We start from the raw sequence: 144,179 nt of genomic DNA, 5'->3' as shown, positions 1-144,179 counted from the left end.
CCAACTTGGATCCTAAAGCTTCGTGAAGTTGCTTCCAGAATGCTGATGTGAACACGGATCCTCGATCCGATACAATCTTCTTTGGCACTCCATGCTTACTTACGATCTCTTTGATGTAAAGATCGATAAGTTTCTCTCCTTTATCCTGCTGGTTTACCGCTAAGAAATGTGCACTTTTCGTCAACCGGTCCACGATTACCCATATCATGTCCTTCTTTTTATTAGTCATGGGTAGTCCGGTGATGAAATCCATCCCTATTTCCTCCCATTTCCACTCTGGAATAGGTAGAGGTTGTAACTTCCCTGCCGGACTCTGATGTTCAGCCTTCACTCGCTGGCAGGTATGGCATTCTGCCACATATTGCGCTATCTCCCTCTTCATGTTATTCCACCAGAATAATTCCTTTAGATCCATGTACATCTTTGTACTTCCCGGATGTATGGAATATGGGGTCTGATGAGCTTCCCGGAGTATTACTTCCTTAATTTCAGTAATATCCGGAACGCAAATCCTCTTCTGGAACCACAAAGATCCAGATTCTCCCCGTGAAATTCTCGATGGTCTTCCCTCATCTATTCTCCTCATCTCTTCTACAATGAATGGATCGTCCAACCGACCCATCATTATCTCATTCTTCAAGTTAACATTAAGTTCATCGGCTACTTGCAACGCCGATAATCCTTCATGGGCTTCCTTCTCCCGTAGTTGAATTTGGGCTTGGCTTATTTCCTTCCTCAACTCCGGTGATATTTCTTGTTCCACTCCTCCGGTACTCTTCCTACTCAGGGCATCTGCTACAACATTAGCCTTCCCTGGTGTATAGTTGATCGTCAGATCATAATCCTTGATCAATTCTAGCCATCTTTTCTGCCTCATGTTGAGTTCCTTCTGAGTGAAGAAATATTTGAGGCTTTTATGGTCTGTATAGAGCTCACACTTAGCTCCATAGAGAAAATGTCTCCATGTTTTAAGTGCAAATACGACCGCTGCTAATTCCAAGTCATGTGTTGGATAGTTCACTTCATGAGGTCTGAGTTGCCTCGATCCATAAGATATCACTTTCCGATCTTGCATGAGTACGCAACCCAATCCATGTTTGGATGCGTCACAAGACACGGTGTAATCCTTGCCAACTTCCGAACTGCTAACACCGGTGCCGTGGTGAGTTTCTCCTTCGTAGTTTGAAAACTCTTCTCACACTCCTCCGACCACACGAATGGTGTATTCTTCCTTAGCAACTTTGTCATAGGTCCCGCTATCTTAGAGAATCCTTCAATGAATCTCCGATAGTATCCTGCCATTCCAAGGAATCCTCGGATCTCCTTGACAGCCTTGGGTGCTTCCCATTCTAAAACCGCTGCTACCTTGCTCGGGTTGACAGCGATTCCATCTTTACTTATGACATGACCAAGAAATTCCACTTGATCTAGCCAAAATTCACACTTACTGAGTTTGGCATAAAGTTGGTGTTCCCTTAGTGTTTGCAACACTAACCTCAAATGTTCGGCATGTTCCGCCTTGTTCTTGGAATATATCAAGATATCATCGATGAATACGATGACAAACTTGTCAAGATATGGCATGAAGATCTTATTCATGAGATTCATGAATATTGCTGGGGCATTGGTTAATCCAAAAGGTACTACAAGGTATTCATGGTGTCCATACCTTGAGACAAAGGCGGTTTTCGGAACGTCCTCCTTCTTGATCTTTATCTGGTGATAACCCGATCTTAGATCAATCTTGGAAAAGACTCCCGCTCCTCTAACCTGATCAAATAGATCTTGTATCCTTGGAAGTGGATACTTGTTCTTGATTGTGACGTTGTTTAGATTCCTGTAGTCTCCGCACATCCTTCTTCCTCCATCCCTTTTATCTACGAAGATCACAGGTGATCCCCATGGTGAAACACTCTCCTGAATGAATCCCTTTTGTTCCAAGTCATCCAATTGCTCCTTAAGTTCCTTCAGTTCCTTAGGCCCCATCTTATATTGTTCTTTAGGAATCGGAGTCGTTCTGGGATTAGGTCGATAGTGAATTCTATCTCCCTATCTGGTGGCATACCAGGTAATTCCATGAGAAACACATCCTGGAATTCATTTACTACAGGTATATCTTCTAACTTCACCTCCTTCATGCTATTCAGCTGTAGCTCCACTTCAATCTGAGTATGTTTGTCGCCTTGGTAGATCATTCTACTTCCATCGGGACTTTTTAATGACACCGTCTTGTTTACACAGTCGATCAATGCTCCATTAGCTTCTAACCAGTTCATACCAAGAATGACATCAATGTCCTTCATCGGTAAAATGAACAGGTCCGCGTCAAACGCGCACTTATTGATCATAATGACTTGTTTTTGTTTGGCATGGGTTACTAATATCGTTCCCCCCGCAGAAAGTATGGTTATGGGTGTATCTAACTTAGTGAAACTAATCCCATGTTTGATGATGAATTGTTGAGAAATGAATGATGTAGTTGCACCAGTATCAAAAAGTACTTTGCCAGGATGAGTGAGTATCTGGAGCGTACCTATCACCGCTTGGTCAGAGTTGACCACCTCCTCCAGACTGGTACAGTTCAGCTTGCCGAAGGGCTTCTTATTCTTCCAGTTCCCCTCCTGTTTCCTCGATTTCCTCCTCCTCCGCATTGACCTCCTCCACTATTCTTCTTGGGGCAGTCCTTCAAAGATGTGCCCCTCCCGGCGACAACCAAAGCATATAATCCTTGGTTTCTTACGGTCTTTGGCCAAATGCCCCGTGAATCCACAAACTTCTGCAAATTATTTGATTTGCATTCTGGAATGCCTGATTCTTCCTACTACCGTAGTAGTTGCTGTTGTTGTTGTTGTTGTTGTATCTAGGCTTGAAACTCAAGCTGGTGTTAGGCTTGTTACTAACAAACCTCTTCGGCTCATACTTGGCCTTCTTACTCTTCTCTTCTTGCAGTTGTTTGAAGTCATCTTCAAGAGTGATGGCTGCATCCACCAACTCTTGGAATTCCGTTGCTCTCATCATTCGCAGTTTGTACTTTGAACTGGGACTTAACCCCCTCAGAAATCTCTTCTTCTTCTTGTCCTCGGTATTGACTTCCTCAACCGCATACCGGGACAGCTTGGAAAACTCCCTGACATAGGTCAGGATTGCCTTATCCTTCTGCTCGAGACTCTCGAACTCTCGACGCTTCAGTTCCACAAATACTTTCAGGGACATTGGATTCCCTGAACTTCCTTGCAAACTCCTCCCTGTAAATACCTTTCTGCCGGATACACGGCTACAATGTTGTCCCACCATGATGCGGCAGGTCCACATAGCAGATGGGTAGCATATCGGACCTTCTCTTGGTCATTGCATCCAATGATGTTGAGCTTGCGCTCGCATCCATCAACCAATCTTCCGCGTCCATCGGCTCGGGCGCGTATGCGAAAGATATCGGCTTGGTGTTTTGGAAGTCTGCTAATGTGACTCCTGGTTCTCGTGTCTCTCCACCCTATTCTGCTGCATCAGATCCTGAAGGAATTTGTTCTGCAGCTCCAGTGTTACACGCTGCCTCTCTTCCGCCAGTTGCATGTACTGGATGAAGTTTTGTTGCGTCATGGGTGGTGGTGGTGGTGGAAACTGATCTCTGGCCGCACCCTCAGCCTCTTCCTTTTCCTTTGCTTCGCGCTCCATGCGCTGCGCTTCCGTCTCGTTTCCTAACGTTCCCGACATAGCCCCCTAGTTCTGCAACACAAGATGATACTCATAATTACTCCATGCGCAAGTTTTCTGAGCTCAACTTTGTGCACAGAACTAGTCACGCAATGGAAATCAAGAAGCAAATCCAAATCATACAAAACATATACCCTGTATATACATACATAAGTGGTCTTATTACAATACTCAAGTCGATGTGAGTATGCAAACTCACTTATTAAAGTATATGTACAAATTTATACAAATATTACAAACTATAATACACGTGGTACTTGTGTATTATAGCCACGCCTCCCTTGGTAGACTTCTAATCGGTCTTCACTCCCGGTACATTCCAGGCTTCCATCCGGTCGAACGTGTCGTCCTCCTGATAGACCCTGGAACATAAGGTCTCCCCGTTGGCTTGTAGTCCGAATCCGATGATGACCCTAATGCGAAATCAGTGTTCACAAACTGATCGTTGAGTGCATCATAGTCCACCCATCGGGTGTACTCTCCTGTAGCCCCACCATAAGGGTTACCAAAACCCATACCCGACTCAACCTGTGTCGGATATCCTCCATCCACTCCTTCATTACTAGGATAGCTCTGGTTTTGGGTTGTTGCATCATCGTTCATCTCTCCATCATAATACTCAGTAGTACTATGGGTTCCAGTATCACTACCCCAACGCCAACCCCTTGAATTCTCGATCGGAGTCTCGGAACGCTGGTTGTTTCCGGATTCCGCTCCGCCTTCGTATCCCCCATAGGAACTATTCGTAGTTCCTGTGTGTAGTGTGTAGGTTCACGTGCAAGTGGATCAAAGCTGATGTAGTCACCAACTGAATAAACTGGTGTGTGCACTACATTTTCCATAGGTTCTTTTCCCCTACTCTCCTCCTTGGGTTCGGTAAATTCCTCTAGCATCGTATCAATAGCTCCTATCAGGTGATGATTCAGCTGAAAGAGTAATGATATGAAGTTACGGCTATTATCCATATATTTTGCCGCTGCTATGGGTTTGCGTTTGGCGTATTTGTAGTGGTTGAGCAAGGGATCTTCCTCCTCCTGATTATGAGGAATATGGGAGAACTCGGAATCCATAAGCTCTTTTGTCTTATGTTCCCGTATGTCGGTTATGGCTCTCATAACAGCCTATATGATAGGCTGTGTTGGTTGTCCTAGCTTCTCCAGTGGCATGACTACGCTCATTCCCAAAGATTCGGAAGTCGCAGTCCTACTCGCACTTGGCTAACACCGGTCCATCATAGAACATGTACTTCTTTACCGGAATCTGGGATCACACCCAAATTCCAGCAACATGGATCGTAGGATATCAGCAAGTCCTCCTTGGTACTCGTTTAGTGTGGAATCCATAACTTTCACGTTTCTTCCCGGTCGTGCACTTGCCATGTTGGCTGTAGAAATAGAAAGATTATAAGATTAGTAATAATGCATCATAATAGAGATAATAAAGAATTATCGCACTAAAAGATATGATTGTTGTATTCTCAATTGAATATACACCATATTTTTAGAGAATTCTTTACTAATCCTATTTGACTCCTAACGTGTAGTCCCATTTACTAGGTTCCAACCTAAGGTCAAAGCTTTTGCTCTGATACCAACTGTGGTGACCCTGCATACCACTGCATGTTGTAGTATGCCAGTCGTTGATATAACATTCGCGAAGTACCATTCCGCAAATATCACATCCCTCAGAGTAGTACAACAGAACATAGCAAGGTCCATAACTCATTCACATATTATTACAATCATCATACACAAGTCGTCTCGGAGCTCCTCTTGGGTCCTAAGAGGATAACTCCTGGGTTCGAGGCGAACCCAACTTAACTTACAATACCATTGTCTCATTAAACTAAACATTTATTTATTCGAGCAGCTCCATAGTAAGAGTCTGTGCTGCTCAGCTTCTACTACTCATCAGATATCCCTAGGCTTGATCTCCTCCGGAAGCCTCCCCGGATCCGTAGACTATGATATAGTCTACGCCTTCAACTCCACCTGAGAGGTCAGGTTCATCGTAGCCGATGATCTCGGCTCCATCATTGCTGTTGTAGTCCTCCTCCAGGTGATTCAGACAATCTAAGCAGGGGATTTAAGAGTGGTATGAGTACGAGCGTACTCAACAAGTTCATTATAGATAAGAGGTGTTTAATGCACTAGCTACGATATTAGACCAGAAAGTCTAATACCAATGCAAGTTTTGATAAACATTTCTTCAAGAGATTGCTTTTATTTCAAAGAGCTATGTCCGTCAGCCTTCACCGGTTTACTAGAACTTCATGGAGCTCCTTTCCGGCGCGTTCGCAGTTCCTCAATCCCGAACAGGGAGTGACAGGTCACAGTTCTTTACACTCTGCAGAGGTGTGTTGCTTTACCCATAAGAGATCTTAACCTTGGTGCCAACCGGGCAGCTTTCCCGTCCACACTTCCTTTGGTGTGAGGCCCGGTATAAGGTCTAGCCAATCATGTTCCTCCGCTACCTCGAACACCCACCCTTTGTTGCATGCGCCGACCCTGGGTCCACGTCGGTCCCATTATTCCCGTAATTTCAGGGTGGACCCCGACCACGACAACAGTGCTGGGCTCTTACCATACACTCCTACGCCGGTGGCTGCAACCCATCATAGACCGCAATACCGTGGGGAATTAGAATGGGATCCCCACCCTACCACTTGCACTTCGCACGACAAGTGTCTACGGACTATGCCGTGGGGACTTAAGGCTTCCCCAGCCTACCGCTTGCCGCCGACAGATACAAGTGTCTACGGTAAAGCGCATCCGTTGATGAACGAGAGGTGGAAACACTTTTGACTACTCTGTCCCACTCCAGATCTTATGGTTAACACGGGTATTACGGCACAAGAATCACTGGCGACATTTGTTGTTTAATCCTAGATGGATATAAACCCTTGCAATGGAACCTCCACCATATCAACACAATCCATGGTTCCATTGCCCACCACATAGTCATATTCATAGTTATGAAAGTAGTGGTTTTGATTTTTATGCAATAGTGATAACCATAATACTTTGCAAGTAATTTGATAGAAATACTCAAATGACATGAGCAAGTGATGAACTTGCCTGAACACTGCAAAGTTCTGCAGTTGGTAGATATGGACTGACCCTTGTCCTCTTGTTCTGAAAAATAGCATCATTGTCCGATAAGGGCAATGGTTAAAGAAGCAATTTATGCATGATTCCATTTTTAGGGTTTGTTCCCCCCTTCCGACATCGTTATTAATTCATGTAAGAGGTTAATACTAAGAATAAGTTGGGGATACATGAATTAAAGTAAAATACAACCTTGAAATTTTGTCAAGGTGTTTTTGAAGTCCCAATTCATTAATGGACTTATTTTATTATTGAAAAATTTTATGTGTGATTTAAATGATTATTTAAATCATCAAATTAGGACTTATTCATAATTATCTTCAAAAATCCTCTTTGATATTTTATTTGGATAGAGAATTTTATGCTGATTGATTTTCATATTTTTAGTTATTTTTTTTAGAGCCATATTCTATTTTATAAAATTCTTTGAAATTCTTACTTAAATGGTATTTTGGAAATGCCCAAATTGCCCTCGGGCCCACCTGTCAGGTTGAACCCGAGTGGGTTGGGCTCAACCCAGTTGGCCTGGTCCGGCCCACTCGGTCGCCCCCACTTCCCTTCTCTCTCCCTCGCGAACCCTAATCCCTGAGCTCTGGCGACGCATGTCGCCGCCGTCTTCTTCGATTTATTCCGGCCATCCCCGGCCGTTGCCGCCGGCGAGGTGTGGCGCATCTGAACCGCCATTCGATGGCGATTCAGATCCACCGCGGCGATTCGTGCTGCGCTGCTTGCTCGCTTCGCCCCAACGCATCTGCGACACGGCCGTGGCGATTCCAGGCGACTCATCGCCCGCCGATGATCCAGACGCCGCGCCGCGACGTGGCCGTGTGCCTCGCCGTGGTGGTGCTCGGCGTTGCGCCCGGCGACGCCCGGCCTGGCTGCGGCACAGCGCTGCCGTGTTAGGCTCGTGCCGCCGTGCCGCCATGGGCACGCTACGGTGCTCTGCTCCAGGTGTGTGTGCCTCCTTCTCTCCTGTCTTCTCTACCTCCTCTTCTTCCTCTGGTTGCCTTGGCCTCTACCTTGTTGTGCTAGTTGCTACTGCCTACATGCGTATGCTGCTATGTGCTACTGCTATCTCTGTGTTCTAGCTTGTGCTGCTCTACTTGATTATCAGTGCAGGCTTTTGTGCTTCCTAACTACTTCTGTTCATGCTATGTCCCTGCTGTGGCCCTCCTGTAATTGCTCATGAGCATCCATTGATGTTCATGGCCTTCTGGCTTGCTCCAGTTATGATTATGGCCACTAGGGTATTCTGTGTGCAAAAATCTTGGCCTTGACTTGATTATTATGCATGATCCTTGCATTATGCAAGTGCCGCACCACCGTGTGATGCTCATTGAGTTGTGATTCATAGGAATGTTCTATTAAGCATGACTGTTGGCTAGACAGCTTCATTCCTTGTTAGTGTGCTTCTGCATACAATTTATATTTCATATATTTGATTATCTGTGATGCAATGGTTGGTTAATTTGTGGCTTTGGATGATCCTATGATCACCAGGACTTACTGTTGGCTTATCACTTTATATGAATTCATTTCCATTGCTGTTGTTACTTGAGGATCTAGCTCCACACCAAGTACTGGTGGTTGCTGTTGCTTGTGAAAGCAATACTGGTGGTTGATTAAAGGATTTGATACTCTGGATGCCTCTGTGTGTGCTGTTTTATTTATTTATGCTTGTCAGTGAAGCTTGGCTTCCTTTTCCTGACAACCGACATGATCTACCTGATGCAGTAGTGATTGGGTGCATCCTATGCACTATATGGATGGAAACCAACATGTGTTGGCACCTCCTGTGATGCATGAACTCCCTTGGAGTGATGATATGCCTCTCTTGTGGCTTTTCTGTGTGGCTAGGTAGTTGTGGTGACCCTAGCACTGCTTGGTGTGCTAGTAAAGGTTGCTCCTACCTCTTATGTAAGCTGTTGAGCAATATTACTGGTAGTCAATCATGGGCTTTCAATATATTTGATGTTGAAATGAAGATAGACATATAAATGTCTATATTCTGATGGTGTAGCTTGCTATAGGGTGCTAAGTGAATCTGTGTGGCTAGAGAGGGATTAAATCCATGTTGGATTTCTCTCGGTTGTCTCACTTTGTCTTTGACACATCCAGTGTTCCCTGGATGATTTCCTTCTGGCTTTTCATTGTTTGCTTGCACCACATGGCTTGGTAGCCGATGATGAGACAAACAGGGTTTCTACCCTCTTCTCGTTGCTGTGATTTATGCATGTGCTTATGATATGAGCAAAACCGTGGCTTGCTCATGATTATCTGTGTATACCTCACTCCAGCTCCTAGAAAGGTTGTTGGTGTAGAGGATTCACTGTTGGTTGAGTTCTTGGCTTGCCCTGCTCCTCCTTGCCGACTTGATCTCTTGGTTATGTGCCGTGGTGGTGGAATTGTGTTGAACAGCAGTGACTGTTCAAGCTGTTCTTGTGTTCTTGGTTTCTGATGAACTTACCCGGTGCAATCCTGTCGATGGATTGACTAGGGTTTACCGTGGAGGTTTTATATGGTCTCCTGCTCCTTCTCTCGGTCGACAAGCAAGCCTGTCAACCTGTTGGTGACTCACCACCGTGTGTGTGTGGTGTGCTGCATGCACACTGCTGTGTGAGCAGCCTGGCTGTGTGTGTGTGCAAATTCATGGTACCTGGCTTGTGTCTTGGCTGTGAGGTGATCAGCTCGGCAGAGCTGATCCATATCTACTCAATTTCATTATTCTTCTAACCTGCCAAGTGGTTTTACCACTTGGCATAACTTCTCTTTTGTTGTGTTTATGTACAGGGACAATCTGTGGCTCCATTGATCATGAAGATCATCAAGTTAATGAAGTTTAGCTAGTAGTGTTTAGGATAGATCCTTAATTTGTAATTTTCCTTTTCTTTTCTTTTTCTATGTTTTTGTCCAATTCTTGTAATATGTTGTAATGTTCATATTTTATTCTGGATATTGTAAATAACAATGTATCTTGTGTGAATATTAATAAAGCTCAAAGTTTCCTTAATGAGCTTTACTAAATAAATGCAATGTTTATATTCTTTGATTATTCATATTGGTTTAATGACTTACCTCAATTTTGAATTATGAGATATTCATATTATGTTTAAATTTGAAATTCAAAAGTTCTTGTGTTTGAATTCAATCATGCAACTTAAGTTGTAATGCAATACTCTCCTCTCTTCTCAAAACCCTAATTTAGTTAGGTGAGTTGCAAGTTTGTCGCACTCTCGAAACCCTAACCCTGTAAGGTGTCGAGAGAGAAACTTGTTCCCCTTCGATGCAGTTTTTGTTTAAAAGCGCGAAATTTCCCCAGAATTTACTATGCAGTGCACATCCCTTTCTAAAATCTACCCCTCGATCGTCTCTAAACCTGGGATATTACAGTGGGGCCATCTGAACAGTGAGGTAGATGATAAGATAAGAGGGAAATTTCTATGGTTTATTTTGTTAGAGTTTAAAAAAGTTCATAACTTGAAAATTTGAGTAGTGTTGCGGGGGTAAAAACCAACAACACTTTTTCATTCATACCAAGCATCACATATTACAAAGCTAACACACCGTTGGTTTGAAGAACCATTCATCGTTCTACGATACAAGGGGATCCTGATACAAACTCACACCTATGAAAGTGCTTTAATGATACTACTCTTCAGGGGGATTCTTCGTCTTCACGGGTAATGTGCTTGGCGAAAGGCGAGGGCGTTGTCCAACTCCTTGCGGGTCTTGTACAGCATGAAGTCGAGGTAGGCAACATAGTGGTTCATCTCCGGGTGCGGGGGCATGGTTATTGGTCTTCCCATGGGATCATCTCTTGGGTAGTAAATGAAGCGGGTATTCTTGAGCTTGTTCACATTCTGTCTGCACAGACGAGCAATTGCTTCCTGCATGGCTTGAGCTATTCCATCCTTCCAAGTGTTCCCCGTTACAGAAAACCAGATGGTTTCCCAAATTGGGGCTCCAAGCTTTCCTCTCAGATCTGCAGTAACTTCCCACCGAGGTGATCCTCCCGATGGATCGTTGAAAGGTATTCCGAAGAACTCGGGATACGGGCGTCCTAAATACTCAACCAGTTGTTTCAAATCCTTCTCGAACATCAGGTTTCCTCCGTGACCAAACTGATAGGACTTGCATGTGTACTCCATCTGTGAGCAATTTGGATGAGTAAGTTAGATATGTGATCACGTGTGCAAATTTTCATGTAGAATGTTCAAGGAAAAGTAAAGAATGAATTTCTTATTTTGAAGAAGATCTCGAGGATAAGAGTGAGAATAAGATTTCATAAATATTCACTTCATTTGTTTTGAAACTAAGTTTTTCAGACGTCCATTCTAACTAGGGTCTCCTAAGGTCAACAATGGATCTAATACCAACTTGTCAACACCCGGATTTTTAAGTCCAAATGCCTATTATGACATTCATCGCAATCCCAGGAATATTATTTTTGCGAGACATAATAGATTAATATCACAGAACATCATTCATTACAACATCATAATTGTCTTACAACAAAGGATCACATGATCCAGTCTCATTACAATAATAGATGATCTATTGATCAATTACAAAACACATAGCGGAAGCGAAGTAGCGTAGTAGTAGTTCATCTATTCCACAGGCAACTGTTGACGTCAGGAGTGATCCTAGTTGTCATAGACGTCTTGCTGTCCTTCTTCCGGGTTCTGGTACTCCTCTTCATAGTATGGCCATTTGAATAGCCAGGGACACAGCCATGAGTACTTTAAAGTACTCGCAAACTAATACTAAGGTAAAAGTTATCAACTATAGTAAGGGGGTTCTAAGCTCTAGTTTCATTTGCATAAAGCCAGTTTTATTTCATAAGAACTTTAGTAAACAAAACCTCTTCATTTGCCTAACTTACTCAAGTGGGAACATTAATGTCATTCCCACAACTCAGTTGTGATTCAAAGTCAAAGTCACCTTTCAATTCAAATCACAAGTCACCCTTCATATTTTGAGAAAAGTTCTGATGACGGAACAGTATGGCCTTTCCAACTGTCCATGACCGCGGACACGGCTATTCGAATAGGTTAAACTCTGCAGAGGTTGTACACTTGTGCCACAACAATTGCAATAGTTCGTCAGGGGTAACTGGCCCTTATTTATCGTACGCAGTACGCGAACTACCAATCCTAACCTTTCATTTACATACCCTAGTATAGGCACCTCTCCCCATGACCTTGGCCTCCCAGTGAAGACAGACAGTCAGCCTGGGAACTGCACAGGGCTTGGGTCGGACATTCACCTCATTTCACGTCATTTCACATCATTCCTTTTGTTGTAGAGGCAGCCTCCGGCATAACCCCGATGACGCTTGTTTTAGAGGGAACCCATACTAAGACACATAAATTTCCAGCTAAGCCTTACCCAGATTCAGGTATTGTGGGGGTACTTGTAAAATTGGAATGGTATCGCATCCGAACCCAACCATCAGTTTTGGTAAAATTCACCAAGTCATTCACAAGTCATATTCACCTTCAAAATCTTTCAATAGAATGACTCATCATTCCAAGGTTTTCAAAGTTATTTCATTTCACAAGTTCCCAACTAGAGTAGTCACTTTTAATCTTTAGCACTAGCAACTAGTTATGAGGGGTGCTAAGTAGCTTATAGCTTTCTAGGCTAAGTGTGATGCTCTTGTACTACTCCATAACTAAACCAAGTGAATCATAAATCAAAAAGGTAACTTTGATAAATAAAATCCAATAAAGCTTGTAAAGTAAAACTTGGGATAGGATCATAAGGTAAAATGTAATGGTGCCTTGCTCTTGTAGAGCTTTGCACAAATCTATCTTGCATTGGTAATAGCTTGCCTTGGTTGGGGTAGTGATCAAAGTTCCCTTCTTCTTCCTGGTAGAAATCCTCCTCCTCTTGATAGTCTCCGGTATTAGTGTCTATAAACGAATACGAGTATACAAACACCAGATCAATACTTAAAGAACCTAACTAGCCTTAATGGCTCACTCAATATGATCTAGCATCATCATCTACCTTACTCAACATTTGACTAGGGTTTCTTCTTTAGTGTTTAGAAAACACTCCTCTTAGTGACTTAGGGTTTTCTCTTTGGTTCTTTGGGGAAATAATTTCCTCTCATTGAATCTTGTTAAGATTTAATCTCCTCAAATAGCAAGGTATGATCACATGTTGACCAAGGTCAACACTTCACACTTATTATTTGAGAAACATGATTTAAATGAGGTTCCATACCTCATGCAATTAAAATTCAATTTGATTTAATATCCTCAAGTGAGCACATATGAGACCAATAAATAAGGGTCATCACATTACTTCATACCACTTGGGAAGATGATTTAAATGAGGTGCTACACCTCATAGATTTGAAACCCTAATTTTGAAATAATTTAAATGGGCTAGATTTTGACTACATAGCCAATACTTTGATCTAGCCCATGATCATATGAAACAACTATAGTGTTTTATTACATAATAAATTAGACAACATCAAATGTGATTTATGAGAGGTGGAACCACCTCAAAATAGTTTATGGTTGACTTTTAATAATTATTTGAAGTTTGAAAAGTTACTGATTTGTCATTTTTATTGTAGAGGATCTAGAATGAATTTTTGAGTTAAACCAGCGGGATTAGTTAGAGAATTTCATAAGCTTTGTGGAACATTTTGGATCACTAAAATTGGATTTGTATAATTGAAAATATTTTTCTAGCACTGCACCAGTATGCAATTTAAAGAAAAAAATAAAACGGAAATCAAATCCAAACTGAGGGCGGGAAGAAGTTGGGCCAGCCCAGCTACTGCCCGGGCCTGGCGTGCATGGCGCATTGATGACCCACAAGTATAGGGGGTGTATCGTAGTATCTTCGATAAGTAAGAATGTCGATCCCAACGAGGAGCAGAAGGTGTTGACAAGCAGTTTCGATGAAGGATTCACTGTAAATGCTCACAGACAAGTATTCAGGGGGGTTTGATGTAACAGTTGAATAAAGTACGAGTATGTAAAGTGCGAGAGTAATAATTGCAGCGAGTGGCCCAATCCTTTTTAGCACAAAGGACAAGCCGGTTTGTTTACTTATAATGACCAAACGTTCTCGAGGACACACGGGATTTTAGTCTAGTGCTTTCGCTACATACGGCTAAATAATCTTCATTGTTGTGATAAGTGTTGTGTGGGTGAACCTATGCTAATGTACCGCCCTTCCTAGGACTAATACATACTTGTGATTATACCCCTTGCAAGCATCCGCAACTACAAGAAAGTAATTAAGAAATAAATCTAACCACAGCCTTAAACTCTGAGATCCTGCGATCCCTCCTGCATCGATATACCAACGGGGGTTTAGGTTTCTGTCACTCCGGCAACCCCGCAATTGGCAAACGAATACAAGATGCATTCCCCTAGGCCCATAAATGGTGAAGTGTCATGTAGTCGACGTTCACATGACACCACTAGAAGAATAACACCACAACTTAAATATCACACCATTGAATATTACTCATCCATAGTTCACTACTAACATTTAGACTTCACCCATGTCCTCAAGAACTAAACGAACTACTCACGAGACATCATACGGAACATGATCAGAGGTGATATGATGATGAATAACAATCTGAACATAAACTTGGTTCAATGGTTTCACTCAATAGCATCAACAACAAGTAGAAATCGATACCGGGAGAGTTTCCCCTATCAAACAATCAAGATCAAACCCAAATTGCTATGGCGGTGACGGTGGCCAGCGGTGATGACGGCGGTGATGATGGTGGAGATGATGATGATGGTGATGGCGATGATGTCCAGCTCGATGACGGTGATGATGGCGTCGATTTCCCCCTCCCGGAGGGAATTTCCCAGCGGATTCCTGCCCACGGGAGAGCTCTTTTCTCTCTGGTGTTCTCCGCCCCGCAGAGGCGGCTGTAACTCTTCGCGAGGTACCCTCTGTGGCTTAGGTCTTCGGGACGAAGGGTTTGGCGAAGAAAAGGAGGCGAAAGGGGTCGTGGGCCCTCCACACCACGAGGCCGCGGCCGGGGCACAGGCCGCGCCGCCCTAGGGTGTGGGCCCACCCGTGCTGCTCCTGGCTCCTCCTTCTGGCTTCCTTCGTCATCTTGAAAAATAGGATTTTTGGTATAATTTCCTTCCAGAGTTGATCTTCCGAAATATTGCGTTCTGACGGTGCTTTTTCCAGCAGAATCCTGGCTCCGGTGTTCGATCCTCCAATAACGATGAAACATGCAAAATAGATGAAATAACATAAGTAATGCGTCCCAATATGAAATATATCAATGAATAACAGCAAATTATGATATAAAATAGTGATGCAAATTGGACGTATCAACTCCCCCCAAGCTTAGACTTCGCTTGTCCCCAAGCGATACTGAGCTCGATAGACATGACCACATGTTTATGGAGTGAAGAGTCGATAAATAAAATACGGACAAGAAGCATCATATTCACTCACACAGGACATTATAGTAGACAACCTCTTATAACTCATATTGAAACAAGTATAGGGTAATCACAAGTAAAGGTGCATGAGAAATCATGATTGGTGATGGCAAACTTCGTTCTTGGTCGTAGAACAACTAACAGTTATATTTATCTTATTGAGCAGCGCTCTCATGTTAGAGTTTATAAGGCACAACTTGCATACTCAATCATAATGGTCTTCTCATGGTCATTGATAACTTGCAAAGCTATATTCATTCAGATAAAACTTGTACTAAACAAGGAAGAATAAAAGACATGATGTAGCAAATCACAATATAATGGTTTGATCACAACTACTCAAATGCTTGCTTGAGATGGAGGGAAATAGGTTTACCGACTCAACATAAAGTAAAAGACAGGCCCTTCGCAGAGGGAAGCGAGGGATTAAATCATGTGCTAGAGCTTTTTCAGTTTTGCAATCATATAAAGAGAATAAAAGTAACATTTTGAGAAGTGTTTGTTGTTGTCAACGACTGGTAGCGGGTACTCTAACCCCCTTGCCAGACAACCTCCTAAGAGCGGCTCCCATATTATTTTCATTTTGTGTGGCACTCCTTCCAACCTTTCTTTCACAAACCATGGCTAACCGAATCCTCGGGTGCCTGCCAACAATCTCATACCATGAAGGAGTGCCTTTTTATTTTAGTTTTATTATGATGATGACACTCCCCCCAACCTTTGCTTACACAAGCCATGGCTAACCGAATCCTTCGGGTGCCGTCCATCAATCACATACCATGGAGGAGTGTCTATTTAGTTTAATTAATTTGGGACTGGGAATCCCATTGCCAGCTCTTTTTGCAGAATTATTGGATAAGCGGATGTAGCCACTAGTCCATTGGTGAAAGTTGCCCAACAAGATTGAAAGATAAAACACCACATACTTCCTCATGAGCTATGAAACATTAACACAAATAAGAGATACTAAGTTTTGAATTGTTTAAAGGTAGCACATGAAGTATTTACTTGGAATGGCAGAAAATACCATGTAGTAGGTAGGTATGGTGGACACAAATGGCATAGGTTTGGGTTAAGGTTTGGATGCACGAGAAGTATTCCCTCTCGATCTGGTCTTTGGCTAGCAAGGTTAATTAGCAAGCATAAGAGTCGAGGGAAACAAACAAATATACATGTGATAGAAACAATCATGCATCTTCCTTGTAGCACAAACAATTTTAACTTCAGAATAATAAGCTATGAGCTAACAAGAAAGACAATGAAACATCTACATGTATTTCTCTTTTCTATTTAAACCTTAAAGCGTTGTTGCTATTGACCCATGCTAAGTTTGCCAAAACCACATAGATTTATTCAATGCTCCCAAAGTGATACCAATACTAACAACAAGGTGAATCATATAGTAAAGATTGCAAACTAAAATAAGATGTGCAATATGTAAATGATAAGACTTCTCATTAATATTCCATAACGATAACTCACACCAAGGGATACATAGACAACCAACTAAAGGAGAGATACTTCCAAACGCAACCCATCTTATATGATAACTTCCCTACTCATGATATGACACTACTTGACAATAAAAGTAAAAGGTAGTGATAATGTGATACCGCGGCACTCCCCCAAGCTTGGAACAAACCAAGGGGATGCCAAAACCGATGATGAATTACTCCTTCGGCGATGGTGGTGATGAATTCCTGACAAGCTTCTCAATAAGCTCCTGAAGCTCGTCAATCCTGTGTATGAGATTGCGAATCATCTCACGAGTTGTGCTCGACGCGGTTAAAGAGTCTGTCTCGATGGCGAGTCCCAGCTCTTGGAGTTATTTCCCCACTCTTCAGCTTCAGGCTCCTTCTCTCCTGCAGTGTTAGAGCGATCTATATCCCACTGGCTAGGCAATGCTGCCTTGGGAGTCCCTTCAATTTGATTATTGAAAATTAGATTGTGGAAGGGGTGATGAGTGCCTGATGGAGATGTTCTCGGAGCTAGGTAATGACGTGGAACCGCTCCTCCAGTGCGAATTCTTGCGCTCTTGTTTGCACTAAAAGGGTTGTCCATCACCTTGATGCTTGCGATGGTAGCACGCGGGCTTGCGCGCGAGTCTTCCTCCACCTCTTCTTCATCTTCTTCCTTGACGTCCTTGACTTCCTATTTCCACCCAAGATCTCGATCATCTTCATCCGGAAACTCCTTGCCCTTGTTCTTGGAAACCATGGTGCTTCTAAACCGAAAACAGATCCTGGCAGAAACAGCTCGAAACAAAACACGTCGAAAACACGATATACGGACCTCCAGGGGTCCGGGAGATTATATAGCAAATATTTTCGCGAAATAAGGAAAATACCAGATCGAACCAGAGTCGGAAAGGAGCGACGGGGCGGCCAAACCATAGGCCGGCGCGGGCCCAGGTCAGGCCGCGCCGCCCTATGGTGGCACCCCCTCGTGCGTCCTTTCCACTCCGTTTCGAACTCGTAATTTCTCATATTTTCCAAAAACAGCAAAAATATAGTTCGGAAGGTAAATTGCGTACTTTTCATTACCAGTACTGTTACCTATTCAAAGTCGAGTTCTGGCGGACTGTCAATTTGCCCTTTGATGAAATCTTCCGGTGTCTCCACTTGAATAATATCAACATCAACATTATAGGAATCACCTGAGATATAATGCTTGAGTCTTTGTCCATTCACCACTTGCGTAGCATTGCCTTGGAGAGAGCTAATTTTGATTGCTCCTGAACGATACACCTCCTCGACAACATATGGTCCTTCCCATTTCGAGAGTAATTTCCCTGCAAAGAATCTGAGACGAGACCGATACAATAGGACTTTATCCCCAATATTAAATTCTCTTTTGATAATCCTCCTATCATGCCATTTTTTAACTTTCTCTTTAAAGAGTTTAGCATTTTCATAAGCTTCACTTCTCCATTCATCTAGAGAGCTCAATTGCAACAACCTCTTATCACCTAAGTTTAGGATCTTTATTTAATTCTCTAACAGCCCAATAAGCTTTGTGCTCTAGTTCTAAAGGTAAATGACAAGCTTTCCCATAAACCATTTTATAAGGTGACATTCCCATGGGATTTTTATAAGCAGTTCTATAAGCCCAAAGTGCATCCTTCAATTTACTAGCCCAATTCTTTCTAGTTTTATTAACGGTCTTTCCCAAAATAGATTTAATCTCTCTATTTGATAATTCTACTTGACCACTAGTTTGAGGATGATAAGCAGAAGCAATTCTATGATTAATACCATACCTAGCAAGAGTTTTTCTAAAACCTCCATGAATAAAAATGAGAACCTCCATCAGTCATAATATATCTAGGTACTCCAAATCTAGGAAAAATAATATCTAAGAGCATTCTTAAAGAGGTCTCACCATCAGCACTTTTTGTAGGTATAGCCTCCACCCATTTAGTAACATAATCAACAAGAACAAGTATATGAGTGTTACCTTCAAGACGGAAAAGGTCCCATGAAGTCAAATCCCCAACAATCAAACGGTTCAATAACAAGAGTATAATTCATAGGCATTTCATTGCGTCTGGAGATATTACCAACCCTTTGGCATTCATCACAGGATAAAATAAACTTTCTCGCATCTTTGAAGAGAGTTGGCCAATAAAAACCTGATTGTAGAACCTTTTGCGCGGTTCTTTCACCATGGTGATGTCCTCCATAAGCACGAACATGACATTTACTAAATATCTCCTGTTGTTCATATTCGGGAACACATCTTCGCATAATACCATCCACTCCTTCTTTATATAAGTGTGGGTCATCCCAGAAATAATGCCTCAAATCATAAAAGAATTTCCTCCTTTGAGGAGCTGAAAAGGTTGGAGGCAAATACTTGGAAACAATAAAGTTAGCATAATCAGCATACCAAGGACTGTCTCGCGAGCTCACCTTTATTACAGCCAATTGTTCATTTGGAAAACTATCATTAACAGGAACAGGATCATAAGCAATATTTTCCAATCTAGACAAATTATCAAGAACAGGATTATCAAGACCTTTCCTATCTACAATATGTAAATCAAATTCTTGCAAAAGAAGTACCCATCTAATAAGCCTTGGCTTAGCATCTTTCTTTGTCATTAGGTATCTAATTGCAGCATGATCAGTATGAATAGTAACTTTTGAATCAACAATATAAGATCTAAATTTATCACAAGCAAAAACTACAGCTAATAATTCCTTTTCAGTTTGTAGCATAATTTCTTTGAGCAGCATCAAGAGTTTTACTAGCATAATGAATAACATTCAGTTTTTTATCTACTCATTTGTCCAAGAACAGCGCCTACAAGAAAATCACTAGCATCACACATAATTTCAAAGGGTAAATTCCAATCAGGGGGTTCAACTATAGGAGCTGTTGTTAAGGCTTTCTTAAGAGTTTCAAACGCTTCCTTACAATCATCATCAAAAACAAATGGTACATCTTTTTGAAGAAGATTAGTAAGAGGCTTTGAAATCTTAGAGAAATCTTTAATGAATCTCCTATAAAACCCAAAGATGACCAAGCACACAACGAATACCTTTAACAGCCCTCCGATAAGGCATCTTCTCGCGTGCTTCACCTTTAGCTCTATCAACTTCAATACCTCTCTCGTAAATTTTATGTCCCAATACAATTCCTTCATTAACCATAAAGTGGCATTTCTCCCAATTAAGAACAAGGTTAGTTTCTTCACATCTCTGCAAAACTTTATCAATGTTTCGCAAGCAGCTATCAAAAGAATTCCCATAGACGGAAAAATCATCCATGAATACCTCTACAATACTTTCACAAAAACCATGAAAAATAGCAGACATGCATCTTTGAAAAGTAGCAGGAGCATTACATAAACCAAAAGGCATGCGTCTATAAGCATAAGTTCCATAGGGACAGGTAAAAGTGGTTTTCTCTTGATCTTTAGCTTTAACAAGAATTTGTGAAAACCTTAATAACCATCAAGAAAGCAAAAATGAGTATTTTTAGATAATCTTTCTAGCATTTGATCAATAAAGGGTAAAGGGTAATGATCTTTTTTAGTAACTTTATTAACTTTTCGAAAATCAATGCACATTCTATACCCTACAACTACTCTTTGAGGAATGAGCTCATCATTATCATTAGGCACAACAGTCATACCTCCTTTCTTGGGAACACAAAGGCACAGGACTAACCCATCTACTATCAGCAATAGGATATATAATACCAGCTTCAAGGAGTCGTAGTACCTCATTCCTTACAACTTCCTTCATCTTAGGAATTAGGCAGCTGATGTTCAACAACAGGTTTTGCATCATCTTCCATATTAATAGCATGTTGGCAAATAGAAGGAGAAATCCCTTTCAAATCATCAAGAGTGTAGCCAATAGCGCCTCGATGCTTCTTCAATATTTCCAATAACCTTTCTTCCTCAATCTCTGAAAGCTTAGAACTAATAATAACAGGATATATTTTCTTATCATCAATATGAGCATATTTAAGATTATCAGGTAAAGGCTTTAAATCAAAAACAGGATCTTCCTTCGGTGGCGGTGTTGTACCCAAATCTTCCACCGGTAAATCATGCTTGAGAATAGGTTGACGAAGAAAAATTTCCTCAAGCTCATCTCTTTCTTTCCTAAAAATTTCGCTCTCGCTATCCTCCAAATGTTGCTGCAAAGGATTATTAGGAACAAGAACAATAGATGCACATTGCTCCATTTTAATATCATTACTAGGCAAATCAGCTTTATAAGGAGTTTTAGTAAATTTAGAGAAGTTAAACTCATAAGATTCACCAGCAAATTTAGTCAAAATTTTCTCTTTCTTGCAATCTATAATAGCTCCACAAGTATTTAGAAAAGGTCTACCAAAGATAATAGGACAATAATCACTAGCAGCAGAACCAAGTACCAAAAAGTCAGCAGGATATTTAATCTTACCGCATAAAACTTCCACATCTCGAACAATACCAATTGGAGAAATAGTTTCTCTATTAGCCAGCTGAATAACCACATCAATATCTTCAAGTTCACAAGAATCAATTTCGTGCATAATCTCCGTGTAAAGCTCATACGGAATAGCACTAACACTTGCACCAATATCACATAATCCATAATAGCAATGATCACCAATTCTAACAGATAGCATAGGAACACTAGCTTGTTTGGGTTTATTAGGATGTGAAACAATATTAGAAGCATCTTCACAGAAAATAATATGACCATCCTCCACATTTTCGGTCACAAGATCTTTAACTATTGCAACAAAGAGTTCAACTTTTATTTGTTCTTCAGGTTCTACAGGTTTCTTTTCACTTTTATGAACCGCACTATTTATAACAGAGTACTCCTTCATTTTAGCAGGGAAAGGAGTTTTTTCAATATAAACCTCAGGAATAACATGATCAGCAGTTTCAACTACAACACATTTATTAATAGATGAATCAATTTTATCTTTATATGGTTCATGATACTTATCAAAGTTCTTCTTTGGCAATTCATAATGAGAGGCAAAAGCTTTAAAAAGATTTACAGCAACTTGAGAATCAAGACCATATGTAGCACTCATATTACGAAATTTATCAGTATCCATAAAAGCTTCAATGCATTTATAATCATAAATTATACCTGAGTCTCGATCTTTGGCGTTCTCCCAGCCTGCAGAATTTTCTTGCATTCGATCACGACGGTCCCTTTTAAACTCTTCTTTGTTGCGTGTAAATGAGCCCGTACAAGAAGTATCCAGCAAGGTCTTGTCTTGAAAAGAAAGTCTTGCATAGAAATTATCAATAATAACATTACCAGGAAGCTCATGAATGGGGCATTTGAGCATTAAAGACTTCAATCTCCCCCAAGCTTGGGCAATACTTTCTCCATCATGAGGCCAAAAATTATATATGCGATTCCGATCCTTATGAATTTCACTTGGAGGATAGAACTTAGAATAAAACCGGGGCACAATATCATTCCATTCAAGAGAATCCCCATTATCCAGTAATTTATACCAATGCGCCGCTTTACCAGACAGCGATAAAGAGAATAGTTTCTTCCTCACTTCATCCATAGCAATACCTGCACACTTGAATAAACCGCATAATTCATGTAAGAACAATAAATGATCTCCAGGGTGGACAGTTCCATCCCCTTCATAGCGGTTATCCATAACACGTTCAATAATTTTCATAGGTATTTTATATGGTATCACTTCCTCACCTGGCGCCTCATCCACTACCGTTGCAGTAGTAGTAGATTTCCCAAATAGAAATTGAAGAGAAGATCTCTCCATAATGACTTATAGCAAAGGTAAATAAAATCAGCACAACAGTAAAGGTTTTCCTTACCAATTCCACTTACCAATATCGCTTCACTCCCCGGCAACGGCGCCAGAAAATAGTCTTGATGACCCACAAGTATAGGGGGTGTATCGTAGTATCTTCGATAAGTAAGAATGTCGATCCCAACGAGGAGCAGAAGGTGTTGACAAGCAGTTTCGATGAAGGATTCACTGTAAATGCTCACAGACAAGTATTCAGGGGGTTTGATGTAACAGTTGAATAAAGTACGAGTATGTAAAGTGCGAGAGTAATAATTGCAGCGAGTGGCCCAATCCTTTTTAGCACAAAGGACAAGCTGGTTTGTTTACTTATAATGACCAAACGTTCTCGAGGACACACGGGATTTTAGTCTAGTGCTTTCGCTACATACGGCTAAATAATCTTCATTGTTGTGATAAGTGTTGTGTGGGTGAACCTATGCTAATGTACCGCCCTTCCTAGGACTAATACATACTTGTGATTATACCCCTTGCAAGCATCCGCAACTACAAGAAAGTAATTAAGAAATAAATCTAACCACAGCCTTAAACTCTGAGATCCTGCGATCCCTCCTGCATCGATATACCAACGGGGGTTTAGGTTTCTGTCACTCCGGCAACCCCGCAATTGGCAAACGAATACAAGATGCATTCCCCTAGGCCCATAAATGGTGAAGTGTCATGTAGTCGATGTTCACATGACACCACTAGAAGAATAACACCACAACTTAAATATCACACCATTGAATATTACTCATCCATAGTTCACTACTAACATTTAGACTTCACCCATGTCCTCAAGAACTAAACGAACTACTCACGAGACATCATACGGAACATGATCAGAGGTGATATGATGATGAATAACAATCTGAACATAAACTTGGTTCAATGGTTTCACTCAATAGCATCAACAACAAGTAGAAATCGATACCGGGAGAGTTTCCCCTATCAAACAATCAAGATCAAACCCAAATTGCTATGGCGGTGACGGTGGCCAGCGGTGATGACGGCGGTGATGATGGTGGAGATGATGATGATGGTGATGGCGATGATGTCCAGCTCGATGACGGTGATGATGGCGTCGATTTCCCCCTCCCGGAGGGAATTTCCCCGGCGGATTCCTGCCCGCCGGAGAGCTCTTTTCTCTCTGGTGTTCTCCGCCCCGCAGAGGCGGCTGTAACTCTTCGCGAGGTACCCTCTGTGGCTTAGGTCTTCGGGACGAAGGGTTTGGCGAAGAAAAGGAGGCAAAAGGGGTCGTGGGCCCTCCACACCACAGGCCGGCGCGGCCAGGGCCTGGGCCGCGCCGCCCTAGGGTGTGGGCCCACCCTGGCTGCTCCTGGCTCCTCCTTCTGGCTTCCTTCGTCATCTTGAAAAATAGGATTTTTGGTATAATTTCCTTCCAGAGTTGATCTTCCGAAATATTGCGTTCTGACGGTGCTTTTTCCAAACAGAATCCACAGCTCCGGTGTTCGATCCTCCAATAACGATGAAACATGCAAAATAGATGAAATAACATAAGTAATGCGTCCCAATATGAAATATATCAATGAATAACAGCAAATTATGATATAAAATAGTGATGCAAATTGGACGTATCACGCATGCACGTCGGGCATGCGCGGGGCGCGCGGATCGTTGGATGGCGATCCGACGGTGCTGGACCGTCGTCTTCCTCCCGACACTGCAGGCTTGCGGGGGCGATTTCGCTCACCTCGGAGCTCGGATTGAGGCGTGGTTAGGTGCGTTGGAAAGGTCTTTTCAAGGGCTACAACTTTAGTGTAGGGCTCGGTGGCTATGGTGATGAAAATCTGGGTGGTTTTTGAGGAATGCCGCCGGTGGCCGTGGCGAGCTTGTTGACGCCGGTGGGCTGTGAGGAGAGCGGGAGGGAGCTGCTAGGGGGGAGAGAGGGAGGCTGCTGAGTTGTGTGGTGAAGTCCAGGGCGCGGAGGGGATTTATATAGAGGCCAGAGACGGGAACGCGACGGGGCCGGCATGGTGGCCATGTCGTCGGGTTCGTCATGTGCAGGGCTCTCTAGCACGGGGGCTGCGTCAGCTGGGTAGGTACTGGGTAGAGGGTGACGCGTGCGGAGTGGCTAGCCCGCAGGCGTCGTGTGCAGTGCGCACAAGGACATGGCCGACGTCGGCATTCCCACGTCATGGCGTCGTCCTGGCGCGATTGAGAGTCAATGGTCATGTCTAGCAGGTGTTCTGGGGTGAGAGGAGGTGAGTGGCGCAGTGGGACGCGATGGGATGCACTGTGCACGCAGAGGAAGGGTGATGTCCTCGGGTTGGTGACTATGGGCAATGGCATGCTTGTTTTGGTCAACCACTTGCTCTCCTCCACCAAAGATCATGTCTGGCAGGTGTAGAGGGTCAAGTCCAAGGTGGGTGACAAGGTGAGAGAGAGGGAAAAGGTCCAGGGGTAGGTAATGACATGGTGGTGACTATGTGAGTGGCATGGTGTGGCATTGGGTGGTGCAAGTGGGTTTTTGGGGTCAACTATGGTATGGTGGTGTTCAGAGGAGTGAGATGAGTCAACTTGACAAGGTGAGGGTGACTAGAGAGGGAGAAAGACAGGGGTTGGCATGGTGATGTCATTTGGAGTGGCATGGCATGGCATTGATGCTTTGTGCATACTTTTCTTGTGTACAAAGGTGCTGCAAGCTTAAGGGGGGTGAGGTGAGTCTAGTAGACATGGTGGGCAAGGTGAGAGGGGTCTAGGGTGTGCACATATATTATTTGTCAAAGTGTATGTGACACATGACATGATTTTGGGGCATGGTGTTGATGTGAGGTGACCATGCACACTAGGTGAGGTCAAGAGGGAGAGCCAGGACATGGTTGGGCAGGGCTGAGGTGAAGGGAGAGAGAGGTGATGTGATGGAGGGTGGTTGAAATAGTGGTTGTACCTCTATGTAGAAATTGGATTCTTATGTAAAAATCTGATGTGTGGGTAAATTTGCTAGGTTTCTTCATGGAGGAGTTCTAAATGATATTTGGCAGCCATGAGTGGCATTGGTTTGGGATTTGGAAAAGATTTGTGAAAAAATCCAAAATTGGTGGGAATCTAGATTGGGTTTCAAAGTGGCAACTTGGCTTGACTAAATTAAGCAATGGTCAACGATCTGGTCGAAGTGGTCAACATCAAAGTTGCTCATCTTGATGAGGTCTTGGATGAGGTACAAAGATTTGTTAGGGTTTGGTTTAAGAATCTCTTACTAAAAGGGCTCAAAGTGGGTAAGATAATATAAAGTGACAATTTGACCAATATCATATGTATGTTGAATTTGAATTTTTCTTTGATTTGATTTGTGTTTCTTTGGTGCAAAAGGGTTTGTTTTTGATATATGAGGGTTTCACAAGCAATGGCACAAGCCATGGTGGCCTTGGTTAAAGATTTGAAAAGTGGGCCAAAGTGTATGTGAGTGAAAAATGGAATTTTCTCACCATTGCATTTCTCTCTATTTGATTTGATTTTTCTTGACTCCAAAGTGATTTTTATTTGTTTAGGAACAATTCCAAACCATTGAAACCATTCCAAAAGGTCTAGCTCAAAGATTTGCAAAAATGGCCATAAACCCATAAGAGGTGATATTCCAATTTTTCTTATTTTCCTCTTTTGTTCATCTTGCTTTACTTGGGCAAGGTCTAGGGTCCATTTAGTGTGAGATTAGGTTTAGAGATGGTTTCACACCATTTGGGTAAAGTAGGAGGGCATAGGGCAAGATTTGGGTAAAATGGCCATGTGCCACATATGCATCTATGCATATGTTGCATTTGATTTTTAATTTGACTTGGCTTGACCCAATTGATGTTGTTGAGTGTTGAAATGGTATAGAGGAGTGATCCAACCATTCACAACAAGTCTTAGGGTCAAGATCCTCAATTTCACAAATTTGCTATTTGCTCACATATGCCTCTATGGCATTTTTAATTTCTTTTTAAAATCTTTTGTTTCACCTTGGATTGGGTTTGATAAGTACTAGGTAAGGTTTATGAAGGTTTTCCAATCCTCTAAACAAAGTAGAAAGGCCTAGGGTAAAGTTTTGCAAAATTAGCCATAGGCACAAATGCCTTTTTCTTATTTGAATTCTTTTTATTTGGTTTTAACTTGGATGGTCAAAATAGGGGTGAGGTTTAGGGTTTAAGATCATTTCAAAATACTTTAACAAGCAATCATGGCAATAGCACAAGAATTAATCAAGGTCACCATGTATCAAACTTAATTTAATAAAAGTTTTTGTTGGTTCCAAAATTTGGAAATAGGGAAATTCATTTTATTTGTTTGAAATTTTTGGGATGTTACAGGGTGGCGGCGAGACAAGCGGCGACGATCCTAGCGACGCCGCCGGGAGTACTGCCACCGGGACAAGTGGTTCCAAGAGGCCGCGGAAGGCAAGGCGCCAAAACACGGTCGCCACCGGCAGAGACACAGTCAAAGAGGTGGACCCCGCCAGTGGTTTGCCGGTGGAGCCTAAGGATGTTGCCAAGGGGTACGGCAACCAACTGGCATGTATCCTCCGAGAGGTCATCAATCGCAATGAGATGGATCTCCGAGCTGAGAACAGAGCGCATTTGCGAGCCCAGCTCATTGCGAGGTTGCACTCACGATACAAGTTCCTAGGCGACTACGCCTCCACTCATGAAACCAAGAACATTGTGAACTCACAAGCCCTCCTGAAGTTCACCAAACACCTCAGCAGCTATAAGTACATGGTGCGGAAGATGATTGCCGACGGCAAAGGTTTCGAAGAGGTCCACTCTGCCTTTCCGCATGTCTCCCATGCGGACTTTGATGCTTTTGTGGCCAATGAAGAGCTACAAGCGACGAAGAATCGCAAGTTGTGGGGGAAGGAAATGCTGGAGCTTAACATCGGCAACCACAACCTTGGGAGTCGTGGGTACGAGGGAAAGGAGCCCTATTGGGCGAAGGAGGACAAGGCGTATGTAAAGCCCGGCATTGAGAACCCCTGGCTCAAGTACAAGGACCCGCTTGAAAGAAGATTCATCAGGTCCCGGTACCATAAGAAGAAACTAACCGGGGAACTTGTCACGGACCCCAATGTCGTAACCGACATAATATGGTTCACGAACGACCAGAAGGTCCTGTTGTTGGATAAAAAACTGGTAAGCAATTTACCGGTTTTATTAGATCAAGTATCGTTCATATAATAGTAGCAACATTTCTAAATGGTTCACGTTTCTTCCGCAGGAAGAAGAAAGACAAAGACTTTCTCAAGGTGACGAAGGCTCCTCATCCTAGGCGTCGATGGGCAGGGTAGCATGGGACAAGCCTCTCGTACGGGCGCTAAACATTGTCAATGAGCATTCACCTACGAGAGGGCCGCATAGAGGCCGTGTGGCTGGCGCCGGTACAGGCCACGAGCATGGTCACTACGGCTTGTCGTCTGCGGCCGATAAAAATGCGCGCAATGAGAGGAAGCAGCGGGAGGCGGAGAAAATGAGGGATTCAATCCTAGCCCAAGTCCAAGCTGGTTTGGTACCGCAACTGGTACCGCAACTCAAAGCTACACTCGTACCTGAAGTCAAAGCTGAAGTCGCCGCTTCAGTCCAAGCAGATTTCAACGCTCTACACGCGTGGTATGAGGGTGCCAAACAAGCCCCCCCCCCCCCGAAAATGCAAGTGGTTAGCTTCGACGGCAGCAACTCGATGGCGCCGCCGTCCGCCGGCAATGACAATGTTATAATGGAGACTCCTCCGGCCGCCGGCAATGTCGCTGGTGCTAGGGATTCACCGTCCATGCCGGGTAGCAGCCCCTCCGTCACTTGCACGCCCGCCGCCGCATGTGCCGGCCCGTCGACATTAGCCGAGCTCAACGCCCTCACGGTAATTAACTAATGTGTACATCAAGTTAATATATTAGTTTCATCATCCTTGCCCTCTCTCTAACGCCATACACATGTTCTCGTAGGCACTCTCAACGCCATGCACCTTCCTGATGAGAGTAAACGACGAACTCAAAGACGTCGCGAGGGGGTCCATCCTTCGGCCCCTGGATAAGAAGTGGCACACACGAGATATGGCGGATGACGGGGTTGAAGTGGATCGGGCGTTACCGGGCTATGAGGATTTGTTTCCTCCTAATCAACCGCATGGTGCCGATGACGATAGCCCGTTGAATCTGGCCTCACTGAAGGGCTGGGTACTGCTATGGCCGAAGACCCTAATTCGGATCAACACCTACTCGGGGTCGACGGCAAGCAAAGACAAGCACCTTGCGGCGCCACATGTCAGCGTCCCTCCACGACAGCCAGCGGCGCCGGTGGTCATCGCCCCACCAGAACGGCCAGCTGCACCAGAGGTCAGCGCCCCACCACAACAGCCAGCTGCGCCAGAGGCCGAGGAATACGAACGTGAGAACTTCCAATGGGATATTCCTACGTCTTCACAAGTTGTCCATGAGGATGCGCCGGCCTCAAAATATGTGTGCTCCAAGAAGCTGTTCGATTCTCAAGAAACGGCTGAGGAGGAAAATCCTGAGGAGGTCGCCACCGCCGTCGTCAAAAATATGCTGAGCCCAAACACACTCCGTGCTACGGCCAATACGGCGATGGAGGGTCCAGTAGTACAACCCAAGAAGAGGAAGAGGCCAAATAAGAAGGACGCCCAAGACAAGGCGGCGACCAAATCCAAGGACAAGGTCCCACTCCTTGACAAGTTGCCAAACAATTGGCGACCTCTGCATCACTTGGGTGAACCGATGCTGCTGGAGCATGTCGTGAAGAAACTCACCCCGGATATGAGGAGCTTGCATGAGACTGTCAGGCATGTGGAGAACCTTCTTCTCAAATCAAAATATCCTGGTTACCCTCTCTTCGTGGCGAAGGTGCCAACTGGCATGAACTTCGTCGAGAAGTACCCCGCGGACTTGTGCTTCATCCGGTTCAATGACATCTTCAGCATCTATCGCATGCAAGCGCTCCACTTTAGTGTGGTTCACCTAGTTTCTCTTAGCTTGTCTTCCCAGATTGTTAAGGAGGGGACGCCGACCATCGCGATAATGGACCCCTTCTATATGTGGGAGAGCATCATCTGCAACGCTGGGGATCGGGCGATTGCCACCCAGCAGGTCAAGGATTTCATGCTGGCGAACATTAAAAAGGGTGCCATTCTCATCCCTTACTTCCCCGAGTAAGTAATCACTCGCTAGTCCCCCATTACCATTCTATCCTATATCTCCATTTGCATTTCCAAAGGTTAATCCGTGTGTTTTCCGCAGAGACAAGTTCTGCACCCTAGCTCATCGTCGTGCACCCGCAACACTCGCATGCAGTCTATCTCGACTCGGGTAGGGACCACAAGAAAGACTACACCCACATCAAGGCCCTTCTCAATGATGCTCTCACCGGCTTCGCCAACAAGGCAGGACCCCTCAAAGTAGAGAGGAAATCCCGAGGAGGCTTGGTCTTAACCCACACAACCAACTTCCCCTGCCTCAGGCAGTCGACGCAAGACAATGGGATGGACGCGTGGTACGCCATCCTTCAGATGCAGGAGTACATAAAGTACGCAGATGACATGTTGCTGCCAGAGAATCTCAGAAACAGGTTTGCAAACATGGCGGATGTCCCTGATAGAGAGATTAGAAAGAACTGGGGTCGCATCCAGCAGTTCATTTGCACGATAATCCTGCAGGATGTCAACGGTAGGTCTGGCGAGTTCTTCTACGGCTACGGTCTACCACATAATGACGAGATAGAACTCCGCTTGGAGATGTCGCGTGATGAGAGGCCGTTCAACTCGCTTGAGGGCTGCCGTCCATTCCCCCCTAGGCGTACAACCTGATCCTACGACGGGAACACTTGCTAAAGCTTGACGATATATCCTTGAACTTCCGTATTGTAATAATTGCTATATATTCCCATAGAATCGACTTGTTGTTTTTATTTAGTTGTATGAATGTGCATGTGAACATGTGTCTATAGTTTCATTTACTTTGCTATATATTTCAAGATTATGGCGTAGATAGCTTAATAATTATTTGCATTTACTCGACCACTACTTGCCTCGTATTTGGAGTTCGCCGATGATTAGAATGTTCGGTCACTCGTACACTCGGGGGTGGAGCCAGTGAGCCTTGGTGCGACGGCCACAAGTATCAATCTCTTGTGCATCCTACCTAGCCTCACTGACTCCATCCCTAGATGTTAATATTTGTTTCGACCGACAAAGTATGAGGCACGCTATTTAATTCGTACTACTTGTCTTTTATTTGGAGTTTGCCGATGATTAGAATGTTCGGTCACTCGTACACTCGGGGGTGGAGCCAGTGAGCCTTGGTGCGACGGCCACAAGTATCAATCTATTGTGCATCCTACCTAGCCTCACTGACTCCAGCCCTGGATGTTAATATTTGTTTCGACCGACAAAGTATGAGGCACGCTATTTAATTCGTACTACTTGTCTTTTATTTGAGTTAGCACTTCTTAATTGCATTGGCCGATGATTAAAATGTTCGGTCACTTGTACACTCCGGGGTGGGGCCAGTGAGGCTTGGTGTGATGGCCACAAATATCAATCTATTGTGCATCCTACCTAGCCTCGCTGACCCCATCCCTGTATGTTATTATTTATTTCGACCAACAAAGTATGAGGCACATGCTATTTAGTTCATACTACTTGTCTCTTATTTGAGTTGGCACTTGTTCAATGCATTGGTACTAACGTTTTACTTGTCTTGTGAATGGAGATGCCGATGACATATGTCGTGTGCAAGGGGAGGGTTCCTGGAGTCTACGACGACTGGGAGGACTGTCGGAGATAGGTGCACCGTTTCAGCGGCAACAGCTACAAGGGATACCCCACTAGGGTGGAGGCGGAAGGAAGATACGCCCGTTATCTAGAGGGAGAGATGAGGGACATGAGGAGGAACCGGATGAAGACCATGGCCTTCGTGATGATGGTCATCATGACCATGTTGGTCATGTTCTATGTGATTGTAGTTTAGGTTAGGACCTACATTGTGAGGTGTATGACGATACTTGTGACGACTATGTACCGAGACTTCTAACTTTGTGAAACTTCGTCGTTCGGTGTTGCATATGCACATGTGTTGTATGAATCAACACATTCCGAAACGAGACTTGCGTATTTGTGTATTGATACCGAAATGAAACTTGGCTCTCTATGTGCTTCTCATATTGCATGTACTGCTGTCTAAATGTGAACTGTTATATACTGCTATATAAATATGCAAATATGAATTGTAATATGCTGGAAAAAGCGCCAAAATTGAATTTTCGAATATTACTGCCGGCGCACCTCAATGCCCTTCTGCCGGCGCACATCGCACGCGCCAGTGCTGGCAGCCCTACTGCCGGCGCAGTGGCACGTGCGCCGGTGGAACAAGCCCTTTGCCCGCGAAGCAATGCTGGTGCGCTGGCAGTAGATGAACTTCCGCCGGCGCACATGGTGGTGCGCCGGCAGTAGCCACTTATCACCGGCCCGTTCGCACCGGCGGGCTTTGGTGCGCCGGCAGTAGACCAAATAGGTGCGCCGGCAATAGGTCGTTTCCTTGTTCCACAGGAAACTTTTGACGTCGGGAGTGGTCCTAGTTGTCGTAGACGTCCTGCTGTCCTTCATCCTGGTACTGGGGCTCATCTTCATAGTCTGGCCATTTGAATAGCCAAGGACACAGCCGTGAGTACTTTAAAGTACTCGCAAACTAATACTAGTGTAAGCACTAACAATTATATCAATGGGGTTCTAAGCTCTAGGTTCATTTGCATAAAGCTAGTTTATTTCGTAAGCATTTCATAAACAGAGACCTCTCGTTTGCCTAACTTAACTCAAGTGGGAACATTAGTGTCATTCCCACAACTCTGTTGTGATTCAAAGTCAAAGTCACCTTTCAATTCAATTCACAAGTCACCATTTATATTTTTCAGAAAATTTCTGATGACGGAACAGTATGGCCTTTCCAACTGTCCATGACCGCGGACGCGGCTATTCGAATAGTTTAAACTCTGCAGAGGTTGTACACTTGTGCCACAATAATTGCAATAGTCCGTCAGGGGTAACTAGCCCTGATTTATCACACTCAGTGCGTGAACTACCAATCATAACCTTTCATTTACATACCCTAGTATAGGCACCTCTCCCCATGAGCTTGGCCTCCCAGTGAAGACCAATAGTCAACCTGGGAACTGCACAGGGCTTGGGTCTCACATTCACCTCATTTCACGTCATTTCACTTTTTGTGGAGGCAGCCTAGGCATAACCCCTATGACGCTTGTTCAGAGGGAACCCATACTAAAATACACAAGTTTCCAGTTAAGCCTTACCCAAATGCAGGTATTGTGGGGGTACTTGTAAAATTGGAATGGTATCGCATCCGAACTCAACCATCAGTTTTGTAAAATTCACCATGTCATTCACAAGTCATATTCACCTTCAAAATCTTTCAATAGACCGACTCAGCATTCCAAGGTTTTCAAAGTCATTGGTTTTCACAAGTTCCCATCTAAAGTAATCACTTTTAGTTTTAGCACTAGCAACTAGTCATGAGAGGTGCTAACTAGCTTATAGCTTTCTAGGCTAAGTGTGATGCTCTTGTACTACTCCATAACTAAACCAAGTGAATCATGAATGAAAAATAAACCTTGATAAACCAAAGTTAAAACTTGTAAAGTAAAAACTTGGGATAAGATCATTAAGCATAAGGTAAGATGTAATGGTGCCTTGCTCTTGTAGAGCTTTGCACAAGGTCAACTTGCAAGAATATTAGCTTGCCTTGTTTGGGGTAGTGATCAAAGTTATCTTCTTCTTCTTGCTAGAAATCCTCCTCCTCTTGATAGTCTCCGGTACTAGCGTCTATAAACGAATACGAGGATACAAACACCAATCAATACTTAATGAGCCTAAGTAGCCTTAATGGCTCACTCAAGATGATCTAACACCATCACTTAACATTTATCCAAAATTATGCTAGGGTTTCTTACTTAGGGTTAGGAAAAATATTTTCCTCTCATTGAAATGTGGATTAGGGTTTCTCTTTAGTTTGGAAGAAATAATTTCCTCTCATTGAACCTTGTTAAGATTTAATTTCCTCAAATAACAATGTATGGTCACATGTTGACCAAGTTCAACACTTCACACTTATCATTTGAGAAACATGATTTAAATGAGGTTCTATACCTCATGCAATTTAAATCCTATTTGATTTAATATCCTCAAGTGAGAAAATATGCGACCATGCCACAAGGGTCATCACATTACTTCATAACACTTGAGAAGAGGATTTAAATGAGGTGCTACACCTCATAGATTTGAAATCTTAAATTTGAAATAGTTTAAATGGGCTAGTATTGACTACATAGCCAATTTTTGATTCTAGCCCATGATCATATACAATACCCATATCATATTTTTGCATAATCAATTAGAGTATTAAAAATGTGAATTATAGCAATTTGATTCACTTCAAATTTCATTAAGCTTGATTTTATAAATTTATTTGAATTCTGAAAACTCACTGACTTGTTATTTTTACAATTCAAATTCTAGAACAGATCTAGGGTTCAAACCAGTGTGGTTGGATAGAGCATTTGATAGGCTTTCCAACAACATCAAATTCACTAAATTTGGATAAGTGGATTGAGATTTATTCAAATTCTAAGTGAGCACCAGTATTGAATTTTACACTAAAATGAATCAAACGATTTCAAATGAATTGGACACGCGGGAAAGCTAAACGGGCCGGCCCAGTAATGCTTCAGCGCTCAGCGGGCCGCCTGACAGGACTACCCCACCTGTCAGTGCGTTTAAAACGCCAAAGCGGTACGCAACGCTGCGGGCCGTCGGATGAAAAGGAAGATCGACGGCCGAGGGTCATCACCTTCCTCGTCAGGGCTCGCCGGAGAGCAAACCCTACCGGCGGCCAGAGGGTTGCGATAGGAGGCTCACCAGAGTCTAGCAAGGTCGATGAGGCGGGCAATCGACGTTGTCGATGACGGTGAGTCGAATGGTGGTCGAGGGAGAGGCTGGGGTGGCGCCAATCATCGTCGCCGTCTCACTACTGCAGCGGCGGTTGTCGATGAAATTGGAGCTACTCCGGTGGCAATGTGGATGGGAGAGGGTTCGAGGAGAGTCAGAAGAGGTAGGGGAGCGAGGTGGTGTGGAGAATTCATCCAAGGGGTGCCTCTATTTATAGGGTCGAGGCGAGGCCGTGGGGTTGCCGGCAGGTGAGTGATGACGACGAGGCTAGAGTGCGAAAGGTCAGCGGGCTGGTTGCGCACTGTGGGCGACGTCGAGGCGAACCTAACGCGCGTCACGGCTAGGACGGGGATGGACGGAGGCAGGCAGGCGACGTCGTGTTCTATCGGGCCCGTGGCGGAGGACGTCGACCATGTCGTCGTATACAGGGCGCCGGCGAGCCAATGGGGTTGTCTACGGGGTTGCTGACGCCGAGGAGAGGCAGCAGGTGCAATGCGGGGTCGAGGAGAGGACGGACGCGACGGGGGTGAGTGATGCTCTGTCGTGTCTAGGGCGCTCGCCGTGCGCGCTCTGGCATGGCATGGCGTGACTGGGCGCGCGTGTTCTGAGCATTGTCGGCTTCCTCTTTGCTCGGGACTTTGTCTAGTGTCATCAGCAGGGAAAAGTGAGTCTCCAGGACATGGTGAGGTGGGCTGGAGAGGACTAGGGGCAGGTGTGACAAGGTGGTGACCATGGTTGGCCGGCATGGTGTGTTCTTGATTTTATGTGCATAATTCTTTGTCTCTTAGGGCATGTCCTGCTAGAGTGAGGTGAGGCAAGGGGGTTTGGCAAGGTGAGCAAGGTGAGAGGGGTCTAGAGCTTGTACATTTGATTATTGCCAAAGTTTACGTGACATACACCATGACATGGGTTGTCCTTGTGCTAGGTGAGCATGGCTAGGTTAAGTGAGGTCATTTAGAAGTACAATGCACTATTGATGAGCCAAAGAGAGAGAGGGTGAGAGGTACCTAGTTGTTGGAATAGTGGTTGTACCCTAATTCTATTCTATGTGCTCCACATATAGTACAAGCAAAGGTCTCATGTGTGCTGAATTTTGACCAAATTTCTGCATAGATGTGTTCTAAATAAGGTTTGGCACTCATTGGTGGTCTTGGTTTGGGTTTTGGAGATGGTTTGTGAAAATTCTAAATTTGGAGGGAATCTAGAATTTGTTTCAATGTAGCATCTTGGGTTGACTATTTTGAGCAATGGTCAATGATCTGGTCAAGGTGGTCAACACCAAAGTTGTTCATCTTGTTGAGGTCTTGGATGAGGTGCAAAGAGTTGAGGTGGTTTAGTTTAAGAATCTCTTAATAAAAGGGCTCAAAGTGGGTAACATTTTTTTATGGGCAGATTTGACCATTATCATATGTGAGCATAATTTGATTTCAAATTTGATTTGATTTGAGTTTCTTTGATTCAAAAAGTGTTATTAAGTGTTTAGTAACATTCTTCAAGCAATGGTACAAGCCAAATTGGCCTAGATCAAAGTTTTGCAAAATGTCCATGAGCATATGCATGTGTTGAAATGCATTTTTCTTATTTTCTTTGCATTTGCTTCACTTAGGCATGGGTTAGGGTTGATTTAGTATTAGATTGAGTTTGGTAAAGGTTTCATACCATTTGGGCAAAATAGTGGTGCATAGGTCAAGATTTGGGAATATGGCTATGTGCCACATATGCCTCTATGCATATGTTTATTTTATTTTTGTTTCTCACTTGATTTGGTTGGTAAGTACTAGGTTAGGTTTGTTGATGTTTTCAAAACATATAATCAAGGTAGAAAAGCCTACGTAAAAGTTTTACCAAAAATAGCCATAGGCACATAGGCCTTTTCTTTTTAATTTAATTTCTTTTTATTTTGTTTATAATGGATGGTGAGAAGAGGGGTGAGGTTTAGGGTTTAGTGGGGCTAACAATGGTTCACCACCATTTAGAAAAGTAAAAATGGTATTGGTCAAGAATTGCATACTAGGGCTATATGCCCACATATGTCTTTTTATTTTATTTTAGTTTCTTCATATTTGATCCTATTTGGTTTTGAGAAGGTTAGGGTTTAGGGTTTTGGAAATATGTTTTATGTAATAAACAAACAATCATGGCAATAACACAAGTATTGGGTATAAGCACTATGCATAGCATCATATGTAATAATTTTTTTTGTTGGTTATCATTTTTGGAAAAAGGTAATTCATTTTTCTTCTTTGTTTGAAAATTTGGGATGTTGCATTGCTGGACAACTCTGATTCATCATGCGGCGCTTGCGGTTCTCGTTGGCTTGATTGAGTTTTCCCTCCATCTGGATGGCGGAGTCAACCAGGGCTTCAAGGTCAGCAAAAGGAATGTTGACCAACACAGTCTGCATCTCATCGTGCAGTCCGTTCAGGAATCTCTCCTTTCTCTTCTCGGTGGTGTCGGTCTCATCCGGGGCGTACCTTGACAGAGTGAGGAATCTGTCGCGGTATTACACCACGGTCATTCTGCCCTGCTTGAGTTCCCTGAACTCGTCCCTCATTTTCTTGATCATACCCGGGGGCACATGATACTTGCTGAACTTGAGCTTGAAATTTGCCCAAGTCATCATTTGCCCCGCATTCAATGCACGGGCACTCGTCCACCAGGCTCGTGCAGGTCCTGCCAAGTAGTGGGTGGCAAACAGCACCTTATCATTGGCTTCCACTCCAGCAACTTCAAGGTTGTTCTCCATGGTTTGGAGCCAATCATCAGCATCAAGGGGCTCTTCAGTCTTGCTGAACACAGGTGGGTTAGTGTTCTGGAAGTTCTTCAGCTTGGATCCTGGGTGATCATGGTTTCCATGGCCTTGGTTGTTCTGGGCTATCTGTTGCAGCGCAGCGATATTGGCTTGCCTTTCAGCTCTTTCAGCCTCTCTATCTGCCATCATTATGTGCAACATCTGCATCATTGCATCCTGATTTGTGCTGCGAGTTGGAGGGGCCATCTGAACATTGAGATAGATCGTGAGATGAGAGGGAATTTTCTGTGGCTTGCTTTGGGGTAAAGTTCGAGAAGAAAATTTTACAACTTGAGTACTTGACATTATGAAAATTAAACACACATTCATTCATTCAAAGTAGCATTACAAACTAGCACACCATGGTTTTAAGAACCATTCATCCTTCTACGATACAAGGGACCGATACAACTCACACCTACGCAAGTGAACAAGTGAGACTACTCTTCATCAACATCTATCGGAGTGAGAGCATCCACTCCGGCTTCCAGGTGCTCATAGCCATCCACATAGGGGTGGAAGGCCAGGTCTTCATCGTCCTCTTCTTCGTAGTCATCGTCATTTCTCACATAAGAGTATACATCTCCCTGGATGTCTTCTCCTTCTCCTTCTCCTTCCAGGTCCCTCAGCTAGTTCTCCTGGGCTTCGATAGTCTCTTTCAGTGAGGCTATCTTTGCTCGGAGGCGAGCGATGGTGTAGTCCTTCTTCGCGTTCAGGTGACGAAGAGTCTTGCGCTCCTTGGCTATGACCTTGATGGTCTCGGCCTGTTGAGCCCGCTGGAGGTAGGTGTGGTTGGCGTAGGCGCGGGAGTTGTCCAGCTCCATGCGGGTCTCACACAACATGAAGTCAAGGTGCTCCACATGGTACTTCACCTCGGGGTGAGGTGCTAGATCCATCGGGGCTCCCATGGAGTCATGCCTTGTGAGGTGGAAGTAGCGGCTTCCAATGATCCGAGGCAGGTTTTGCCTGCACATACGAGCGAGTGCTTCCTGCATGGCGCGAGCGAGTCCGTCCGCCCAGTTGTTCTCCCTGAAGGAGAACTGGATCCTCTCGGACATGGGAAACTCCAGCTTCCCTCGGAGGTCGGCTATGATGACCCACTGCAGCTGTCCTCCGGGCTGGTCGTTGACCTGCCCTCCGAAAAACTCCGGGTGCGGGCGTCCAAGGAAATCCGACAACTCCTTCAAGTCCTTCTCGAAGACTAGGCTTCCTCCATTGCCTAGCTGGTAGAACTGGGTTTGGGTGTACTGCTCCATCTGTAGATGAATTGGATGAGTAAGTTAGAGAAGTGCAAGTGTGTCAAGATTTTAGGTATAACTATAAGAAAACCATAGAGTATGCACTTCTTTCGTAAAAGATCTCAAAGGTAAGAATGGGGCTAAGTTTTCATAATTATTCACTTTGGTTATTTTAGAAATTTAGTTTCCAGACGTCCGTTCTAAACTAGGGCCTCCTAAGGTCAAACAATGGCTCTGATATCAACTTGTCAACACCCGGATTTTTAAGTCCAGATGCTATTATGCCATACATCGCAATCCCATGAAGATTGTTTTTGCGAGACATAACAGTTGATATCATAGAGTCATCGTTCATTACAAACCATAGTCTTCTTACAACAACAGATCACATGATCCACACTTACAATAATAGTTGATCTAATGATCAACAAACTCAACACATAGCTGAAGCGAAGTAGTAGTAGCCCATCTAATCCATAGGCAACGCTTGACGTTAGGAGATGATCCTAGTTCTCGTAGTTGTCCTGCTGTCCGTCATCCGGATACTGTTGCTCCTCTTCATAGTCTAGCCATTGGAATAGCCAGGGACACAGCCATGAGTACTTTAAAGTACTCGCAAACTAATACTAATGTAAGTACTATCAATTTTATTAAGGGGGTGCTAAGCTATAGGTTTATTTGCATAAAGCCAATTTTATTTCATAAACCTTATAAAAGAAGACTCCTAACTTAACTCAAGTGGTAACATTAGTGTCATTCCCACAACCATGTTGTGTTCAAGTCAGAATCATCATTCACTTCACCCTTCATTTTAGAAACATCTGATAATGGTACAGTATGGCCTTTCCAATCGTCTGTAACCGTGGACACGGCTATTCGAATAGTTTTACACTCTGCAGAGGTTGCACACTTGTGCCACAACTTTTGATTACATCCGTCAGGGATAACCCTGAATCATCGTAACTCAGTACGCGAATCATCAACCATAACCTTTCACTTATAAACTCTAGTATAAGCACCTCTCCCCATGAGTTTGGCCTCCCGGTGATAGCCAACTGTTATCCCGGGAACTGCACAGGGCTTGGGTCGTACATTCACCTCATTTGACGTCTTTTCACTTCTAACGGAGGCAGCCTCGGCATAACCTCTATGACGCTTCCTTAGAGGGAACCCATACTAAGGCACATAAGTTTCTAGTTAAGCCTTACCCATAATCAGGTATTATGGGGGTACTCAAAATTGGAAAGGTATCGCATTCAAACCCAATCATCAATTTTATCAAAGTCACCAAGTCATTCATGTCATATTCAACTTCAAAATCTTTCAATAGAATGACTCATCATTCCAAGGTTTTCAAAGTCATTAGTTTTCACATGTTCCCATTTTTAGTTTAGCACTAGCAATTAGTCATGAGGGGTGCTAATCTATCTTGTATTGCTCTAGGCTAACTTTGATGTTCTTGAAATACTCTAGACTTAGACCAAAGTTAAATAACAAGTAAGTTTTGATAAATAAAGTAAAAGCTTGCAAGAATAACAAATGGGGTTGGATCCTTAAGCAAAAAATCAAAGTGTAAAGGTGCCTTGCTCCATTAGAGCTTTGCACTTGGGAACTTTGCAAGAGTGTTAGCTTGCCTTGAGTGGTGTACTGATCAAAGTTCTCTTCCTCCTCCTGAGAGTAGACCTCCTCCTCCTGGTACTCCTCGGTACTAGCGTCTATACACGAATACGAGGTATACAATCACTAAACAAAACTTAAGTGCTAGACTAAACACACCAAGGGTTCACACAAGCTAGTCTAACATCACAAACTTATGCACATGGTGGTTGACTTAGTGTTCTTATTTAAGAGAAAATAATTTCCTCTCATTATATCTTGTTAAGATTTAATCTCCTCAAATAACAAAGTATGAACACATGTTGACCAAGGTCAAAACTTCACAATTGTTATTTGGGAAAAATGATTTAAATGAAATACTCCATCTCATGCAATTTTAGATACTACTATGGAACAATTTTAATATCATGAAGTGGTCTAATATGAGGTGCTACATACTAAGGTCATTACCTCATATTGGACTCCTTAAGATAAAGATTTAAATGAGAGAGTAACTCTCATACCATTTAAACAATTTAATGTAGATGATTTAAATGGACTAGAAATGGCTTCATAGCCATTATTTTGCTCTAGTACATGATCATATAAATAACTATGCTATCTTTTTGGCATAAACAATTAGGGTTGGTCAAATGTGATGTGTGAGAGTTGGAATCAACTCAAAATCAGTTTTGGTTGAATTTTGAATAAAGTTTGAAGTTGGAAAAGGCCCTGTCTTGTTATTTTTACTATTTGAATTCTACACTGAATCTGAGAGTGAGACTAGTGTGGTTGCTTAGATCTTTTCCAAGCTTTCCAAATATATAAAGTTCACTAAATTTGGTTCAGCCGATTTGAAAGTATTTACGTTTAAACAAAGCATCTGTAAGAAAATTTAAAATAACTGGGAAATTCGAATTTGAATGCTTGGGCTTTGGCGGGAAAAGAATTGGGCCGCAGTGGGGGAAACGACTTGGGCCAGCCCACTGCGCGTCCAGCGCGAGCAGGCCGCCTGACTGGTGGGCTCCAGCAGTCATAGACTGTTTAAACGTGAAACGGTATGGGCGAGCGTGGGACGTTGGATTAGAAAAGGATCCAACGACGCACGAGCATCGTCGTCTCCGACGAGATGTCGTGGCTCTGGTGGCAAGGCTAGGGTGTGGGAGAGCATACCGGTGCTCCGGCGGTCGACGGCGAGGTGCGCGGCAACGTTGGCGAGGATGGCGAGTCGACTGGTACCGGTGGCGTCGCTCGGGGAGGCTCCAATCGACGGCGGCGACCTGCGTGTACTGGCGGGCTCCAGCTTCAAATTGGTGCTGCTCCGACGAGGTGGTGGCTAATTAACTAGTCGAGGAGAAGCAGGGATGGGAGGAGAGTGAGGTGCTGTGAAGAATGGAGGAGCGGGGGAGCTCTATTTATAGAATCACGAGGGTGCTGCGGGTGCTGAGGAAGGTCGAGCATGGCGCGGCCGTTCCAGTGCGCGAAGGGGCGAGACAAGGACGGAGTGCGATGGCCATCATCCTGGCGATGCTCAACGGCTAGCTGGCGCAACGAAAAGGGGAGGGGCGGCGAGGGGCGGCGCAGGGTCATGTCGCGTCTGCGACGGTACTGGCGGTGAAAGTTATTCGCGGGCGGCGGCGGCAGAGCTGGCGTGAGCGCTCGAGCACGTCTAGCTGGTAGCCGTTGGGGAGAAGATGCTGCGTGCAGAGGTGGAGGTGCAGGGAAGGACGGGCGCGGCGGCGCGTGCTGTCGCTCTGGCGCGTCTAGTGCGCGCTCACCGCGCAGCTGTCATGGTCCTGGGCGCTCTGGGCACGTACGGGGCTGGCCAATGCTGGCCTCACGCGTGCCAGGGCTTGGCATGGGCGTGTCCAGGATGTGCTGGAGATGCTCTGCGACATGGTCTAAAGAGAGGGAGAGGGCCAGAGGTGAGTGATGGCATGGAGGTGGCGAGTGTGCACGACATGGCCTTGTCCTGCTGTGCCTCTTGCTTTATTCACCAAAGTACTAGCATGGTTTGATGCAGGGGACATAGGAGGACAAGATTGATGCAGGTTGGTCTCAGGTTTAGGCAAAGAACTAGTGGGTAATAGCATGTGTTGCACATATAAGATTCTGCCTGCCAAGTGCTCGACAATATGGCCGCATGAAGGTTTTGTTTGAATTTTGAAATTCTTTTTGGTGAAGTTGATTCAAACAAGGTTTGCAGTAGAATGGTGGTGGTGGTGTTCAAAATGTTGTAGGTTTGTGAGATTTCTAAAATGGGGTGATCTACTCTTTGTTTCAAGGTTGCTATTTGTCCATTTTATATTAAACAATGTAGGCAGAGTCAACCATAGTGGTCAACACAAAAATTGTTCATCTTGGTATGGTCTTGGATGAGGTGGAAAGAAGTGAGAAGGTTTAGTTTAAGAATCTCCAAAACCAGGGGCTCAAAGTGGAGAACATTTTGTTATGGGCCGAAATGGCCATTATCATATGTGATTGGAATTTGAAATTTCCTTTGCTTTGAATTGTGTTTCTTTGATTCAAAAATGTTCGTTATTGGTCTAATGATGTGTCACAAGCATTGGTACAAGCAACTGTGGCCTTGGTGTATGATTTGCAAAAATGACCATATGTGTATGTGAGTGAGATTTGCATTTTTTCCATTTCTTTTATTTCTCTCCTTGTGGGGTTCTAAGATCATGTACTAGGGTTTTAGCACCTTTGATAAGCACACAAACACTCATCATAGCAATAGCACAAGAGAATGCATGCACACTCTGTATAGCACTATATGCAAAAAGAAAGTTTTTGTTAGTTCCAAATTTTGAGCATTTGAATACTTGGCTTTTTTTGAATTGAAAACTTGGGATGTTACAGCATGCATTTAAAGAAATGCGGAATACTTTCACAGTTGACGCCGCCGGGAACACCACAGCGCAATGGTGTGTCCGAACGTCTTAATTGAACTCTCTTAGATATGGTTCATTCTATGATGTCTCTTACTGATTTGCCGTTATCGTTTTGGGGTTATGCATTAGAGACAGCCGCATTCACTTTAAATTGGGCACCATCTAAATCCGTTGAAATGACACCGTATGAATTATGGTTTGGGAAGAAATCTAAGCTGTCGTTCCTTAAAGTTTGGGGTTGCGAAGCTTATGTAAAAAAGTTACAACCTGACAAGCTAGAACCCAAAGCGGAGAAATGTGTCTTCATAGGATTGACAAGGGATTAACTTGTCAATGCCTACGGGTTGTAGACTAGGGTTTAGTTGGAAGTAGAGGGCAAGTAGATCTCGAAGGTTTCAGCCGAAAAGTACTCGACGATTAAGAAAACTAGGGTTTGAAAGACAATGATTCGATGCTTTCTTTGTCCCTCGACTCCCCCTTATATAGGAGGTGGAGCCGAGGGATTCGTGTTGTACAAGTTACAGAGTCCGGGAAGGTTTACAACTCATCCCGCAAGATTACAAACACCACCACTATTACAATTCTAACTTTCCTTAATACCAACTTGGGCTTCCGAATCTTCATATTCTTCGGGTCGTGGGCCTTTAGTAAACCCAGGGTACTATCTTCGGCAGGCCCATTGGGGATGCCTATGTCAGTAGCCCCCGAGATTTTGCTTGAATCGCAGAGTCAGGGAAAATCTCCACTGTTTATTTTTACTCGACAACTTTAAAACTTCTCTATATTTCTTCCTATGAATTTCTATATTGTACAGGGATAATGGTAATTGGGGCTAGTTCATCTGACGGATCAGGTACTAGTTAACTGCTCTAGTGGCAATCCGCAAAAACCTACTTCAAGATCACGTCCCTAGACATGATCTCAGGATACTGGTGTAAACTTCGACAGGTGCCGCTTAAGGTCTTACCATTCTGTCAAGTCCCAGTCATATTTATCGGGTACCTAACGCGTCCGTTAGGATTTTTCTTCGTATCTGATACGGATAAAAGTAGCAAACCGACGTCGAGACGGCGCCACGCCACTGAACGGATGCAGGGTCTTACCTTCGCAAATTTGCGGCATTCAGACATTGATCGCAACTTTGGTGTTCTGAGAATATATTGTCGAGTGCTTATTCGGCTGTTGGAATGGCACATTTTATTGAGTCAACGGATGACTTATATTGCTCTCCCGATGGGAGTATATGTAGAGTTATGTATATAACTCGAAATATGCTCACTTTTTCTTCTTTTTCTTCATCTCTTTTTTCCTTCCCTTTTTTTTATATTTTCATCGGGCACGCGAACAGCGTTCCCGATGGGAGTAGCCCCCGAGGCTACAGCCAAGGACTTGTGCTTGGGTGTAGGCTTCACGCCTTATGTCGCTATATTTCTTTTCTTTCCCGAAGTTTTCAAATCTCTCGGGTGCGCGAACAGCGCTCCCGATGGGAGTAGCCCCCGAGGCTATGAGCAAATATTTGTATTTGATCATAGGCTCACACAATTTATATTTTGTCTTTCTTGATTTTTTCACTTTTCCGAAGTAGCCCCCGAGCATTTGATCAAAAACTTGTATTTGATCAAAGGCTCTCCAATATTTTTCCCTGTCGCCTTTTTTATGAAGCTATTGAGTCAAATTTTTCTCCTGCTAAGTGACGCTACTGATGACGATAGCCATGATTATAAGTCCTGAAATTGCGAGAAGTCCTTTCTCTCTGCCTTGTGGGCCCAAATTACCCATTATCTTGACACGTCATACAAGTGGGGGACACACGACCTCCGCTTTTCCTGGCGCACGCACTGTAACTTCTCCAGGAGTAAATTACTTTTTTACCCTCGTTCCACGTGGTCATCATCTGCCGCACACTTTTTCCATCCAACGGTACGCCGCTTGGCTGCACCTCTATATAAGATCTCCTTCTTCTTCCTCGAGCACCTCCACTCGCACCGTTCTCCTGCTCTCCTCAGCAAAACTCCTTTTGCGCCCCACAACTCCCTGAGCTCATCTTCTCCCAAGCTGCATTCCTGCGCCATTGTTGATGCCACCGCGTAGATTGACCAGGCACAGCACGCTAGAATCGACGATGGCGTCCGTGGATCTGGGAAGCGCCGAGTGGGAGAGATCCAAAATCTTCGCCCAAGACATCAACCTCTTGAAGAAACTGGGGATCAGCAAGAAACCCAAAGCGCTGTGCTTCCCCAGCGAAGAAAGCTACCCAACGCCTCCAATGGAGTATCGGGTTAGTTTTGTCGACCACCTCATCCGCGGCCTTTCCGCCCCCATTCACCCTTTCCTTCGAGGCTTGCTTTTTGTTTACGGTCTGCAACTTCACCATCTCACGCCCAATTCCATCCTCCACATTTCCATTTTCATCACCCTCTGTGAAGCCTTCCTTGGCGTCCAGCCTAACTGGGCGCTAGGGAAGCGCATTTTCTTTTGTCGCCGCAATGGCTCTCCCAATATCGCCTATAACATAGGCGGCGTTGTTGTCTGCGTTCGCCCCGATGTCGAATATTTCGACGTCAAATTCCCTGATTCAGTGCAAGGGTGGCACAAGAAGTGGCTGTACATCCATGAGGAGAACAATGGATGTGCTGAAGACAATATTCCTCCTTTTGACGGTGCCGAGAAAATCTATCGTCGCCGCTCTTGGGACGCAGAGGCTACCGAAGAGGAAAAAACGGCGACGGAGGCACTAATGACTCGCATCCACGAGTTGCAAAACACTCGCGGCAAAGAGCTATCAGGTATCCAAATCACAGCCTATTTCCTTAGAATCCGAGTGCAGCCTCTTCAGGCTCGCAAATACCCTCTCTGGAAGTATGCTGGCGACAAGGATGCGGATCGGTTGTCGATGAATTTAGAGGTCAAGGACTTAGAGAAACTTGTCCGAAAAATCTCCTCCCTCAGCAAAAAAGATCCTGTCCCTTCTTCTTGTCGCGTAAAACCATACAGTGCCACCAATGTGCTCCCCGAGGTAATCCTTTTGTCGACTTTACTCATTTTGTTTTGTCATCCTTTGCATAGCTCTTTTGTTGACATCTCCCCTTGTTTTCATATAGAACCATCCAGATCTTGTCTCGCTTCCTCCCCTTCCTGAAGGTGGGGAAGTCGAAGAACGTGATGTTGTCAACGAAGACAACCAAGATGATCCTGTCCCTGATAGTGAACCCGCAGGTTCTCGAAAATCTGCGGGTTCTTCTAAAAAGGAAGCTGAATCGGAGGGTACCATGTCGGCACAGTCTCCTCCTCCTGCTGTTTCTCCAAGGAACAAAAGGAAAAGGGCTGATGTCGAAGATTCCGGCACCTCCAAAGCCGAAGAAGCTGCTCCTTCACGTCAGAAGGCAGCTTATGATCCATACCTTGAGGCCCTCATTAGCTCGTAAGTCACCTTTTATTTCCCTTTATTTTTGTACTCGAAGATTTTTGTCTATCTTGCTTTTTATGCTGCCGACATTTAATCGCAGTGGTGACGAGGAAGAAGTACCAGCTTTTGATGTGGCTGCTCAAACGAGTACGTCGCATACTCTAGTTGTTTCTGAGACGCCAGTTGAAGGAGAGGAATCCTCGCCTCCTCAACAAAACGTCGACGCTCCTACTCCTCCTGCAAGCCCTCTTGTCCCTTCACCAAAAAGGACAAGGGTTGAAACGATCATGGAGCCTACCCTGCAATTGGATAACTCCTCGAGTACTCTTTTGGACGATGTAAGTCCGTAATTTCTTTCTTGTCATTGTCTATATTTTCTTTATTTGCTCCTTTGTGCCGTCGTGCTTTTTCTCATACCTATGCTTTCTTTCTTTTTCCTTCTTTGACAGCCCATGATCAAATAACTTATTCGCATCGGTGCCCAATTCATTGAGTATCGCGAGAACGCCAGCAAGACCGAAGGTAATGACTCCCTGCTTGCTTTTGTTCATGGCTTCTTGCTCCTGTGTTATCGATATGTTGACTATTTTTGACTATTTTGGCAGAAAAACTTGCAGAGGCCAACAAACTTGCCGAAACGCTTGCTCAGATATTAGAGCAAAGTGAGGCGGCTCGCAAAAAGGCCAAACTTGATGCTGGCAAAGCTAAAGCGGAGGCTGATAAGGCCAAGGCAGAAGCTGCTGGTGTCGAAGATCTGCAAAAAAGGCTTCATGATGCCGAAACTTCTTTGAACGAGCACAAGGCCGCACAGGCTGCTCGTGAAAAAGCGATCATCAAGCGCTTGAACTCGCAGAATCGGCGCTTTGTCAGTAAGTTTCTCGATCTATTCTGTCTCTTTTTAACCTTGCTTTTCTTTGCTTGCTTGTCGATAAATGTATATTTTCTTCGACAGGTAAAACAAACCAAGAATTTGAGCTTGAAGATCCCGACAACGATCCTCTTCTCGACGCACTTTCTGTTCTTGAGTTTCATGGGATGAAACTTCGTGAAAGGTATTGAACAGGCTGACGCAGGGTTATCACGGCTGTTCCCTTATTTCTTCCCGAAGAAAACGGAACCCAAGACTTTCCTTGCGCTTGCCAAGGACTTCAATCCACCAGAAGACCTTGGACTGAAGATGCGCCAATAAAATATGAAGATTCTTTGTCAAAGCTCTTGTCGCCTTGGTCGACAATAACAAACTATCGGCCCGGACGAAAGTAGGCGACACAGAAGAGATGGAGGTCACAAAATGGCGATCGCTGATCAGGGCGGCAAAGCCCAACACGAAGAAAATCCTGGCCTATCTCGAAATCAAGCCAGCTTCGACTCCTAGCTCATCGAAGCCGGAGGTCTAGTTGAATGCCTCTTCTTTTCCCCTTTTTTTATTTTTCTTGTTTCTTTTGCCGTTGTCGCCATAGTAGCTTTGGCGACAATATTCGCAATAGCCCTTCTGAAGAACTTCTCCTGTAATATCTATGTAAATTTTCTGAAGGTCAATGAAATTCTATTTTGCACTATCATTGATCCTGAAACTTTCTTTTCCAGTTGATATTTGATAACTACTCCGCCAATCCTTGTTCTGCCGCTACTTCGCCTGCTTCTTCTTTCTCGAAGAAAACCCTTGTTGAAGATTCTTCAAGTAAACATTTGTCGCAAGATTTGCAAGAACTTCGCCAACAACTTCAATCCATGAAGAAACAAACTCTGGCGATGATGGAGCAATCTCGAAAAGCATCCGAGAGAGAGAAAATTGCTCTTCAACAGGCGAAAGAAGCCATAGCTGCTAAGGACACTGCTATTTCGGAAGCTGAGAAAGCAGCGACTCAAGAAAATAGTATGCTCGAGCTGATGACTGAAGCTAGTGTGGATATGTTAGGTATTTTTTCCAACTCAGCACTGTTTCTGGTTTTTGCTGTACCTCCCCTTAAATTTCTTGCTCTGTCGCTCAATAGGTTCGGTTCTCGATGCTGCCGCTGAAGATGAAAGAGTGAATGTGAGAACGAACCTCCTCGTCAATCTTTCACTTAACCATGGCTGTCTTTTCTGGGCCACTCCCGAGCGAACCCAACAGATTGTCAGGTTTCAAGATCGCGCTTATCAGGTTCGTGAATTTCTTAACTTCTGCACGAGAACCTTGATTCTTGTTTACAAGACTCTGTTCCCTTGAGATGAAGCTCCCGAAACTCTTCTTGGATTGATGGAGAAATTCAGAGATGCCCCCCGTATTCACAATTTTGTGCGAGCTCAATTAACTGCTGGAGCAAGATTCGCCATGATTATGATACATATTTGCCATCCTAAATTGGACCTGACAACGATTGTTGCTGACTGCTTGGCCAAGAAATCGCGGCGAAAAAATAACATTGACTCAATCAATGAGATGGTGACTCCTGTGGCTGAGGCGATGATGGATGAACTTCTTCGGATGGATTCAGAATTCTTCGTCAAGGGGGCATATGATGAGCACAAGACAGCCAAAGGTTTATCCATAGATAGTATATTAGGCCTTAACTGAGTTGTACTTATACTGCGAGAAGCAATGTCTATATTTTTGTCGAACTCTTTTGTATATTGTAAAGTGTAGTCTATATTGTGAAGCCCCCGAACCTTTGGCTGGAGCTTGTACTATTGAAGATTTTTCTTTATTGCGAGGATACATATATTTTGCTATCCATGGGTTGTGAGCCCCCGAGTGTCTTGGTGGCGACGTTCTATATTTTTATTGCGAGGTTTTCAGACCAAAGCAATAGAATTTTGATGAGTATACTATATTTATTGCTGTGAACTCCTGATTGTCTATTTGGCGAGGTATTTTTTTACCAAGGCGAAATATTTTTGTAAGTCTGGTTTGTCTATTTTGTGTATATTTTGTAACTTTGAAGGCTTTTTAGCCCCCGTGCATGTCAAAAAACCAAAAGTATATCTCCACTATCTTTATTATATTGCAGCACCGCGAGCCCGCCTCATTAAAAACATTTCCAGCCCCACTCGGTGCCCTGAAAAGGAAAAGAGTGCGTCTGAAAACTCGCGGGCGTTTCAGTACATTGTATTTTTACAGAGTAGGACTATATTTCGACTCTAGGCATAGAACCGCCTGAGCTGCGCCACGTTCCAGGGGTTTTTCTCGGGAACCCCTGTCTTCTTGTCCTTGATCCTGTATGCGCCTCCTTCGATTACTTCTGTGACGATGTAAGGGCCTAGCCATGGTGACTCGAGCTTTTCAGTACTTTTTTGATTTAACCATAAGACCAAATCTCCGACCTGGAAAGATCTTGGCCTTAACCGTTGACTGTGGTAGTTTTTGAGGTCCTGCTGGTACTTGGTGACTCGTGAAAGTACTTCATCTCGAGCTTCATCGAGTGCATCTACGTCGTCCTCCAAAGCCTTTCTTGAAGTTTCCTCGTCATACTCTGTCACTCTTGGAGAATCATGCTCTATCTCAATTGGCAGTACTGCCTCAGCTCCGTGGACAAGGAAGAACGGAGTTTCTTGTGTCGCCGTATTTGGTGTTGTTCGGATGCTCCATAAAACACTTGGCAATTCTTCTGGCCAGGTATGTCGAGCCTTTTCAAGCGGTCCCAACAGGCGCTTTTTGATACCGTTGCAGATGATGCCATTGGCTTTCTCGACTTGGCCATTGGTTTGTGGGTGCCCAACTGACGCAAAGTGTAATTTAATGCCTACTTCTGCGCAGTATTCTTTGAATTCCTTGGACGTAAAGTTACTGCCATTGTCTGTGACGATGCTGTGAGGTACTCCAAACCGAAAGACGATGCCTTTCACGAATTTGATTGTTGATTCTCCATCTGGTGAATTTATCGGCTTTGCTTCTATCCACTTGGTGAACTTATCGACAGCGACCAACATGTACTCGTATCCTCCTGGCGAAGCCTTATGCAATTTTCCCACCATATCGAGTCCCCATTGGGCAAACGGCCAAGACAATGGTATTGGCATCAGCTCTGCCGCCGGAGAGTGGGGTCTTGCAGCAAATCTTTGGCACGCGTCGCAAGTTCGTACTATCTCTTTTGCGTCCTCAATCGTTGACAACCAGTAAAATCCAGCCCGAAAGACCTTGGCTGCAATAGCTCGACTGCTTGCGTGGTGACCACATATTCCTTCATGTACGTCCTTTAGAATGATTCTTCCTTCTTCGGGTGTGACGCACCTTTGCAGCACGCCCGAAATTTTTCGTTTGTATAGCTCCCCGTTGACCACTGTGAAGGCTTTGGATCGTCGAATAACTCGCCTTGCTTCGACTGGATCTTCGGGTATTTCTTTCCTTAGGATATACGATATGTACGCTTGCATCCATGGAACTTTTACCATCATCACTAGCTCATGGTCCTCTTCTTCGTCTAGAGCTTCTTTGAGAGGCGCCGAAGTTTTCTCTTCCTTCGTTTTTTTCTGCGCCTTCTTTGGCTTTGTGGATCTCTCAGCTATTTCTTCCCAAAACACTCCTGGCGGTATTGCAAGGCACTGCGACCCGATGTTTGCAAGAACATCGGCTTCGTGATTGCTCAGCCTACTTATGTGATTTACTTTGCATCCATCAAACAGCTTCTCGAGTTCGTTGTATACCTCCTTGTATGCCACCATACTGTCGTTGACTGCATCACATTGGTTCATAACCTGCTGAGCTACCAATTGTGAGTCGCCGAAGATTTTTAAACGAGTTGCGCCGCAAGCTTTTGCCATCTTCATCCCGTGTATAAGGGCTTCATATTCTGCTTCATTGTTAGATGCGTTCGGGAACATCATCCGTAGGACGTACTTTAATTTGTCGCCTTCGGGTGATATGAGTATCACCCCTGCACCAGCTCCTTCTACTCTCTTGGATCCATCGAAGTTCATGGTCCAAGTTCTCGATAAATCTGGGGGTCCTGTATTTTGTAGCTCCATCCACTCTGCAATGAAATCTGGCAGAATTTGCGACTTGATTGCTTTTCTTTTTTCATACGTGATGTCCCGAGGAGAGAGTTCTATTCCCCAAAGGGAGACACGTCCTGTAGCTTCTGGATTGTTCAGTATATGTGATAGAGGTGCTTCATTGACCACTATGATCGGGTGTGCCGAAAAATAGTGGCGCAATTTTCTTGCTGTCGTGAATACTCCATATGCTAACTTCTGGTACTGTGGGTACCGCTGTTTTGAAGGAGATAAAACTTCACTTATAAAATATACCGGCCTTTGCACTCCATGGAGTTTTCCTTCTTCTTCTCTTTCAACGACTAGCACCGTGCTAACCACCTGGGGTGTGGCTGCGATGTATAGCAGGAGAGGTTCCTTCTCTTTCAGCGCCACCAGGATTGGAGGTGTCGAAATTGTGCGCTTCAGATCCTCGAAAGCTCTATCGGCCTCCTCGTTCCACTGGAATTTCTCCCCTTGCTTGATTAAAGCATAGAACAGTAGCGCTTTTTCTCCCAGCCTGGCGACAAATCTGCTTAAAGCTGCGACTCGCCCAGTTAACTGATGTATTTCCTTTAACTTTGTTGGCTTCCTCATGGTTACGATCGCTTGGATTTTTTCGGGATATGCCTCAATCCCTCTCGCTGAAACTAGAAAACCAAGAAGTTCTCCTGCAGGGACGCCAAAAGAGCACTTCGTCGGGTTTAACTTGAGGCAGAATTTGTCAAGGTTGTCGAAAGTTTCCTTCAGATCCTCGATGAGCGTTGTCCCCATCTTTGATGTTATGACGACATCGTCGATGTACACTTGTACGTTTTTCCCAATTTGTGTCACCAGGCACTTTTGCATCATCCTCTGGTATGTTGCTCCCGCGTTTTTCAGACCAAAAGGCATTGTTCTATAGCAAAACACGCCATAAGGTGTGATGAACGCTGTTTTAACCTCATCATCTTCTTTCAATCTGATCTGGTTATAACCAGAGTATGCATCCAAGAAGGAAAGATGTTCACATCCTGCCGTGGAGTCGATGATTTGATCGATCCTCGGGAGGGGAAAGTGATCCTTTGGACAATGTTTATTGAGACACGTAAAATCGATGCACATGCGAAGGACTTTAGTGTTTTTCTTCGGCACCAACACTGGATTTGCTACCCATGTGGCTCTGTATGCAGCTCTTTTATAAAACCAGCTTCTCGTAGTCGATCTATTTCTGATAGCATGGCTTTGCGGTTTGGCTCCGAAAAACGCCGCAAAGGTTGTTTGATTGGTCTCGCTAGTGGATCCAAGTTTAGGTGGTGCTCGGCAAGTTCCCTGGGTACTCCTGGCATGTCAGCTGGACACCATGCGAAGATTTTCCAGTTCTCACGGAGGAACTCGACGAGCGCGCTTTCCTATGCGAGGTCCATATCTTTTGCGATGGACGTCGTTTTCTTCGGGTCTGTCGGGTGAATCTGCACCTCCTTGGAATTTTTCTCAGTGTTGAAAGTTGATTCTTTGTTTGGTCTTCCTACATCTGGCAGCACATCATAGTCAGTTGTGAGTCTTGATGCCATATATTCTGCTTGCATCCCGAAGGTTTCTGACAGCCGATGAAAATCCTTATCACACTTATCGGCTAGCGCAAAGCTTCCTTTGACTGTGATTGGTCCCTTAGGCCCAGGCATCCTCCACAATAAGTATGTGTAATGTGGTACCGCCATAAACCTAGCATATGCTGGTCGTCCCAACAAAGCATGATATTGTGATGGAAAATCCACGACTTCGAATTCTAGCCTCTCTATTCTGTAGTTTTCTCGGGTGCCAAACTAAACATCAAGATTGATCTTCCCCAGCGGATAACTTGGCTTCTCTGGTGTAATGTCGTGGAATCGTGTGTCGGTTGGTTTTAGATTTGCTAGGGATATGTTCATCTTCCTTAATGTATCTGCATACATAAGGTTTAAAATGCTGCCGCCGTCTATGAACACTCGAGATACGTCAAAACCTGCAATTACTGCTGGTAAGATGAGTGCTGATTGCCCTGGTCGAGGAACTTGCTGTGGATGATCCGCTATTGTGAAGCCAATATCTTGCCCTGACCAATTAAGATACTCGACTGTTGGTGGAGGCATCTTCTCTGCCATGAACACCTGTCGCGAGATTACTTTCTGAGCTCTATTGGATGGCCTGCCTTTCTGAATCATCGAGACCGCTCCATTGGAATTTGGATCTACATAAGGCGGTGGTGCGGGTCTTGCCATAGTCCGAGCTGGTGTCGATTATCGTCCGTAATTGCGGGAGGGGGTGGTAGGTGAATTTCACTCCTGGGCCCCTGAGGATTTCTGGGTGCTACCTGAGCATTGGCATGCCCAGCCCACCTTAACATTGCCTGAAAATTTCGGCAATCCTTCTGCAAGTGTCCCGACTGTCTTTTTCCGTTGTTGTCAAGATAAAAATGCATTTGACACGGCCCGTTCATCATCTCCTCGGGAGACACGAAAGGCCTCTGAAACCTCGACCCGGTGTTCTGCCTGTTGTTTCGAGAGTCATCTCTATTGTCGCCTCGCTGCTCGTTGCTCCTCTGGTAATCATCTCTATTGTTTCCTCCAGCGCTTGCTCGAAAGCCAGCCGAAATTTGCCCAGGTGCATCATAACCCGAGTATTGCCGAGGAAATCGTCGCCTATTTTGAAAATTTCGGCCGCGGTCCTCCTCTGGTGACCTATGCCGTTTGTTGTGAACAGCATCTTCTCCATCTGCCCATCTGTTTGCTATCTCCATCAATGCCGATACTGTCTTTGGATTGGTTCTCCCCAATCTTCGACAAAATCCCCTCGCCTGATTCCTGCGACAAACGCATCTATCGCTCTCTCGTCAGATATATTTTCTGCCGAGTTTTTTATGATATTCTACCTCTGGATATATTTTCTCATTGATTCGTCTGGCTTCTGTCGACATGCCCGCAATTCCTCTAGCGATGCAGGTTTTTTGCAGGTGGATCGGAAATTCTTAACGAATATGTCCTCGAAGCTATCCCAGCTGTCGATAGATCCTGGAGGAAGCTTCTTGATCCAAGATCGCGCAGCTCCACTTAGATGCACCTGGATGCTTTGCATAGCTGTTGCTCTGGTCCCTCCAGTAAGCTTCACCGTCTTGAGGTAATCAACTAGCCAATCCTCTGGGTCTTGCAGGCCGTCGAATTTCTTGAAGTTATCAGGCAACTTAAATCCCGAAGGGACTCGAGTTTTTCGTACTCTCCTCGTGAAGCATGGCAAGCCGCACATATCCTCATCGTTTAATTCTGGGGAGTGCCGATGTTCCCTTCTGCTTTGCCGTGCTCTATCCACCCTGGCTTGTGCTGCCGTGTCTCTTGCTCCACTTGTTCCTTCGGGAGTCGCTGCTGCTGCTGCTGCCGTAGGTCGTGGACTATTTTGCCTTGTTGTTCCTTCGGGAGGTGTTGATGCAAACGCCGTTCTCATGGCTCCAACTCCTGTCATTGCCATGTTGTACAGTGCCTCCCTTGGATCTCCTGGAGGTGGACTGGACGCAAGGATAAAGGCTTGTGTCGCCATATACCCAGCTTCTGGTGTCTTGGGGATAATATTCCCTCTTGTGTCTATCGACATAAAAGACATGTCGAGGTTTTGAACCAAGTGCTCTCTTTCTCCTTCGGGTATATGTTGCAACCTTGACCTTGCTCTGTTTCGAGCTTCCTTGTGGCTATCTCCCGAGGTTCCAGATTGTCGACTCAGCTCTGCCCTTCGCCTGCTTGACGCAGAGGCTGCCTCCTTTCTTCTGTTTAGGGCAGCTGTCTGTTTTTCCAATTCTCTCGCGGCCCGTGCGAGCCTATATTGATATGCTTGCAATTCTTCTGGCGTGGCTGTTGTAGCCATTGGTTCTGAGCCATCCATAGCTCTTGCGGCTCTGTCCCATGTTGCTTGCGGGAGTTGAACTCTATCACGAGGTTCAGCCCCGATATATTTGTTGCCTAGACCTCGTCGTAAATCAGAGGGATCGACATATGGATTTCCCAAATCGTCGAAAGCCTTAGATGTTTCCTCTTGATTACGGCTTGGTTCTCCGATGACGTAAATCTGATGGTATTTTGTATTCAGATCTGTGCTGGGTTTGGTGACACCATCATAAAGATTGGTGAAGACCTTGCCCACTGTAGTAGATTTGTCGATGAAGTTGAAGCTGTCGACGCTGCTCGAGCCATCGCTTATATAGAAGTCCGCAGATGACTCGAAGGACATGTCGCTGAAGATCTTGGCGAGCTTTTCGCTTGCCCTGGTGCTGATGAAGCGTGGCGATGAAGTCCCCTCTTCGCCTGACTCGATCGATAATGTTGAGCTTGAAAAATCGGAATCGACCGCCAAAAATCCCGACGAGATCGGAACTTCGAGACGATACGTTCCCTCTTTCTCGACTCGAAAGTGGAATCTTCCGAACGTCATCTCCATAGGCTCCGCCAGATATGCATATGCATCCAAACGGGAGGGTGGGTGAGGCACAAAATCGACAAGACCAGTTGCGATTTGTTTACCTTGATCCATTGCGCTGCTTGCAGTTGACGAAGTCGACGATCTTGAACGTGCCATCGAGACCAGATCCTTGATGCCTCTAATCCCCACAGATGGCGCCAATTGACAATGGATTAACTTGTCAATGCCTACGGGTTGTAGACTAGGGTTTAGTTGGAAGTAGAGGGCAAGTAGATCTCGAAGGTTTCAGCCGAAAAGTACTCGACGATTAAGAAAACTAGGGTTTGAAAGACAATGATTCGATGCTTTCTTTGTCCCTCGACTCCCCCTTATATAGGAGGTGGAGCCGAGGGATTCGTGTTGTACAAGTTACAGAGTCCGGGAAGGTTTACAACTCATCCCGCAAGATTACAAACACCACCACTATTACAATTCTAACTTTCCTTAATACCAACTTGGGCTTCCGAATCTTCATATTCTTCGGGTCGTGGGCCTTTAGTAAACCCAGGGTACTATCTTCGGCAGACCCATTGGGGATGCCTATGTCAAGGATACCCTAAAGAAACTATTGGGTATACTTTCTATCATAGATCCGAAGGCAAAATCTTTGTTTCTAAGAACGGATCCTTACTTGAGAAGGCGTTTCTCACTAAAGAAGTGACTGGAAGGAAAGTAGAACTCGACGAGGTTACTGAACCTTCTCTCGTAGATCAGAGTAGCGTAGTACCGGAAGAAGTTCCTGTGCAGCCTGCACCGGTAAGAGAGGAAGCAAATGATAATGATCATGAAACTTCGAACGAGGAAACTACCGAACCTCGCAGATCGACGAGGGAACGTACCACTCCTGATTGGTATGATCCCTGTCTAAATGTCATGATTGTGGACAACAATGATGAAGACCCTGCGACGTATGAAGGAGCGATGATGAACCCAGATTCCAACAAATGGCATGAACCCATGAAATCCGAAATGGGATCCATGTATGATAAAAAAGTATGGACTTTGGTAGACTTGCCTGATAGCCGCAAGGCTGTCGAGAATAAATGGATCTTCAAGAGAAAAGCAGATGTTGATGGTAATATTTCTGTCTATAAAGCTCGACTTGTCGTAAAGGGTTTCCAACAAATTCAAGGAATTGACTACGATGAGACTTTCTCACCTGTAGCGAAGCTAAAGTCTATGAGGATTTTGTAGGGATTCGTTGCATAGAAAACAAAAAAATTCCTACCGCGAGAACGCAATCCAAGCCAAGATGCAATCTAGAAGACAGGAGCAACGAGGGGATGATCGAGACTCACCCTTGAAGATTTCCAAAGCCTACAAGATGATGCTCTTGTTGCTGTGGTAGACGATCACTTGCCGCATGCAAATGCGCGTAGAAGATCTTGATTACGGTGCCACAATCGGGCAGCACCTCCATACTCGGTCACACGTTCGGTGTTGATGAAGACGACGTCCTTCTCCCCGTTCCAGTGGGCAGCGGAAGTAGTAGCTCCTCCTTGAATCCGGCAGCACGACGGCGTGGTGGCGGTGGCGATGGAAAACTCCGGCGGAGCTTCGCTAAGCGTTGCGGGAGAGGTGGAGGAGAGAGGGGGCGGCTAGGGTTTGGGAGAGGGGGTGGCCGGCCTCAAGGGGTGCGGCCAGCTTGTGGCTTTTTGGTGGCCGGCCCCCTCCCCTATGCCCCACATTATATAGGTGGAACCCCCAAGTGTTGGACTAAAAGTCTTCGAATAAGACCCCAACCCAAAACCTTCCATGTAGTAGGGAAACCTACCCAAGGTGGGACTCCCACCCAAGTGGGATTCCCACCCTTCCATGAGGGGGGGTGGCCGGCCCCCTTGGTGGAGTCCACCTTGGACTCCCCCCTCTAGGGTTGGCCGGCCATGGGTGGTGGAGTCCCACCGGGACTCCGCCTTCCAAAGTGAATTCTTCCGGACTTTTCTAGAACCTTCCATAAATTCACCGGATCATTTTAAATCTTATAAAATGACTTCCTATATATGAATCTTATTCTCCGGACCATTCCGGAACTCCTCGTGATGTCCGGGATCCCATCCGAGACTTCGAACAATACTTCGAACTCCATTCCATATTCAAGTTCTACCATTACAACATCAAACCTTAAGTGTGTCACCCTACAGTTCGTGAACTATGTGGACATGGGTGAGAACTCTCTCCGACCAATAACCAATAGCGGGATCTGGAGATCCATAATGGCTCCCACATATTCAACGATGACTTTTAGTGATCGAATGAACCATTCACATACGATACCAATTCCCTTTGTCACGCGATATTTTACTTGTCCGAGGTTTGATCATCGGTATCACTCTATACCTTGTTCAACCTTGTCTCCTGACAAGTACTCTTTACTAAATACCGTGGTATGTGGTCTCTTATGAACTTATTCATATGCTTGCAAGACATTAGACGACATTCCACCGAGAGGGCCCATAGTATATCTATCCGTCATCGGGATGGACAAATCCCACTGTTGATCCATATGCCTCAACTCATACTTTCCGGATACTTAATCCCACCTTTATAACCACCCATTTACGCAGTGGCGTTTGATGTAATCAAAGTACCTTTCCGGTATAAGTGATTTACATGATCTCATGGTCATAAGGACTAGGTAACTATGTATCGAAAGCTTATAGCAAATAACTTAATGACGTGATCTTATGCTATGCTTAATTGGGTGTGTCCATTACATCATTCATACAATGATATAACCTTGTTATTAATAACATCCAATGTTCATGATTATGAAACTAATCATCCATTAATCAACAAGCTAGTTAAGAGGCATACTAGGGACTCTTTGTTGTTTACATATCACACATGTATCAATGTTTCGGTTAATACAATTATAGCATGGTATATAAACATTTATCATAAACATAAAGATATATAATAAACACTTTTATTATTGCCTCTTGGGCATATCTCCAACAGTCTCCCACTTGCACTAGAGTCAATAATCTAGATTACATTGTAAGGTACCTAACACCCATGGCATTCTGGTGTTGGTCATGCTTTGCCCTAGGGAGAGCTTTAGTCAACGGATCTGCTACATTCAGATCAGTGTGTACTTTGCAAATCTTTACTTCTCCATCTTCGATGTACTCGCGAATCGAGTGATAACGCAGCTTGATATGCTTCAGCCTCTTGTGTGACCTTGGTTCTTGTGCATTGGCGATGGCACCCATGTTGTCACAGTAGATGACTAGTGGGTCCAATGCACTAGGAACCACACCGAGCTCTACAATGAACCTCTTCATCCATACCGCTTCTGATGAAACCTCTGAAGCCGCTATGTATTCTGATTCTGTTGAAGACTTCGCCACCGTGCACTGCTTCGAGCTTGCCCAGTTTACTGCAGCACCATTCAATATAAACACGTACCCAGACTGTGACTTAGAGTCATCAGGATCAGTGTTCCAACTTGCATCGGTGTAACTGGTTACAACGAGCTCTTGGTCACCTCCATAACAAAGAAACATATACTTAGTTCTTTTCAAGTACTTCAGGATATTCTTGACCGCTGTCCAGTGTTCCATCCCTGGATCACTTTGATATCTGCTAGTCAAACTAACAACATGTGCTATATCCGGTCTACTACATAGCATGGCATACATGATAGAGCCTACTGCCGAGGCATAGGGGATCTGACTCATCCTTTCTCTTTCTTCTGCCGTAGCCGGTCCTTGAGTCTTACTCAAGACCTTGCCTGGTAACATAGGTAAGAATCCTTTCTTACTTTCGTCAATTCTAAACTTCTTTAGAATCTTGTCCAGGTATGTACTTTGTGATAGCCCTATTAGGCGTCTTGATCTATCTCTATAAATCTTGATGCCTAATATATACGATGCTTCACCAAGGTCTTTCATTGAAAAACTATTATTGAAATAACCTTTTACACTGCTTAATAGTTCTATATCATTCCCAATCAATAATATATCATCTACATATAATATCAGGAATGCTACAGAGCTCCCACTCACTTTCTTGTAAATACATGCCTCTCCATGACACTGTATAAACCCGAAGTCTTTGATCACCTTATCAAAGCGTCGGTTCCAACTTCTCGATGCTTGCTTCAGTCCATAAATTGAACGCTGAAGTTTGCATACTTTGTCAGCATTTTTAGGATCGACAAAACTTTTGGGTTGTACCATATACAACTCTTCCTCAATGTCTCCATTAAGGAACGCCATTTTGACATCCATCTGCCAAATCTCATAATCGGAAAATGCAGCTATTGCTAACAAAATCCTCACAGATTTTAGCTTTGCTACAGGTGAGAAAGTCTCATCGTAGTCAAGACCTTGAATTTGTCGGAAAGCCTTTGCGACAAGTCGAGATTTATAGACAGTAATATTACCATCAGCATCTGTTTTTCTCTTGAAGATCCATTTATTCTCGACAGCCTTGCGGCTATCAGGTAAGTCTACCAAAGTCCATACTTTGTTATCATACATGGATCCCATCTCGGATTTCATGGCTTCTTTCCATTTGTTGGAATCTGGGCTCATCATCGCTTCTTCATATGTCGCAGGGTCTTCATCATTGTTGTCCACAATCATGACATTTAGACAAGGATCATACCAATCAGGAGTGGCACGTTCCCTTGTCGATCTGCAAGGTTTAGTAGTTTCCTCGTTCGAAGTTTCATGATCATTGTCATTAGCTTCCTCTGTTGCCGGTGTAGGCGGTACATGAACAACTTCCGGTACTGCGCTACTCTGATCAACGAGTAAAGATTCATCAATCTCATCGAGTTCTACTTTTCTTCCAGTCACTTCTTTAGTGAGAAATTCTTTCTCGAGAAAGGTTCCGTTCTTAGCAACAAATATTTTGCCTTCGGATCTGTGATAGAAAGTGTACCCTATAGTTTCCTTAGGGTATCCTATGAAGACGCATTTCTCCACTTTGGGTTCTAGCTTGTCCGGTTGTAACTTCTTTACATAGGCTTCGCAACCCCAAACTTTAAGGAACGACAGCTTAGGTTTCTTATTAAACCATAATTCATACGGTGTCGTTTCAACGGATTTTGATGGTGCTCTATTTAAAGTGAATGTGGCTGTCTCTAATGCATAACTCCAAAATGATAACGGCAAATCAGTAAGAGACATCATAGAACGAACCATATCTAAGAGAGTTTGATTATGACGTTCGGACACACCGTTTCGTTGTGGTGTTCCCGGCAGTGTCAATTGTGAAAGTATTCCGCATTTCTTTAAATGCATGCCAAACTCATAACTCAGATATTCACCTCCGCGATCAGATCGTAGAAATTTAATCTTCTTGTTACGTTGATTTTCTACTTCACTTTGGAATTCCTTAAACTTCTCGAAAGTTTCAGATTTATGTTTCATGAAATAGATATACCCATATCTACTCAGATCATCTGTGAAGGTTAGAACATAACGATAACCACCGCGCGATGCTACACTCATTGGTCCGCACACATCGGTATGTATGATTTCCAATAAGTCAGTAGCTCGCTCCATCATACCAGAGAATGGAGTCTTAGTCATTTTTCCCATCAGACATGCTTCGCATCTATCAAGTGACTCAAAGTCAAGTGATTCAAGTAATCCATCAGTATGGAGTTTCTTCATGCGTTTCACTCCAATATGACCAAGGCAGCGATTGCCACATATAAGTATAATTATCATTCAATTTAATTCGCTTAGCATCAATGTTATGTATATGTGTATCACTACTATCGAGATCTAACAGAAATAAGCCATTCTTTTTAGGTGCTCGACCATAAAAGATATTATTCATAAAAATAGAACAACCATTATTCTCAGACTTGAATGAATAACCATCTTGCATTAAACAAGATCCAGATATAATGTTCATGCTCAACGCGGGTACAAAATAACAATTATTTAGGCTTAAAACTAATCCGGAAGGTAGATGTAGAGGAAGTGTGTCGATAGCGATCACATCGACTTTGGATCCATTTCCAACGCGCATCGTCACTTCATCCTTCAGTAGTCTTCGTTTATTCTTTAGTTCCTGTTTCGAGTTACAAATATGAGCAACCGAACCAGTATCAAATACCCAGTACTAGTACGAGAACCAAGAGATAGACATCTATAACATGTATATCGGATATACCTTCTTTCTTCTTCTTGACAAGGCCGCTCTTCGGATCAGCCGGATACTTGGAGCAATTACGCTTCCGGTGTCCCTTCTCCTTGCGATAATAGCACTCGACATCGGGCTTAGGGCCGTTCTTAGGTTTCATAGGAGGCGTGGCAGCTTTCTTGCCACCCTTCTTGAATTTTCCCTTAGACTTGCCCTGTTTCTTGAAACTGGTGGTCTTGTTGACCATCAACACTTGGTGCTCTTTCTTGATCTCAATCTCAGCAGCTTTTAGCATGCCAAAGAGTTCAGGTAACTCTTTGTTCATGTTCTTCATATTGTAGTTCATCACAAAGTTCTTGTAACTAGGTGGCAGTGATTGAAGGACACGATTAATCCCCAGTCTGTTAGGAATCACTATTCCCAAGTCACTGAGTTTCTTCGCATGCCCGGTCATAACGAGCATGTGCTCACTAACGGAGCTGCCTTCTTCCATCATGCAGCTGAAGAAGTGTTTCGATGCTTCATAGCATTCCACGGCCGCATGAGTTTCAAATATAGCTTTCAGCTCATTGACCAACTCATGAGGATCGTGGTGCTCAAAACGTTTTTGAAGATCAGCTTCCAGACTGCACAGGATGGCACACTGAACTTGAGAGTACCGAGCTTTCCGAGTTGCGTAAACATTCTTTACTTCATCGGTTTCAGTTTCTGCAGGAGGGTCACCTAGCGGTGCATCAAGCACATATTGCAGGTTTCCACCAGCGAGGAAGATCCTCACATGACGGAACCAGTCGGTGAAGTTGCTACCGTTGCTCTTAAGCTTTTCTTTCTCTAGGAACTGGTTAAAATTGATTGGGGACGCCATATCTACAACATATATTTGCAATAGTTTAGACTAAGTTTATGACAAATTGAGTTCAAATTTTAATTCAACATAATTAAAAAACTAGGTGAACTCCCACTCAAAACAATATCCCTCGAATTGTCTTAGTGATCACACGAACCAAATCCACCACACCTAAGTCCGATCATCATGAGACAAGGTGTAATTTCAATGGCGAACACTCAAAGTGTTCATCATATCAATCATATGATTCATGCTCTACCTTTCGGTATCACGTGTTCCGAGACCATGTCTGTACATGCTAGGCTCGTCAAGGCCACCTTAGTATCTGCATGTGCAAAACTGGCTTGCACCCGTTGTATGCACTTGTTGATTCTATCACACCCGATCATCACGAGATGCTTCGAAACGACAAGTCTTGGCAACGGTGCTACTAAGGATGAACACTTTATTATCTTGATATTTTAGTGAGGGCTCATCTTATAATGCTACCGTCGCGATCTAAGCAAAATAAGATGCATAAAAGGATTAACATCACATGCAGTTCATATGTGATATGATATGGCCCTTATTGTCTTTGCGCCTTTGATCTTCATCTCCAAAGCACGGACATGATCTCCATCATCAACGGGCATGATCTCCATCATCGTCGGCGTAGCGTCAAGGTCCATGGCGCCGTCTTCATGGTTGTTCACCTCATGTAGCAACTATTACAACTACTTTGAAATACTACTCAACATGAAATTTAAAGACAACCATAAGGCTCCTGTCGGTTGCCACAATACAATAATGATCATCTCATACATATTCATCATCACATTATGGCCATATCACGTCACCAAACCCTGCAAAAACAAGTTAGACGTCTCTAATTTGGTTTGCATATTTTACGTGGTTTAGGGTTTCCGAGAAAGATCTAATCTACCTACGAACATGAACCACAACGGTGATACTAGTGTTGTCAATAGAAGAGTAAATTGAATCTTCACTATAGTAGGAGAGACAGACACCCGCAAAGCCTCTTATGCAATACAAGTTGCATGTCGAACGAGGAACAAGTCTCATGAACGCGGTCATGTAAAGTTAGTCCGAGCCGCTTCATCTCACTATGCCACAAAGATGCAAAGTACTCAAACTAAAGACAACAAAAGCATCAACGCCCACAAAACCATTGTGTTCTACTCGTGCAACCATCTATGCATAGACACGACTCTGATACCACTGTAGGGATTCGTTGCATAGAAAACAAAAAATTTCCTACCGCGAGAACGCAATCCAAGCCAAGATGCAATCTAGAAGACGAGAGCAACGAGGGGATGATCGAGACTCACCCTTGAAGATTTCCAAAGCCTACAAGATGAGGCTCTTGTTGTTGCGGTAGACGATCACTTGCCGCTTGCAAAAGCGCGTAGAAGATCTTGATCACGGTGCCACAATCGGGCAGCACCTCCGTACTCGGTTGATGGCGTGTATTTCACACGTTCGTTGGGCAACCCCAAGAGGAAGGTATGATGCGCACAGCAGCAAGTTTTCCCTCAGAAAGAAACCAAGGTTTATCGAACCAGGAGGAGCCAAGAAGCACGTTGAAGGTTGATGGCGGCGGGATGTAGTGCGGCGCAACACCAGAGATTCCGGCGCCAACGTGGAACCTGCACAACACAACCAAAGTACTTTGCCCCAACGAAACAGTGAGGTTGTCAATCTCACCGGCTTGCTGTAACAAAGGATTAACCGTATTGTGTGGAAGATGATTGTTTGCAGAAAACAGTAGAACAGTATTGCAGTAGATTGTATTTCAGTAAAGAGAATTGGACCGGGGTCCACAGTTCACTAGAGGTGTCTCTCTCATAAGACGAACAGCATGTTGGGTGAACAAATTACAGTTGGGCAATTGACAAATAAAGAGAGCATGACCATGCACATACATATCATGATGAGTATAGTGAGATTTAATTGGGCATTACGACAAAGTACATAGACCGCCATCCAACTGCATCTATGCCTAAAAAGTCCACCTTCAGGTTATCATCCGAACCCCCTCCAGTATTAAGTTGCAAAGCAACAGACAATTGCATTAAGTATGGTGTGTAATGTAATCAACAACTACATCCTTAGACATAGCATCAATGTTTTATCCCTAGTGGCAACAGCACAACACAACCTTAGAACTTTCTGTCACTGTCCCAGGTGTCAATGCAGGCATGAACCCACTATCGAGCATAAATACTCCCTCTTGGAGTTACAAGCATCTACTTGGCCAGAGCATCTACTAGTAACGGAAAGCATGCAAGATCATAAACAACACATAGATATAACTTTGATAATCAACATAACAAGTATTCTCTATTCATCGGATCCCAACAAACGCAACATATAGAATTACAGATAGATGATCTTGATTATGTTAGGCAGCTCACAAGATCCGAGCAATGATAGCACAATGGGGAGAAGACAACCATCTAGCTACAGCTAAGGCCCCATAGTCCAGGGTAGACTACTCACACATCACACCGGCGGCGACCATGGCGGCGTAGAGTCCTCCGGGAGATGATTCCCCTCTCCGGCAGGGTGCCGGAGGCGATCTCCTGGATCCCCCGAGATGGGATCGGCGGTGGCGGCGTCTCTGGAAGGTTTTCCGTATCGTGGTTCTCGGTACTGGGGTTTTCGTCACGGAGACTTTTTATAGGCGAAAGGGTAGGTCAAGAGGCGGCACGGGGGCCCCACACCACAGGGCCGCGCGGCCAAGGGGGGGGCCGCGCCGCCCTAGGGTGTGGCCCCTCCGTGGCCCCTCTTCGTCTCTCCTTCGGACTTCTGGAAGCTTCGTGAGAAAATAGGCCCCTGGGCTTTGATTTCGTCCAATTCCGAGAATATTTCCTTACTAGGATTTCTGAAACCAAAAACAGCAGAAAACAAAGAATCGGCACTTCGGCATCTTGTTAATAGGTTAGTTCCAGAAAATGCACGAATATGACATAAAGTGTGCATAAAACATGTAGATAACATCAATAATGTGGCATGGAACATAAGAAATTATCGATACGTCGAGACGTATCAGCATCCCCAAGCTTAGTTACGCTCGTCCCGAAGCGGGTAAAACGATAACACAGATAATTTCTGGAGTGACATGCCATCATAATCTTGATCATACTATTTGTAAAGCATATGTAGTGAATGCAGCGATCAAAACAATGTATATGACATGAGTAAACAAGTGAATCATAAAGCAAAGACTTTTCATGAATAGCACTTCAAGACAAGCATCAATTAAGTCTTGCATAAGAGTTAACTCATAAAGCAATAATTCAAAGTAAAGGTATTGAAGCAACACAAAAGAAGATTAAGTTTCAGCGGTTGCTTTCAACTTGTAACATGTATATCTCATGGATATTGTCAACATAGAGTAATATAATAAGTGCAATAAGCAAGTATGTAGGAATCAATGCATAGTTCACACAAGTGTTTGCTTCTTGAGGTGGAGAGAAATAGGTGAACTGACTCAACAATAAAAGTAAAAGAATGGTCCTCCATAGAGGAAAAGCATCGATTGCTATATTTGTGCTAGAGCTTTGATTTTGAAAACATAAAGAAAGCATAAAAATAAAGTTTTGAGAGGTGTATGTCGTTGTCAACGAATGGTAGCGGGTACTCTAACCCCCTTGCCAGACAAACCTTCAAAGAGCGGCTCCCATTTTATTTTATTTTGGGTGGCACTCCTTCCAACCTTTCTTTCACAAACCATGGCTAACCGAATCCTCGGGTGCCTGCCAACAATCTCATTCCATGAAGGAGTGCCTTTTTATTTTAGTTTTATTATGATGACACTCCTCCCAACCTTTGCTTACACAAGCCATGGCTAACCGAATCCTTCGGGTGCCGTCCAACAATCACATACCATGGAGGAGTGCCTATTTTTGTTAATTAATTTGGGACTGGGAATCCCATTGCCAGCTCTTTTTGCAAAATTATTGGATAAGCGGATGAAGCCACTAGTCCATTGGTGAAAGTTGCCCAACAAGATTGAAAGATAAACACCACATACTTCCTCATGAGCTATAAAACATTGACACAAATCAGAGGTGATAAATTTTGAATTGTTTAAAGGTAGCACTCAAGCAATTTACTTTGGAATGGCGGAAAATACCATGTAGTATAGGTAGGTATGGTGGACACAAATGGCATAGTGGTTGGCTCAAGTATTTTGGATGCATGAGAAGTATTCCCTCTCGATACAAGGTTTAGGCTAGCAAGGCTTATTTGAAACAAACACAAGGATGAACCGGTGCAGCAAAACTCACATAAAAGACATATTGAAAACATTATAAGACTCTACACCGTCTTCCTTGTTGTTCAAACTCAATACTATAAATTATCTAGACCTTAGAGAAACCAAATATGCAAACCAAATTTTAGCATGCTCTATGTATTTCTTCATTAATGGGTGCAAAGCATACGATGCAAGAGCTTAATCATGAGCACAACAATTGCCAAGTATCACATTACCCAAGACATTTATAGCAATTACTACATGTATCATTTTTCAATTCCAACCATATAACAATTTAACGAAGGAGAAACTTCGCCATGAATACTATGAGTAGAAACCAAGGACATACTTGTCCATATGCTACAGCGGAGCGTGTCTCTCTCCCATAAAGTGAATGCTAGGATCCATTTTATTCAAACAAAACAAAAACAAAAAACAAACCGACGCTCCAAGAAAAAGCACATAAGATGTGATGGAATAAAAATATAGTTTCAGGGGAGGAACCTGATAATGTTGTCGATGAAGAAGGGGATGCCTTGGGCATCCCCAAGCTTAGACAGCTTGAGTCTTCTTGATATATGCAGGGGTGAACCACCGGGTGCATCCCCAAGCTTAGAGCTTTCACTCTCCTTGATCATGTTGCATCATACTCCTCTCTTGATCCTTGAAAACTTCCTCCACACCAAACTCGAAACAACTCATTAGAGGGTTAGTGCACATTATAAATTGACATATTCAGAGGTGACACAATCATTCTTAACACTTCTGGACATTGCATAATGCTACTGGACATTAGTGGATCAAAGAAATTCATCCAACATAGCAAAAGAGGCAATGCGAAATAAAAGGCAGAATCTGTCAAAACAGAACAGTTCGTATTGACGAATTTTAAAATGGCACCAGACTTGCTCAAATGAAAATGCTCAAATTGAATGAAAGTTGCGTACATATCTGAGGATCATGCATGTAAATTGGCTTAATTTTCTGAGTTACCTACAGGGAGGTGGACCCAGATTCGTGACAGCAAAGAAATCTGGAACTGTGCAGTAATCCAAATCTAGTACTTACTTTTCTATCAACGGCTTAACTTGGCACAACAAAACACAAAACTAAGATAAGGAGAGGTTGCTACAGTAGTAAACAACTTCCAAGACACAAAATAAAAACAAAGTACTGTAGGTAAAAACATGGGTTGTCTCCCATAAGCGCTTTTCTTTAACGCCTTTCAGCTAGGCGCAGAAAGTGTGTATCAAGTATTATCGAAGGGTGAAGTGTCAACCTTACCTTGGGACTTACCCTTACCTTTCTTATCGTTTTTCTTTCCCTTTGGTTTAGGAAATGTATGAGTTTCCCCCGGTATAGAGGTGAATTTCAGAGTGCCTTCTCCCACATCAATGACTGCTCCCAATAGTTTCAGCAGGGATCTTCCGAGTGTGAGTTTTCCTGTTTCAACAACAAGATAATCAATGGATATTGTTCTTCCAAGAATGGTTGTATGTACACCTGCGGCTATTCCTTTAGGAATTATAGTAGAGTTATCAATGAGAGTTATTTCTTCTCCTCCTTCCTCGACTCCCCAAAGTTTCAAATATTTATAAATACTTTCAGGCATAAGGCAAAATTCATACATAATATCACAGTAGGCATGGAGACTTCGATCACCGATGACAATTTTAACAGCAGGATCCCACATTGAGAGTTTAGAGTTCACTAAAACTTGTTCAAGACGATTACGAACATGGCAATAATTATCATTCAAGCGAGATGTACTTATCTCGAGATTATTTAATCTACTATAAATGCTAGTGAGAACTGAATCAAAGTTATTAGCTGAATCATGTGATGCAACCAACTTCTTTATGGCATTAAAAGCTTGATCCCCATTGCAATGAAGGAAATCTCCTCCCACTAAAGTATCCAAAGCATATCTATAGCGAACCATAAGACCAAAATAAAAATTACCTTGAGGAGCAAACTTAGAGTCATTTGAGGTTCAGTTTTACGATAAGAAGTAAAAATTCTAGACCAAGCATCCTTAAAACTCTCCTCATCCCCTTGTTTAAAAGTGAAGACTAATTCTTCAGGCGAAGAAGTAACAGGTTCAGAGCTAGACATGGTAACAAAAGTAACTAATTTTTTTTGTATTTTAATATAGAGTGCAAGACAATAAAGCAAACTAGATAAAGTAAATGCAAGTAAACTAATTTTTTTTGTGTTTTTGATATAGCAAACAAGATAACAAATAAAGTAAAACTAGCAACTAATTTTTTTGTATTTTGATTTAGTGCAGCAAACAAAGTAGTAAATAAAACTAAGCAAGACAAAAACAAAGTAAAGAGATTGAGAAGTGGAGACTCCCCTTGCAGCGTGTCTTGATCTCCCCGGCAACGGCGCCAGAAAATATGCTTGATGGCGTGTATTTCACACGTTCGTTGGGCAACCCCAAGAGGAAGGTATGATGCGCACAGCGGCAAGTTTTCCCTCGAGAAAGAAACCAAGGTTTATCGAACCAGGAGGAGCCAAGAAGCACGTTGAAGGTTGATGGCGGCGGGATGTAGTGCGGCGCAACACCGAGATTCGGCGCCAACGTGGAACTGCACAACACAACCAAAGTACTTTGCCCCAACGAAACAGTGAGGTTGTCAATCTCACCGGCTTGCTGTAACAAAGGATTAACCGTATTGTGTGGAAGATGATTGTTTGCGAGAAAACAAGAGAACAAGATGTGCAAGAGATTGTACTTCAAGAAAGAGAATTGGACCGGGGTCCACAGTTCACTAGAGGTGTCTCTCCCATAAGACGAACGACATGTTGGGTGAACAAATTACAGTTGGGCAATTGACAAATAAAGAGAGCATGACCATGCACATACATATCATGATGAGTATAGTGAGATTTAATTGGGCATTACGACAAAGTACATAGACCGCCATCCAACCGCATCTATGCCTAAAAAGTCCACCTTCGGGTTATCATCCGAACCCCTCCGGTATTAAGTTGCAAAGCAACAGACAATTGCATTAAGTATGGTGCGTAATGTAATCAACAACTACATCCTTAGACATAGCATCAATGTTTTATCCCTAGTGGCAACAGCACAACACAACCTTAGAACTTTCTCATCCTTGTCCCGGTGTCAATGCAGGCATGAACCCACTATCGACCATAAGTAATCCCTCGTGGAGTTACAAGCATCTAATTCGCCAGAGCATCTACTAGTAACGGAAAGCATGCAAGATCATAAACAACACATAGATATAACTTTGATAATCAACATAACAAGTATTCTCTATTCATCGGATCCCAACAAACGCAACATATAGAATTACAGATAGATGATCTTGATCATGTTAGGCAGCTCACAAGATCCGACAATGATAGCACAATGGGGAGAAGACAACCATCTAGCTACTGCTATGGACCCATAGTCCAGGGGTAGACTACTCACACATCACACCGGAGGCGACCATGGCGGCGTAGAGTCCTCCGGGAGATGATTCCCCTCTCCCGGCGGTGCCGGAGGCGATCTCTGGATCCCCCGAGATGGGATCGGCGGCGGCGGCGTCTCTGGAAGGTTTTCCGTATCGTGGTTCTCGATCGGGGTTTTCGTCACGGAGACTTTTTATAGGCGAAAGGGTAGGTCAAGAGGCGGCACGGGGCCCCACACCACAGGCCGCGCGGCCAAGGGGGCGCGCCGCCTAGGGTGTGGCCCCTCAGTGGCCCCTCTTCGTCTCTCCTTCGGACTTCCGGAAGCTTCGTGAGAAAATAGGCCCACAGGCTTTGATTTCGTCCAATTCCGAGAATATTTCCTTACTAGGATTTCTGAAACCAAAAACAGCAGAAACAAAGAATCGGCACTTCGGCATCTTGTTAATAGGTTAGTTCCAGAAAATGCACGAATATGACATAAAGTGTGCATAAAACATGTAGATAACATCAATAATGTGGCATGGAACATAAGAAATTATCGATACGTCGGAGACGTATCATCGGTCACACGTTCGGTGTTGATGAAGATGACGTCCTTCTCCCCTTCCAGCGGGCAGCGGAAGTAGTAGCTCCTCCTTGAATCCGGCAGCACGACGGCGTGGTGGCGGTGGCGATGGAGAACTCCGGTGGAGCTTCGCTAAGCGTTGCGGGAGAGGTGGAGGAGAGAGGGGGCGGCTAGGGTTTGGGAGAGGGGATGGCCGGCCTCAAGGGGTGCGGCCAGCTTGTGGCTTTTTGGTGGCCGGCCCCCTCCCCTATGCCCCTCATTATATAGGTGGAACCCCCAAGTGTTGGACTACAAGTCTTCGAATAAGACCCCAACCCAAAACCTTCCATGTAGTAGGGAAACCTACCCAAGGTGGGACTCCCACCCAAGTGGGATTCCCACCCTTCCATGAGGGGGGGTGGCCGGCCCCCTTGGTGGAGTCCACCTTGGACTCCCCCCTCTAGGGTTGGCCGGCCATGGGTGGTGGAGTTGTAGGATAACGTTGCATAGAAAACAAAAATTTTCCTACCGCGAACACGCAATCCAAGCCAAGATGCAATCTAGAAGACGGTAGCAACGAGGGGATGATCAAGACTAACCCTTGAAGAGATTCCAAAGCCTATAAGAGTAGGCTCTTATTGCTGCGGTAGACGATCACTTGCCGCTTGCAAAAGCGCGTAGAAGATCTTGATCACGATCGCTTCCGGCGCCACGAACGGGCAGCACCTCCGTACTCGGTCACACGTTCGGTTGTTGATGAAGACGACGTCCACCTCCCCGTTCCAGCGGGCAGCGGAAGTAGTAGCTCCTCTTGAATCCGACAGCACGACGGCGTGGTGTCGGTGGTGGTGGAGAAATCCGGCGGAGCTTCGCTTAAGCGTGCGGGATGTGGTGGAGGAGAGAGACCGCTAGGGTTTGGGGAGAGAGAGGGGTTGGGCGCCGGCCCTCTAAGGGGTGCGGCCAAGGCTGAGGCCTGAAGTGGTCAGCCCCCTCTCTATGCCCCTCATTATATAGGTGGAAGCCCCAAGAGTTCTAGTCCAAGTCTTCGAATAAGACCCCAACACTAAAACCTCCCATATGTAGGAAAACCTACCCAAGGTGGGAATCCCACTTGGGGTGGGATTCCCCCCTTCCATGAGGGGGGTTGGCCGGCCACCCTAGGGGAGTCCATCTTGGACTCCTCCCCTTTAGGGTTGGCTGGCCATGCAAGGTGGAGTCCCTTCGGGACTCTACTTTCCATGGTGATTTCTTCCGGACTTTTCTAGAACCTTCTAGAACCTGCCATAAATGCACCGGATCATTTCCAAACTTGGAATATGACTTCCTATATATGAATCTTATTCTCCGGACCATTCCGGAACTCCTCGTGATGTCCGGGATCTCATCCGGGACTCCGAACAAATATTCGAACTCCATTCCTTATTCAAGTTCTACCATTTCAACATCCAACTTTAAGTGTGTCACCCTACGGTTCGTGAACTATGCGGACATGGTTGAGTACTCACTCCGACCAATAACCAATAGCGGGATACGGAGAACCATAATGGCTCCCACATATTCAACGATGACTTTAGTGATCGAATGAACCATTCACATACAATACCAATTCCCTTTGTCACGCGATATTTTACTTGTCCGAGGTTTGATCTTCGGTATCACTCTATACCTTGTTCAACCTCGTCTCCTGACAAGTACTCTTTACTCGTACCGTGGTATGTGGTCTCTTATGAACTCATTCATATGCTTGCAAGACATTAGACGACATTCCACCGAGAGGGCCCAGAGTATATCTATCCGTCATCGGGATGGACAAATCCCACTGTTGATCCATATGCCTCAACTCATACTTTCTGGATACTTAATCCCACCTTTATAGCCACCCATTTACGCAGTGGTGTTTGGTGTAATCAAAGTACCTTTCCGGTATAAGTGATTTACATGATCTCATGGTCATAAGGACTAGGTAACTATGTATCGAAAGCTTATAGCAAATAACTTAATGACGAGATCTTATGCTACGCTTAATTGGGTGTGTCCATTACATCATTCATATAATGATATAACCTTGTTATTAATAACATCCAATGTTCATGATTATGAAACTAATCATCCATTAATCAACAAGCTAGTTTAAGAGGCATACTAGGGACTTCTTGTTGTCTACATATCACACATGTACTAATGTTTCGGTTAATACAATTATAGCATGATATATAAACATTTATCATAAACATAAAGATATAAATAATAACCACTTTATTATTGCCTCTAGGGCATATCTCCTTCAGTCTCCCACTTGCACTAGAGTCAATAATCTAGTTTACATTTGTAAAGATATAACACCTTGTCCTTCCGGTGCTTTATCATGTTTTGCTCACGGGAGAGGTTTTAGTCAACGGATCTGACATGCTCAGAACCGTATGTATTTTGTAATTCATTTGCGTCTCAACGCGTCACTCATTTCCAAATGAGTCGGCATTTAATATGTTTGGTCTTCTGGTGGAACCTTAATTCCATGCGGTCTGAAATATGTCACTAACATTGTCACACACAATATAGCTTCAAAGTTCGACTCTGTCGAACTACACCAAGTTCTCAAAGAACCTCTTGACTTAACATCCTTTGTCATTGTCAAAACAATGACATACTCTGCCTTCTTTTGTAGAATCCGTCACAATATTTAGAACTCTTCTAAATCTAGCATAGACTACTTCTAGCTCATTGTGCTACCTTTTAAACAATACTTAGTCTAATTTGAAATTGAAATTATATTTTATATGTGACAAAACCAATATCGGTGTAACACCTTACAGCGATTTGTTTGTCATTTCTTCATACAAATATATATATATATCCTTAGTTCTTCTAAAGTACTCAAGGATATTCTTACTGTTGTCCAATGATCATCATATGAATCATTAGTATATGCTCATAACACTTTATAGCACATGATATCTGATTGTGTACATATTATTCGTGATCTAAAATCACTCATGTGTTTTTACTCATCGAGTGTCAGACACACTCAAGTCTCGTTAATCCTTCACATGACAAGAACATTTTCTTAATATTTCTATATTGAACTACTTCAATATCCATTCTATGTACTTTGACTTAAACTTATTATGTGTTTCAATCTATCTTCATAGATCTTGACACTAGATATGTTTCAGTCCATATCCTTTCATTGAAATTAATTTCTCGATGAAACCTTTTAATCAAGTATATAATTACATCATTTATAACCAACTATATGTCACCTACATAAAGTATTATAAATATGTCTTAGCGCTCCCACTTAATTTCTTGCAAATGCAAGCCTCTTCATCGTTTCTGATGAAATCAAAAACTCTTTGACTATTTCATCTGGTGAAGATTCTAACTCCGTGATACTTACTTCATCCAATTGAAGTTCGTATACTTATCTAGTATTCCACGGACCAGCAAAACTCTTGGTTGGATCTTGTATACACCTTTAATACACACTTCTGGTAAGTAATGTATTTTGCCATCCTACTAACATATCTCATAAAAGAAATATGTAGTGATTACTAGAATAATCCACATAGACTATAAGCATTGCTACGGAAGATCTAATCTTGTTGTAGTCAACTATTTGAACTTTGTCGTAAACAACTTTTCGACAGGTCAAGCTTTTTCAAGGATATTTCATCCAAGTCCATCAATTTTATAGATCCATTTACTTTCAAAAAGTATTCATCTATCTTGGATTTCATGGCGTATAGCCATTTTAACGGAGTCAGGGCCCATCATAGCTTCTTTGTTTGTAGTTGGTTTATCATTGTTCATAATCAATCCTTTGTCCACAAATCATTTATTTGATCACAAAGTAAACCATACCTACAAGGTTCAATATGTACTTCGATTTCCATGGCTAAAACACTTTGTAGTCATGGGAGCCATGATCGTCGTGGTCGCTTAGGAATCAATTTCCGATGCTTTGCGCTACATCGATCATTATGCTCAGGTTCATAAACCTTATCAAATTATATTGTCCTCCCACTCAAATACTTCACTAGAAACAATTTCTTGGAAATAAGAAACATTGACAAACACTTTTGTCTTTGTCTACATAGTGGGAAGAATTCCCAATCAATTCTCTGGGATAACCAACAAAGACATTCATCCGATTTTGGTTGTAAACATATTTACTTATGCTATGCATACCAAAATTTTAAGAAAAGACTATTAGGATTCATACCCATACCATAACTCGTATGGTGTCATTTCAACGGATCATGATGATGCTCTATTAAGTGTAAAAGCGGTAGTCACTAAAGCATAATCCACAAAAATATAATGGCGTCATAATATTTTATCTCATCATTAATCCAACAAGGTTTGGATACATCTCTCGGATACTTCATCATCACTATGATACTCCAAGAAACGTGAGTTGTAGAACAATTTCATAACTCTCTTAGATGTTCGCTAAAACTCGTAACTCAAATATTTCCACCATGATCCAATCATAGATATTTGACTTTTCTATTACGATGATTTCCACTTCATGCTGAAATTTATTTGAATCCATTCAAAATGTTTCAAACTTTTCCTTATTGAATATATCCACATATATACTCAATTCATTGTTTTTGAAAGTTTTCATGAAGTAGAAGAATCTCCCGCACACAACTATGCCCAGTGAACCACATACATCATCATGTATTTTTCACTAAGTTAGTTGCCCGTTCAACTTTTGGCCTATGAACGGTATTTTAATCACTCTCTTTAGAAAAGATTTGCAAGCGCCAAATGATTCAAAAATCAAATGACTCCAAAAATCCATTTGCATGGAGTTCCTTTATGCGTTCCTTTCTAACATGACCTAAATGGCGGTTCCACAAATAAGTGGAATTCAAATCATTTGCCTTATGGCATTTTAGCGTCAGTGTTATGTATGTGTGTTTCACCATTAAGATTTATAATAACTTATCCATCGTACATGGAGTAATGTCATAATTTAAACAACTCATTGTTTTTATTTGACCAGAGCAAAATAACAATTTATTAAGCTCTTTATTATAAATTCTAAGGGCTAGATAGAATGCCAATGACGAACATAATAACACTTTATTTTTGTTCCTGACGTGCATTCCTATCATATTCCTTGTCAGTCACTTAGGCCATTGTATTCTTGTATTGCGTTGTTTTGTATGACACTTCATACCAACCAATATAGTACTAATACCCAAGAATTTCATAGTGTGAGTTAACTAGGAATACAACCATAACATGTATATCATTTATATACACTTGAGCTAGACTTTCTAGTCTTCTCTTTTCTTTTGCCAAAATATCTTTTGCGCTTTCTCTTTTAGCTTTCCTCATTATTCAGAAAAACACTTCAACATCATTAACTTCTAGGTTTGTTGGTCAAATACCAATAACCTTGAGGTTCTTACTTTGAAGTTGATCATCATATGACAAGTGTTCCAGATTTCACTATTAGTAACTTTGTAATATGATGAACAATTTCACTCATAATTTTATCCATCATATCATGACGACTTTCCGAGACCATGTCTGTACATGCTAGGCTCGTAAAGTTTTAACCTTGGTATTTGCATGTGCAAATCTAGCTTGCACCCGTTGTATGCACACGTAGAATCTATCACACCCGATCATCACGTGATGCTTCGAAACGACGAGTTTTAGTAACGGTACATATTAAGGATGGTCACTTCATGGATGTGCGAATATCCGTAGTGCCCCAATAGTTGGAGGATTGTGACGCCTTGCGTCTTCAACCTTCGTACATTCCCATAAAACTTATGAGTTCATGTAGTCTCACCAAATTATATTCTATCATCTTGCAATAAGGTCTTAGATATCACATATATCTCATACCTTGATTATTTCTGAAAACTAAATTTTCAGCTCCTTACTTTTCAAACAGATTTGAACTTCAAGTTTCACGGAGACAAGATAACTTTATGTACTAATTGAAATCACAGCTCTTTGAATCAACAATGTGAGGTTTACTAAAAGTTTGCAATAGGACTTAATCAATTCTTGATTCATTAACAATACGGTACCAAACCGTAAAGTTTCTTATCAGATTTTAACAGTATTTCTATCTCACTAACAAGACTAGCGCATGGTAGAATATGGATGCCAATACTACAAAATTAATTCAAAATACTACTCAGACTATGTTTATGATAATTAGTTCATGTTTTAATCTAATTACTAATGAACTCCCACTTAATACAACATCCCTCATAGTTGTTAAGTGGTACACGATCCAAATTCACTACACCAAAAACCGATCATCACGTGAGATGATGTAGCTTCAATGGTGAACATCTACATGTTGATCATATCATCCATATGACTCGTGTTCAACCTTTCGGTTTCCGTTGTCCCGAGGCCATGTCTCAGACATGCTAGGCTCGTCAAGCAAACCCAAGTATTCCGCGTGTGCAACATGGCTTACACCCGTTGTATGTGAATCGTTGAATCTATCACATCCGATCATCACGAGATGCTTCAACGACGAATTTGTTACAACGGTGCATACGAGGGAAGAACACTTTATTATCTTGATATTAATGTGAGGGATCATCTTATAATGCTACCGTCGCGATCTAAGCAAAATAAGATGCATAAAAGGATTAACATCACATGCAGTTCATATGTGATATGATATGGCCCTTTTGTCTTTGCGCCTTCGATCTTCATCTCCAAAGCACGGACATGATCTCCATCATCAATGAGCAGGATCTCCATCATTGTCGGCGTAGCGTCAAGGTTCATGGCGCCGTCTTCATGGTTGTTCACCTCATGTAGCAACTATTACAACTACTTTGAAATACTACTCAACATGAAAATTAAAGACAACCATAAGGCTCCTGCCGGTTGCCATAATACAATAATGATCATCTCATACATATTCATCATCATATTATGGCCATATCACATCACCAAACCCTGCAAAAACAAGTTAGACGCCTCTAATTTGGTTTGCATATTTTACGTGGTTTAGGGTTTTCGAGAGAGATCTAATCTACCTACGAACATGAACCACAACGGTGATACTAATGTTGTCAATAGAAGAGTAAATTGAATCTTTACTATAGTAGGAGAGACAGACACCCGCAAAGCCTCTTATGCAATACAAGTTGCATGTCGAACGAGGAACAAGTCTCATGAACGCGGTCATGTAAAGTTAGTCCGAGCCGCTTCATCCCACTATGCCACAAAGATGCAAAGTACTCAAACTAAAGATAACAAGAGCATCAACGCCCACAAAACCATTGTGTTCTACTCGTGCAACCATCTATGCATAGACACGGCTCTGATACCACTGTAGGATAACGTTGCATAGAAAACAAAAATTTTCCTACCGCGAACACGCAATCCAAGCCAAGATGCAATCTAGAAGACGGTAGCAACGAGGGGATGATCAAGACTAACCCTTGAAGAGATTCCAAAGCCTATAAGAGTAGGCTCTTATTGCTGCGGTAGACGATCACTTGCCGCTTGCAAAAGCGCGTAGAAGATCTTGATCACGATCGCTTCCGGCGCCACGAACGGGCAGCACCTCCGTACTCGGTCACACGTTCGGTTGTTGATGAAGACGACGTCCACCTCCCCGTTCCAGCGGGCAGCGGAAGTAGTAGCTCCTCTTGAATCCGACAGCACGACGGCGTGGTGTCGGTGGTGGTGGAGAAATCCGGCGGAGCTTCGCTTAAGCGTGCGGGATGTGGTGGAGGAGAGAGACCGCTAGGGTTTGGGGAAAGAGAGGGGTTGGGCGCCGGCCCTCTAAGGGGTGCGGCCAAGGCTGAGGCCTGAAGTGGTCAGCCCCCTCTCTATGCCCCTCATTATATAGGTGGAAGCCCCAAGAGTTCTAGTCCAAGTCTTCGAATAAGACCCCAACACTAAAACCTCCCATATGTAGGAAAACCTACCCAAGGTGGGAATCCCACTTGGGGTGGGATTCCCCTTCCATGAGGGGGTTGGCCGGCCACCCTAGGGAGTCCATCTTGGACTCCTCCCCTTTAGGGTTGGCTGGCCATGCAAGGTGGAGTCCCTTCGGGACTCTACTTTCCATGGTGATTTCTTCCGGACTTTTCTAGAACCTTCTAGAACCTGCCATAAATGCACCTGATCATTTCCAAACTTGGAATATGACTTCCTATATATGAATCTTATTCTCCGGACCATTCCGGAACTCCTCGTGATGTCCGGGATCTCATCCGGGACTCCGAACAAATATTCGAACTCCATTCCTTATTCAAGTTCTACCATTTCAACATCCAACTTTAAGTGTGTCACCCTACGGTTCGTGAACTATGCGGACATGGTTGAGTACTCACTCCGACCAATAACCAATAGCGGGATCTGGAGATCCATAATGGCTCCCACATATTCAACGATGACTTTAGTGATCGAATGAACCATTCACATACAATACCAATTCCCTTTGTCACGCGATATTTTACTTGTCCGAGGTTTGATCTTCGGTATCACTCTATACCTTGTTCAACCTCGTCTCCTGACAAGTACTCTTTACTCGTACCGTGGTATGTGGTCTCTTATGAACTCATTCATATGCTTGCAAGACATTAGACGACATTCCACCGAGAGGGCCCAGAGTATATATATCCGTCATCGGGATGGACAAATCCCACTGTTGATCCATATGCCTCAACTCATACTTTCTGGATACTTAATCCCACCTTTATAGCCACCCATTTACGCAGTGGTGTTTGGTGTAATCAAAGCACCTTTCCGGTATAAGTGATTTACATGATCTCATGGTCATAAGGACTAGGTAACTATGTATCGAAAGCTTATAGCAAATAACTTAATGACGAGATCTTATGCTACGCTTAATTGGGTGTGTCCATTACATCATTCATATAATGATATAACCTTGTTATTAATAACATCCAATGTTCATGATTATGAAACTAATCATCCATTAATCAACAAGCTAGTTTAAGAGGCATACTAGGGACTTCTTGTTGTCTACATATCACACATGTACTAATGTTTCGGTTAATACAATTATAGCATGATATATAAACATTTATCATAAACATAAAGATATAAATAATAACCACTTTATTATTGCCTCTAGGGCATATCTCCTTCAGGAGTCCCACCGGGACTCCGCCTTCCAAAGTGAATTCTTCCGGACTTTTCTAGAACCTTCTAGAACCTTCCATAAATTCACCGGATCATTTTAAATCTTATAAAATGACTTCCTATATATGAATCTTATTCTCCGGACCATTCCGGAACTCCTCGTGATGTCTGGGATCCCATCCGAGACTTCGAACAATACTTCGAACTCCATTCCATATTCAAGTTCTACCATTACAACATCAAACCTTAAGTGTGTCACCCTACGGTTCGTGAACTATGTGGACATGGGTGAGAACTCTCTCCGACCAATAACCAATAGCGGGATCTGGAGATCCATAATGGCTCCCACATATTCAACGATGACTTTTAGTGATCGAATGAACCATTCACATACGATACCAATTCCCTTTGTCACGCGATATTTTACTTGTCTGAGGTTTGATCATCGGTATCACTCTATACCTTATTCAACCTCGTCTCCTGACAAGTACTCTTTACTCGTACCGTGGTATGTGGTCTCTTATGAACTTATTCATATGCTTGCAAGACATTAGACGACATTCCACCGAGAGGGCCCAGAGTATATCTATCCGTCATCGGGATGGACAAATCCCACTGTTGATCCATATGCCTCAACTCATACTTTCCGGATACTTAATCCCACCTTTATAACCACCCATTTACGCAGTGGCGTTTGATGTAATCAAAGTACCTTTCCGGTATAAGTGATTTACATGATCTCATGGTCATAAGGACTAGGTAACTATGTATCGAAAGCTTATAGCAAATAACTTAATGACGTGATCTTATGCTACGCTTAATTGGGTGTGTCCATTACATCATTCATACAATGATATAACCTTGTTATTAATAACATCCAATGTTCATGATTATGAAACTAATCATCCATTAATTAACAAGCTAGTTAAGAGGCATACTAGGGACTCTTTGTTGTTTACATATCACACATGTAGCAATGTTTCGGTTAATACAATTATAGCATGGTATATAAACATTTATCCGGATGAAGCTCGGTGATCACATGGGTACGTGAGCACGCATGCAATGATCGACACGTGTCTAACAGCGTCGCTGGTCCGTGAAGTGATCACACAGCAGGTAATCCTTAAAAAAAGTTGATTCGTCCTGCCCCCAGATTGGTAGATCCAAAGACAGTGTGAAAAGCAAGCGCAGAGCCAAGACACACCGATCGCACGGATCAAGACAGCCAACAAGAAAGCACCAAGCAGCAAAACAAGAAACAAGCAGCATTTTTTATGGGCAGAAAAGAAGCAAGAGAGAGAGCCATATCCATGCATCTATTAGTTTTGGATTTAAAAGGGGATGACCGACGGACGCGGATTTTTTGATCATAGGTGCTATGCACTGGAATGGCTGTCCATAGAATACAATATCTAACAACTAAGAACTTTATTATTTAGCTCCAGAAAAAATCTATAAATCCTATTATTCCAACAAAACATTTCAACTTACTCCAGGAATCTTTTCTAACAACTAAGAATTTTATTATTTACCTCCAAAAAATCCGAAAAATGGAAAAATATTGTTTTACCTCTAGAAATTTTCAGGAAAAATAATACAGTCTGTTTGCGAATTAAAAATTAACTTAAAAGGTTAATTAGAAACTAGGAACCACAATGTCCATTCAAGGGATTAAGAAAAGTCAACTGAAGTCATCACCAAATTCACCATCAATAGTGTTCACCGAGGCAAGATTCCCGAGAGAATCGTAACGAGAGAAATTAATAAAAGCAGACATGGAGATCGGCATCCTCTCGATGAAGTGCACCGTGGCGTTCCTGGGCATCCATCGGCGTCCACTCCCTATCTAGCACAGGTCTCGCATCGTCGCTGCCGTCCTCAACGCCCTCGTGAGCGGGATGTACACCAAGGGCTTGGCCTTGATCGACCCCGCGCTCGACACATCCTCCGCTAGTCGCCGGTTACATAGTCCCCGACTTGCCGCGAGCGAGCACGGTCGTCTCGACCCGCCGCGACCACCCGCGAGCACGTCCGCCCGACCGTTGCGCGGCCGCGGTGCTAGCGCCCTCCGCGCCTCTTCCACCGTCCCTCAACCGTACCCGCAAGAAGAAATCACGGAAGCTACGAGTGCTCCTCGATTCGGGGCTGCGTCCGCCCCCCAAGATCCGAACGCGCTCGTCGAGCAACTTCAGCACGGCGCCGGCGCCGGCGGCCTCGGGGGATGGTCGCACCTCCACGCGGGCGTTCGCCCCGCCCCGTAATCCATACGCGCTCACCGAGCTCCTTCGTGCGGCGCGGGCGGCAATGGCCTCCTCGCCGCCTACAACCACGAGACAGCCGTCGCGTCCTTCCTCTCGCAACCACTTCCTCCGCGACATCGAGCGGATCCGCCTCCGCTACCGCCCGCTCAAGAACGCGCTCCACGGCAGCTCGGCGCCGGCCTCGCCGACGTCTCGCCGCGCTCGGAAGCCCTTCACCGCGCTCGCCGCCACGCAGGGCAGGCTCGGGGACGCGCGTCTCAGCTCCGCCGACCTTCTCAAAGGCCTCGACGCCGGCAGGAAGGCCGCGCGCCGCAGGATCAGGACCCTCGCGCGGCTCTGGCAGGCGCTGTCCGTCTCCTTCGCCGCAATCGTCGAGTGGTGGAGAGCTTTTCCCAAGAGCGCCTCCGCCCAACCTTGCTCGCGGCCGTTCCTCCGGCCTCCCCGACATCGCCATCGATAGGAGCTCGAGGGTCCCCGTGCGCCGCCCCTACATCGCCGTCGACAGGAGTGGGGTGTTTTTCTTTTTGACTTGGTGTTGGTGGGCGTGATTTAGGGGATAACCACACCCAGAAAACATATGGACGTCGTTTGGTCGCCGTGAGCCATGAAGGGAATCTCAATGTTGATCCAACGATAGCTAGACCGTGCTTACGTACCCCCCTGAACACCAAATCCACTCTCAACATTTATCATAAACATAAAGATATATAATAACCACTTTTATTATTGCCTCTTGGGCATATCTCCAACAGATTTTGTTAGCAATAGCTGCATTTTTCGATTATGAGATTTGGCAGATGGATGTCAAAACGGCGTTCCTTAATGGTGACATTGAGGAAGAGTTGTATATGGTACAACCCAAAGGTTTTGTCGATCCTAAAAATGCTGACAAGGTATGCAAACTTTAGCGTTCCATTTATGGACTGAAGCAAGCATCCCGGAGTTGGAACCGAGGCTTTGATAAGGTGATCAAAGACTTCGGGTTTATACAGTGTCATGGAGAGGCTTGTATTTACAAGAAAGTGAGTGGGAGCTCTGTAGCATTCCTGATATTATATGTAGATGACATATTATTGATTGGGAATGATATAGAACTATTAAGCAGTATAAATGGTTATTTGAATAAGTGTTTTTCAATGAAAGACCTTGGTGAATCAGCATACATTTTAGGCATCAAGATTTATAGAGATAGATCAAGACGCCTAATAGGGCTTTCACAGAGTACATACGTGGACAAGATTCTAAAGAAGTTTAGAATGGATGAAAGTAAGAAAGGGTTCTTGCCTATGTTGCCAGGTAAGGTCTTGAGTAAGACTCAAGGTCCAGCTACGGCAGAAGAAAGAGAAAGGATGAATCAGATCCCCTATGCCTCGGTAGTAGGCTCTATCATGTATGCTATGTTGTGTACTAGACCGGATATCGCTCATGCTTTTAGTTTGACCAGCAGATATCAAAGTGATCCAGGAATGGAACACTGGACAGCGGTCAAGAATATCCTGAATTACTTGAAAAGGACTAAGGATATGTTTCTTTGTTATGGCGGTGACCAAGAGCTCGTTGTAACCAGTTACACCGATGCAAGTTGGAACACTGATCCTGATGACTCTAAGTCTCAGTCTGGGTACGTGTTTATATTGAATGGTGCTGCAGTAAGCTGGAGTAGCTCCAAGCAGTGCACGGTGGCGGAGTCTTCAACTGAATCGGAATACATAGCGGCTTCGGAGGCTTCATCGAAAGCGGTATGGATGAAGAGGTTCATTGTTGAGCTTGGTGTGGTTCCTAGTGCATTGGACCCACTAGTCATTTATTGTGACAACATGGGTGCCATCGCCAATGCACAAGAACCAAGGTCACACAAGAAGCTAAAGCATATCAAGCTGCGTTTTCATTTGGTTCGCGAGTACATCGAAGATGGAGAAGTAAAGATTTGCAAAGTACACACATATCTGAATGTGGCAGATCCGTTTACTAAAGCTCTCCCTAGGGCAAAGCATGACCAACACCAGAATGTCATGGGTGTTAGGTACCTTACAATGTAATCTAAATTATTGGCTCTAGTGCAAGTGGGAGACTGTTGGAGATATGCCCAAGAGGCAATAATAAAGTGGTTATTGTATATCTTTATGTTTATGATAAATGTTTGCATACCATGCTATAATTGTATTAACCGAAACATTGATACATGTGTGTTATGTAAACAATATGGAGTCCCTAGTAAGCCTCTTGTATAACTAGCTTGTTGATTAATATATGATCATAGTTTCATGATCATGAACATTGGATGTTATTAATAACAAGGTTATGTCATTAGATGAATGATATAATGGACACACCCAATTAAGCGTAGCATAAGATCACGTCATTAAGTTCAATTTGCTATTAGCTTTCGATACATAGTTACCTAGTCCTTCGACCATGAGATCATGTAAATCACTTGTACCGGAAGGGTACTTTGATTACACCAAACACCACTGCGTAAATGGGTGGTTATAAAGGTGGGATTAGGTATTCAGAAAGTATGAGTTGAGGCATATGGATCAAGAGTGGGATATTGTCCATCCCGATGACGGATAGATATACTCTGGGCCCTCTCGGTGGAATGTCGTCTGATTAGCTTGCAAGCATATGAATGGTTCATAAGAGATGACATGCCACGGTATGAGTAAAGAGTACTTGTCAGAGACGAGGTTGAGCAAGGTATGAAGATACCGATGATCAAACCTCGGACAAGTAAAATATCGCGAGACAAAGGGACTAAGTTATCGTATGTAAATGGTTCAATCGATCACTAAAGTTATCGTATGTAAATGGTTCAATCGATCACTAAAGTTCATAAGAGACCACATACCACGGTACGAGTAAAGAGTACTTGTCAGGAGACGAGGTTGAACAAGGTATAGAGTGATACCGATGATCAAACCTCGGACAAGTAAAATATCGCGTGACAAAGGGAATTGGTATCGTATGTGAATGGTTCATTCGATCACTAAAAGTCATCGTTGAATATGTGGGAGCCATTATGGATCTCCAGATCCCGCTATTGGTTATTGGTCGGAGAAGAGTCTCAACCATGTCTACATAGTTCACAAACCGTAGGGTGACACACTTAAGGTTTGATATCGTTTTAAGTATATATGGTATATGGAATGGAGTTCGAATGTTTGTTCGGAGTCTCGCATAGGATCCAGGACATCACGAGGAGGTCCGGAATGGTCCGGAAAATAAGATTCATATATAGGAAGTCATTTTCTAGGTTTGAAAATGATCCGGTGTTTTTATGGAAGGTTCTAGAAGGTTCTAGAAAAGTCCGGAAGAAATCACCGCGGAAGGTGGGACTCCACCAACCATGGCCGGCCAGCCAAAGGGGGGAGGAGTCCCAGGTGGACTCCACCAAAGGGGGCCGACCACCCCACCAAGGGAAAGGGGAGAGTCCCACCCCAAGTAGGATTCGTCCATATGGCAGTTTTTGAATTGGAGTCTTATTCGAAGACTTGGGCCAACCCTTGGGGGTTCCACCTATATAATGAGGGACAAGGGGAGTGGGCCAGAGACCACAACACCACCTTGGCCTCACCCCCTAGAGGCACCAAGGCCGGCGCCCCCTCTCCCCAAACCCTAGTCGCCTCCCTCCTCCACCTGTCCCGCATAAGCTTTGGCGAAGCCCTGCCGGAGATCTCCACCACCACCGCCACCACGCCGTCGTGCTGTCGGGATTCCGTGGAGGATCTACTACTTCCGCTGCCCGCTGGAACGGGGAGAAGGACGTCGTCATCAAAACCGAACGTGTGACTGAGTACGGAGGTGCTGCCCGACTGTGGCACCGTCAAGATCTTCTACGCGCTTTTGAAAGCGGCAAGTGATCATCTTCTGCAACAACGAGATCTAATCTCGTAGGCTTTGGAAATCTTCAAGGGTTAGTCTCATGATCTTCTCGTTGCTCCCATCTTTTAGATTGCATCTTGGCTTGGTTTTCGTTCTTGCGGTAGGAATTTTTTATTTTCTATGCTACGAATCTTATCAAAGTTCATGTATGCATTTTACATGCATCAGTGAGCCGGGCTACCACATGCATAAAATATTTCCTAATCGTTGCATATGTGCTTTAAATTTTTACTTAACGAAGTGGGTTATAACCGTATAAAAATTTCTCAGCAATTTGGAAACTAAATGCATCGAAAAAATATGGATACACAACAACACACTAGTGATCGCAGCAAACCCCCAACGGTCACATGTCGCATGAAAATCTCGATAAAAAGTCAAAGCACATAAGCAATGATTAGATAACCATGTTTACATCTTCTCACAATATTTTTGTAGCACACAACCCAAAATCATCTCAACATCTCACTCGCGTGTAGCGGCAAAACACATATGAGTTTGCACGGTGCATTGGAACCTCGACGTAGGTCGCTGGATGGTGGACACGTGCAGGGTGGAGGCACTATCTTTTGTCATGGTGGCATCGATGGTAGTCCTGATAGGGGCTATATAGATCTCGCCCTTAAAGATGGCTCAACGGTTGATCGCGGAGACGGCGTGTGCATGAGGTGCTCTCTATGAGTCTACTATACAGGATGAGTACTCCCGTTCGCTTAGAGGGTTCTTAGGGTATGCGATGTTACTGGTTCCCTGGTTGATAGGATTTTTTCATTGTTTTCTAGGGAATAAGTACATGCTGACATGATCTTCACTCATTGTCAGGTGTGTAGTTGTTACGTGATGTATGATCTTTGTCGGATCTTTGTTGAATAAATCAATTAAAGAAATTGTATGCATATTTTCGATGCAGAGGCTAGTGGCATTCCCTCTATTTCGAAAAAATACATTTCGAAAAAAGATAGTCACCGCAAATATCTATATTGTCTCCCTATGAATTGGCAAGTTGCATTTGTTATTTTCGTGTTTTAATAGCCCTAAGCAGCATAAGAAAACTTCTATTAAGGCCGATCCTATCAGGGCGGGCTTGCGTAATTAAATAAAAGCTTTCGTCGAAGTAAACACATAATCACACTTATATAAGCAACTCCATAATCCTCATCTAGGGGAACCACGTGCAGTTAACATATATTTCTTCCTCTATTACCAAGAACAACCGTGTTTCCTCATTAACATTATAATATATGCCAGTAAAGTTAAATTTAAAATCAGAGGTACACACAAACAAATATCAGATTTTCACAGCGTGTACCTTTATACAACATTCCGTTTTTTCCCAGCACGCCCAACACAATCCTCAAGACCTACAAATACGAGTATCACCCAAACAAAATAACAATAAAATTACCCATTTCTCAAAAAGCAATATAAGAAAGATTTTCTAGCCAACAAAGACATCAACATGTTATTAAAAAATGCATCCTCTATTAGGAAACATCCTAGAAATAAACCACAATGCATAACGATAAATTTGGTTATCAGATCAATACATGAAATTGTAACAATGAATTGGGTGCAGGTAATGTAAAACTTAATCTAGGTGGAAGAAGGGCATCAGATATTACATGAATAATAATATGCAAAATGTGGAAAGGCAATGGACTGCAGTAGCCAATAGTAACCTCGAAACCAATATGTCCTTCATAAATTTGTTTCCGAGTGGTGCCGATTCAGATAGTCGCATATTGTGCGCTAAACCTATATGGTGCAACAAAAAATCTTGTTTCAGTCTGCATGATAATATGCTCTACAATGACATTTTATAATACCCGAAAAATCAGAATAAGTATCATTATCAGAGCCTTGTAATTCACACAAATATAATATACATAAACACATCTGTCACCTAACCAATATTTGGTTCTAAAACAGTTAGCTTCCAGTTTGAATATACATGAAACATTGTTAGTGCCAAAAGTGGAGCTACTTGTCCAAATCAAGTAACCATGTGTCGTACGAGCGGCTGGAAAGAAAGGTTAGATTCACATCCTAGTACAAGATGGTCACCATTGAGGAAGACACGAGAATCCATGAGTCTTTTTGGGAAATTGAAGTGGGGACTAGTCCGAGCCACATTGTTCTGTAGGAGTCACCGATCATCCACCACATGCTGTTCATGTTGCTGATTTTCTCTTTTGGTAGTCCCTCAAACCAAAATCGCTAAAGTATTCCCCGATCTCCCTCCTCTACGGCGTGAACCTTTAGCCGGCGCAAGCCGAGAGGTACCGCCGTACTGGTTTAAACTGTCGGTGCATGTCTCCTTTCCATTCGTGCCGAGACATGGAGGATATAGGTAGGAGGGTACCCACATTTAAAAACTAGGTAGGAGGAGACCCAACAGTGCATCCCAACATAAAGAGACACGTGAGAGGCATGTGCAGGGAGGGTACCTATTCTAGGCGTCGCTCAAGGCTCAGTGCTACCGTGAGAACGAGAGTGAAAAAATGTAGGGTTTTCTATTTCTTTTGGGGAGAGGTGAGAAGAAAGACAGGTAGATGAGACGTGAAACATGATCATTACGCCAATTCAATATGGTATCAAGTTACCATTTTATCTACGATAACCTTTCTTAAGAAACGAGTGAAACAATTCCTAAGTTAATTAAAAAGACGGGATTGTTTCCCTATTTTAGTTTGGTCAGGGGTGGAATGTGGGATAGAAGTTGAATATGTTTAATGGTTCAGATGCATCCAATGACGCTCTCAAAGTGTGACAACCGAAGTAGCACCATCAGTAACTTTGTTTAAAAAAAGCACCATCAGTAACCTGTATATAATACTCCCTACTAGTATAGATACCTCCATTAATTACTCATAGATATACAAATAAATCTTTACAAAAATTAGCTACCATTAATTGCTCTAGATAGGCAAATAAATCTTTGACCATAATTTGGCAGGCACCGTGACAGCCAACGGATATGCATAATAAACTTTTTTTTTGTTTTGTTTTCTCCATATTCCTTACCGACGGTCTCTCTCCTCCCCCTCCTCCCGCTGCCGCCCCTTCTCCTCTGGTTCCCCATCTCGCTTTCGACGCCGCCTCCAACCCTAGCTCGCACAATGGCCTCCTCTTCTTCCCAGCCTTCACCATCCATATCATCTCCTCCTCACACGGAGGCAATCCTCGCGGTCTCCTCGCTCTGCCTCATCAAAGGGCGCCGCGGGGTTCGAGGTCGCAGTGGCCAACGTATGGCCTGGAGCGTCGATCCCATCTCCCTCGTGGTGGTAAATCTTCCTAGTATTCCCTGACTCGTTCTCTGTAGAATCATGCTTTTGAGAGTCTCATTTTATTATTCGGTATGATTTGCTATGCAGGATTGATGCGCTGTGCGGGCAGGACCGCGTTGTTGCCTGGATGGATTACCGTGTTCGCCCCTCTGACCGTGCTTAAGGCTGCAGATTTCGGAGAACGTGGTTAAGAAACATATGTTGGAAAGGAGACGATTCTTTACTTGCTCCTGCTGCCACACTTATAGGTATTTTGGACTTCGCCCAGTCTTCTATATGATATATCACAACTTGAGATATTCCCACTGTCAAATTTTTATGCACGCCCATTTTTCTCTTAGTAGGATTCCTTTGTTTCTTTAGTAGTGTCTGGTTACAAGTGTCAGATCTTTGGGGGCAGTATAGTGTGTGCTATCATTATTGAGGTTTACCTGTGCACTAGCAGATAACAAGAGAACACATCAAAAGGTCGTGCAAAAATCTTAAATCCAAACCCGACCTGCTGCTTGATAAATCAAAAAGACAAAATAGACTGTGAGTAGTACTGAATCCATTTTGCTGTTTGAACCTTATTCATTCTAGATCCTGTTTGCAAATCATTTAGTTCCCTAGTTTCCAAGCTGTTTGCCCTGCAGATGATTGTGTTTGCATGTGCTAATTTGGGTGCCCTCCAATGGTTCTATCTTAATCTGGTATACCTCAACCGGCGATTTCTTCCATTTCTTCTGTTCGTGTTCTTGCAATCTGCAGCGGTTCCCTTTTACCTTAATGGTGGGATTGTTCCTTGGCCATGTATGCTAAGCATAGAATAAGATTTGCGTGAAAGGCATGAAGCAAACTGAGCTAAATTATGTTTAACTGTTAACATACATGGCGTGGAACACCACTCGTAATCCATTGCTTGAAAAGCATCTACCCATATATACCATTGATTTTTATTTGCATAGAATAACCATGAACCAAACAACTCTGTTCCATCATTAGGCTGCAAGTCTGCTGACCTTTTTTGATGTGGTGGGTAAGAATGCAAAAACTGTAGCCAGGTTTGTGGATACATGGCGTGAGAACAATTTTGGCACAACACAATCTTTAAAGTCTAAACAAAATTAACGATGCTGGAAGAGAGGATTTGTTGCTTCCCTAACTTTCCTAGTCATTCACTCATTCTTGTTCTGATCTTGACAGCTTTGACTTGAGTTGCAGTTCACAGAATCTTATTGTGTCCATTTGTTTTTATTTTGATTAAAAAAAGTAGGTTCCGAAGGATTTCAAACCCAGGTTGCCAGATTCAAAGTCTGAAGTGCTAAACACTACGCTATGGAAACTAGCTGCTGTATGCGGCCCTTTGATGATGTTATTTATGACATATTTTTTTGCGTGTATAAAAGGCAAATAAAAATCGGTTGCATCCTTTTCTTTTGGAGTTTGGGTCGATTTGCATCGTTTTGATTGCAACAAAATCGTGTTCTCTTTAGAGCATTCAAATACTCTTCTCTTGTCACCAAGATAGCTCATGGAAACACCTAGAGGGTCACTTCATTTATAATCATATTTTAGGTATACAATTATCAGTACTCTAGTATAAATTTTATGTTGCCTTGGCAATTGCTCTATCTCCAAACGTAGCTTTGACAATTCATTGAGGGGATAACGTCTAAATAGGATTTCCGATATATTGGCATTGAAAATTCTCTTAAGTCCAACTACATTACCAAAGTAAGAACACAAAAGGTGGATGGCTGTACTTGTTGTATTATTAAAAAAATGTAGGTCCCACCGGGATTTGAACCCAGGTTGCCAGATTCAAAGTCTGGAGTGCTAACCACTACACTATGGAACCGGTTGTTGTATGTGGTCCCTTGATGATGTCATTTATAGCATACTTTCCCGGTTGTATAGAAGACAATTTTTGTTTGTTTGTGCCCTTCTTCTTTGGAATTTGAGTGGGCTTGCATCATTTTGGTTGCAACTAAATTGTGTTTCATTTTGATCGTGCAACTAGATAACAAGAGAACACATAAAAAGCACATGCAAAAATAAAAAAGACTAGACAGATTGTGAGTAGTACCAAATCTATTATGCTGTTTGAACCTTCTTCGTTCTAGATCCTGGCTGCACAAGTGCACAACCTAATAATCGTTCAGTTTCCTAGTTTCCAAGCTGTTTGTCCCAACCGAGCTAAATGTGCTAATTTGGGTGCCCGCTAATGGTTTGTAGCAATTCCTGCAGACGACCGTGTTTGCATGTGCTAAATTGGGTGCATGTGCTAATTTGGGTGCCCGCTAATGGTTTTATCTTAATCTGGTAGCTCATAGTCAACGGGCGATTGCTTCCATTTGTTCTGTTCATATTCTTGCAGTCTGCAGTGGTTCCTGTTTACCTTCAAATGTCGTTTTTTGTTTCATTTGGTCATGTATGCTAAGCATAGAATAAAATTTTCACGAAAGGCATGAAGCAACCTGAGCTAAATTATGTTTAACTGTTAACGTCCATGTTGTCTTGGCAATTGCACTATCTCCAAACGTAACTTTGACAATTCATTGAGGGCATAACATCTAGATAGGATTTCCGATAACATCTAGATAGGATCATCTTACACTAGTTTTGGCATTGAAAGTTCTCTTAAGTCCAACTACATTAGCAAAGTAAGAACACAAAAGGTGGATTGTTGTGCTTGTTGTATGTAAAAAAACGTAGGTCCCACCGGGATTCGAACCCAGGTTGCCAGATTCAAAGTCTGGAGTGCTAACCACTACACTATGGAACCGGTTGTTGTATCTATGTGGTCCCTTGATTATGTCATTTATAGCATACTTTCCAGGTTGTATAGAAGACAAAGAAAATTTGTTTGTGTCCTTATTCTTTTGGAATCTGAGTGGACTTGCATCATTTTGGTTGCAACTAAATTGTGTTTCATGTTGGTCTTGCAACTAGACAACAAGAGAAAACATCAAAATCGTATGCAAAAATCTGAAATCCAAATCTAACCCGCTGCTTGATAAATCAAAAAGACAACACAGATTGTGAGTAGTACCAAATATATTATGCTGTTTGAACCTTCTTCATTCTAGATCCTGCTTGCGCAAATTAATAATCATTCAGTTTCCTAGTTTCCAGGCTGTTTGTCCCAACCGAGCTAAATGTCTAGGTACCACGTTTATATGTCAGATTTTATCATCGCAGTTTGTAGCACTTTCTGCAGATGACCGTGTTTGCATGTGCTAATTTGGGTGCCCTCCAATATTTTTTTAAATCTTAATATGGTATCTCATACTTAACAGGCGATTGCTTCCATTTGTCCTCTTAATGTTCTTGTAGTCTGCAGTGGTTCCTCTTTACCTTCAAATGTCGTTTTTGTTCATTTGGCCATGTATGCTAAGCATAGAATAAGATTTGCACGAAAGGCATCAAGCAACCTGAGCTAAATTATGTTTAACTGTTAAATTCCATGTTACCTTGGCAATTGCACTATCTCCAAATGTAACTTTGACAATTCATTTCTAATATAATGTTCTTGTAAGAGGGCATAACTTCTATATAGGATTTCTGATATATGGTCTTAGACTAGTTTTGGCATTGAAAATTCTCTGAAGTCCAACTAAATTAGTAATGTAAGAACACAAAACGGTGGATGGCTGTACTTGTTGTATTGTTAAATAAAATATAAGTCCAACTACATTAACTGTTAACGTCCATGTTGCCTTGGCAAATTGCACTATCTCCAATTCATTTTTAATATAATGTTCTCTTAAGAGGGCAAATTTCTAATATAATGTTCTCTTAAGAGGGCATAATGTGTAGATAGGATTTCCGTTATATGGTCTTAGACTAGTTTTGGCATTGAAAGTTCTCTTCAGTCCAACTACATTAGCATAGTAAGAACACAAAAGGTGGATGGCTGTACTTGTTGTATTATTAAAAAAAATGTAGGTCCCACCGGGATTCGAACCCAGGTTGCCAGATTCAAAGTCTGGAGTGCTAACCACTACACTATGGAACCGGTTGTTGAATGCGGTCCCTTGATGATGTCATTTATAGCATACTTTCCCGGTTGTATAGAAGACAAAGAAAATTTGTTTGTGTCCTTATTCTTTTGGAATTTTTGTGGACTTGCATCAATTTGGTTGCAACTAAATTGGGTTTCATTTTGATCGTGCAACTAGATAACAAGGGAACACATCAAAAGCTAAAGCGAAAATCTGAAATCCAAATCTAAACCGTTGCTTGATAAAGCAAAAAGACAAAGACAGATTGTGAGTAGTACCAAATCTATTATGCTGTTTGAACCTTCTTCATTCTAGATCCTGGCTGGTCTGCACAAGTGCACAACCTAATAATCATTCAGTTTCCTAGTTTCCAAGCTGTTTGTCCCAACTGAGCTAAATGTCTAGGTATCGTCGTTTATATGCCAGGTCTTATCATCGGGGTTTGTAGCACTTCCTGCAGATGATCGTGTTTGCATGTGCTAATTTGCGTGCCCGCTAATGGTTTTATCTTAATCTGGTAGCCCATTCCAAACATGCGATTGCTTCCATTTGTTCTGTTCATGTTCTTGCAGTCTGCAGTGGTTCCTGTTTACCTTCAAATGTCGTTTATGTTCATTTGGTCATGTATGCTAAGCATAGAATAAAATTTGCACGCAAGGCATGAAGCAACCTGAGCTAAATTATGTTTAACTGTTAACGTCCATGTTGTCTTGGCAATTGCACTATATCCAAACGTAACTTTGACAATTCATTGAGGGCATACCGTCTAAATAGGATTTCCGATATATGGTCTTAGACTAGTTTTGGCATTGAAAGTTCTCTTAAGTCCAACTACATTAGCATAGTAAGAACACAAAAGGTGGATGGCTGTACTTGTTGTATTATTAAAAAAAATGTAGGTCCCACCGGGATTCGAACCCAGGTTGCCAGATTCAAAGTCTGGAGTGCTAACCACTACACTATGGAACCGGTTGTTGAATGCGGTCCCTTGATGATGTCATTTATAGCATACTTTCCCGGTTGTATAGAAGACAAAGAAAATTTGTTTGTGTCCTTATTCTTTTGGAATTTGAGTGGACTTGCATCATTTTGGTTGCAACTAAATTGTGTTTCATGTTGATCGTGCAACTAGATAACAAGATAAAACATCAAAAGCGTATGCAAATATCTGAAATCCAAATCTAACCCGCTACTTGATAAATCAATAAGACAACAAAGATTGTGAGTAGTACCAAATATATTATGCTGTTTGAACCTTCTTCATTCTAGATCCTGCTTGCGCAAATTAATAATCATTCACTTTCCTAGTTTCCAAGCTGTTTGTCCCAACTGAGCTAAATGTCTAGGTACAGCATTTATATGTCAGATTTTATCATCGGGGTTTGTAGCACTTGCTGCAGATGACTGCGTTTGCATGTGCTAATTTGGATGCCCTCCAATTTTTTTAAATCTTAATATGGTAGCTTATACTCAAACAGGTGATTTCTTCCATTTGTTCTGTTCATGTTCTTGCAGTCTGCAGTGGTTCCTCTTTACCTTGAAATGTCGTTTTTGTTCATTTGGCCATGTATGCTAAGCATAGAATAAGATTTGCACGAAAGGCAACCTGAGATAAATTTTGTTTAACTGTTAACATCCATGTTGCCTTGGCAATTGCACTATCTCCAAATGTAACTTTGACAATTCATTTCTAATATAAAGTTCTCGTAAGAGGGCATAACTTCTAGATAGGATTTCCGATATATGGTCTTAGACTAGTTTTGGCATTGCAAATTCTCTGAAGTCCAACTACATTAGCAAAGTAAGAACACAAAGCGGTGGATGGCTGTACTTGTTGTATTGTTAAAAAAAAAGTAAGTCCAACTACATTAACTGGTAACGTCCATGTCGCCTTGGCAATTGCACTATCTCCAAACGTAACTTTTGCAATTCATCTCTAATATAATGTTCTCTTACGAGAACATAACGTCAGATAGGATTTCCGTTATATGGTCTTAGACTAGTTTTAGCATTGAAAGTTCTCTTAAGTCCAAGTACATTAGCAAAATAAGAACACAAACAGGTGGATGGCTGTACTTGTTGTATTGTAAAAAAAGTAGGTCCCACCGGGATTTGAACCCATGTTGCCAGATTCAAAGTCTGGAGTGCTCAGGGCATCTCCAACGGGGCGACCCATCCCGTGCCCGCGCGTCCGGATGGGTCGAGCCGGACAAAAAAAGCGGCCCAACGCGGGGACGCACCGCAAATGCGGATGGCCGCGGCGTCCGGGACGACGCAAACCTGGCCCAAATCTGGGCTAGGTTTGCGTGGCCGCGGATGGCACGCGGCGTCCGGTTGCGTCCGGGCGCTTGACGCCTCGTCTCCCTTGGGCCCACCTGTCGGTGACCGGGGAGGCTATTAAATGTGGACTGGAGGGGATCTGTCCCTCCAGACTCCAGTCCCCACTCCACTCCCCGAGCGAAACCGCCGCCATGGCGCCGAAGCGACGGTTCGCTCCCGGAGCCAACGACAAGGAGGCGAGCAGCAGCCGCCGTCCTCCGCCGGCGCTGCGGGCCGGAGGAAACCGAGGCGGCCTCCACATCGGAGAGGCTGCCCGCGGCGGCGCGACATTGGCGCAACCGCCGTCGCTGCTGCTCGAGCCGAAGCCCGAGTCCTCGGAGGAGGACCTCGACCTCTGCGCCGCGCTGCTCATCTCGGCGGCGGAGAAGGACGCGAAATGGCCGCACCTCCTTGCGGCCATTCGCACCTCCGAGATGGAGGAAGCGGCCCGGCGGGAGGTGGAGGAAGCCGAGGCCTGGGAGCTGTACGCCCATGCCCGCCAGGCGCGACGGGAGGAGGAGGAAGCGGCGCGGCGGGAGGAGGCCAGGTGCCGCGCGGAGGAGGAGCGGCGACGGAGGCCGAGCGCCGCGCAGAGGAGGAGCGGCGCCGCGAAGGCCGGGCGCCGCGCCAGCGGCAGAGAGGAGCATGCGCCGCCGCTGCCTCGGGTGGCTCCAGACCCCCACTCCGCCTGGGAGGAGGCCCTGTGGTCTCCGTGGCCGGAGTCCCCGGCGCGCTCGAGCCACAACAGTGCCTCGCCGCCCAGGGACGTCGTCGACGCCGACGACGCCCACAAGGGCTAGGCGGCGCACCGGCGGCCACCGCGCCGTCGACCAAACCCTAACATAGGGTTTTTAGTTTAAATTTTAAAGCCCATATAGAGGGCTTCTTTTGTTAGTTATTTGCCCATATAGAGGGCTTCTTTTGTTAGTTATTTGCCCAAAATAGGGCTATGTACAAATTTGCCCAAAATAGGCCATATGCTTAATCAAATTTCGTTTAAATTTGCATTTTAAATTTTGTTTTTCTATTTCTTCGAATATGCACTGCGTCCGCGCGTTGGGCGCAGCGTGCGACCCAAACGGACACGCGGGACGCTGTCTGGGTGTCCGCGCGGCCACCCAAACGGCCCAAAACGGACGGCCTAGCGCGTCCGTTTGGGTCGCCAGGTTGGAGATGCCCTTACCACTACACTATGGAACCGCTTGTTGTATGTGGTCCCTTGATGATGTCATTTATAGCATACTTTCCAGGTTGTATAGAAGATAGAAAATTTGTTTGTGCCCTTATTCTTTTGGAATTTTTGTGGACTTGCATCAATTTGGATGCAACTAAATTGGGTTTCATTTTGATCGTGCAACTAGATAACATGGAACACATCAAAAGCTTAAGCAAAAATCTGAAATCCAAATCTAACCAGCTGCTTGATTAATCAAAAAGACAAGACAGATTGTGAGTAGTACCAAATCTATTATCCTGTTTGTACCTTCTTCATTCTAGATCCTGGTTCTGACTTCGTGTACACAAATTAATAATCATTCAGTTTCCAAGCTGTTTGTCCCAACCGAGCTAAATTTCTAGGTACCGTTGTTTATATGACAGATTTTATCATTGGAATTTGTAGCACTTGCTGCAGTTGATCGTGTTTGCATGTGCTAATTTGGGTGCCCTCTAATGGTTTTATCTTAATAGCTCATACTCAACAGGCGATTGCTTCCATTTGTTCTGTTCATATTCTTGCAGTCTACAGTGGTTCCTGTTACCTTCAGATGTCGGTTTTGTTCATTTGGCCATTTAAGCTAAGCATAGAATAAGATTTTCACGAAAGGCGTGAAGCACACTGAGCTAAACTATTTTAAATGCTAATGTACATGGTATGGAACATCTAGATAGGGTTTTTGATATATGGTCTTAGACTAGTTTTGGCATTGGTAGTTCTCTGAAGTCCAACTACATTATCAAAGTTAGAACATAAAAAGGTGGATGGCTGTACTTGTCAAAAAAAGCTAGGTCCCACCGGGATTTGAACCCAGGTTGCCAGATTCAAAGTCTGGAGTGATAACCACTACACCATGGAACCGGATCTTGTATATGGTCCTTTGATGATGCCATTTATGATATGATTCTATAGGCACATAAAAGGGCATGAAAAATAAACATTTTTTGCTTGTATCTGTTTGTTTTCTATGGGCACACTTGCATTATTTGATTCAATAAAGTCGTCTCCTTTTTGAGCTTGCAGATAGTTGGCATCTAGTTAAATTATGGGAATAGCCAAAAGATCACTTTAGTTAAAGTGTTATTTTGGTATATCATTAGTATGGCTTGATGTATGGATGTGTGTTGTCTTGGGAATTCCACGCTTTTAAGAAACTTGTAGTGAAATGGCGTCCTAAGAATGGATATGGTCTTAGGCCAATTTGGCGCTGAATATTTACTTATGTCTGACAGAAATTAGTAACGCATGAGCGTAAAATGACTTTGAAAATTCATTTCTAATATTATATTTCTCGTAGGAGGGCATGACGTCTAGATAGGATTTCCGATATATGGTCTTAGACTAGTTTTGGCATTGAAAGTTCTCTTAAGTCCAATTATATTAGCAAAGTAAGAACACAAAAAGGTGGATGGCTGTACTTGCTGTATTGTTAAAAACAATGTAAGTCCAACTACATTAACTGTTAATGTTCATGCTGCCTTGCCAATTGCACTATCTCCAGTCTTAACTTTGACAATTCATTTCTAATATAATTTTCTCTTAAGAGGGCCATAACGTCTACATAGGATTTCCGATATATGGTCTTACTCTTACACTAGTTTTGGCCTTGAAAGTTCTCTTAAGTCCAACTACATTAGCAAAATAAGAACACAAAAGGTGGATGGCTGTGCTTGTTGTATTGTAAAAAAAAGCGTAGGTCCCACCGGGATTCGAACCCAGGTTGCCAGATTCAAAGTCTGGAGTGCTAACCACTACACTATGGAACCGGTTGTTGTATGTGGTCCCTTTATGATGTCATTTATAGCATATTGTCACAGTTGTATAGAAGACCAAGAAAATTTGTTTGTACCCTATCTTTTAGAATTTGGGTGGACTTGCATCATTTTGGTTGCATCTAAATTGTGTTTCATTTTGATCTTGCATATACTCTCACTCGTACTTTCTTCTATGATGCAAATACCCAAAAGACCCCCGTCATATATAGCCATATTTATGGTATACAGCTAGTAGTACCACAATATAAATTTATTTTGCGCTGGCCATTGCATGATGTCCAACATTAACTTTGACTATTCATTTTCTATGTTAATGTGTGTATCAGTATTCAGTAAAATGTTATTCTAACAGGCATACAGTCTATTTGGGATTTCAGATATATGGTCTTAGACTAGTTTTGGCATTGAAAATTCTCTCAACTACATTAGTAAAGTACGAACACAAGAAGGTGGATGGCTGTATTTGTTGTATTGCGAAAAAAGATGTAAGTCCAACTACGTAACTGTTAACGTCCATGTTGCCTTGGCTATTGCACTATCTCCAAACGCAACTTTTACAATTCATTTCTAATATAATGTTCTCCTAAGAGGGCATAACGTCTATATAGAATTTCTGATATATGGTCTTAGAGTAGTTTTTGCATTGAAAGTTCTCTAAGTCCAATTACATTAGCAAAGTAAGAACACAAAAAGGTGGATGGCTGTACTTGTTGTATTGTTAAAAAATTGTAGGTCCCACCGGGATTTGAACCCAGGTTGCCAGATTCAAAGTCTGGAGTGCTAACCACTACACTATGGAACCGGTTGTTGTATGTGGTCCCTTGATGATGTCATTTATAGCATACTTTCCAGGTTGTATAGAAGACAAATAAAAGTTATTCGTGTCCTTATTCTTTTGGAATTTTTGTGGGCTTGCATCATTTTGGTTGCAACTAAATTGCGTTTCATTTTGATTGTGCAACTAGATAACAAGAGAACACATCAAAAGCCTATGCAAAAATCTGAAATCCAAATCTAACCCGCTGCTTGATAAATCAAAAAGTCAAGACATATTGTTCATTTGGCGATGTATGCTAAGCACATAGAATAAAATTTACACGAAAGGCATGAAGCAACCAGAGCAAAATTATGTTTAACTACTAACGTCCATCTTGCCTTGGCAATTGCACTAAAACGTAACTTTGACAATTCATTTCTAATATTATGTTCTCGTAAGAGGGCATGACGTCTAGATAGGATTTCCAATATATGGTCTTAGACTAGTTTTGGCATTGAAAGTTCTCTTAATTCCAATTATATTAGCAAAGTAAGAACACAAAAAGGTGGATGGCTGTACTTGCTGTATTGTAAAAAAAAAGTAAGTCCAACTACATTAACTGTTAATGTTCATGTTGCCTTGGCAATTGCACTATCTCCAGTCGTAACTTTGACAATTCATTTCTAATATAATGTTCTCTTAAGAGGGCCATAACGTCTAGATAGGATTTCCGATATATGGTGTTACACTAGTTTTGGCATTCAAAGTTCTCTTAAGTCCAACTACATTAGCAAAATAAGAACACAAAAGGTGGATGGCTGTGCTTGTTGTATTGTAAGAAAAAAAAACGTAGGTCCCACCGGGATTCGAACCCAGGTTGCCAGATTCAAAGTCTGGAGTGCTAACCACTACACTATGGAACCGGTTGTTGTATCTATGTGGTCCCTTGATAATGTTATTTATAGCATACTTTCCAGGTTGTATAGAAGACAAAGAAAATTTGTTTGTGTCCTTATTCTTTTGAAGTTTTTGTGGTCTTGCATCATGTTGGTTGCAACTTAATTGTGTATCATTTTGATCGTGCAATTAGAAATCATACCTGCACTCTCTTTTTCCTTAGTGCCAAAACATAATTCAATCAAAAGGTCCCTTCCCCTGGTCGTCCCCCGCGGCGGCCTAAGGGGAGAAACCCTATCCCTCAACCTCCCGCTCCCCTCCCTCCCCTGCCGCCGCCAGCGTACGCCGCCGGGCAAAGCCTGCTCGGTGCCGGCAGCGGCGGGCCTTCCTTACCCGGCGCGTGGTGGGCCGTGGCGCGGCGCTTCTCCATGGCGGCGGTGCATCTCGGCGGAGATTGGCGGGGCCCGGCGCGGCGGTGGCCGGCGAGCTGTGTCAGGGGCGTCCTGTCGCACATGGAGGCGGCAGTGGTCGAGGCAGCTGCGCGTGGCTTGGTCAGGATGCTCGTGGTTGTGGTTGTGCATGGCGGTCGGGCTCGATCTGGGCGGGCCTGTGCGGGCCGCGGCTTTGGGTCGTGGTGACGGCGCGAGGAGCTCTGCCTCCGGCATGCTGCGTGGGTGCGGCTGCAGTGGTGGTTGGCCGACAAGGGTGGCTTTCTCTCACGAGCTCTTGCTGGCCGCCGGTGAGGCCGGTGGTGGCCTGCACTCCTCTTCTGCGACGGTGAGGCCGGTGTGGCTTCTTGCCTTTCTGGTGGCGGTCCAAGCCGGCGTCTGCATCTCCATCCATCGTCTCCAGTTCGCTGGTCTGGCGGCATCGGGGGGATGGTGAAGGACCAGGGTGAAAGCCCTGCCCGGTGTCTTCTGGTGCGGATGCCGCTTCCTTCTTGAAGGCGTAGTCTTTGGTCCCAACCGTGCTTTTCCTCTCCTCTAGTGCCCGGGGAAACCCTATGTCCAGTCCATCGGGCAAGGCGGTGGCGGCGCCACAGCGTCGTTCTCTTCTTGAAGACGTTGTCAAGGCTACTTGGGGAGAGGCCGATGTGGTAATTGGAGGCTGGGCAATGTGATGTGCTGCCGGTGTTGGCTGCTGGCCACGACATGGGGCTCCGAGGTGCTATGTACGACGTGGTGGATGCAACCTAGTCAACTGCTTCTCCAAGTCCGAAGGATCCTGCCTTCTCCTCGCCGACTCTTCTAGGCTCATGAGGGGAGGTACGTTGGTCTGGGCTGCCTTGGAGTCGCGATTGTGCTACGGTGGTGTCTCGCTTGGTTCGTGACGCGGTTCGGTGGCTCCGTGCTCCATCTCCTCGCTTCTTTTGGTAGGATGTTGGGGGCGAGTCGTTCTCATCGGGTTGTTTGTAGATGGGGTGTTGTAAGCCGCTTGGCTATGTATCGTCTTGGGTGTGTGTGGGGTTGTTGCCTTTTGGCATTGTATCGGCCGTCGGCCTCTTCTTCTATGTGATTGATACATCTTCCAGGACGTATTCTCGAAAAAAAAGAAAAAAGAAGATCGTGCAATTAGATAACAAGAGAACATATCAAAAGCTTATGCAAAAATCTAAAATCCAAATCTAACATGCTGCTTGATAAATCAAAAAGACAAGACAGATTGTGAGTAGTACCAAATCTTTTATGCTGTTTGTGCCTTCTTCATTCTAGATCCTGGTTCCGACTTTGTCTACACAAATTAATAACCATTGAGTTTCCTAGTTTCCAAGCTGTTTGCCCCAACCGAGCTAAATTTCTTAGCACCGTCGTTTATGTCAGGTTTTATCATCGGGATTTGTAGCTCTTCCTGCAGATGATCATGTTTGCATATGCTAATTTGGTGCCCTTCAGTGGTTTTATCTTAATCTGGTAGCTCATACTCAACAGGCGATTGCTTCCATTTGTTCTGTTTATGTTCTTGCAGTCTGCAGTGGTTCCTGTTTAACTTCAAATGTTGGTTTTGTTCATTTGGCCATGTATGCTAAGCATAGAATAAGATTTTCACGAAAGGCATGATGCAACCAGAGCTAAATTATGTTTAACTACTAACGTCCATGTTGCCTTGGCAATTGCACTATGTCCAAACGTAACTTTGAAAATTCATTTCTAATATTATATTTCTCGTAGGAGGGCATGCCGTCTAGATAGGATTTCCGATATATGGTCTTAGACTAGTTTTGGCATTGAAAGTTCTCTTAAGTCCAATTATATATTAACAAAGTAAGAACACAAAAAGGTGGATGGCTGTACTTGCTGTATTGTTAAAAAAAATGCAAGTCCAACTACATTAACTTTTAATGTTCATGTTGCCTTGCCAATTGCACTATCTCCAGTCTTAACTTTGACAATTCATTTCTAATATAATTTTCTCTTAAGAGGGCCATAACGTCTACATAGGATTTCCGATATATGGTCTTACTCTTACACTAGTTTTGGCCTTGAAAGTTCTCTTAAGTCCAACTACATTAGCAAAATAAGAACACAAAGGTGGATGGCTGTGCTTGTTGTATTGTAAAAAAAGCGTAGGTCCCACCGGGATTCGAACCCAGGTTGCCAGATTCAAAGTCTGGAGTGCTAACCACTACACTATGGAACCGGTTGTCGTATCTATGTGGTCCCTTGATGATGTCATTTATAGCATACTTTCCAGGTTGTATAGAAGACAAAGAAAATTTGTTTGTGTCCTTATTCTTTTGGAATTTTTGTGGACTTGCATCATGTTGGTTGCAACTTAATTGTGTATCATTTTGATCGTGCAATTAGATAACAAGAGAACACATCAAAAGCTTATGCAAAAATCTGAAATCCAAATCTAACCCGCTGCTTGATAAATCAAAAAGACAAGACAGATTGTGAGTAGTACCGAATCTATTATGCTGTTTGTACCTTCTTCATTCTAGATCGTGGTTCCGACGTTGTCTACACAAATTAATAACCATTGAGTTTCCTAGTTTCCAAGCTGTTTGCCCCAACCGAGCTAAATTTCTTGGCACCGTCGTTTATGTCAGGTTTTATCATCGGGATTTGTAGCTCTTCGTGCAGATGATCATGTTTGCATGTGCTAATTTGGTGCCCTTCAGTGGTTTTATCTTAATCTGGTAGCTCATACTCAACAGGTGAGTGCTTCCATTTGTTTTGTTTATGTTCTTGCAGGCTGAAGTGGTTCCTGTTTACCTTCAAATGTTGGTTTTGTTCATTTTTGGCCATGTATGCTAAGCATAGAATAAGATTTTCATGAAAGGCATGAAGCAACCTGAGCTAAATCTCCTTTACATTTAAAATGCATTTCATGGATATATGTATTGTCAAAAAGAAAAGTAGGTCGGTAGGTCCCACCGGGATTCGAACCCAGGTTGCCAGATTCAAAGTCTGGAGTGATAACCACTACACCATGGAACCGCTTGTTGTATATTCCCTTTTATGTCATTTATGACATTTTCTTATGCGTATAAAAGTAAGGAAAGTCTGTTAAGTTTCCGTTTTGGAATTACTGCGAGCTTGGCATCTTCTTGGCTGCTTACAACAAAATTGTGTTCCCTTTTAAGCTTGCCAAGAAGATTACTATCTCAGGCTTTGAGAGTTCAAATAACCGTCCATTGAGAAAATTGGTGGTATGAAGAAAATAATTATTTTATTGCTTTAGAAGAGGTTAAGTAGCTGTAGCATCTTATTTAATAAGGATATGCATGGCCATTTTTTCTGATTATTGTTTCTTAGATTTGGTCTTCCCTAGATCTGTGTGGAAGGATTATTATGGGAATACCCAATTGGACCTCTTCATTTTAAGTATATTTAGGTTTGTCATCAAGACCAGGAGTATGAATTTTTCTTCTTTTGGCCATTGCACGATCTCCAAATGTAGCTTTAATCATTCATTTGTACAGTAATGTGTGATAAGTAGAAGGCTTTCCTAAGAAGGCACAAGTTCTACCTAGGATTTCAGATATAGGGACCTGGCCCAGTTTTGGTGCGAATTGTAAAGTCCACCATAAACATGCAATGCAAGAAGACAATAGTTTTCCTGCTTTCTTTGTCTGAACTCTTGTTCTTATCTTGAAAAAAAGTTAGGTCCCACCGGGATTCGAACCCAGGTTGCCAGATTCAAAGTCTGGAGTGATAACCACTACACCATGGAACCGGATCTTGTATATGGTCCTTTGATGATGCCATTTATGATATGATTCTATAGGCACATAAAAGGGCATGAAAAATAAACACTTTTTGCTTGTATCTGTTTGTTTTCTATGGGCACACTTGCATTGTTTGATTCAATAAAGTCGTCTCCTTTTTGAGCTTGCAGATAGTTGGCATCTAGTTAAATTATGGGAATAGCCAAAAGATCACTTTAGTTAAAGTGTTATTTTGGTATATCATTAGTATGGCTTGATGTATGGATGTGTGTTGTCTTGGGAATTCCACGCTTTTAAGAAACTTGTAGTGAAATGGCGTCCTAAGAATGGATATGGTCTTAGGCCAATTTGGCGCTGAATATTTACTTATGCCTGACAGAAATTAGTAACGCATGAGCGTAAAATGGGTACTTTTCTTAATTTGTCAAGAGCTGTTGTCCGACAGATATCCATGTCATTAGTACTTATTCTAATGTAAAGTTCACTCGAAAAGGTAATCATCGAAGGCATGGCAAGGTGGCAGAATGGCAGTTAGCTTCATGGGCTCTGCTCAATCAGGATCTTGTAGAGAAGCCAGGACGCAAGAATCCAGACACAGCACATCACCCTCTAGGAAACAGTATCTTAAGGCTTCTTGAGTAGCAGCGCTGAGAATTGTCTGGACTGTGGGAAGACTAGCGGCAGCCTAATCTTGTGGAAGTTGGGCGCCAGGACCGTCCAGGTAAGGTGTACTATTAGATGACTTAAGTCTAAGAGATCTAGTGTCTGGTTTGTGCATGCTGCCACAAAAGTGGAGGTTTTTCCTCTTCTATCAGTGGAAGTTTTTGAGTGTGACTGCTAGGCAACGAGTCAAGATCACCTTGTTCTGAACTTCTGATACCACATGAAGTTGGAGTTAGCTTGCATTGGAGTGGGGGGCACCGGGTGATACAAAGTTTGCATGGGATCCAAGGACACCGACGCTCTGAATCCCTGGTTGTGCCAAACAGAATTACTCCCTTCGGCCCTATAAGAATACATGGAATGTGTGATCAGCTAGAGAAAGCTGCTGCATCCTGATGTGGGAATACACTCGCAGATGCATGACTGCAGTTGCCACTGAGAAGAACTTGAGCACTATGGTCTAGGAATATCCATGCCTTCCCTTTGATGATTAGCTTTTTTGGGTGGGCGAATGTTATTACCAGAACCATCTATTTGTGTCAAACAAAAACTATCATAGTCTAGGGTCGCTAATAGCTAATGTCTGTGGACATTTTATGCACATGAAACCCTCTTTGAAATGATGGTAGGTGCAGGACTATTGATGACTAGTGTGTGATATCATTATGCTGCTGTCTAATGTACTTTACTCTAATATAGAAATATTCTTTTGACATATGCATAATGTCCTTAGCTAGTCAATGTGGGGCCTAACAGAAAAAACACATATTATCTTATTACATGATTGACTGAGATAAATTTACCTCAACAGGGTTTTCCTTATCATTATTATTATTTTGGCTCTGTTCACGTTCAGTTCTTTTGCCTTCAACCCCTGTAACAGCTTTTGCATAGAGTACTAGATTACACCATTGTATGCTGTGATCGATTCGTGGTGGCCTGATGCTTCAAGACGTTTTGCGGTGGCCGATCAGGAAAAGGTTAATTCCTTAATCATGCTGAGCCTTTGACTGGAGATAAATTATTGCATCTTCGAAGACAAGCGCGCTCCTGCTAGCTCTGTTTTGAGCATGCCCCTTGATGAGGGGCACGCGTGGGTTGCTTGTAGAGGTGGGCAGCCGAGAGCAATAGAGTAGCCCCGGCTTGTCTTTGAGCCCCCAAAGTGGTGGCGTTTTGGGTGGTCTTTTTCCAGGTTCTGCATTGACCTCTTTTCTCTTTTTTTTTTTCTTGTTCTGTTGTCGTTTTGTTTTGGACATCTTGGTCCTGCTTTTGAGCTTAATACAATGACGTGCAGCTCTCCTACGGGTTCTAAAGAAAAGAGTACTAGATTACACATGCATTGTATGTATATATAACGTTGCCAATCTTCAGTTTAACCCGTTTTTCTACAGGGGAGAACACCATCTGAATCAGATTGGATGGATAAGCCAGAGCAAGAGTGCTCTTCGCGAGCCAAAATGAGTTTTGTCCCTAGAACATGTGGTACCTTGTTTGCTTCTTGTGGGCAATGATTTTTGTTCCATGATGTAAGAATCCCCAAAGATGACAGCTGTGTCTACGTGGGATTATACAATCTGAGATGTTGACCATGTGATTACATCCCATTTGAGCAGTGAGGTTTAAGCTCTGCCAATCCAGCATCGATGACATACAAAGTAATCTGTTGAAGCTACAATAAATATGCTCCCGTCATCATAGATAATTGTTTCACCATATGCAGCATCCTCTTTGTTTAGAAAGATTTCTGTTTTACTTTTGGAGGCTTGGAACCCTTATGAATCTTTTCTACTACTAGCTCCATTCCGATTTAATGACTGCCAGTAGTAGCACACTAGCACCACAAGTGAGTATGTACGCAAGTTGTTTCCGCTGAATGGCGTTGATTTAAATCGGAACAGACAGTACTATTTGTTATTTGATTAGTAGGATTGAATTTGTAGAAGTTGCGTCTACATCCACTCCAACATATTAGAGAGATCCTTTGTGTTTCGTACTACTCCCTTCGGTCTCTTTTAATTGACTCGGATTCAGTACAACTTTATACTAAATTTAACTCAATTAAATAAGACCGGTGGGATTATACATTAATCAAATCCCGCAGGATTCAAATGTGTCTGATATTGCACTCCTCCCCCCACCCCCGAATTCTGTCTTTTTTAGAATGACGTGAATCAATGAGGCCCTCAAGGACGTGTTTGGTTGCTTGGGCGCCCCTTGGCTTGCATCACCTCAATGTTTTTTGGACCGTTTGGTTGCTTGGGCTCACTCGCGTTGTTGCATAGCATAGGTCTTAAAAGCACCCCTGGGACAAGCCCTGGAGGAACGCCCAGTTTGACAATTTCTCCAGGATAGGTCTGACGAGATGAAAGTCGACAACGTCATTCGCGCGGGCACTTCGCCTCGGCATGGCAGGAGAAGCTGAAATCCTAGCAGCGTTGCGTGGTAAAGGTAGGGGTAACCTCCCTCTTGGGTTACCCTCTCCATTTGCCCCTACCAAATTTTGTCTTCCCCCAATTTTTGCATCGGTTGCGGCTGCGACAACCCAGATCTGGTAGCGCGCATCTCCCTTCGGTCTTCGGTGTCGGACCAGGGTCGTCGTTTCCAGCCGCGGCGGAGCCTGCGCACATCTGCGGTGGCTTTCGGCCGTGTCCATCGTCCGCCATGATGGAGGTAAGGGGAAACTCCTCTGCTCTACTGTATTGTGAGATTCATGGTGGTAGTACTAGTTGGATTGTATAAGACCGTTCGTAATGCATAGATCTTGTTTGAGTAGATCGACCAGCTCCAGCTTGTGCATCACGCCGTCGCACTCATCGTTTACATACAAGCCTAGATCATGATTGTAAGCCCCAGGAGTAGGAAAACCCAGAGCGCGCAGGTAAGAGGGATTTATGTGCATGAGATCACTACAAGGGACAGGTCGCCTCGCATTCCCAAGCATATGGGTAGGCCAAGCAACAGCTCGACACGTCCATGCACACAACACCCACCTCAAAGGCTCACGATAGGCTTTCCAAGCCTGAGTGCTTCACCTTCCTGTGCACTTCACACATACACACACTGTGCACAGGATACGAGGGTAGAATACAGCTTGAATATCCCAACATGACTATGTATGACACAAAAGATGGAAATAAGGTTCATATATATAGCAACGCTCTAATGAGCAAGATCCAAATGACACTCAGAGGACACATGTTCCAACATTACATCATACATAAGATAGCCAAATAGTCTGGGTACAGACAAGAACCAAATGGGACTAAGAGTCCTGAAGATAATCAAGCGGTGTTCCCATAACCAACATGCCACAGGCTGCTGCCTTAGGAACGATCCTGCTACGCAACGAAGTCATCGTCCGTGAACTCAACAAAGTAGCCACATGCGTACTGCTCATCATCTGTCGTACCTGTTTGTCGAAAAGCGGGTTCCGGAAAAAGAGGGAGAAAAACGAGGGTAAGTACCAAATGACACGTACTTGCGAGACAAGACCAGCTATGCTTGCTGGTGGGCGGTGTAAACTTCGCCCGGCTATATGGTGGAGTTTAGCGGCAGCAAAGCACTAACCAATAGAGACACGCTACAACTTCCGTCTAATAGAGAAGGTGAGAGAGCGCATAATCTAGCAGTTCTATACTCTGCAAACAAACCCTGCCATTGCGACCCCCCTTAGCCAAGAGGTACTAACAAGGCACTCACACAGTTGACAATTTTATATCCATTCCATTATAATAGGGCTAACTTACTACGCAAGTAATTAGCAAGTTATTAGCGACAACTTTAGGTGTAAGTTGTTCTATGATCGAGTTAAACAGCTCCAAGTCGTCCATAACCGCGGACACGGCTTATCGATAAGATACCCTGCAGGGGTGCACCAATGTTACCATACACGCATGCTCGAACCCGCATAGCAAGTGCGGAGTCTCACAACAAGACCGTTCCCAAATCAACAAGAATGCCTAGGGGGGCCACCCGCCTAAGCTACCCGTAACGAAGTTTGGCCGTACTCCGAGACGGACTCAGAGGTTTGCGCCGGCGGCTAGGCGTGCGAACCACACGCTTCGCTAAACGTCCCGCAAGGTACAATACAGAATATAAACACCCGAAGGCAACAAGAAGTAAACACCCGAAGGCAACAGTAAGTAAAGCATGGCATACATGGCATAGGCAAATAAAATCAAGGTTGTGGCCCCCTTTTCAACAGACTTGAGAAATGGTAATGGGTGATGGGGGGTCCCGATAAATCCTCCCACGAGTGGTTAGCGCGCTCAGTCTTAGAAACAGATAACAAGAACTCGGGTCCTAGGGGACATTAGCAAGTCAAAGTTCCGATGCTTTCGCAAAGGGGCTCACAGATGCCTCTGCATATTGTATCCCTTAGCAATTTTAAGTTGTAGCAAAAGTTATCATCATCATCATTTTGAAAAGGTAGTGCATGTGTCAACATCTCGACAAGATATCCTGAACATTTCGAGATATCAACAAAAACCCTAAACTCGCCTACGACTCGCAAAGCTGGCAAACAACAAACAATAGGTAGGGCGAGGAGGTGTATCTCGGACATATAGGTAACATGTGGATAGGACACGTGACACAACAGAATCGCAACATAAGGATAGCAATAGATCAAAAGAGCATGTAAAAGTAAAATAGGTGAAGGGGTGGGCTCGCCTGTCAGATCAGAGGTAGAAGCACCGACACGATCCTCCAGGGGGAACTCGTACTCCTGCTCGTACTGCTCTGCGTCGGTGTCTACTCGGGAAGAACCAAATAGCACATACAAGAAAAGTAATAGAACAAATCAATACAAGTAAATTCAATGCGCAATATGATGCATGATGGCATGGCAAGATGATTTGTGCAAGGAAAAATTAAGTGGGGTGCTCATAATTCACATGAAATGATAAACACCCTCACATATACCTTAATTGGTTTTGCAAGTTTTAATTTGCGGTGACCCAGCATACCACTGCATGTTGTAGTATACAAGTCGTTGATATGATCTTTGCGAAGGGACTTCTTCACAATTTGCCATATCCCTCAGAGTGGTACAACAGAAACATTGCAGGTCATAACACTCCATACTTTATTACAGACATTGTCTTAACAAGTTGGTATTCTCACAGGTCCTATGAGAACACCCTAAGATACTACTTAAGTACGATTACAACTCATAACAAATATAAAGAGAGCTCAACAACTTATTTAGGTAAGTTCTACGTTGCTCGGCTCTATGATGCTAGGGTATGTCACTACTCCTCCACCTCCGTGTCATCTGGTCCGTAGACTATCCCATAGTCTACGCCTTCCACTCCGCCGGTAAGATCAGGTTCTTCGTAGACCAGCTCGTAACTTCCTTCTGGTGCTCCATCGTTGATGGCCTCCACCTCCGGATCACAGTCTAGCAAGGGTGTCGAAAGAAAGTGAGTACAGGGGTACTCAGCAAGTTCTAAAAGAATAAAAAGGTGTTTGATGCACTAGCTACGACCATTGATCAGGAAATCGTAGGTCAATGCATGTTTTGCAATCATTTCTTCAAAAGGTTGCTTTTATTATGAAAACTATGCCCGTCAGTCTTCACATGTTGACTAGAACTTCGTGGAGTTCCTTTCCTGCCGCGTTCGCAGTTCCCTTCCCGGAACAAGGAGTGACAGCCACAATTTGATACACTCTGCAGAGGTGCGTTACTTTTCCCACAAGAGATCTCACCCTTTTTGCCATCCGCAGGGACTTGCCCCGTTCACACTTCCTTTGGTGTGAGGCCAGGTATAAAGATCCAAGCCCACACCGCCTTCTCCGCGATCGCAAACCCACCCTTTTGTCCAACCGTACACCCCCATTAGACTTCCCCGATAATACGGCTTTACTCACGGTGTACTCCGGACAATCCTTCATAGATGGTAGAGCTTATCATCACTAATGGATGGGGATTTAAAAGGATATCCCAACCTATTGCGGAAGTGCCTCCAACACCCCACCGGCTCTACCAATCCGTTGGCGTGCAGAAGGGAAAAGATACGGCTGGCTTCCCCAGAGCCATTATAGATCTCATGGTCAACGCGATTTGTACGGCGCTAGAATCACTGGACGGCATTGGTAATTAATCCTAGGGTGATATAACCCATTGCAATGGAACCTCCACCATATCAACACATACCATGGTTCCATTGCCAGCCACATAGTCATATTCATAGTTGGAAAGTAACATTTCATTTGCGATGCATGAATGATAAGTATATAGCTTTGCATTAAAGTAGTAGAAAATACTCAAGTTGACATGAGCAAGGGTGAACTTGCCTGTGGACTGCGAGATAGTGCAGTTCAATGCAGTTGATGGAACCTGGACCTCGGGTTCTGTAAGAAGCATCATTGTCCGGTAAGGACAATGTTATAAAATCCAAATAATGCAATCATGGATGTATTATTTTATGTTGGATCCCTTTACCCCGCTGAGTTATATCAATTTAGGGTTGCGTTTAAGATTTATGTCTTCGACAGTAATTTACAATTGATTTAAATGTATAAATCATTGTAATTCACACAAAGTACACAATTCAAAGTAAAACTATTTTACTTGATGATTTCCTTAATCATTCCAAAAATAATTTGAAATTATTGAGTTACCTCTATAGTTTTTGGAATAAAAAGGAATATAGTATAATTCTTGGAAAAATACCCTTTTCAATAAAAATGACTTGGAATATTAGAATTTCATTTTGAAATGTTTGAAAATAAGTATTTGAACTTATTTGAGATTTTTCCTTGAATTTTAATTACAAGGAAATAATAATTTTAAATTCCAAGTTATTATTTAAATTCTTAAAATTCATAACTTTGAATTTGTTTCATAAATTCCATTCATATTTTATTCTTGTTAAGATTTATTTTTCATTCATTAATCCAATTTTTAATGGATTTTTAGAGTTGTATTTGATTTATTAAAATTTGGTAAAGTTCTGGCTTTTTATTAAATGTTAAAAGACTAAAATACCCCCTGGACCTTATTGGGCCCAGCCCAATGACCTAAGCCCATGGGACAGCCCACTAAGGCTTGCCCCATAGCGGCTCGGTGGCGCTGAACGGCCCACCGCTCTCACTCACTCGGCCCTCTCTCTCTCTCGTCCACCTCTAACCCTAACCTCTCGCGACGCTCTGGCGATGGCGTCGCCGCCATGGTCGCCGCCTCGCTCCGGCCATCGCCGTGCTCCTCCGCCGTAGCCACCTACCGAACTAGAACCGCCGCGTGCAGATCTATCGATCTGTCCGCGTAGTTTTCCCCTTCTCTTCCTCTCCTGGCGAATCGCCTCCGTTCTGGATCTCGCGGAGATTCGCCTCGACGAACTCCGGCGAGCGCTCGTCCTCGCCGACGATGGGTGTGCTCACTGGGTTGACTCGGCGCGGTGTCGCTCATGCATGCTCGTCCCGTCGCCTCGAGTGCTTCGCTATGGTGGTGCTGGGTTCGTGTTTGGGTTCGCCGGCGTAACGTCGGCGCCTACCACTGGACTCGCAGCCCGCAGGGCCGCGCGAGCACCGCCTCGCCATGCCCTAGCTTCGCCTGTGCGCAAGTAAGTGTTGCATCTCCTCCTTCTCTTCTCGTGCGCCTCCCTTGCCACTGTTCTTCTTCCTCCTCATGCTCTGTTGCTCTCTAGTGATCCCGTGATCACCGTAGCCATGCTATTGCCGCGCAATTTTCACCGTGCTTCACATCGCAAGCTCATGACCCAATTACCATTTACCGGCATCGGCACATGCCGCTTTGCTTGCTATTCATGCCGTGCTTGCTTCTCTGTGCTCCTAGCATGCTCTGTACTTGCCATGCTCTACCGTGCTTGCTCAAAAGCTAACTATGCCATGCTATGCTTGGTTATGACTTGCTTGTGCTTACCGGTATATCATGCTTGCTTGTCTAGGTGTATTTGTGATGCATCGGTGACACTTGTGTGTGTGCCGGTGGTGCATGATCTGCTTCATTGCTATCTATGCAAGCCAATGATCCATTGGATCATTCTTGCTTGTTGGCTAACTTCCCCGTGTAGCTTGGCTTGCCGCAATTGATCCATTTGATCAATTCAATGTCGATAATGGCTTCTTGATTAATACCGTGGCTAAGTGATTCAATTTCCTTTGTGATACTGATGCTCAAGCATCACTATCTTTAATTGCTTACTTAAGCTACTGGACTTGCTCGATGGTTATGGTGCGATGAGTAAATTGTGTTGCTTAATAGTGTGCTATCACGATTGCTAAGCATGGATCTGTGATAAATTCATGCTTGTATTAATTAAATTATGATGAACTGCTTATGCGATGATTTAAATGATTTGCTTGCAAATGACTTAGTCTGTTCATGATTATCTGGCAAGCAATTGAATCTGAATCCATTCCTGGATAATGATGTGCTATGTTTGGCTTCATTTTAGTTGATGCTAAGTGTGATGTGACCTCAGTGGCCTTGCTCCTGATTGGTTGCTCACAAAAATAGTTGGATCTTGTGGCTACTCAACCTTTGCTTGCATATTTGGGAATCATCCTTGAGATGAATGCTAATATGCTTGCCTGATGAAAATCTAGGGTTTACTGATGGTTCATAGCTCAGGATTTACTGTGTAGTCTTAGCTGCTAATCCTTGCAATTCATCTAATGGTGCTATCTCGTGCATGTGATCTGGCTATGGTGTGCATCTCGTGCATGTGTGCTAGTTTACGTGTACAAGATCTGTACCTAGATGCTTTCTATTTTTAGTAGCTTTTGGTAGCGGTAATCCTTGGTGAAAACCAAGTGATGATCTACCCATATGAGCATCTGCTCATCCCATGCTTATTTCATGCATATGTGATGGATCAAATCCATTGGATCCGTCCGGTATTTGGTATACCTTGTTCCAGCTCCTAGTGTGAAATATTTGGTTGATGCAAACTTGGGGTTTCTGTACTCAGCCCTTCACCTCCAATCTCTGGTTGATCTTCTCAGGTCACCATGATTCCTGGTGACTAAGTTGGTTGTGTTGGTTTCTGTTCTTGGTTATGAACTGGATGAACTGTGCTTGTTCTTGCTTCACCCTTACCTGATGATTTGCAAATGTGGTCGACTGACATGGTTCTAGGGTTTGTGTGCTATTTATATGGCCTCTACTTCATCCCTGGCCATGACACACAAGCTCATTTACTTTATGACTCATCCTTTGCCTTGCCTTGCTGTTGCTTGCCTAGCAACAGCCTTGCTATGGTGAAACTTGAGCCCTCTGTGGCTGCTCAGGGTTGGTCCGCTCGATCCTATCTGTGCTATCCAGGTTTTGGACAAGCACAAGTGTGCGTGTGATGTTGTTCACTGTCCAAACTGAATTTCTGTGATGTTTTTCACTCTGTCCAAACTGAATTTCTAACACTTAATATCCTTTCTAGCACTTGTGATTTGTTTTGCAGGTTTTGAAGTTGAGTATGACCAGAAGATGTCCTTCAAGCATTTAGTCTAGGTTTTAGTTTAGGAAAATCTTGTAATTTTCCTTTTTCATTTCTGTTTATTATTATACATCAATTCTTGTATCAAAAATATTGTAAAGACTATGTATTACGTGTTGATGATCAATAAAGCTCAAGTTTTGGTTTATGAGCTTTGTATTATATAATGTTTATATTCTTGATGAAATATTATTTGATATTCACTTTGAAATTCAAAGTGATTTGAATTTTATATCTTGTGTTTGAATTCTAAATTCAATGTTTATATGGTGTGATGTTTATAGTTAATTGTTTAACATTTATCAAATGCAAACATTCCCCAAAGTAACAAGTTACAAAAGAGATCATGTCAAAATTTCCCTAACTCACATTGCCTAACCCTAAGTGCAAAATGAGAGAGAACCTCGATCCCTCTTAGGTTTAGTTGCAATAAGGCGCGAAAATTTCCCCCGTTTTGCAATGAAATGCACATCCCATTTCTAAATCTACCCTTCGTTGTTCCTATGTTCTGGGTTATTACAGCCTCTCCCCTTAATGAAACTTCGTCCCGAAGTTAAGATTGGTACCCTGAACATCTCGGGTAAGACTTCCTTAATTCTTCTTCCGTCTCCCAAGTTGCTTCTCGCTCAGGATGATGTTGCCATTGAACTTTGCAGTATTTGATTGCTCTGTTTCTTAACTTCTTCCATTGTACTTCTAAGATCTTTTCCGGTCTTTCCACATAAGTTAGGTCAGATTGCAATTCTATTTCTTCATATGTGATGGGATCATCCAAGTTGCCTTCAAACACTTTACGAGTTGTGAAACATGAAACACATTATGAACTTGACTTAGTTGTCTTGCGGTAACTCCAACTCAAAAGCTGTTCCTTGATTCTGACTGAGTATCTTAAATGGTCCAATATATCGAGGACTTAACTTTCCTTTCACTCCGAACCTCTTAAGTCCTTTCATTGGGCTAACCTTTAAATAAACCATGTCTCCCACTTTCGGTTCCCAATCTCTTCTCTTTAAGTCGGCATAACTCTTCTGACGACTCTGAGCTATTTTGAGTCTATCCCGGATCACCTCGATGACGTCTTGTCTCTCATTGATGTAGTCCGGTGTAAACTCCTTGTTTTCTCCGGTTTCAAACCAACAAATTGGTGATCGACACTTTCTTCCGTACAATGCTTCGTACGGTGCCATCTGGATGCTACTCTGATAACTGTTGTTATATGAGAACTCCGCTAGAGGTAAATGGTCCTCCCATGAGCCTCCAAAGTTCAGAGCACAGGCTCTACCGGTTTGTGGATGATATGCTGTACTGAAATCCAATTTGGATCCCAAAGCTTCTTGTAGTCGTTTCCAGAATGCTGATGTGAAAATTGAACCTCTATCTGAAACTATCTTCTTTGGTACTCCATGCTTACTCACAATCTCTTTCACATATATATCCACAAGCTTTTCTGCAGTATCCTTTGTGTTTACGGCTATGAAATGAGCACTCTTGGTAAGCCTGTCCACTATTACCCATATCATATCCTTCTTCTTACTAGTCATTGGTAGACCAGTAACAAAATCCATTCCGATTTCATCCCATTTCCACTCCGGTATCTCTAGTGGTTTGAGTAATCCCGCAGGACTCTGATGTTCTGCCTTCACTCGTTGACATGTATGACATTCCGAGACATATTGTGCTATTTCTCTTTTCATGTTGTTCCACCAGAACATCTCCTTCAAATCCATATACATCTTAGTACTTCCTGGATGTATGGAATAAAGGGTTTCATGTGCTTCCTTTAATATGATTGACTTCACTTCTGGATCATCTGGTACACAGATCCTTTTCTGGAAGTATAATGAATCAAAATCCCCTAGATGGAATTCCGATGGTCTTCCTTCACCAATCCTCTTGATTTCCTCTTGTATGAACAAATCATCCGCTTGCTTCCGGATAATCTCATATTTCAAATCTGAATACATCTCATCCATAATCCTCATGGTTGCTATACTTCCCTTATCATCACCTTGAATAAACAAAATCTGAGCCTCCTCTAGCTCTTTCCGAAGTTCCTTTGGAATCTCCCATTCCGTAGGTTGATTCTCCGTACTCTTCCTACTTAGGGCATCTGCTACTACATTAGCCTTGCACAGTGTATAGTTGATCTTAAGGTCGTAATCCTTAATCAACTCTAACCATCTCTTCTTGTCTCATGTTTAATTCCTTCGAGTGAAGAAATATTTCAAACTTTTGTGATCGGTGTATAACTCACACTTGGATCCATATAGAAATTGTCTCCAACTCTTGAGCATACACAACTCGCCGCTAACTCTAGATCATGTCTTTGGGTAGTTGTGTTCATGGGGTTTCAACTGTCTTGATCCATAAGCTATTACCTTCCGATCTTGCATAAGAACACATCCAAGTCCATTCTTGGAAGCATCACAATACACCGTGTAATCCTTTCCAGGTTCAGGAACTGCTAACACTGGTGTTGTGGTTAACTTATCTTTGAGTGTTTGGAAGCTGGCTTCACACTCATCAGTCCACACAAATGGAGTATTTTTCTTGAGTAACTTGGTCATTGGTCCTGCAATCTTGAAAATCCCTCTATGAATCTCCGATAATAGCCTGCCATACCAAGAAATCCTCGTATCTCCTTAGCATTTTTAGGTGATTTCCATTCCAATACGGTGAACCTTGCTTGGATTCACCGCTATGCCTTCTTTGGTTATGACATGTCCAAGAAACTCAACACTATCCAACCAAAATTTGCACTTGCTAAACTTTTGCATATAGTCGATGTTCCCTCAAAGTTTGCAGAACTATCTTCAAATGCTTGGCATGTTCTTCTTTATCTTTGGAATAGATTAGAATATCATCTATGAACACTATCACAAACTTGTCCAAGTACTTCATGAATATCTTGTTCATCAAATTCATGAAAATTGCTGGTGCATTTGTTAGTCCAAATGGTACAACCAAGTATTCATGGTGTCCATACCTTGATCTGACACTGTTTTTGGTACATCCTCCTTCTTGATCCTGATTTGATGGTATCCCTGACCTTAAATCTATCTTTGAGAAGACTCCCGCTCCTTGAACTTGATCAAAAAGGTCTTGAATTCTAGGTAAAGGATACTTGTTCTTGATAGTTACATTGTTCAAATTTACGTAATCTCCACACATTCTCTTTCCTCCATCTCTTTTATCCACAAAAATAACTGGTGTACCCCATGGTGATACACTTTCTTGAATGAATCCCTTTTGTTCTAACTCATCAATCTGAGCTTTCAGTTCCGCTAATTCCTTTGGCCCCATCTTATATGGTGGTTGTGCTATTGGTGCTGTGCTGGAATCGGATCGATTGTGAATTCTATCTCTCTATCGGGTGGCATTCCCGGTAGTTCTTTAGGAAATACATCCTTAAACTCATTCACTACAGAATATCTTCAATTCTCACCTCCTTCGGGCTATTTAGTTCCAATCCGATCTCCAACTCACCGTACTTATCTCCTTGGAACACTATTCGACCTCCGATGGAGTTGCGAAGTGATACTGTTTTGTCTCCACAGTTAATCACCGCTCCATTTTCTGTCAACCAATCCATACCTAGGATGACTGATATGTCCTTCATGGGTATGATGAATAGGTCCGCGAAATACACACAGTCACATATGGTTAGGACTTGTGCTTCTTTCACGTGGGTTACTAAGATCGTCCCGCGGATAGAACAGGTTATAGGGGTTTCTAACTTAGAACATCTAAGCCCGAATTTTTCCACAAACTCCAATGCAAGAAACGATGTGGTTGCTCCAGTATCAAATAATACTTTGCCAGGATGAGTAAGAATGCTTAGCGTACCTAAGACTGTTTGATCCGACTCTTCCGCTTGTTCCAAAGATGTGCAATTCAGCTTTCCATAAGGCTTTCCCCTCTTGTTGTTGTTGTTGTTGTAGTTGCGGTTCTTTGTTGTTGTTGTTGTTGTTGTTGTTGTTGTTGCGGTTGTTGTTGTTGTTTCCACCTCGTCCTCCGCAGCTCGTCCGCTCCAGACGCCTTGTTTGGACAATCCGGCTTAATGTGTCCTTCCTTCCCACAACCATAACGAGATGATTACGGGTTTTCGACAATCTTTACGCAAATGACCCCTCGTGCCACAATTGTTGCGAGATGATTTGGTTGATTGGATTCGACTCGACCTCCCGGTTGTATTGATTACCAGTAGTAGGTCGGTATCGGGGTTTGAAACTCCGATCAGGTGTTGGTTTACCGATTGGGTACTTCCTTGGCTCGATACGAGCCCTCTTCCTCCTATCCTCTTGGACTTGCGGTAATCATCCTCGAAAGTGATTGCCGAGTCAATCAGTTCACGGAATTCGGCGGTCCGTGCCAACCTTAGTTGCATCTTCATGTATGGATTCATGCCTTTCATGAACCGCTTCTTCCTCTTCTCCTCTGTATCTACATCCTCGGTGCATACCTGGATAACCTGTTGAAATCCCGAACATATTGCATAATGGGTGCGATTCTGTCGTAGTTCGTCAAACTCCCTCTTCTTCAGCTCCACCACGCTGTCCGAACATGAGCTTCCCGAAACTTCTTCTTGAACTCCTCCCAGGTGAACACCTTATCGGGAGGGTGTCTTTGCTACAAGGTTCTCCCACCATGACGTGGCTGCTGGTCCCGACAACGAGATAAGTGGTATATCCGATCTTCTCCTCATCGTTGCAACCAACGGTCTTCGACTTCCTTTCCGTATCCATAAGCCAATCTTCGGCGTCCATTGGTTGGAGCTGATGTAAATGGTAGTGGTCTTGCATTTTGGAAGTCCGATAGAGTTACTCCCTTGCCTTCATTACCCCTATCATTGATGACGTGGGTAAAGAAATCTTGCATGTTCTTGCTCACGCTTTCTGGTAACGCCTCCTATCTTCCTCCATTGTCCTCATATACTGTTGGAAGTCTGGGTGCATCATTGGGTGTGGTGGTGGTGGTGCATTCTCTGCTCTAGCTGCTGCATCTGCCTCCTCTTTTTCTCTTGCTTCCCGCTCTCTGCGAGCCTCTTCGGTTTCTACTAACGCCATTTTCCCCTAGTCCTGTAACAAAGAGCGATTACTCATAATTACACCATGCAAATGCTTTCGAGCTCAACTCAATGCCCAGAACTAGTCACACAATGAAATCAAGAAGCAAATACAAAACAAACATTTATTATGCATATACTTTGTATAATACATAACACACTCACAAACTTATATTACATGTGGTACATATAAACCACTTATTTGGCTCAAAGCCCAAGCCAACGGGAATTTAAAATACGCTCTATTACAATACCACCTAGATTACTTTATTCTTCCTCGGAGCTCTACTCCTCGTCATCATAGCTCGCCTCCGCGTACATCCACAGGGGTCCATCCGGTACAGCGGTTTGTCCTCCGAACACCGTCCGGAATGAAGGTTCTTCCCGTAGGTATGTAGTCTGAATCGGACGAAGTGCCGAGACAGAGATCTGTCATGCCAAAGTAACTAGACAAAGACTCATATATATCCCCAGTGGGATACAGCTCATCTTCTCCTGTCATCCATGGAGGATTCCTATTCACTTGACCCCTCATCTTCTTCTTCTTCTTTTTCTTAGTTCCCGAACTCTCACCTACGACGTACTGGGATGTTTTGGGTAACCCCATCTCCAAATCTAAAGAATGGAGTTGGTGTCTTTCTCTTCCTGCCCAAAGCTTTGGTTAATATTCTGGTTAACCGCGCCTCCTTCATCCTCTGACTCACAAGTGATGGGTTCTCCTTCATCTCCAAATGGTTCCCCAAAACGCCAACCAGTCGAATTCTCAATTGGTGACTCCGAGCAGTTTAGGTTCCTGGAATCATCTCCCCCATATCCAGACTCATATGATGCTGACACATGTGGATAATGTGGAACAAAGTTGGGTGTGAGTGGATCTTTATGGGATAACTGGTCACTCAAATCTACATAGCTGTCTAGGCTAAAGAAAGGTGTAGTATGTTGTGGTTGTGCCCTCAAATCACGCATCCGAGTTTGGACTTTATCAGGGTCCGTGAACTCAGCTAGCATGTGGTCAATCTCACCTCTCATCTTCATGTGTAAAAGGTACATCGTGGTCAATAAAGACTTACAGCTATCCATGTCTTTGTCTGCAGCCTTCGTGGACTTATGTGTGCTAACACCAAATGATTTAGAGTGGGATCCTCATCTTCCTCGGCATGAGGTATATGAGAAAACACTGAACATAGCAGTTCTACTGACTTATGCTGCCTTATCTCAAGGATTGCCTTGAATAGGCCCATGTGGTAGGCTGTGGTGATAGTTTTGGCTTCTCCGTATGGCATTATACGACTCATCGAGCTTTTCCGGTAGTTGGACCGATACTCTGCACTTGGCTAGGATTTCCCCATCATAGTAGGTATACTTGATAACAGGTATCCGTGGATCACAATGAAGTTCCTTCAGCATCCCACACAGGAGAGCTGTTATTGGTCCATCATAATCACCATATTTCTAGAGAATCCTTTACTATTTCTACTAGACTCCTACAGGTTTCTTCCCTATACTAGGTTTTTCCAACCTAAGGTCGCAACATTTGCTCTGATACCAGCTGCGGTGACCCAAAGATACCACCGCATGTTGTAGTATACAAGTCGTTGATATGATCTTTGCGAAGGGACTTCTTCACAATTTGCCATATCCCTCGTAGTGGTACAACGAAACATTGCAGTCATAACACTCCATACTTTATTACAGACATTGTCTTAACAAGTTGGTATTCTCACAGTCCTATGAGATCTCGCTAAGATACTACTTAAGTACGATTACAACTCATAACAAATATAAAGAGAGCTCAACAACTTATTTAGGTAAGTTCTACGTTGCTCGGCTCTATGATGCTAGGGTATGTCACTACTCCTCCACCTCCGTGTCATCTGGTCCGTAGACTATCCCATAGTCTACGCCTTCCACTCCGCCGTAAGATCGGGTTCTTCGTAGACCAGCTCGTAACTTCCTTCCGGTGCTCCATCGTTGATGGCCTCCACCTCCGGATCACGATCTAGCAAGGGTGTCGAAAGAAAGTGAGTACAGGGTACTCGGCAAGTTCTAAAAGAATAAAAAGGTGTTTGATGCACTAGCTACGACCATTGATCAGAAATCGCAGTCAATGCATGTTTTGCAATCATTTCTTCAAAAGGTTGCTTTTATTATGAAAACTATGCCCGTCGGTCTTCACATGTTGACTAGAACTTCGTGGAGTTCCTTTCTGCCGCGTTCAGCTTCCCTTCCGGAACAAGGAGTGACAAGCCACAATTTGATACACTCTGCAGAGGTGCGTTACTTTTCCCACAAGAGATCTCACCCTTTTTGCCATCCGCAGTGGACTTGCCCCCGTTCACACTTCCTTTGGTGTGAGGCCAGGTATAAAGATCCAAGCCCACACCGCCTTCTCCGCGACCGCAAACCCACCCTTTTGTCCAACCGTACACCCCGCAGACTTCCCCGATAATACGGCTTTACTCACGGTGTACTCCTGACAATCCTTCATAGATGGTAGAGCTTATCATCACTAATGGATGGGGATTTAAAAGGATATCCCAACCTATTATGCGGAAGTGCCTCCAACACCCCACCGGCTCTACCAATCCGTTGGCGTGCGTAAGGGAAAAGATACGGCTGGCTTCCCAGAGCCATTATAGATCTCATGGTCAACGCGATTTGTACGGCGCTAGAATCACCGGACAAGCATTGGTAATTAATCCTAGGGTGATATAACCCATTGCAATGGAACCTCCACCATATCAACACATACCATGGTTCCATTGCCACCACATAGTCATATTCATAGTTGGAAAGTAACATTTCATTTGCGATGCAGAATGATAAGTATATAGCTTTGCATTAAAGTAGTAGAAAATACTCAAGTTGACATGAGCAAGGGTGAACTTGCACGTGGACTGCGAGATAGTGCGGTTCAATGCGATTGATGGAACCTGGACCTCGGGTTCTCAGAAGAAGCATCATTGTCCGGTAAGGACAATGTTATAAAATCCAAATAATGCAATCATGGATGTATTATTTTATGTTGGATCCCTTTACCCCGCTGAGTTATATCAATTTAGGGTTGCGTTTAAGATTTATGTCTTCGACAGTAATTTACAATTGATTTAAAAGTATAAATCATTGTAATCCACACAAAGTACACAATTCAAAGTAAAACTATTTTACTTGATGATTTCCTTAATCATTCCAAAAATAATTTGAAATTATTGAGTTACCTCTATAGTTTTTGGAATAAAAAGGAATATATATTTTTCTTGGAAAAATACCCTTTTCAATAGAAATGACTTGGAATATTAGAATTTCATTTTGAAATGTTTGAAAATAAGTATTTGAACTTATTTGAGATTTTTCCTTGAATTTTAATTACAAGGAAATAATAATTTTAAATTCCAAGTTATTATTTAAATTCTTAAAATTCATAACTTTGAATTTGTTTCATAAATTCCATTCATATTTTATTCTTGTTAAGATTTATTTTTCATTCATTAATCCAATTTTTAATGGATTTTTAGAGTTGTATTTGATTTATTAAAATTTGGTAAAGTTCTGGCTTTTTATTAAATGTTAAAAGACTAAAATACCCCCTGGACCTTATTGGGCCCAGCCCAATGACCTAAGCCCATGGGACAGCCCACTAAGGCTTGCCCCATAGCGGCTCGGTGGCGCTGAACGGCCCACCGCTCTCACTCACTCGGCCCTCTCTCTCTCTCGTCCACCTCTAACCCTAACCTCTCGTGACGCTCTGGCGATGGCGTCGCCGCCATGGTCGCCGCCTCGCTCCGGCCATCGCCGTGCTCCTCCGCCGTAGCCACCTACCGAACTAGAACCGCCGCGTGCAGATCTATCGATCTGTCCGCGTAGTTTTCCCCTTCTCTTCCTCTCTGGCGAATCGCCTCCGTTACGGATCTCGCGGAGATTCGCCTCGACGAACTCCGGCGAGCGCTCGTCCTCGCCGACGATGGGTGTGCTCTGGGTTGACTCGGCGCGGGTGCTGCTCGCAGCATTTCGTCCCGTCGCCTCAGTGCTTCGCTATGGTGGTGCTTTGGGTTCGTGTTTGGGTTCGCCGGCGTAACGTCGGCGCCTACCCCGGACTCGCAATTTGCAGGGCCGCGCGAGCACCGCCTCGCCATGCCCTAGCTTCGCCTCCGGTGCGCAAGTAAGTGTTGCATCTCCTCCTTCTCTTCCGTGCGCCTCCCTTGCCAACGTTCTTCTTCCTCCTCATGCTGTTGCTCTCTCGGTGATCCCGTGATCACCGTAGCCATGCTATTGCCGCGCAATTTTCCCGTGCTTACATTTCGCAAGCTCATGACCCAATTACCATTTACTTGGTACTGGCACATGCTTGCTTTGCTTGCTATTCATGCTTTGTGCTTGCTTCTCTTTGCTCCTAGCATGCTCTGTACTTGCCATGCTCTACTGTGCTTGCTCAAAAGCTAACTATGCCATGCTATGCTTGGTTATGACTTGCTTGTGCTTACTGGTATATCATGCTTGCTTGTCTAGGTGTATTTGTGATGCATCAGTGACACTTGTGTGTGTGCCAGTGGTGCCTGTGATCTGCTTCAGTGCTATCTATGCAAGCCAATGATCCATTGGATCATTCCTTGCTTGTTGGCTAACTTCCATGTGTAGCTTGGCTTGCCGCAATTGATCCATTTGATCAATTCAATGTCGATAATGGCTTCTTGATTAATACCGTGGCTAAGTGATTCAATTTCCTTTGTGATATCGATGCTCAAGCATCACTATCTTTGCTTACTTAAGCTACGGACTTGCTCCATGGTTATGGTGCGATGAGTAAATTGTGTTGCTTAATAGTGTGCTACTATCGATGCTAAGCATGGATCTGTGATAAATTCATGCTTGTATTAATTAAATTATGATGAACTCGCTTATGCAAGAATGATTTAAATGATTTGCTTGCAAATGACTTAGCTGTTCATGATTATCTGGCAAGCAATTGAATCTGAATCCATTCCTGGATAATGATGTGCTATGTTTGGCTTCATTTTAGTTGATGCTAAGTGTGATGTGACCTCAGTGGCCTTGCTCCTGATTGGTTGCTCACAAAAATAGTTGGATCTTGTGGCTACTCAACCTTTGCTTGCATATTTGGGAATCATCCTTGAGATGAATGCTAATATGCTTGCCTGATGAAAATCTAGGGTTTACTGATGGTTCATAGCTCAGGATTTACTGTGTAGTCTTAGCTGCTAATCCTTGCAATTCATCTACCGGTGCTATCTGTGCATGTGATCTGGCTATGGTGTGCATCCGTGCATGTGTGCTAGTTTCGTGTACAAGATCCTGTACCTAGATGCTTTCTATTTTTAGTAGCTTTTGACTGGCGATAATCCTTGGTGAAAACCAAGTGATGATCTACCCATATGAGCATCTGCTCATCCCATGCTTATTTCATGCATATGTGATGGATCAAATCCATTGGATCTGTCCAGTATTTGGTATACCTTGTTCCAGCCTCCTAGTGTGAAATATTTGGTTGATGCAAACTTGGGGTTTCGTACTCAGCCCTTCACCTCCAATCTCTGGTTGATCTTCTCGTGTCACCATGATTCACAGTGACTAAGTTGGTTGTGTTGGTTTCTGTTCTTGGTTATGAACTGGATGAACTGTGCTTGTTCTTGCTTCACCCTTACCTGATGATTTGCAAATGTGGTCGACTGACATGGTTCTAGGGTTTGTGTGCTATTTATATGGCCTCTACTTCATCCCTGGCCATGACACACAGGCTCATTTACTTTATGACTCATCCTTTGCCTTGCCTTGCTGTTGCTTGCCTAGCAACAGCCTTGCTATGGTGAAACTTGAGCCCTCTGTGGCTGCTCAGGTTTGGTCTCGCTCGATCCTATCCTGTGCTGTCCAGGTTTTGGACAAGCACAAGTGTGCAGTGACAGTGTTCACTGTCCAAACTGAATTTCTGTGATGTTTTTCACTCTGTCCAAACTGAATTTCTAACACTTAATATCCTTTCTAGCACTTGTGATTTGTTTTGCAGGTTTTGAAGTTGAGTATGACCAGAAGATGTCCTTCAAGCATTTAGTCTAGGTTTTAGTTTAGGAAAATCTTGTAATTTTCCTTTTTCATTTCTGTTTATTATTATACATCAATTCTTGTATCAAAAATATTGTAAAGACTATGTATTCTGTGTTGATGATCAATAAAGCTCAAGTTTTGGTTTATGAGCTTTGTATTATATAATGTTTATATTCTTGATGAAATATTATTTGATATTCACTTTGAAATTCAAAGTGATTTGAATTTTATATCTTGTGTTTGAATTCTAAATTCAATGTTTATATGGTGTGATGTTTATAGTTAATTGTTTAACACTTATCAAATGCAAACATTCCCCAAAGTAACAAGTTACAAAAGAGATCATGTCGAAATTTCCCTAACTCACATTGCCTAACCCTAAGTGCAAAATGAGAGAGAACCTCGATCCCTCTTAGGTTTAGTTGCAATAAGGCGCGAAAATTTCCCCCGTTTTGCGATGAAATGCACATCCCATTTCTAAATCTACCCTTCGTTGTTCCTATGTTCTGGGTTATTACATAATTGGATAATTCAGAGATGATGCCAATGATGCATGAGAATGCAAGATTTGAAATCCTCTCACTTTTCTGATGAAAATGGATGTATCATCTGTTGAATTTGGAATTCTAGGTTAGAAGTTATGAATTAGGCAAGTTATAGCAAATTAGTCCCAATTTAAAAAGTGGTCAGATTTTATATTGTTCAAAAGTTCAAACAAACTTAATAGATGGATAGATCATGTTTTTCTTCTGATACTCCAACATATAAAGTTTGTGTGATTTGGATTTTGGAAGATGCAATTTTAAAACGTTTGAAAATAGGCAGGGGCAAAAATATTGATGAACAGCAGTTTGCAAAAAGGGGATTTAAGTCCTGCGCCGGCCAGGATTTGGACCCAGACTGCGGGGTCGTGGCGCTGCGCCACTGGGCTGTGGTTCGAGTTTTGACAGATGCTAGGTAGTTTGCCATGTATGGTGTGTAGTTGCTGTAACTGAAACTTTGAACACTTAACACTGAAGAGCTGACAGTTGGAACTGAAGATTGACACCTGCAGGTAACTTTGTGCACGCGTTTTAAAGCCGCGAGAACGAGGAACCTGTGAAGCCAAACTGAGAATACTCGACGAGTTAAGTAAGTAGATTTTGCCGAGATTGTAGAAGAAGTGGAAAAGCTGGATTTGGTGCACTGTGGAGTCAGCGATGATCGTCGGAAAAGGAGCCCGTGTCGACGGCGAGGAACCGCGGCTTAAACAGAAAAGTCACGGGCACATTTTGAGTTGAAGATGGTGTCGTCTACAGGCAAGGAAACGGATCGCTTCCAAAAGTAAAATTGCAGCCCATACTAGCAGCTTCACAACGGTATAAGGTGCTCGTGCTGGGGTGGACGGTGGCGCCGGCGAGGAACCTCGGAAGTAGCCACCGTGAACAGATCAAAAAAGGACACGTTTATTTCGTTTTTCGTTTTCGATTTCGTTCTCTGCCCCGGATCTCTCGTTTCTGTAGCGATCCAACATCGTAGGGGCATGCAGGGGTATAGGGGAAGGTGGTCGCTCACCCTGGGGTGGTTGACGACGAGGTGGAAGCGGCCGGCGACGAAGAAGAAGGAGGTGGCCGAGCGTGGACGTTGCAGAACTTGGCGTGCTAGCGCAGATCTTGGCGTTCTGGTTCCATGAAGTAGACGTGGAGGAAGAGGGCGCCACCGTGATCTCGTTCCCACGCTCAGGTATCGTCGGTGGAGGCCATGGCGTCGGCGACGGTTTTCTTGCAGGAGGGTTTTCGGGAGGACAGAGCGAGTGGCGGCGCTCGATGGGGATGAAGCGAGCTAGGGTTTGAGCAGAGAGTCACTGCGGTGCTTATAAGAAGAGGAGGAGGGCCGAGCGATGGTGAGAAGGGGCGACGTGGAGAAGCAGGGCTTGCCATTGCCCGATTTAGCGAGTTCCGTCGACGTGGAAAGGTGATCGAGGGAGAGGAGGCTTACCTCTTCGGTAAGATGGTCTGGGCTAGGCCATTGTGGGCTTCGGTGGGTTGCATCGGTGGAAAAGAGAGAGGGAGGTTAGCTGGGCTTGCTGGGTTGGGACACGGTGAAGGTTACTAGGTTTTTATTTTACTTCTTTTCTGTTTTTTTTATTTCTTCTCTTTCTTTTCCAAACTTTTCTGAAATTGAGATGAGACAAATTTGAAGTTGAACTGCATTTTGAATTCAGGGAAGAACTCAAGCATTGTATACCAACATGGTAGGCTTGAGGAAATAAAAGAAGAAAAGAATAAGAGGGAGATAAAGAGAATTTTAGTAGAAACCAAAATAATTGGAGAAGGAAGAAACCCAACTCAAGATCATCTTATTATTAGCATTGCAAAATAGAAAGAGAGGGGAGATAGGTTTATAGCAACCATATAAAAGAAAATTTTGGCATGACATATTTGAAATATAGATCAAGTGGTGGAAGGTTGGCTTGTGCTTTTCTTGGAACATCACAAGAGGGAGGGGATGAACCAAGAGAGAGGAAGAGAGGTAGAACAACAAGCAAAAAAAAGAAAGAAAACCAAACCCAAATGCAATCTTATAAAATCCAAAGGTGATGATATGCATGAATGCAACATGATGAGATGATAACAAAATGCAAGAAAGGTAAAAAGGATCTAGGTATTACTCTTGGGATGTTACAATGATGGTGCACAAGAGAGCAGTTAGGCATGCTGCTTTTCCTCGTGTCAGTTACGGTCCTTGTTACAACGAGATAAGGAGAGGATTGCCAACCTAAATCACATCTACAACTCCAACGATGTAGAGGCTATCCAGATGCTTCAGATGAGAAGAACCCTTTCTTTGCACTTGTGAAAACGTTCAAGGAGAGAGGACTGCTGGTTGATAGCATCCACACCTCTGTTGTGTTATATTGTGATCCAAATTCATATACTAAAGGGAGGCTAACTTCTGACGAGCGGAGCGAGGCCCGTCGCCGGAGGCTTGGGCCGAATCATCGCCAGATCGTTGCCACCGTCTATATATTTTCCTGTAAGCCGCCGCTAGGGTTTCATCGCATCATTGTACACCCACGGCGTTTGTAAACACCACCGAAATAGTGAAATTTTGCTGGCTGGCGCCTGTGGTTTTTCCCTTGTGTGTTGCAAGGGTTTTTCCACGTTTAAATCTCGTGTCCCCTGCAGTGTTTTACTTTTCGTTCTTTGTTTATTGTGCATCTCGATTATAACAAGTGGTATCAGAGCCCGTGTTCTTTGGATCTAGGGTTTACGAGATGTCGTCACTGAAGTTCGATCTACCGCAGCTGGACTACACCACGAGCTTTGTGGCAAGTGAAGATGAGGGCGATTCTCGCCCAATCTTCAGATCTGGATGAAGCGATCGATGCTTTCGGCGAGAAAGCAAAGGATACCTGGACCGATGCGGAGAAGCGGAAAGACCGTAAGGCTTTATCGTTGATTCAACTCCATCTGTCCAATAATATTCTGCAGGAAGTGCTGCAGGAGAAAACCACCGCCGAGTTATGGGTCAAACTAGAGGAGATCTGTTTGTCCAAGGATCTCACGGGCAGATTGCACGTGAAGATGAAGCTGTTCTCGCATAAGTTGCAAGAGGGAGGTTCGGTAATGAATCACCTATCTTCCTGGAAAGAGATTGTTTCTGATTTGCAGTCTATAGAAGTTAAGTATGAGGATGAGGATTTAGGTCTTCTTCTTTTATGCTCGCTGCCTAATTCTTTCAGTAATTTTCGTGACACCATATTATTGAGCCGCGACAAACTAACTCTCGCGGAAGTTTATGATGCTCTCCAACAAAAGGAGAAAATGAAATCTATGGTGCAGGCTGAAAGTTCGTCCTCCAAGGCGGAGGCATTAGAGCTCCGTGGCAGGCCTGAGCAGCGAGATAACTACTACCACAACAACAGAGATAAGAGCAAGGGCGACAGAGGTCGCTCAAAGTCCAAAGGACGTGACAAGTTCTGCAGGTATTGTAAGAAATCTAACCACAATATTGATGATTGTTGGAAGCTGCAGAACAAGGAGAAAAGGAACTGAACTTACCAACCGAAAAATAATGATGGTAATGGTAAGGCTGCCGTTGTCACCGGTAAGGGTGAGGCTGCTTTTGTTGCTGGTAATGATGGTAGTGATAATTCTGATGGAGATTGCTTAGCTGTCTTGGCTTCATGCGTTTCACGTGATGATGAATGGATTCTTGATACTGCATGTTCGTTTCATATTTGCTGTAACAAAGATTGGTTCAGTTCTTATGAGTCTGTGCAGAGTGGAGATTTTGTGCGTGTGGGGAATGATAACCAGTGCAGCATTGTTGGCATTGGTTCTGTTCAGATCAAGACCCATGATGGGATGACACGCACGTTGACAGGAGTGAAACACATACCCTCCATGGTGAGGAATTTGATCTCTTTGAGTACCCTTGATTGTGACGGGTACAAGTACAAAGGTGGGAACAAACTTTTGAAGGTATCATCAGGTTCTCTCATTATTATGATTGGTGATATGAATTCTGCGAAATTATATGTCCTTAGAGGTAGCACTTTGCCTGGTATTGCTGCTGCTGTTAGTTCTGATGAATCTAGTAAGACTAACCTTTGGCATAAGCATCTTGGACATATGAGTGAGCTTGGCATGGCAGAATTGGCAAAGAGAGAGCTAATTGATGGCTGCAATTTAGGTAAGCTTGAGTTCTATGAGCACTGCATCTTTGGTAAGCATAAAAGAGTAAAATTTAATGCTTCCGTTCATACCACCAAAGACATTTTAGATTATGTACACGCTGATGTTTGGGGTCCGTCCCGTAGAACTTCTAATGGTGGTGCTAATTACATGCTTACTATTATTGATGATTACTCAAGGAAAGTGTGGCCATATTTCCTGAAACATAAATCTGATGTTTTTAATGCTTTTAAGAAGTGGAAAGTTATGGTAGAAACCCAAACTGAAAAGAAGGTTAAGATACTCCGTACTGACAATGGTATGGAATTTTGTTCAAATGAATTTGATGAGTTTTGCAGCAATAATGGGATGGTAAGACATCATACCATTCCGTACACCCCTCAACAGAATGGCGTGGCTGAACGCATGAACAGGACCATTATTTCGAGGGCTCGCTGCATGTTGTCTAATGCAAAGATGCATAGAAGTTTTTGGGCTAAAGCAGCCTCCACCGCATGTTATCTCATCAACAGGTCACCTTCTGTTCCACTTGATAAGAAAACTCCAATTGAGGTATGGTCTGGTTCGCTCACGATTATTCAGATTTGAGAGTTTTTGGTTGCATCGCTTACGCTCATGTTGATAATGGAAAGTTGGAGCCAAGGGCTGTTAAGTGCATCTTCCTTGGTTATGGTTCAGAGTTAAGGCATATAGATTATGGAATCCGAAACTAAGAAAATTGTGTTGCGCAGAATGTCGCTTTTAATGAGGCGGTTATGTTTAATGATAGTCCGTCTACCGATATTTACGATGCTATTGATTCTCCCGATGTTTCGATGATGAGCAGATAGTAATTGGCGTGCAGGTGGAGCACGCAAAGGAGAATGAAAATGTGGTTCCTGAAACCAACAATGATGATAATGATGTTCCACCTTCACCACCTATTGTTCAGCGACAAGGACGGTCTATTGCTGTTGACCGCCCTAAGAGAAATATTACACCTCCTACCCGATTAATTCAAGAATGTGATATTGTTTATTATGCTTTGAGTTGTGCTGAACAGGTGGAGCATGATATTGAACCAGCTACATATACTGAAGCCATTGCTTCGGTTGATAAAGAGAAGTGGGTAGGTGCGATGCAAGAAGAGATGCAATCGCTTGAGAAGAATGGCACATGGGATGTTGTGCACTTGCCTAAACAAAAGAAGGCTGTCCGCTGCAAGTGGATATTTAAAAGAAAGGAAGATTTGTCTCCTAATGAGCCTCCACGGTTTAAGGCAAGGTTAGTAGCAAAAGGTTTCAGTCAAATTCCAGGTGTTGATTATAATGATGTATTCTCCCCGGTTGTGAAGCATAGTTCTATTCGTGCTTTCTTTGGTACTGTTGCTATGCATGATCTTGAGCTTGAGCAGCTAGATGTAAAGACTGCTTTTCTACATGGTGAGTTGGAGGAGGAGATATATATGGACCAACCTGAAGGTTATGTTGTGCCTGGTAAGGAGGATCTTGTTTGCAAATTAAAGAGGTCCCTTTATGGTCTGAAACAGTCGCCACGACAGTGGTATAAAAGGTTTGATTCATTTATGCTTACACATGGTTTTGAGAGATCTCAGTATGATACTTGTGTGTATATCAAGTTTGTTAATGGATCACCTATTTATTTGCTGCTATATGTTGATGATATGTTGATTGCTGCCAAGAGCATGAAAGAGATCACTATTTCAAAGAATCAATTAAGTAGTGAGTTTGAGATGAAGGATCTTGGTCCTGCTAAGAAAATACTAGGCATGGAAATTAAAAGGGACAGAAAGTCTAGTTTGTTGTTTCTTAGTCAGGAAAAGTACATTGAGAAAGTTCTTCATCGTTTTAATATGCATGATGCAAGGTCAGTTACTACTCCTATTGCTTCTCATTTCAAGTTGTCAGCTTTGCAATGTCCTAGCTCTGAAGATGATATTGAGTACATGTCACGAATTCCCTATTCTAGTGCTGTTGGTTCCTTGATGTATGCCATGGTTTGTTCACGTCCCGATCTGTCATATGCTATGAGTTTGGTCAGTCGATACATGGCTAATCCTGGTAAAGAACATTGGAAAGTCGTCGGTGGATTTTCGTGTACCTTCGCGGTACATCAAAAGCTTGCTTGAGGTTTGGCAGATTGGTGAGGGGCTCGCCGGATATGTGGATTCAGATTATCTTTGGCGATTTGGATAAGAGAAGGTCCCTCACAGGTTATGTGTTTACTTGTTGGTGGATGTCTTGTTAGCTGGAAGGCTACTTTGCGGGATGCCGTTGCACAATCTACTACCGAGGCTGAGTACATGGCTATTGCCGAGGCAGTAAAGAGGCTGTTTGGCTGAAAGGTTTATATCTTTGAGCTCTGTGGAGATAATTCTTGCATTAAGTTTTTCAAAGGATGTCAAAGTGCTATTTATCTTACTAAAGATCAGATGTTCCATGAGAGGACAAAGCACATTGATATTAAGTACCACGCAATCAGAGATGTGGTTGCAAAAGGTAAAGTGAAGGTATGCAAGATTAGTACTCATGATAATCCTGCTGATATGGTGACTAAGCCTGTCCCTGTGTCCAAGTTTGAGCTTTGCTCAAGCTTGGTTGGTATAACTGTTTAGCCCAAGTGGCTATTGGCGCCAGCAAGTGTTTTCTTTGTTGATTCAGGTGATTGTTGAAGTTCATGCTACAAGGAATTTGTCTCAAGGTGGAGTTTGTTATATTGTGATCCAAATTCATATACTAAAGGGAGGCTAACTTCTGACGAGCGTAGCGAGGCCCGTCGCCGGAGGCTTGGGCCGAATCGTCGCCGGATCGTTGCCACCGTCTATATATTTTCCTGTAAGCCGCCGCTAGGGTTTCATCGCATCATTGTACACCCACGGCGTTTGTAAACACCACCGAAATAGTGAAGTTTTGCTGGCTGGCGCCCGTGGTTTTTCCCTTGTGTGTTGCAAGGGTTTTTCCACGTTTAAATCTCGTGTCCCCTGCAGTGTTTTACTTTTCGTTCTTCGTTTATTGTGCATCTCGATTATAACATGTTGAAGAACAAGTCGCAATGTTTTTTCATGTCGTGGGTCATAACCAGAGGTTCAGAGTCATCCATAGCACATTCAGGCGATCCACAGAGACTATCTCTCGGTACTTCCAGCAGGTGTGTTGTACGCAATTGGGGAGCTCAGAGGTGAAATATCAAGTTATCATCAACGAACACACTACCCAAGATCAAGAACAGTTACAAGTGGTTCCCGTATTTCAGGGTGAGTACAAAATCATGTTCGTTCTACCTATCAGATGTGTGCTACTGTTAGAAACATGATTGTGTGCTAATTTTTTGTCAGGGTTGCATTGAGGCTATTGATGGGGTACTCATGTGACTGCAAAGGTATCGAGATCAATATATGCATCATTCCGCGGGAGGAAGCACTACACCAGCTAGAATGTGCTAGCAGCTGTGGATTTCGATATGAAGTTCACATATGTGCTTGCTGGGTGGGAGGGTTCAGCTCATGATGCGAGCATCATGTCCGACAGCTTGTCAAGGCCTGATGGGTTGCTAATCCCCGAGGGTAAGTTCTACCTTGAAGATGCTGGATATGCATGCCGATCTGGTATTCTACCCACCTTTAGGAAAACGAGGTACCACCTCAACGGGTTCTCTCCCAGGCATCGACCTCAGAATGCGAAAGAATTGTTCAATCTGAGATACTCAAACCTTAGAGGCACCATTGAGAGGGCCTTTGCTGCATTGAAGAACATGTTCAAGGTCCTTGACCAGAAACCGTTCCACAGTTTTAACACTCAAGTAAAGCTGGTCCTTGCTTGCTGCATTCTTCACAACTGGATCCTAGGTTAGGCCATGATGAGTTCTTCGAAGATGTTGTCACTTTTGATGAAGTAGAGACCGTCCATGACGTGGACACAGACGATAATGATGCCTGGAAGGAGAAGAGGCAAGAGTGGGCATACGAAATGTGGGAAGCCAGAGGCAACACCACCATCTAAGAAGAAGTGAATAAGTGAAGAAGAAGAAGAACCCCCCTTGATCCCCTGTTTCTCGAACCCCAATTTGATCCCGTATGTTGAACTACCCCGTGATGATAAACTGCCATTCGTAGTAGCTAGAGAGCCTCGTGTTATGAACTACAATTCGTACTAGCTAGGGCTGGTTTCGTGAACTGCTAGCTTCGTTAGTCTACAACTCTCATGAACTGATTTCTGTGTGATGGGAGGTGATAGCATGGTAAAGCTACCTGTAGAGATGAGGTGATCTTAGGCATGCCTGGATGGTACCAAACATGCATAATCTCATCTCCATCGAGATTTCGGGTTGGTTGCAGGCAAACAAATAGAAAGCCATTTTCGACCCAACCGATGCAGCCCAACCTACCAAACAACAAGACAATTTTGGTCCGTGGCTCGTTCTCAATGTGCAGGTGTGCTGGCACCACTGCGCTAGTGAGCCACGATTCGAATCCAGGCTACCAAACATTTCATCGCCAGAGTGGATGGCTGGTGGATCGTTTTGCTGGTTGGACTTGACATTCTTGGTTCAAAAATTTGTCTTTCGCACTACATATGCGAAAGCGGCCGTCACTTGCTGGTGGAATGATGTTGGGGGATAATAGATGCACGAGCACAACCGGTTCTCTAAGATTAATTTCAATTGCCTTCTTTATGGCATGACATACAGTGCATTAAAATCACCAATCATAATAAAACTTGTAATATAACAATTGTTTAGTTGCTCGTCAGGAGTACCACATGATACATACATGCATTGTTAGCTTAGCCCTCGCGTGGGATTTTGCTATTACCCAGTAACACCTAACATGGAATAGAATAATTATGTATTTTGCTATAGCGTCCATGCAATAGTCCAACATCAATGACTTTTCATTCGTATTACTTTTTGTTTATTCATTTTGCTGCTCTGATTTTTGGGGTCTTAGCACTACGACTCTCTGTTTATTTACTAGAATAAGCTTTGTGCCTCGATGATGGATGAGCAAGGATGGTGGTGCCTTCAGCTCGCACCTAGACCGTAGGGGTCGCAAATTGTTTAAGCACCTATTTGCAGTATTTATAACTATTTTTTTTGGGTTCTTTACGTTATTCCCTCCAATTCGTATTATTTGATGTTAAAATAGGTGTATTTACAACTAATATGTGTTTAGATATCTTTATTTACTATTAGGTTTGGATCGGTGGTGGTCGTACGTCAAAAAACCAGTCGTACGTCAAAAAACACGACACACGCGCGGCAGAAAACCATAAGCAGTCTGTTCCTTCAATTGATCCCGCGAGAAAAAACCATTGAAAAACCGGCTAACCATAGTACAGAGTACCATACACGCACGACTCCTGGTCGTTCCTGACGGAAAAGACTCCAGGTCGACTCCGAGCACAGGATGCGCGGTGTAATCCACATCGTATACGGCAAGATGTAATCCACCTGTACAAATATACACGATCTCGTGAAGCACCTCTCAGCACTGCTTCGAGCCGCCCGGCCTTGGCCAATCTAGACGGGTTCCCCGGCACGGACGAGCTATTCACCATCGGCCCTTCGGGAACCAAGTCGTGCTCGGTTCAACGGCAATGCAGCACTGCTTCGAGCCGCCCGGCACGGTGGTGGAAGTAAGACCTGGCCTTGGCCGATCTAGATGGGTTCTGCGTCCCGGCATGGAGGCATGGAGCGCCGTCGTTGTCACCGGTGAGGAACTGGAGATGTGCAGCAAAAGATTCAGGGGAGCGACTCGGTGGCCTCCGTACAGGTGCGCAATCGAGAGCGTCGTACGCGGCGTCGAACGAGGCGGAAGATCGGGTTGGCCTCGGCAGTGACGGACGTGGCATTGGACGAGGAGGAAGATCGGGTTCGTCCCGACCAGGTAGCGGTGGGCGGGGCATCACTGGCCAGCAAAACTTCTCATTTGCTTGTTAAAAGTCACGTGAAACAAAAGAAGACATGAATTCTGCAACTTGCAAGCTGGGCATGCATGATCCCCAAGTTTCGATCGATCTGCTACTCCATGTGAGGGAGTCGAAGCATGGCCTCAATCAACGTCTTACACGGTAGCAAAACAGGTGTCTATTCGATCGTCTACTCCGTGTTGCTTTTTCTGATTAATCTCATAAATATTGTCTACTCATTGTTACGAGTTGCTTTTTTTACTGATAAATCTCATAAATGTTCATGAAAAACAGTCCTGTGCAAGTGCATGATGCGCACCCACGATTCTCTTTTTAATTGGGTTGTTTATTAAATATCGGTGAAATTTAACCTATATGGATTTGGTGCATGACAAAGAAGCGGTCGACAAATAGAATCGAGCGCGTGCCGAGGCCTGGCGAATTGGCCGCAGCTCGTATGCATACAGGATACCGTGTTCTCCTAGACTAGATGGACAAATCTTATATTCCTTTAATAAGCAATCCAAGTGCGGCTGGGAGTTTTGTGATGTATGTATTGAAATTTAGGTGTGGAAAAAGGTACTCCCTCCGGTTCATATTAATTGACTCTAATATAGATGTATCTAGACACATTTCAGTTCTAGATACATCATATTGTTGGATTATTTTTTGTAAGTTTTTCTAATGGATAAATTTTACCGAATTCAATGGCCAATGATGCTATACATGTTTTGTGAAATTCCAAAGTTGTTGATAGCTCTTCCAATCGTCAAATTTATTCTTTCAAATCACGGGAGCGGCGATTTGGCTCCCGGGAGCATTTGCTCCCGGTTTTTTCGAAAAATTAGAATAAATCGAAAACTTCTCAAAAAATTGCGAAAAAAATCGTGCACGTACCTGACCATGACACGCACCACCGTGTAAAATGTCGTTGCAAAATGTCATCGTATGCGCCCTGAACAAAAATGACAAATTTCTGACATGAAATGAGATCCAAAAATTTGAATCTCAGATCTGGAAATTTGTCATTTTTTCTCAGGACGCATACGATGACATTTCGCAGCGAAATTTCACAAGGTGGTGCGTGCTATTGTCTGGTACGTGCATGATTTTTTTCGAAATTTTTTGAAAAGTTTTGAAAAATAAAATTTGCTCCCCAAAAATCCGGGAGCAAATGCTCCCGGGAGCCAAGACGAATTTCCGTCAAATCACGTGCTATTGTAATTTTTAATTTTCACTCGTAGCAACGCACGGGCATTTTGCTAGTATCTATATTAACATTAAGTAATACGAATCGGAGGGAGTATAGAAAAGTATGAATTGGTTTAAATGAGATTGTGCTCCTTTTTTTCTTAGCTTAGATTGCTCTCCTCCTCCTCTTCCAATAGAAAAGTAAAAGGAAACCACCGTCCACCACGCGTGGCCCGTTTGGGCATTGGAAACACGATCGGAACGGGCTGGACCGGCTTTCTATTTTGATTGTGGGTTTGTGACCGCCGCTGCCGCCTCCTCAGCTCAACCGGAAGCCCCCATCCCTCCCGGCGGCCGCGGCGCGGGCGGCGAGACAATAGGAGGGCGAGGGGCGGAGCCACCGGACGCAGCTTCATCAATCGAAGGTGAGCACGACTAGGGTTTTTGGGGGAGCTTTGCCTACTTACTAGCTCTCGTTCTGGTCTCGGCGACCGGCTTCGCGAAAAAAAGTCCCCTTTTCAACTTTCCTCATTATTCTGCGATGTGACGCCTTTGTTCATGCCTTGATGGATTGGCGAAGGAATCCTACACAGGGTTTTGGTTTGGTCGGGGTGGGTTCTCTGCTGCTTCACATCTTTTGTTGGGTGGAAAGCCACGAATCCTCGGTTCGATTGTTTATCTTTGTAAGACATGATTGTCCTAATGGGCAGAATCTGTTTAGGTAGTTCGCCCCTGTAGGTTTAGCCTAGATGCCATGGTTTTAATGTTGCATTTTGGTTCCGGCAGAATGAGGGAACAAACACTTCTTTGGTTCCAAATTCTAATACTAGCAACTGCTAGCAACAGAACATTTTTAAATTAGCAGAAAAGATCATTAGAATCTATAAGTTATTTCTTTGGTGCCATATGGAGTGTTGTGTACTACATAATCCTGCTGAACCAGAAGAAATTATTCTTAATCAAAAGAGCCTTAGCAGTACTGTCAAATGCTATAGCCTGTGAGAGATTTATAGGAATCGAACCTACGATATTTGTGGAAATGATTGTCTTTAACATGTCCTCTTATCAAATGTGGGGATTGTTGTGGTACCTCCCAATGCTGGCGACAGTTTCGCTATTTCAGAGCTTTCTGGATTTTAGGGGTAGAGTGCGTATCGGGGGGATGGGTATGGCACAGAAGTGCCAAATCGGTGCAGGATACTGCACCAGGACGGGGATGCAGCATATCCCCAAGTATCTTTTTTTTTCCGGCTTAAAACAAAATCATAGAACGGCTGGGATATGAAAGGGATACCCAAGGGATAAATACGGGCCTCTTACCAGTCGACCGACAGCCCATTAGAAGGCCTAATCGAATCACCTGGACTCCTCTTGGCCGTCACCTGGCAGTTGCAAAGGAATCCCAGGACTGCATACAAGGGGTTGGGACTTGAAAGACCATACTGGCTTAACTTCATCGACGCCAATTTTCTCATTTTCTATCATATATTGTTTGATGGTGCTAGTATTTTATGCATTTATTCATATACTCGCCTTATCCTCGTAAGGCTACGTATCCCTGTACCATGTAACATAGGGGAGGATATGTATTTTTGGCTATTGTTTGTTGGCACAGTGACCTCAAACTAGGATGCCTTCTACAGTTCCCAGTATCTTCTAGTCAATATACTATGTCTTCTGTCTGGCATTGCCAGATAGATGAACTTGAATTGAATGTGTGTTCAAAGGAATCAACCAAAGAGTGTTATTGGAAGGATTTGTTAATTGTAGCCACTAGTTCTGTGAGAGGTACTAGAGAAATATAGAACATACTGGGCAGTAGGCATAGTGAAATGATTGTTTCACTCAAACCCTAAAAGGCAAAAATAAAGCCTTTTTTTTTTTGACCATGAAACTGTGGGGCAAAACCCCCACAGCATTTTATTAAAACTCAACCAACTGTACAGAAAGTTATATACAAAGAAGAAAGAAAAAGAAAAAAGTTACAAGAGATTGTCGATGTATTTTGACATCCTTTTTGGCTATCTATGTTGATAACTGCACTTCCAGAAGCAACTGGGCAGTAGGCATAGTGAAATGATTGTTTCACTCAAATCCTAAAAGGCATAAATAAAGCCTTTTTGGTCAGGAGTTGTTTGCACTGCTAGGTGCAGAATGTATTTTGACGTCCTTTTTGGCTATCTATTTTGATAACTGCACTTCCAGAAGCTCTAGTCTGTTTCGTGTGCAATTTGCCGTGGTAGCTGTATTAGTGTGTGTATCTACCAGCACTATATGGGACTTTGTCTGTTCAAACAAGGTGAGCTGAATCCAGCTAGTTCTCAGTACGCTTGTGGAGACTTTACTTTCTAACAGCATGGTAGGCTAATTTTATGTTTTGTATTGTTGGGTTGTAACGTGGCTGCATGTAACTTGTCATGACTAATAGTATGTAATGTAAAACAGATGGAAGCGAATCAGGCACCAGGATTTGGAGCTGAACAGAAGTTGGGACCGGAGCAAACTGATGAGATGCTTGGATCAGAGGTTAATCAAAAGTTCGCAGAAATGTGCCTAAACACTGGTGTGGAAGCTGTCATCATTCCAGAAAAGCAATATGATCCAGAGGCAAGATTGGAGGTGCATCAAAAGTTTGCTGAAATGTGCCTAGACACTGCTGTGGAAACTGATATTATCCAAGAAACGCAAGCTGACCCAGAGGTGGGATCAGAGGTTAATGAAAGGCAAGAGCCAAGTCAGGACACAGTTATGGAAACCGATGTTAACCCAGAAGAGCAAGTTGCCCATCCAGGTGTTATTTACCGCTGCAAAAAATGCCGGAGGATGGTAGCAACACAAGAGTACGTTGTTACGCACGATGTAGGCCAAGGTGAGAGATGCTTTTTAAGGCGCAAAAGCTATCACGTGGATGAGAAGGAACCCGAATGCGCCTGCATCTTTGTGGAGCCCATGAAGTGGATGCAAGCTGGTTAGTTCTTGGACTTTAGCTTTCTCGGTTCAGTGTAATTGATATAAAGTTATAAACACCTGGTCTAACGCATAATGCTTGCAGTGGAAGAGGGATATGTTTCGAACAAACTCTGGTGCATGGGATGCAAAACCAGACTGGGATCGTTCAACTGGGCAGGCATGCAGTGCACATGTGGAGCCTGGGTGATCCCAGCTTTCCAGCTCCTCAAAAGCCGGATTGACGAGTCGCAGATGTGAGCAGTCAACCAAGTGATCTTCAGACTCCTTGGCTATTTTAGCGGTAACATTGTAGCAGTATATCTAGGAAACAGTATCGGCTAGTCTGTTGCAGGTGCTATTGCTGTCAGATGTGTTTCTATGTATGATGGGTTTTATCTGATGCACCATATCAGCTTTGTTCACCATCTGTTTCTTAATGGCTTCAAGTCGTGATTCAGATGTGCTCTACGATCTACTCTGTCGATAAGGGTGTATAGTATGTATATAATTAGATTTTTTTTTTTGCTTTATTTCACTTTCTTGGCATGAGGAATTTCTTTTCTGCTGGGAATGGTTAGAAAATGGTTGGGTCATTTTTGTGCCCCTGAAAGCTGCGGACCCTTTGATTCCTAGCTGCGACACCTAAGGACGTGTGTATCTGCTATTCCTTTTGCAAAGCAAATTACGAACTATAGTAATCAGGTGCGTGCAGTCTACATGCTATGTTTTATACCCTCCATCCCAAAAAAAGATGTCGCCCATGTAGTGTAGCACGTGTAGTCTTGGTGGCGGTGGTGATGCAATAAGGTCTCCCCATGGTATCCTTGTTTCAGTGGTGCCCATGTAGTGTAGCACGTGTAGTCTTGGTGGCAGTGGTGATGCAATAAGGTCTTCCCATGGTATCCTTGTTTCAGTGGTGTTGCTTGGCGTCCCTAGAAGGTGTGTGGAGTTTCGGTCATGGTCCAACATGGGTCATGTACATGTATCTTCAACAACGTAGTTACGGATCAGTCTCAGGTCTTGAATCAAATTGTCGAAGATATAATTAGTGTTTGGCGCGCCTCTAAGGGTGTTATCTTTGAATAGGGGTTCTATGATGCTGGAAGCTCCGTTTTAATTAACTTCTTTTTTTCAGTGCTATCGTTGTGGTTATAACTCTTTCCCCAACTTCTTACTCAAAAACTTTAATGCTAAGTTGCTTAGTTTGCATGCAACATTTTTTTAAATTCTAAATGGCGATATTGCTGTGCGCACGCATCATTCATGTCTGATTTGTGTACGACCCTAACTCTCAACCGTGAGGTGGTTCGACATGCAAGAGACATACTGCTTGATTTCGGGGTCGTACACACATCGGATGGAAATTGTCTAAGATTCATTCTGTCTAATGGAGTATATTTTTCGTTTTATAGATTTGTATTTGCAATTCCCTAATCAGTAACATCAATAAACAGAAATACAGAGAATAAAAAAATGAATTGAATATTACTACATCGTAACAACTACCCTCCGGCCCTAACTTTTACTCTCTCTTTTGACATGAAGTATCACACTTCAATACAATAAGTCAGTGTAGGTATTTCCATGGCGCCGTTCGCTGGCGCCGACAACGTACAAAAGCTCAGAATAATCCCAAAGCCCTTGCATCTCATCCAGGCATGCCTGTGAGGCGCCGACGTTGCTGGCGTTGGTCGCCGTCCGCACAGGGGTGGACATGGAATAGCTTCGCGCTCCAGTAATGGCGCTCCTCCCGTCGGCTACGGGACGGGAAGGGCGCGGCCGGTGGAGCTGGCGCGCGGGCTCGGTGGCTTCGGCGGACTTGCCGGTGAGGCGCTGAACGAGGGACTTGAAGCTCGCGGCATCGGAGGTAACGAACTGCGTCTCGATGTAGGTGACCTTGACGCCATTTGTGGCCATGGATCTTTGGTTGATCGAGCACGTGCTGCGTCGCGCGCTTTAGCGGTTTATCTATCTCCACGTACGTGCGGCTGGCTTGTTTGCTGATGACTTTTCCTCGGCGAATACAGCAAGCACTAGACTCTAGGCTCAGGTTGTGTGTGTTCTGCACTTTTGCTAGCCTTTTGGGGGGCTTTATATACAAGACGAGAGTCAGGAAAGTACGAAAGTGAGATCTCTCATCTCTGAGGTCGCAAGAGAGTTGAGAAGAAGTAACTGGTGGTAGCGGCTGAAAATGATGGTTACCAAGTTGAGGTGTTTTTGACTGGTCGTCTGGTCCTAAGGTGAAGCGAGCGAGACAACGGTCTTCCTTTGGAGAACTGCGGAGTTGGTCAAGCACTCGTGCGTGAGTATGGTTCTGACGGCTCTTACCTCATCTTCTCGCCGCTTTCTTTCTCCCACGCTTTTTTAGTTTTGCGTTTGAGTTAACTTGCGCTTGTAGCTTATCAAGCTTGCCGTTTGATTTGTTTTCTCATCTTGGTCCTGACGTCGGGTGGTCTTATGTTACCGTTTCTCTTTGATTCTTTCTCCTAATCTTCGACAATGATGGTTTTCCCTACAGAGATCTATCAAAGATTTCAGCAGGTTGGTAAAAGAAAATGAAATGGTTAGCTAAATTACCTACCACTAGTACGTACCGATCCGATCGTTACCACTAGTTCTCGTACACAGGCCTAAGTCGGGTTTTCATCCGACTGGAAGCGATAGTTAACGTTAATAATACGTGTCTATCATAGCCGGCCGGTTCCAAAATGACATAAATATTTTAGCCTATAATTGGTTTGGAATAACCGATTGTGATAATGTTTTGCCCATGGTGGATTTTGAACATAGACGAGATACATAAAAGGGCCTGCTGCCGCTGAAACCTCGGCAAGACATTGATAGTCAATCTCTCCTTTTCTTACACCTCTTCTAGTCCCCTGATGTTTTCTTCTGATGCAGTGTTATATGTTCCTTTCTTCAGTGTGGATTTTTTTTTTTTTTGCCTCAACCCTGTATTCTTCCACTCCTCTGAATGAAACAGAAACAATGCTGCCATTTTGTAAAAAAATCCTAACATCACAAGTTACAAAATGTAATGGATCGGCAATACCGTCAATGGCAATTTATAATCAGGGGTCTATTAATTGGTTTGTACATGAATCTGCAAGTTAGTAGGGTGATATAGTTCACATCTCTAACCTTTACTCGTGTAAAGATAAGCTGTGATTCCACTTATATGACACACAACAAGTGATTATTCTTATTGTTTACTATTAGTCGGTGCTGGCAATTGCAGGCTTTGTCTTCAGCTGTTTCTTTGCATCAATTTATGGATGCTGCAATAATGATTATGATCAAAATTGGTACAAATAAAAAGAAAATGTCCATGTAAAACAGAATATGTTTGAAATGCGTGTCCGATACTTTTAGTGCCAACAAAAGCCATACCCATCATTAGGTTTATATGGTGGCAATGTCAAACCCACACATGTCTGTGAAATCTGGCAGCATGTGGCTGGACGAGAGATAGAGTATACAATATATTTTCATATTT

The 144,179-nt window shown here is 43.5% G+C and overlaps 1 protein-coding gene, 2 long non-coding RNA genes and 11 other non-coding genes across 18 annotated transcripts; 2 read left to right on the top strand and 12 right to left on the bottom strand.

The window, feature by feature from the left end:
• Positions 1–89,336: 89,336 nt before the first annotated feature.
• Positions 89,337–107,300, top strand: LOC127307411 (uncharacterized). Of its 4 annotated transcripts, none has more exons than XR_011747103.1 (5): positions 89,337–89,591; positions 89,682–89,842; positions 103,594–103,701; positions 105,209–106,358; positions 106,770–107,300. It is a non-coding gene; the product is annotated as an uncharacterized lncRNA (long non-coding RNA). The 4 variants fall into 4 exon arrangements; XR_011747102.1 differs by having other exon boundaries at positions 105,209–106,570; XR_011747100.1 differs by having other exon boundaries at positions 105,209–107,300.
• TRNAQ-UUG (transfer RNA glutamine (anticodon UUG)) lies at positions 91,363–91,434 on the bottom strand. Its single transcript has one exon. It is a non-coding gene; the product is annotated as a tRNA-Gln (tRNA).
• TRNAQ-UUG (transfer RNA glutamine (anticodon UUG)) lies at positions 92,290–92,361 on the bottom strand. Its single transcript has one exon. It is a non-coding gene; the product is annotated as a tRNA-Gln (tRNA).
• On the bottom strand, positions 93,523–93,594 carry TRNAQ-UUG (transfer RNA glutamine (anticodon UUG)). The gene has a single exon. It is a non-coding gene; the product is annotated as a tRNA-Gln (tRNA).
• On the bottom strand, positions 94,478–94,549 carry TRNAQ-UUG (transfer RNA glutamine (anticodon UUG)). Its single transcript has one exon. It is a non-coding gene; the product is annotated as a tRNA-Gln (tRNA).
• Positions 97,905–97,976, bottom strand: TRNAQ-UUG (transfer RNA glutamine (anticodon UUG)). The gene has a single exon. It is a non-coding gene; the product is annotated as a tRNA-Gln (tRNA).
• TRNAQ-UUG (transfer RNA glutamine (anticodon UUG)) lies at positions 98,810–98,881 on the bottom strand. Its single transcript has one exon. It is a non-coding gene; the product is annotated as a tRNA-Gln (tRNA).
• Positions 99,621–99,692, bottom strand: TRNAQ-UUG (transfer RNA glutamine (anticodon UUG)). Its single transcript has one exon. It is a non-coding gene; the product is annotated as a tRNA-Gln (tRNA).
• On the bottom strand, positions 100,499–100,570 carry TRNAQ-UUG (transfer RNA glutamine (anticodon UUG)). The gene has a single exon. It is a non-coding gene; the product is annotated as a tRNA-Gln (tRNA).
• TRNAQ-UUG (transfer RNA glutamine (anticodon UUG)) lies at positions 103,110–103,181 on the bottom strand. Its single transcript has one exon. It is a non-coding gene; the product is annotated as a tRNA-Gln (tRNA).
• TRNAQ-UUG (transfer RNA glutamine (anticodon UUG)) lies at positions 103,913–103,984 on the bottom strand. The gene has a single exon. It is a non-coding gene; the product is annotated as a tRNA-Gln (tRNA).
• TRNAQ-UUG (transfer RNA glutamine (anticodon UUG)) lies at positions 104,652–104,723 on the bottom strand. Its single transcript has one exon. It is a non-coding gene; the product is annotated as a tRNA-Gln (tRNA).
• Positions 107,301–108,506: 1,206 nt separating the features above from the next.
• LOC139832254 (uncharacterized) lies at positions 108,507–127,850 on the bottom strand. Of its 2 annotated transcripts, XR_011747099.1 has the most exons (3): positions 127,513–127,819; positions 110,050–110,130; positions 108,507–108,787 (listed from the first exon to the last, which is right to left on the bottom strand). It is a non-coding gene; the product is annotated as an uncharacterized lncRNA (long non-coding RNA). The 2 variants fall into 2 exon arrangements; XR_011747098.1 differs by lacking the exon at positions 108,507–108,787 and having other exon boundaries at positions 109,961–110,130; positions 127,513–127,850.
• Positions 127,851–137,976: 10,126 nt separating this feature from the next.
• Positions 137,977–141,151, top strand: LOC127307409 (probable inactive dual specificity protein phosphatase-like At4g18593). The gene is made up of 3 exons (XM_051338135.2): positions 137,977–138,159; positions 140,180–140,702; positions 140,787–141,151. Exons 2-3 carry the CDS (start codon positions 140,180–140,182, stop codon positions 140,939–140,941), a joined length of 678 nt encoding a protein of 225 aa, XP_051194095.1. The 5' UTR covers positions 137,977–138,159; the 3' UTR covers positions 140,942–141,151.
• Positions 141,152–144,179: the final 3,028 nt, after the last annotated feature.

The sequence above is a fragment of the Lolium perenne genome, chromosome 6 (assembly GCF_019359855.2).
Source record: "Lolium perenne isolate Kyuss_39 chromosome 6, Kyuss_2.0, whole genome shotgun sequence".
Classification (NCBI taxonomy): domain Eukaryota; kingdom Viridiplantae; phylum Streptophyta; class Magnoliopsida; order Poales; family Poaceae; genus Lolium; species Lolium perenne.
The sequence above is the reverse complement of the archived record's forward strand: the minus strand, read 5'-3'. Positions and strand labels throughout refer to the sequence as shown.

What these genes read in the sequence shown, in the direction of transcription:
- LOC127307409 (XM_051338135.2), top strand. Translation starts at nt 140,180, where the DNA reads ATGGAAGCGAATCAGGCACCAGGATTTGGAGCTGAACAGAAGTTGGGA. An exon ending in CATGAAGTGGATGCAAGCTG is followed by an intron (nt 140,703 to 140,786) that starts GTTAGTTCTTGG and finishes TAATGCTTGCAG; the next exon opens with TGGAAGAGGGATATGTTTCG.